The following is a 138,197-nucleotide window of genomic DNA, read 5'->3' as shown; positions in this document are numbered from 1 at the left end:
CAGGGCGGCTCAGTTTTGTGCAGAGCGGCGCCCCGCGGCCCGGCGCCGGGTGGAGCGGGCAGCGCGGCGGCCGGCGCCGGGTGGAGCGGGCAGCGTGGCGGGCCCGCCTGCGGTCCACAGCAGGTGACCTGCACCTCTGACCCGCCCGGCAGTGGGAACCGGACCGTGCCGCGCCGCGCCGCGCCCGCTGCACGGGCCGGTGTCGGGCCGAGTCAGCCGCTATATGGGCCGCCGAAATGGGACGCGGCTGACGGCGCACAGAGGGGAGAGGCAGGCAGAGGGGGGAGACGGTCTGCCGCTGCAGAGGCCTGTCTCCGTGTCGGACAGTTTTCGGAGCAGAAGACAGATGTGCTGCGGTAGCACCAGGGAAGGGGGAGGGTTCCGATCAAATGGAATCCATTTGCAGCGGAAAATGATCAGTCACCTGAAGAATAACATTTCCTATGCAGTCGTTCTAAGACATATACCTAATCAGCTGTCAAATATTTATGAAAAAAGACATCCACACTACGTGATCCCGATCTTCGCATTGTGTGATGATACACACACATGCGGCAATGCAGTCTCCCCGGTTACCGCAGTGTGCTTTATCGCAGTCACTTGGGAAAAGGACGCTGTTGTGAACGCGCGTCAGCTCGAGTACCTATTTAATGATGAAATGGACCATCTCCTTATAAGGTAATTGTATCAATTGAAACCTAGCGCACCTCATCATATGATACACATTTTCAGAGGGCTGCGTGTTATTATTTTCCCGTTCAGCCGAGCGCGGCCGCGTGTGAAAACGTTTAGTGACTCGGTCAGTTCACGCTTTCACAGCGACTTGCAGAGACACTATCGGCGGCGTGGCGGGCGGCTGCCTCCAGCTCTGGTGGAATTAATCAGGGCACCACTATGTAGGGCACACATAAAACCAGTTCGATAGTGCTGTACTGGTGCGCACACTAAAGGACAGAAATGCGTAGATTGGTATAGGCAGTGACAGAAGGACATAAATGCGTAAATTGGTGTAGGCAGTGCTCCGTGCCAGAATAGAATTATGACAGCTGTATCATCCTACACCAAAGCCACTGTGATGCGCTGTGGAATATACCACTTCATGATCTCCTGCCCTAAAGCATTGTTGAACTAGTTATCGAAATATGGTAGACCGCCATTGCTGATGCTCGTACCATTGGCACCACCTGCAATTGAACTTTTTCCGATGCTTTTGCGATGAAACTGATGGTAACATTGTATAAGTTGATTTATTCCTTTTCTAAAATTGGAGTAATCCAATGCATGAACATTAAAGTACCGGTGGGATTCAAGTGATTTCGAACTTTATTTAATGCTGATGATGACCATCATGATGCACTTATCACTTATCTGGATGTGCACTTATGCACTTATCTGGCCATCATGATGGCCAGATAAGGTGCAGCTGGCGGAAGGACATTCATGAGGGGCATGCCGTTCACATCGAATGGCCTTCCAGTGTTTGTATTGGTCTTCCAGCATCCAGCCACATTAGGGAGTCACATATGATGTCCGGCGGCGGCGCAGCGGCGGCGGATCACTGACGGCCGGCGTTTGGTGACTGACGGCCGGCGTTTGGTGACTGACGGCGTCGTATGGTGACTGACGGCCGGCGTTCGATGGCCGGCGGCCGGCGGAGCGGCGTTCGATGGCCGGCGGCCGGCGGAGCGGCGCGGCGCGGCCGTCAGTTCCGGTCTGCGCGCCCCGTCGCCACATTCACCGGCCCTAGACGGAACGGTCACAGAGCGTAGGTGCACCGCACGACAGCTCAGCGCCGCTCAGAATGGCCCGCCGAGAGTGTGAGTGAGAGGGAGGGGAGGGGTTCCGGGAATACCACCGCCAGAGACCGGAAACGGTCACTATTGATCAGTCACAGCGATCGAATGTGGTTCGAGCCCATTAGCAGTGAATGTACTGGGCCTTCATACTGGAAATAGTTAAAAATGACGGTGAATGGCTTTTAGTCATGATGTATGTACGAAACGTTTCAAATGATAACTTATCTAAAACCTAGCCAAGGTTAGGTTAAAACCTAGCCAAGGTTACTGAAACCTTCTTTGAAAATCCGGACAAGTTCATCTACGTGTATCAAAATAGCTAAATTTCAGGTAAAATTGTTAATAAATAAATCAGCCGAAACAGAGATCATGCGCTAATATACCAAACGAACTGACCCAGCCAGGTGCAATGCGCCTTGAAGGCGTTATAATTGGTAGACATTCCGTCGGGTTAACATACAAACGCTCCCTGAGGAAAATACAAACAAGAGATCATCCCTGAACTTCTTATTTCATGTGGATAGCATACTAAAATCAAATTCTTTATACAATACGAGGACTCTCACCATAGATTACACAACTGACCGTTTCTTTCCAATTAAAATAACGGAGAGCGGCGCATTCCTGCGTGTTTTAGGTTATCTAGATGAACTGCACTGCTGTGCCTCAGGCGACGAGTTCCCCACACCGTGAGACCGGGAGGACGCCGATCGGCCCGCGGACGTCATTATCAGAGCACTCCTGGAGGCTCCCCGGTCAGTCGGCGTTTCACTGTCCAAAAGGTCGGGCCGAGGACAGGCTGCTGCAGTTTCTCCGGAGGTACTAAAGCCAGGTGTGTCCCCTGTGACCGAGACGTGAAGACGTCACCGACTGCCTGCGGGATGGATCAGGAGACCTCACCTACCCAACATAGTGGGACCGGATGTTTTATTTAGCCCACCCAATCTGGGTGATCAGTAAGACCTGCTGCCGCCTCTCGCTGCCGGCTTTGTAAGGATCCTCGCTGTAAGTGCTACACAAATGGCAGCCCACAACGCACCTAGCTTGTCAACGCTTCAACCGACAAGACCTAACCTAGTCCACAGAGGAGCCTGCCTGTTGTCGACAGGGAGGACCCACCGAGCGCACAATGGACCCACAGTGTGGACAGGGAAGGTCCACCCAGTCCAGTGTCGGCAGGGACGACCCACCCAGTCCACTGTCGGCAGGGAGGACCCAGTCGGCCAGTACCGCGAGTGGTGGTGGCGCGGCCCAAATGGGACCAGCTGCCACAGCGCAGCAGACGGCGTGGCGCCACTGCCGTCCGGCCGGCCGGCGGAGCGGCCATATGTCCGACGGACATCGCCCGCCGCGGGGACGGTAACGGTGACGGGAGCTGGACAGAGGGATTCACAGGTCGGTCACACACTTCCAAACGCAGTTATGAAGCAACTAAATACGCAGCATTCGGACCTTGAGGAAACGAACCTGTGGAATAGTATAATTTCCGGGACTTGTAAATTACAGCTACGAGTATACGGTCGATGATAGTCAATGTTCTTCATTGTCAACACTGATTCTAGCAAGGTGCCCAAAGCAGTTAGTGCGGCATGATAATTATACCATACCCTCTAGTCATCAAAGGTAACATATGCAGCTTTCCATTTTATGGCATTCGTCTCCAAAAGACTGGCCTGCTCTACCACAATGAAAACCGCCTGCCGCCTGCTCCCATTTTCCCGATCCACTGATAAGGCCATCTAACACGGCCGGCTCCTTTTTCCATGTCCATCTGACGTAGTACAAATTTACAGCCAGACGAAACGACTTGGACAAGACGAGCCACTTTGGTAAGTGGTGCGACTCGTCGTGCCATCCGGTGGTTACAGGCCACATGTGTCGCTGTTCGCGACGGCAACTGCGGCGGACACTCATCGAAAGTAACACAAGCAGCGTCCCGTCTCTATCCCGCAGCCAGACGGGTGGAATACCGCCGACGTTTCGGTGAGAGCAGCACCTACGTTGTGGATGTGTATATCGAGCGCCCGCCTCTGCCATTGTCGTGAGCAGACAAGCACAGCGGCGCCCTTTGTAGGTGCTTTACTGCAGTCTCGGCCCGAATCTGATAATAATCGTGTCACGTGCGCTGCACAGAGAAAACCGGCGTGACGAGTGAAAAGCTTAGTGGAGAACCGACCCGTGAGTTTTTCACCTGCAAAGCGTCACATTTGTTTGTCATTACTTCCTTGTTTGGTGAATCAATAATCGATTACCATGTTATACACCACTTGTTGCGTCAAAACAAACACTCGCTGCATCAACACAAACACTCGCCACGTCCACAGCACACTGTCTGACGCCCCTGCAGCGGCCGGAGCGCCGCCGTCCTGCCACCGATGTGAGCCAGTGCAGTCGACCTCGTGTGCTTCTCGCTGCAGAGCACTACGAGGTCACCCCGTCGGCGGTAGCGACAACGACCTTCTACGGCTGACCGGTCACACACGACGAGCGTCACCGCCGGCCGGCGGAGAGCGGGGCTCACTGCAGCCGACAGGGGCAGCCCTGCGGCCCTACAACAGCCGACAGGGGCAGTCCTGCGGACTTCACTGCAGCCGACAGAGAGCGGGGCTCACTGCAGCCGACAAGGGCAGTCCTGCGGCCCTTACAACAGTCGACAGAGAGCGGGGCTCACTGCAGCCGACAGGGCCAGCCCTGCGGCCCTACAACAGCCGACAGGGACAGCCCTGCGGACTTCACTTCAGCCGACAGAGAGCGGGGCTCACTGCAGCCGACAAGGGCAGTCCTGCGGCCCTTACAACAGTCGACAGAGAGCGGGGCTCACTGCAGCCGACAGGGGTAGCCCCACAGCGGCCGACAGGGGCAGTCCTGCGGCCCTTACAACAGCCGACATGGGCAGCCCTGCGGCCCTTACAACAGCCGACAGGGGCAGCCCTGCGGCCCTTACAACAGCCGACAGAGAGCGGGGCTCACTGCAGCCGACAGGGGCAGCCCTACGGCCCTCACTGCAGCCGACATAGAGCGGCCCCACAGCGGCCGACAGGGGCAGTCCTGCGGACCTCACTGCAGCCGACAGAGAGCGGCCCCACAGCGGCCGACAGGGACAGTCCAGTGACCCTCACCGGAGCCGACAGGGGCCACCTGATTGGGGCGGTCCTCGCCGGGAGCTGATCCCAGTACTCCGCTCGCTGTAATTCGTGTCGAAAGCCGACCATCACAACACCGCAGCATAGGTGGTTTGTGTGTGCCGAAAACAAGACTCTCAGCACAGCACGGTGGCGGTCGACGTCGAATGCTTTTATTGAGCTCAGCCGCTGCTACTGAGTCAGCAATTCTGCCAGCTGCATTCATTGACACGCAGTCACGATAGCCCGAATAAGGAGTCCAGCTGACCGCATCTGGTCTGCGCTGAGAGGAGCACCGCCCAGTGACGCCACATCTGGTCTGCGCTGAGAGGAGCACCACTCGGCGACGTCATCGGCCGTCCGTCTTCGCGCGCTGATGGCCAAAAGAAGCGCAGCGCACTCAAATGTAACCCACTTCCCCATCAGCCGTCAGAGAAATCAGCCATATAAATTATGGGCCGGTTGGGTCACACCGGCGCATCCTCGGTGCTTTTTATGGAAAAGATTGCATCAGTCCTCTGGCTGGTGTCGCCTGGGCGTCAGGTTTCCCTTCAGGCGCGCGCGAGCGGACCAGATCACGACACGAGCCAGCCGCGCCGTGAGGGTCTCACTCAGTCAGCAGTCTCGTTAACTCGGCGGGAACGAACAGGTGGCGATTGAGGCCGCATCCATCGGGAGAGTGAGCACGGACAGCCGGGCAGCGTAGCCGTAATTCAGAGAACGTTAAAAGAGATGCAGTAGGAGGACGCATTGGGGATGAATAGATAAATTGAAATATCCAATCAAATCAAGCAAACGAATGAAGAGAGGGAAGACTGTGAAGGGAATAAGGGGAATGAGAGGAAGACAGGGATGGAAGGAAAGGGGAGGAACTGGAAAGAAGACAAGAAAGAAAAGCAAGGAAGACAAGTGCAGCCAGGGAATCAATGAAAGCAAGTGAAGTCAGAAGCATAGGATGGAAGGAGGGAAGAAAATATAATCATTGTACTGACCATTTATTGTGTGTTTGGCCTGCAATGGGACTAGTGTGAATGGCTGACTTGATACAACTGATCAGCTGAGCTCAGCATGAAAAGAAAGACACAATGGACAAATGCAGAATCCCTGTTTCATTTTCATTCTGCTGTCACACCGCTGATAAATCCGCTCCGGCTCAGCCGCCCGAATGTGGCCTAATTACCGATGGCCGTGTCGGGCTCACATTTCGCAACTGATCCTTTGCAACACGAACAAGGACTTTACATCACATTCATGAAGAAACAGTCGCACCACGTCTGAATTGAAATCAGATTGGCTGCTAAGCCATTGCCTTGGCTCGTTACAGAATAATTTGTTAAAAATAATGCAATGCAAGGTAACAAAGGTAATTTCACGATGACCGGAAGTAGGCGACGCTGATTACCCAAAAGAAGCGTCACGAAAAAAGCAGCATCATTGTTCGATTAATATTAGATGAATCTTTTTTTGTGATTTACTTTGTGTACGTCTTGAGTTTTATTCAGTGGTGTTTTTCATGTGCCATCGTCGTTCATGAAACAGCGGTTGAACATATCGCGATAAGGGTAAAAAGTCAGCTGCTGTGTCAGCAGAGTGACCAACCAGATCAGCCACGCCAGCTCTGTGTCCGATCTGAGTGTGAGTCCGTCCGGACACACTCAACCGCTGATGATCAATCAGCACGGTCACTCCTGTGTCTGGTCAGACTGCTGCACCTCTGGTAAGTGCTGACATCAGCACGCTTCTCTCTGCCTCTGATCTGCCCGCGCCACCTCTGACGAGTGCTGATATCGGCGCTTCGGTTGCGAAACGGCCGAGCGGCGGCGGCCGCCGGCGGCGGGCGGTGGCGGGTCTTTTCTCCGAGTCTGACTCTCTACTGACCGGTACGTGACTGCACGGCCGGTGGGCGGCTCACGGACCGCCAGCGCCGCCCAGAACGGGGCCGGGGGCTGAACGACGGCTTGGAAACGACGGCCTCTGCTGGGTAACCGCGGCCAATGCTGGGCAACAGCAGCCACCGGCTGAACGACAGCCTCTGCTGGGCAACGGCGGTCAACGCTAACGGCGGCCTCTGCTTGGCAACGGCGGCCAATGCTGCAGGGCAGCAGCAGCTAACGCTTGGCACACGGCGTACATACAGCAACGCGCCGCAAAAGCGATGAAGCCGATTCTATAACGAGCCCAAATCTAGCATTGTTTTGCTGTAGTTGTCTTGTTTCCAGATGCAAAACTTGCAGGCTGGCTGAATAAACTGAAACTGGGATGGAACGATTCCATTGCAGATAGCATATGCTTCAAAACGGAAAACAATGAAATGAGGCCAATATTTGCAATCGTCTCTGTACCCTCAACCCGCGAAGTCACGGCCCATGTTCATTGATCCTCTTCCTAACATAGACCGTAGTCGAACAAGCGACTTGCTATCTTGAAGACTCGGACACTAGATAAACGGTTGTGTCGGCTCAGTGTGATACTGAGGTGGGAGACACGTTACCGGGGCATTCCCACACTATTGCCCCAATGACCGTGCAACACGCAACTGGTAATTTTCTCTTTCTCTGGTGCTGGTGCCATGAGCAATGTCAGGGTGGGAGCGACTCCCTTGCCTCTCCCATCGGCACCTCCTAACGTCCATAACCACCGCATATTTCTGACCAGCCATTCTCACACCAGGAGCGCATTGCACGGGAACTCTGCGACTTGCGAGCCGCCCTCCCATTGCACGGGAACTCCGCGAGCCGCCCTCCCATTGCACGGGAACTCCGCGAGCCGCCCTCCCATTGCACGGGAACTCCGCGAGCCGCCCTCCCATTGCACGGGAACTCTGCGAGACGCCCTCCCATGGTCAGCTGGCTGGGCCGACCAGAAACTTTGTCGCAACTCATCATAAACGAGCGGCCTGTCCCAGCCATGCATTCTGAATCATGTATCTCGAGGCTTTTGCTTTGTGAAGGAATTGAATACCATCCGCACTGAAAACAATTTAACCCAAGGCCCGCGAGTAAACCGGTGTTTTGCGGGTACCCCTATCCGCAACCATTTTTAACCACCCTCCCAGGAGTACAGTAAGGTCCCATTGCAGTGTAGTCGTCCCTGCTCTCAGCGGACTTGTTCGCTGACAGCGGTTATATCCGCTCAGAGCAAGTGCGACTACACCGCAATGGGACCTGGCACTACTCCTGGGAGGGTGGTTAAAAATGGTTGCGGATAGGGGTACCCGTAAAACACCGGTTTACTCGCCAGCCTTGGGTTAAATTGTTTTCAGTGCGGTTCAAAGTTCTTAATTGGTCATCAACATATCTACAGACATTGAAAACGATCTCCTTAGTTCAGCGGTAGTCCACAGGTCCCATCAACTGTATTGCATAGGAAACTCCACCCAGAATAACTACAGATGACCAGGGGAGCCGGTAGCGTTTCACGGGTCACAGTTAGCAGACAGTTGGGGAGAGCCCCACAGCGCTGTATCGCCGTCACTCACCTATGCAGACGATCAGCAGAGCGGGCATGCTGGTGGCGCGTGCGACATCCACCAGGGATCGCGGTGGGCGCGGGGCAGACGCGGCAGCGGCAGGCGGCTGGCGGAGGGTGCCGTGACTTCAGCGCGGCGGGAGGCGGACCGGGCAGCGGGCAGCACCGGGGGAGCCGTGGTGAGCTGTGGACGGGGCAGTTCAGCACCTGAGAGATACAGACGGAGCCTGTAACACCTGAGTACAGAGAGATAGCACAATAACACCTGAGCACATAGAGACGGGACAGTCAGCACATGAGTACAGAGAGCACAGTCAGAGCCTGAGCACATGGATAGACAGCACAGGACAGCACCTGAGCACACACAGACAGCACTATCAGCACATGGGTATATATGTACAAACGGTACAAATCGAGGATCAGCGCCTCAGCACACAGGCACCGCCAGTTACCTTGTAGACACCATACTGACTCACACAGAAGATACACAAAGTCACGCTATACGTGCACAGACGGTGTGATAAGATAATCTATTTCAATGACGATAGGAAATATATTTTTTTAGCGATCGTGATTGATTCATAGCTCAATTAACGATAATCATCGCATCCTAAGCAGCTCGTAACAAAGCGACACAGCATCTGTCCGCAAAAACCGGACGACAGATTCACCGCCATTTAATGAGCCAACAAACAATGAGCGTGAGCAAGCGAGCACCTACATGTATGTAGGTATGCACGAAAGGCTCAAAAGAATAGACAGTTCTGCAGAGCATGAAACAAATGTGAAGCCAGCTAACGCTGAACCATAGAGTAAAGGCTTTCATAAATATAGAGCATAAGAACTTTTATAAAGGCAAGGCTATTCTTACAAACTTTCGTAAACGGACAAACTTTAAACTAGTCACGGATCGCCGCACACCTACTCGTAGCTACAGAAACATGTCACCTCATTGCATAAGCGGTGAGGATAAAATTTTCAAAATTGCGGTGAGGATTTTCACACATAAAACATAAAACGATTAGCGCACCAAGCCAACGTTGAACCAATCCAGAGCCTGAAAAACTGACGTTAAAACTGGCGTTTGTAACTACGACTGCCTGCGGCTGAATTTGTGGCGCGCTATCCGGCTTTGAACGTCTGCCGCGCTGTAATCAGACGTATGTCTTTGGTCTGTCTTTGGTCTCTCTTTGGTCTCAGACGTCTCTCTTTGGTCTCTGTGGCACCGGTACCGGTTCGGGCTCCCGACCGATCGGTGCGACAGCTGCTCACAAAACCCGGTTCAGTCAGTCGTAGGTCCGAACCAGAACGTGGAGAATCAGAACGAACTGAATCACTGCCAAAAACGCGCCGGGTAACGAGCTGGAAATGCAACAATCATTCCAATTTTTTTTTTGTCTTATTCTTGGCGAGACTTTGTAGGGGTTTAAGACATCGTCCATAAATTATCCTTATGCTTCCAGTTATGCCTGCACAAACGCATGCTGTCCGATTCCGGTCCGGTCAAAACATTACGCGCATAAGGGCCTAAATCTCTACACAATTGGGTGCCGGTTATATGATCAGCAATAGCCGTTTTCATGACGGGCTATGTGGCGAATGCACCTAATTTGACCAAATCTGTATCGAATCTCTTTTACAGCAAATATCTTTAAATTATGAAATCACTTCAGTGCTTTTGTCGACGATAACGTTTGATAGTATGACAAAGAAGGCATATGAGCAACTAGCGCAACCCTAGCTATTAGCTACGAAGAAACACACTGAACCTATTTTGACCAAATCTGCACCAAATCTGACTAAATGTGTACCAAATGTGTGCCAGATGACCGTCGTAAGCGGCTAATGACATTCCCATACCTGCTACATTGCATGATTAAATGGAGACATCCAGGCATTTTAATGGCACGTGCACTGTACCACACTTTTCAAAGTTTAATGCAGTGCTTTAATATTACAAGCATTGACCTATAATAAGTACCTACTTATTATAGGTCAATGATTACAAGCCGTGTGGTTCAAGGGGTGTGGTTAAACACGTTGAACCACACGGCTGCTGACGTCACTATCATATATGTAGTTGTGAGCTTTTTGGCAGGCATGGGAAACACCTTCCAGCCCTAAGGCCGGGAATTCAATAAATGTCACCTCGCTTTTTTAGCGAAAAGCACCTCGGGCCTAACGGCCCTCGGAGTTTTCGCTAAAAAACCTCGGTGACATTTATTGAATCATCCCGGCCCCGGGCAGGAATATATTTACATTACACATATAACTATCTTGCGAGGTGGAAACAGCGAAAGAGATTAAAACAATGCTACTGCTTATGCTGTCCAGTGTCCACCAAGTCACCACATCAAACAATTCATGTTTTGTGAAAATATGAAAAGTAGACTCTGTCGTTCACTGCACTTTGGTCGAAAATTTACCCTTCTTCTTTCTGTCTAAAAAGCGGATAGCTTTGTTAAAAGTGAGTTTTAGGCGAGATCTTCGCCCAGCAGGATTCGATTGTATCGATGGCACATCGGTGTCGCCTTTAGTGATCGGTATATCCCTGCAGTGTCACTCCGTATTGTTTTGTTTGAAAGTTTCCATCCCACGGAGCGCGCTGTGGGCTCGGCGCCACCGGCCGGTCCGGCGGCGGCGTGGTGGGCCGACCGGCGAGCGCTCTTCCGACGTGGCTCCAAACTGGTTCTATTGGGGTTAGTCGCGGCGCACCGCCACCGCACAGAAGTAGGTGGCAGACAGTCGCGCGTGCGGTGCTAGCGGCGCAGGAGGAGGGGGCGGGGGTCACAGCCGACCCAGCGGGGACACTCACCTTCCGTGGAACTGTGTGTCAGTTCCGAGCACCCCGAGTTCCGTGAGCTCCGAGTATTTCAGCGCTGTTGGCTGGAGTCCTGTCGGAGTTCTGCGCGAAGTGTCTGAGTCACTTTTAGTCACTGCGAGTGTCACTGAGTGCGCCTGGTCCGGCCGGCGGCACTGCACTGGTCACTGACGGGGCGGCACGCGCGCGCACTCGGCAGGAGCTCCGGCGGCGCACTGAGGCGTCCGACGCGGCGCCGAGGCCGGCGCGGCCGGCAGCCTCCGTCGGCCGGCCCGCCCGCGACTTTCACTAGTGGAGTGTCGGCCGGCTACCGACGGCCCCGGGCGCCGCCCCCGCCCCCGCCCCGGCCGGGCGGGCGGCTGTCCTGTACGGCGTCACTCCTGGCGGCACGGGGAATCCCAAAGTGACCAAAAATAATTGGAGCTCAGGCAATCGGTGGGAATCAAACGGTGCCCATCCCCAAGTCTCGAACTGTTCATTTAACCCGCGCATGACTGGGGTATTTTCCATAACGCGAGTGACTGAGGGGGGTTCTCCAGAGCCCCCTCCTATCTCCGAAACTACTGGGCCGATCGTCAAAATTCAAACGGTGTCTGATAGCCCTAGAAAAGCTGTCGAACGAAACCTATTTTCAATGACTTTTTTCTTTTCTGAAGTTTTCTGAAAGGGGGGCGTTTTACACGGTGGTGAGAGTGCAGGGTAGCGCCCTGTAGGTCGGGGCCGAAAAGGCCTCTCCCTGTCCTTTTTTGCTGATATATCCTAAACGACTGCAGATATCGTCACCAAACTTTTAGGACTCCTCCGGGCATCCATTTTACACATTGCAACAAAATTTTATTCCAAAGGCTATGATAGGTTGACCACAAATGACGTCAGAATGACGTCAAGTTCTGTCATGTTCATCATGTTCTGTTGATGGATGGGGTGGGGGCGCTTTGCACATGGGTGTGGGCGTATTACCCAGGGTATGGGGCAAAACGCCCTTTTGTAAGGGTATGCGAAAACCTTTTTGGGGGCTTAAATACCACACGCAGGCGTCTTTTCTTGGTCTCAAAGCGTAGTAAAAAGAATGAGCAGGAGCTACATGATGGTGCCCAAAGGTTTAAGTAATCTGTGTTGGGTTGAGTGTCAGAAGGTTTCGCGCTTAACGGGGGCGTTTTTGACCTATTCACCCTAAAACATGGCGTTGAATCGGCGAAGTAACTGTAACTTTTGTGAGCGTTTCAATATTTCATGTTTTTTGCTCATTTTTGCTCGAACATGACTTCAGTTTGACTTCAATAACTCCTGACCTAAGGTGAAATATGACTTGAAATTTTGTGTGAATGTGTCAAATTGATGCCCGGGAAGGTACTGAAAATTTGGCGGCGCTGCGCGCCTCCGTTTTCTTGCTATTCAGGAAAAACCACAGGGGGGGGGGGCAAATTGCCCCCCTCCCCAACGAAGCGAGGGTTAAGCATTGAACCGGGCAAAGATGACCTTTTTGGTTCTGAAAGTACATGTTGCAATCTATCAGCTACATTTTTATGTCTAACTAGCTCTCTTAGTTTTTGGATAACGGGTTGTGGCCAAAAATATCCTTCGGCTTCTCATACCAAGGTAAAGTTGGCTGCCCGGGCGCAGCGCGAAGTTGGCTCTTCAACCTTACTAACTGCCATGGATCCCACACAAGAGCATTGTTGCAGTTGTTTGGAAAGTGGATTCAAACGTTTTTCACGCTAGTGGAAAACTCCTTCGAGTTGAAAGTGTCAACAGGGCTGTGTGTGGGTGTTCCCGGTCATTACCTCACGCTCTCGTCTGTAGTGTGAGGCGTGAAGTGGCGCAGCGGCGGCGACAAGTGACGTGCTCGCGGTGCCGAGCCGTGCCCAGCCGGCCGTCACGGTGGGCAGTGAGCGCTCTGTGCCGGCGCGGCGGCACGCTCACCACTCTGGGGAGGGCGGCCTCAGCCCCCACCCAATCGACAGAGTCACTCTCACCAGGCCGCGCCGACACCGGCCGGCGCCAGCTGATCTAACGGTCTGTTTGTTGAATGCAACAAACCATGACCTTGGTAATCCATCTGGAGGTGAATACGAATAATACAAACAAAGCCATCGTCCTTGTGGGGAAGAGCTCCGAATAATAGGCTCACCAAAATCAGTCGCATAGAAACGGAGGACAATGCTATATGCACATCAATAAAATTCGTTATAAAATTATGCTGATTTGTCGTTTAAAGTCTTTCAGAAGAGCCCAGGAAGGGGTCAGGGGTCGAGGCCAGCCAATGCCAAAACACCGAACGTAATAGCTTAGCCCGGACTCACTTAGCAACCTTAACCCTATTCCTGGCGGGCTCCGCCGGGACAAGAAACTGGCGGGGGGGGGCCGATTCGGCCCCCCCTGAGATCTCGAGAACGAAGCAAGATAGCGACAAGCGGTAAACGGCATCGGATACGCATGGACAAGGTCTACAATTTTTACTCAGGTCATTTTCAGGTCAGGTCAAAGATGACGTCACAGGGGTCGAAAAAGTCAAAATGGCGGCGCTAGATATGGGGAGAGTTTTTCTCGAATAACTTTCGAATTAGTCAAGCTAGGAACAAACTAAGGGCATCATCGTGATCCTCTCGTCAATCCGCATCGAATGATATATATGTTGACCTCGAAAGGTCAAGGTCAAAGGTTGACCTCAGGTCACGTGACCTCGAGGTCATCATGTATATCATTCGATGCGTCTTGACGAGCTGAACACAATGAGACCAAATTATGCGTCTGTATCTTGTTCCTGTACGGAGTTATTGGCCAAAAACCTTTGGTGACCTTTGATGACGTCACATGACCTCACAGCTGCCCAACAGCAAAACAGACCTCAAGGTAGTGAAGGTTGATCGTATATGAAGTCATGTATGGTATATGGGGCCATTCCGACCCGTTTTAGTGGTAAAAACAGGGAGTTGATTTTTCCCCCATTGACTTATAATGGGGAGGTCGCGAAACTGACCTGACCTTAGGTCACCGATATCAAAATTCCGAGATATACAAATTGCACATACTGGTACCCTAACTAAAGCCTGAAGAGAAGAAATTGATCGGTCAAAAACTCTAGCTCTGGCGTGATTGCAAACTTTTCTGAGGTAGGGTCACCAAACCGCCTCTGGTGACCTGACCTGAGGTCAGATCAACTCAAAATTTTCAGACATGTTGCGTAGAAGCCTTTTAGGAAAAGTCAGAAAATTTGAGCTTCCTAGCTCAACGCGTTTGGGAGAAATAACCAAAAAACCTCAGGGGGGGCTCCTGAGGCCCCCCCGCCAGGAATAGGGTTAACGCTAATTACCTATTTGCGATTGATCCCGAGCGCTAAGGAAAAGAAGCGTCAAACTTTCAGAACCTTTTCCACAATCAATTCCACTTTTTCTACATCTCTCGAAGTAAAAAATTTGGACCCAGCTCTCTTGATGACGTCAGAGAGTCGATTTTCCTAGACTCTTACACGGCAAATTTCGACGTCACAGACGTGAATTCCTCAAACATCTGCTAAAAATAGTTTTAGAGATAAATACACATTTCAAGCACGGTTGTGTAGCATATGACTAAAGTAAAAATACAAAAAAAAAAATGTTGACCTGAGTTCAGAGGTCAGGTCAACGACCCTGAGCTGGGATTTCAGTTTTTCGCAAAAACTTCAAAAAAAATTGTCCTAGAGTTAAGACAGTGGTAAACCAACGCATTGGCAGGCGGCTATTTCTCTGTCGGTAAAATTGACCTCAGAGATCAAAAATCTTGATGCTTTAGAATCGTCTCGCATAGGCCTTTCCATAGACGTCTCTAAAGATATAGAGAAATCTGTAGCCATTCGTTTGGTAGCGTCTTTTTATTTCCATAGCTCCTATATTTACGGAGTAAAACAGGGGGAGGGTAGATACTATTGACCCCCCCCCCCCCCCGGTTGCGGTGGTTGGAGTTACCCCCGGGCCCGGCCGGGTTGGCGATCTGAAAAATTTGTTGTGTTTATTTTATCTGACCAGCAAGAGATGCCTCGCTCTCGAGTCTCGATGTCAACTTCGGTCAGAAATGGGACGAGCGGGACAAAGGTATCACAACTGATATTTTTTTCTCTTCTCATTCCACATGCCATTTTACCCCATTACTAAGGGAGGGGGGGGGGGCTCCTTCATCCTAAATGCATTCAACGCGATATTTATATTGCACATACTTTTAAAACTGCTATGAAAAGCTGCATAGCGCTCTCGGTTATGTCATATCATGTGCTCTCATTACAATGAGATGGCTTGAGCCACGGTCAATGCTTTGAAAATATCGGAAGTATTATGCTAATTAACTTTAAATTGAGCGCGGTGGCTTCTAAGCAATAAAATGACTTAATCTTATCGGTTTTATTCAACAAACTGCGACTTTCCACCCGCACATAATGGGAACATTACAATGCGCCATATATGAAATTTAAAGCGCAGAGATGCCGTATCGTGTTTGTGACCATTTGTTCCGCTCCCGCGTGTCCCCTGCAGGGGACAGTGACCCGGCGGGCGGGTCATGACACCGTTATAGCCCGGTGCCCGTCATCTGCCGTGCCCCCACTAACCCGCCCCGGGGGTGGTGTGTGCGGATGGGCGGGGCTGGACCGGCAGACCGTGTCAGATAAATCACCCTCCAGCGACCCCGACTAACGAGCGCCGGTCCCGCCCTGTGCCCCGCCCCTCCCTGTCCCGTGTGTACTCAGGAGCGCCGGCCCCACCCTGTGCCACGCCCCTGCCTGTCCCGTGTGTACCCGGGTGACGGGGCCCGCCACTGCCGGCCGGGGGGGGGGGGTCCTTTGTCGGTCAGTGTGGGCCCGGGGTGGCCGCGGCGGCTCAGTCAGGTCAGCACCATGGTGTCAGCGGCAGCAGCAGCAGCGCTCTGCGCGGTGACGGTGGTCATGCTGTTACCGCCTCCCTGCGCTGCCTTCGGTAAGGCAGGGGGCCCGGCGCCGCAGAACCCGCAACCTGCTTCGAAAGCACGGCAACAGACTATATGCAACCTGAACAAATTGAAATCACTTGTTCAGTAATTTTGATATCGTTTTTGACTCATATTCTGTGCTTCCATGTACGAATTTAAATAATGTTATGAATTAATCTTCGAGTGATTCTTTATTCTTACTTCACTCCATTTACAAACAATACTGTATGAGTAAAGTTCAACAGCGGCCAACTTCGAGCAAATTTGTGTTTTGATTATGGTTCTGAATTTCTGTGTTAACGGTACCCCGCACGAAACGTGCCTAGCACCTTCCAACCGTCTCCGGTTTCATGTCATTGTTGCAAACCTTTTTGGTTAGTAGGTAAGATTATGCCATTTAGCGAAATGAAACCTAAAATGAATCAAATTACTGCTACAACTGAGGCGAAGCGCCCGTATTTCGACCGTGCGAAGTTTGTACCGGAGCCTCACAGCTCTGAATTCATGTCAATGCTCATGGTGCCTGCCTCTGACACGCCGTCATGTGCCTGCAGTGGGCCGGGGAGAGGTGCAGCTGCCAGCTCAGGTTCAGTGCCCCTCGGGGATGTACTCGGACCCAGACACGCCGCAGCTCAAGGTCACACACCTGTGCGTGCCGACGCGCCGGCGAGGTGAGTGACCCGCCGCCCCCGCCGCCGCCCCGCTCATCTCTGCTGGGCCACTGAGCCACCGAAGGTCGCCGGGCCGCCGCTCCCGGCTAGTGCCGCTCCTAATTGTTGTTTACCTGGCCACACTGCCCCAGAGATGCCGTCCGATGCGAGAGCTGGAACATCTGGGTCCCGGCCGTCCAATGACATTTGATCGAGTGTCTCGGTGATAGAGAAATACCTTACTGATGGCGACCTTGGTTTCTCTCATGACAAGAAAGGTCAACGCCACCTCGCAATACAAAGACGAGCTCAAAGAGGTATGCGGCTGTTGGAAATATCTTCTATCTACGTATATATTTCATTTTCGTGATAAGTGAACAAACAACAAAGTATTATTATCCCCCGCCAGTTCATTGCTCATCAGGTCAACGGTTAAAGGTCAGGTCACCAGAGGTCATCAAAGGTCCCAGTCTCATGTCGCCTATTTCGACACTTTATGACAAATCGGCTCATAATTCAGGAACCAATACCTAAAGCTAGGGCATCGCGGAAAAAACGCAATGGATATTGGGTAGCTCTCCTATTGTTCATTCTGGAAATATTCTCCGATTTGATGTTAGTTCAAGGGTTGGCCTTCAGGCAATTTTCTAATTGATGCTTTTGCTGAAAATGCTTTCTAACGTACCTAACTTTAGTCATATAAGCCTTTGTAAGCGGTGTAGTGTGTAAGGTTGGTGTTATCGAATCGCGTTTTTCTCGTGGAGACGCATCGAATGAAGAACAAACTGACCTTTAAAATAAAAACTGTGTACAGAAATACAATGTATGGTCAAGGTCATGACCTGACCGCGAAAGGCTATGTCGTAGGTAGGTATACCAATTGCTCCATATTGTAAAGGTGAACCCATCCACGGTGCTTTAATCGCTTATAATGTATAACAAAAGGTATTAAAAAAACGAATGGTTATCTTTTATTTCCTAAGATGACCTCAGGGCCTGGGTGAGATCATGGGTGCAATTTTCCGATTTAGTATTCGGCATTAAGCTCAGCTGTAAAAAATGTTTTAGAGTGTTAATGAAAATCGCAGTTATATTTTCTCGACCCATCAACTTAGAATGGAGCTGTCTTAAATTTGATATAGGTACCTAACCGATATTGAAAACCCCAAATATGCGTTTTATACATCCTGTCACCCCTATCAATATTTGAAAGTTTCAAAGCTCTTCAATTCATGGTAGTCCGAAAGTCAGGGTAGCTCCGAAAACTTTTATTGAGGTTAGGCTAGGTCACCGGACCTGACCTGCCGACCTGACCTCGAGTTCGTTGCAAGGTTTGCTTCAGTTTGAGCCGCTGTGTTGTGCTGTTCTCTTGATCGTGCTTCTGCATTAAACGATGTGTCCCGGTCCCCGTTTATGCCACCGTATTGGTTTCCATTGTGCCGCTGTTACATGGTGTGCCCCCCTGTTCCGCCGTGTTAAGCAGTGTGTTTTCCTTTGTTACGCTGTTATACGATGTGTTCTAAATTCTAATTGTTTCGCTGCGTTTTGTGTTATATGATGTGTCCCCAATTGTTCCGCTATGTTACAGGGCGTATTTCTCATTGTTTCGCTATTACAGGGCGTGTTCCCATTGCTACGCTGTTACAAGGCGTGTTCTCATTAATTCGCTGTGCTACAAGACGTTTTCCCGATTATCGTGTTGTTACGCGGTGTGTTTCCCCTTGTCTTGTTCCTGTGTTACAGGTTGTGTACCTATTGCTCCACTGTTGCAGTGTGCTCCAGATTGTTACATTGTATTACAGGGGGAGGGGATGTTCCCCATTGCTCCGCTGTGTTACAGTGTGTGTTTCTGTTGGTTCCGTTGTGTTACAGGGTGTGTTCCCCATTGTTCCGCTGTGTTACAGTGTGTTCCCCATTATTCCGCTGTGTTACAGTGTGTTCCCCATCGTTCCGCTGCGTTACAGGGTGTGTTCCGGGCACCAGCTGGAGGGAGCGCTGTGCCACCTGCTCGTGCCCCTCTCAGAACTCCGGGCCGTCAGAGGCGGTCTGCCAGGACACCGACTGCCAGGAGGACCCCGCACTGGGTGAGATCAGAGGTTCGAGCTGAGGGACGGCTCCAATTTGGGACATAATGCCCAGGGTAGCGAGCGCTGCTGACCACATTTAGCCATGTTGAAGGCCGTGACAACAGCGGACGGTATCTATCCCCACTTCCAGGAGCGGGCCGGTGAAAAATGACATTGAGCCATATTGACCTCTGCGGTAGACAGGGATGACACCAGGCTGTCCGATCGTAAGTCCGTGACCATAATGGCACCACTGCGTGACCCCCCTCCTCCGGCAGACTGGGGCGACACATGGCGCTGCGGGTTGCTGGCCCGACTGCTCCGCCCCCTCTCCAGACTAGTCTGACCCCTCCCCCAGACTAGTCTGACCCCTCCCCTCCCCGGCAGACTGGGGTGACACTCGGCTGTGCGGCCGCTGGTCGGACTGTACGCCCCCCCAGACTAGTCTGACCACCTCCCCTCCCCGGCAGACTGGGGTGACACGAGACTGTGCGCCCCCCCCCAAACTAGTCTGACCACCTCCCCTCCCCGGCAGACTGGGGTGACACCAGACTGTGCGGCCGCTGGTCGGCCGACTGTCCCGCCGGCTGCCGGTTCGCCCTCCGCGACTGGCGCTGCACCTACTGTAACTGTGCAGCCCCTCCGACACCGGCCGCGGAGACCACAGCAGCGCCCCCCGGCGCCGGCTGCGCCCCCGGTACCGGCCCAGCCTGGCTCTGCAGCCAGACCATCCGCGTCACCGACCGCAGAGCGCCGCCCGGCGACCGCCAGGACAACTCGAGACTCGGCTCCCCGCCGCCAGAGGCGCTGACATCGCTGACCCGCGCGGCCCGCGGCAGCGACGGCGGCTGGACGAGCATAAAGGAAGCGGGCAGGATGGCCAGGGCCCGGGCCGCCGCCCGTGGAACGCGAGACGAGTCGCGAGGGGCCACAGAAGGGGGAGGGCACAGGTCATCAGCCTCGTGGACGGCTCGTGGGCACCGGCTGTGATTGGGAAATGGGAGCGCCTGTACCAGAAGCCAACGGCAGGACTGTCCCTTCGCCTCGCGTTTTAGTCTTGCTTTGGTATGCGTTCGTTTGTTGCTGGTCACTGAGGTAGGAGCTCTATTTAAGAAACCAGCGCGCGAGCGAGGCAACTCTGTGGGCGAGCGTGCACGGCACCCCACTGCTCCAATGCGTACACAGGGTGCAGGGCAAAGGCTGTGCAAATGTGCATCAAATAACTGTTGAACACTGTTTAACCCTCGCCCGCACATGGGGGGGGGGGGTGGTTGCCACCCCCCCCAGGCAGTCTTTCTGCTCTGCACTCAACATTTTTCGAGCTAGAAGGCTGATTTTTCGTATAGCTGCTCGTCCATCCTTTCTTGATGTCCACTGAAAATTTCAAGTTTCTGTGATTTTCGGTTTCGGAGATATGACCTTGTTTTTCAGGTCATGTCATGACCCAAATGGCCAATTCTCAACATCTTGCGTTTGCCATGGGCCTTGTGAGCTTTTGACACCCTGATTTCGGCCTTTTTTGCCAGTCTTACCTCCCACCTATCATGGAACATGTTGTTCGACGATGTACAGGGGTCAAGGTCAGGGTCAAGGTCAACCTAGGTCATCTAAGATAATTGCGTTTTAGGCAAGCTGAATTTACTTTTTGTGAAGTTTTTTGACTGCATTTTTGGTAAAAGCTTCTCAGATCATGATTTCATGTGATATGGACCCAAAAACAATCGGTGCACACATCAGTATACACACAGACACACACAGACATACAAACACATATAATTGACCTTGACCTAACTTGACCTGAAATGACCTCAGCAGCAAAATTCTGGTCGGATAGTGTGACAAAGAGGTTCTAGCTGGCTTGGCACCAGAAAACAGCATCGTCATCGGTATTTGATAAGCAGCGCACTTGATATCCAACGGTGACCCAAAACAGCAACATTTTTTAGTTTGACCTGACCTGGAAGGTCAATGACTGACCTGAAAAGGTAAAACTGGGTATCATTGGATTCGTCTCTTCCTAAAGAATCTTTTTGGTCTTTACTGCTAAGCTCTATCTCCAACAGGAACGAAATGGCTCGGGGGGGGGGTGGCAACCACCCCCCCCCCATGTGCGTTCTAGGATGGGAAAATGGCATGTGCGGGCGAGGGTTAATAAATTATGTTCCAGCAACTGGTTAAATTAACAGAGACATCCTCCTTCGAAATCACAGTTGCAGCACACTGCGACTGTCACCTGCTAAAAAAGGAAACTGAATTGTACAAAAACGGGCTAACTAGCGGCGCTGCGCCATAGCGTATGTGCCAGAAAGCAAGCATCGCTTCAGCTGGCTAATCTGCCATCATTTCCCACACTGCTGAATGATACAGACGGTGTAAAACACGTTAAAAATATATTTCGCTGTTGATGATCCAGTAGAAAGCACGGATTGTCTTTGAGGCGCCGCCCTCACTGAGAGGCGGGCGCGGATGGGGGAGGGGTCGATCGGCCACCCCCGAGCCGACTGGTCAGGCCTGCGGTCCTCGGGGGCAGCGAACTGGCAGTGAGCGGCACGGGCCCGGGCGCCCTCTAGATACAGAGCGTACTCCGTACAGCGTACACCAAACAGCCGCTAGAAAACGCACAGCGCAACGGCAGTCACCAGAAAACGCACAGCGCCGCGGCAGCCACCAGAAAACGCACAGCGCCGAGGCAGTCACGGCGCACAGTGGCGCCGGCAGCGAACATATAACAGCCCGCCTCAGAGCTGCAGGGTCTGTGACGGCACACGGACCCCCGCCGGACGACCGCGCTCAGCGAGCGCCCGCCGGCGCCGGCCGCGGGGGGCGGTCAGTGCGGTAAAAAAGCCCCGGTCAACAGAGGAGCGGCAACCACTGGCCCCGTCACAGCCTCCGCGCGCTACCAGGAACAATCGAGGGCCTTGGCCTGGCGGGGCGGGACCTCAAACATTTACCGCTGCCTCAATAGTCAATACCCGAAATGGTCGGCGGGACAAAACACCGCATGGTCACGCACAATAAATAGAATATCAACAGAGAGGGAGGGGCTCGTCCTGGCACACGCGCTCTACTACTACAGACGCGCTTTACAGCGGGCCCTCGGGAAGCTCGTATACACACACTCAGCGCCGCCACACCACTGGCCAGCGGCGCCGCGGGGCCGCCGCAGGATACAAATACAACACGAGCGGCGCCGATCGTCCCAGTGGACCCCATTTGTACAACAAATTGCAGCCGGTATCAGCTAACAGCCTCAAAAGCCAGAGGTCGGCCGTAGTTAACATTACTCGGACCATAAAGCTTGTGTCGAGCGGGAGGTAAAACAGATCTGACGTTAAAATCAGATCATGATTTTTCATGCATCACCATAGGGTTAATTTAGGTCCGAAAGACAAGGAGATAGTCCAAATGCTCCTACTACTAGTAAGTACTACGCATTTCCAATTCATGAGGCAGGGAATCCGAAACCTCCACCAAATACTACACTGCCTCATAAAACACTCCAGGGACTACACAATTTTGGGGGCCGAAATTATCGCGTCAAGAACGGTTCATTCCCTGCCACTACAAAAACCAGCGTTCAAGTCAGCGGCGCCAGCGCGCTGCCACCAAACAGCCAGGACGAAAACTGTACAGGGCGAGCTGCGCGAGCGAACAGCTGCCCCAACGACCCTCTCACACAGCCTATGTCGAAACAATGAATCGTGAAAACCGGCGAGCGAACATCAGATCGGCGTCCACACATGATGTCAAAATGTCGTTAAAAAGCTACAGTAAAAATGGCATGCGATCAAAAACATCTACTTGATGAACAGGGTGATATGGCAATTGGAAGGTCAAATCTCGCGCGCCCTGGAAAACCAGTTATTGTTGTGCATGCGCACCGATGATTAAAAAACCACTATACAAAAGGGACATTTACAGTTACAACCGTTGAAATGCATCAGATTGGTTGGCTCCGGCCCGGCCCGCCGCCCGGGTCGCGGGGAGGTCGCTGTGGGGTCGCCAGCAGCCCGGGTCGCGGGGAGGTCGTTGTGGGGTCGCCGGCCGCTGGCGGCAGCCCGGCAGTACTGGCGGCTCGGCGCCGGCGCAGCGCTGGCGCGCCTCGGTCGTCTACTCACAGTCCGCCGGCCAGCTGTGTGTCGCGCAGGGCCTCCGGCTCGCCGGGCCGGCAGTTGCCACCCAGCTGCACCAGGTGGCTCCAGGGCGCGTGGCCGAGCCAGAGGCGCAGCTCGCCGGTGTACTGGCCCACCGCCTCCGGACAGAAGTAGATGGACATCTGCACGTAGCGCTGCGACGGCGCCAGCAGCCGGCCCTCGGTCAGCTCGGTGGGCGTGCGCTCGTTGGGCCCCGAGACCACCTTGAACGGACCCGTCACGTGGTAGTCCACCTGCGGGGAGAGAACAGAGAGCGGGGGTTAGCGGGCAGCGGCGGCCGACACAGCACTTATCGGATACGATAAAATCGAGCAGCATGATGAATTCTCCAGCAAAAATAGGTCTCCCAGTCATCCCATGTCCCAGCTAGAGCAAACGTATAATATAGCTGTTAGGTTATTCCGTTAACAAAATAGCTGCAGCTTCACTCACATCCAAGTCCTCGCAGGTTTTGTTGGTCACGTCCAGTTTGTGGCACATGGACCAGTGGTCGAAGTAGAAGCTTTGGCTGGAGACGTGCAGCGGAGTGGTCAGCAGGTCCGCCTCGTCTTCCCCGTCCTCGAGCACACTGCCGCGGCCCGAGACCCGTACTGGCACCGTGTACACCACCATCGGCTGACCCCTGAGGACGGAACACAGGTCAGTTATAACACCTCACACTGCCGCGGCCCGAGACCCGTACCGGCACCGTGTACACCACCATCGGCTGGCCCCTGAGGACGGGTTAACACAGGTCAGTTATACCACCTCACACTGCCGCGGCCCGAGACCCGTACCGGCACCGTGTACACCACCATCGGCTGGCCCCTGAGGACGGGTTAACACAGGTCAGTTATAACACCTCACACTGCCGCGGCCCGAGACCCGTACCGGCACCGTGTACACCACCATCGGCTGGCCCCTGAGGACGGGTTAACACAGGTCAGTTATAACACCTCACACTGCCGCGGCCCGAGACCCGTACCGGCACCGTGTACACCACCATCGGCTGGCCCCTGAGGACGGGTTAACACAGGTCAGTTATACCACCTCACACTGCCGCGGCCCGAGACCCGTACTGGCACCGTGTACACCACCATCGGCTGGCCCCTGAGGACGGGTTAACACAGGTCAGTTATAACACCTCACACTGCCGCGGCCCGAGACCCGTACCGGCACCGTGTACACCACCATCGGCTGGCCCCTGAGGACGGGTTAACACAGGTCAGTTATAACACCTCACACTGCCGCGGCCCGAGACCCGTACCGGCACCGTGTACACCACCATCGGCTGGCCCCTGAGGACGGGTTAACACAGGTCAGTTATAACACCTCACACTGCCGCGGCCCGAGACCCGTACCGGCACCGTGTACACCACCATCGGCTGGCCCCTGAGGACGGGTTAACACAGGTCAGTTATAACACCTCACACTGCCGCGGCCCGAGACCCGTACCGGCACCGTGTACACCACCATCGGCTGGCCCCTGAGGACGGGTTAACACAGGTCAGTTATAACACCTCACACTGCCGCGGCCCGAGACCCGTACCGGCACCGTGTACACCACCATCGGCTGACCCCTGAGGACGGGTTAACACAGGTCAGTTATAACACCTCACACTGCCGCGGCCCGAGACCCGTACCGGCACCGTGTACACCACCATCGGCTGGCCCCTGAGGACGGAACACAGGACAGTTATAACACCTCACACTGCCGCGGCCCGAGACCCGTACCGGCACCGTGTACACCACCATCGGCTGGCCCCTGAGGACGGGTTAACACAGGTCAGTTATAACACCTCACACTGCCGCGGCCCGAGACCCGTACCGGCACCGTGTACACCACCATCGGCTGGCCCCTGAGGACGGGTTAACACAGGTCAGTTATAACACCTCACACTGCCGCGGCCCGAGACCCGTACCGGCACCGTGTACACCACCATCGGCTGGCCCCTGAGGACGGGTTAACACAGGTCAGTTATAACACCTCACACTGCCGCGGCCCGAGACCCGTACCGGCACCGTGTACACCACCATCGGCTGGCCCCTGAGGACGGGTTAACACAGGTCAGTTATACCACCTCACACTGCCGCGGCCCGAGACCCGTACCGGCACCGTGTACACCACCATCGGCTGGCCCCTGAGGACGGGTTAACACAGGTCAGTTATAACACCTCACACTGCCGCGGCCCGAGACCCGTACCGGCACCGTATACACCACCATCGGCTGGCCCCTGAGGACGGGGAACACAGGTCAGTTATACCACCTCACACTGCCGCGGCCCGAGACCCGTACTGGCACCGTGTACACCACCATCGGCTGGCCCCTGAGGACGGGTTAACACAGGTCAGTTATAACACCTCACACTGCCGCGGCCCGAGACCCGTACCGGCACCGTGTACACCACCATCGGCTGGCCCCTGAGGACGGGTTAACACAGGTCAGTTATAACACCTCACACTGCCGCGGCCCGAGACCCGTACCGGCACCGTGTACACCACCATCGGCTGGCCCCTGAGGACGGGTTAACACAGGTCAGTTATAACACCTCACACTGCCGCGGCCCGAGACCCGTACCGGCACCGTGTACACCACCATCGGCTGGCCCCTGAGGACGGGTTAACACAGGTCAGTTATAACACCTCACACTGCCGCGGCCCGAGACCCGTACCGGCACCGTGTACACCACCATCGGCTGGCCCCTGAGGACGGGTTAACACAGGTCAGTTATAACACCTCACACTGCCGCGGCCCGAGACCCGTACCGGCACCGTGTACACCACCATCGGCTGGCCCCTGAGGACGGGTTAACACTGGTCAGTTATAACACCTCACACTGCCGCGGCCCGAGACCCGTACCGGCACCGTGTACACCACCATCGGCTGGCCCCTGAGGACGGGGAACACAGGTCAGTTATAACACCTCACACTGCCGCGGCCCGAGACCCGTACCGGCACCGTGTACACCACCATCGGCTGGCCCCTGAGGACGGGTTAACACTGGTCAGTTATAACACCTCACACTGCCGCGGCCCGAGACCCGTACCGGCACCGTGTACACCACCATCGGCTGGCCCCTGAGGACGGGTTAACACAGGTCAGTTATAACACCTCACACTGCCGCGGCCCGAGACCCGTACCGGCACCGTGTACACCACCATCGGCTGACCCCTGAGGACGGGTTAACACAGGTCAGTTATAACACCTCACACTGCCGCGGCCCGAGACCCGTACCGGCACCGTGTACACCACCATCGGCTGGCCCCTGAGGACGGGTTAACACAGGTCAGTTATAACACCTCACACTGCCGCGGCCCGAGACCCGTACCGGCACCGTGTACACCACCATCGGCTGGCCCCTGAGGACGGAACACAGGTCAGTTATAACACCTCACACTGCCGCGGCCCGAGACCCGTACCGGCACCGTGTACACCACCATCGGCTGGCCCCTGAGGACGGGTTAACACAGGTCAGTTATACCACCTCACACTGCCGCGGCCCGAGACCCGTACTGGCACCGTGTACACCACCATCGGCTGACCCCTGAGGACGGAACACAGGTCAGTTATAACACCTCACACTGCCGCGGCCCGAGACCCGTACCGGCACCGTGTACACCACCATCGGCTGGCCCCTGAGGACAGAACACAGGTCAGTTATAACACCTCACACTGCCGCGGCCCGAGACCCGTACCGGCACCGTGTACACCACCATCGGCTGGCCCCTGAGGACGGGTTAACACAGGTCAGTTATAACACCTCACACTGCCGCGGCCCGAGACCCGTACCGGCACCGTGTACACCACCATCGGCTGGCCCCTGAGGACGGGTTAACACAGGTCAGTTATAACACCTCACACTGCCGCGGCCCGAGACCCGTACTGGCACCGTGTACACCACCATCGGCTGACCCCTGAGGACGGGGAACAGGTCAGTTATAACACCTCACACTGCCGCGGCCCGAGACCCGTACCGGCACCGTGTACACCACCATCGGCTGACCCCTGAGGACGGGTTAACACAGGTCAGTTATAACACCTCACACTGCCGCGGCCCGAGACCCGTACCGGCACCGTGTACACCACCATCGGCTGGCCCCTGAGGACGGGTTAACACTGGTCAGTTATAACACCTCACACTGCCGCGGCCCGAGACCCGTACCGGCACCGTGTACACCACCATCGGCTGGCCCCTGAGGACGGGTTAACACAGGTCAGTTATAACACCTCACACTGCCGCGGCCCGAGACCCGTACCGGCACCGTGTACACCACCATCGGCTGACCCCTGAGGACGGGTTAACACAGGTCAGTTATAACACCTCACACTGCCGCGGCCCGAGACCCGTACCGGCACCGTGTACACCACCATCGGCTGGCCCCTGAGGACGGGTTAACACAGGTCAGTTATAACACCTCACACTGCCGCGGCCCGAGACCCGTACCGGCACCGTGTACACCACCATCGGCTGGCCCCTGAGGACGGGTTAACACAGGTCAGTTATAACACCTCACACTGCCGCGGCCCGAGACCCGTACCGGCACCGTGTACACCACCATCGGCTGACCCCTGAGGGACGGAACACAGGTCAGTTATAACACCTCACACTGCCGCGGCCCGAGACCCGTACCGGCACCGTGTACACCACCATCGGCTGGCCCCTGAGGACGGGTTAACACAGGTCAGTTATACCACCTCACACTGCCGCGGCCCGAGACCCGTACTGGCATCGTGTACACCACCATCGGCTGACCCCTGAGGACGGAACACAGGTCAGTTATAACACCTCACACTGCCGCGGCCCGAGACCCGTACCGGCACCGTGTACACCACCATCGGCTGGCCCCTGAGGACAGAACACAGGTCAGTTATAACACCTCACACTGCCGCGGCCCGAGACCCGTACCGGCACCGTGTACACCACCATCGGCTGGCCCCTGAGGACGGGTTAACACAGGTCAGTTATAACACCTCACACTGCCGCGGCCCGAGACCCGTACCGGCACCGTGTACACCACCATCGGCTGGCCCCTGAGGACGGGTTAACACAGGTCAGTTATAACACCTCACACTGCCGCGGCCCGAGACCCGTACTGGCACCGTGTACACCACCATCGGCTGACCCCTGAGGACGGGGAACAGGTCAGTTATAACACCTCACACTGCCGCGGCCCGAGACCCGTACCGGCACCGTGTACACCACCATCGGCTGACCCCTGAGGACGGGTTAACACAGGTCAGTTATAACACCTCACACTGCCGCGGCCCGAGACCCGTACCGGCACCGTGTACACCACCATCGGCTGGCCCCTGAGGACAGAACACAGGTCAGTTATAACACCTCACACTGCCGCGGACCGAGACCCGTACCGGCACCGTGTACACCACCATCGGCTGGCCCCTGAGGACGGGTTAACACAGGTCAGTTATAACACCTCACACTGCCGCGGCCCGAGACCCGTACCGGCACCGTGTACACCACCATCGGCTGGCCCCTGAGGACGGGTTAACACAGGTCAGTTATAACACCTCACACTGCCGCGGCCCGAGACCCGTACCGGCACCGTGTACACCACCATCGGCTGGCCCCTGAGGACGGGTTAACACAGGTCAGTTATAACACCTCACACTGCCGCGGCCCGAGACCCGTACTGGCACCGTGTACACCACCATCGGCTGACCCCTGAGGACGGAACACAGGTCAGTTATAACACCTCACACTGCCGCGGCCCGAGACCCGTACCGGCACCGTGTACACCACCATCGGCTGGCCCCTGAGGACGGAACACAGGTCAGTTATAACACCTCACACTGCCGCGGCCCGAGACCCGTACCGGCACCGTGTACACCACCATCGGCTGGCCCCTGAGGACGGGTTAACACAGGTCAGTTATACCACCTCACACTGCCGCGGCCCGAGACCCGTACTGGCACCGTGTACACCACCATCGGCTGACCCCTGAGGACGGAACACAGGTCAGTTATAACACCTCACACTGCCGCGGCCCGAGACCCGTACCGGCACCGTGTACACCACCATCGGCTGGCCCCTGAGGACAGAACACAGGTCAGTTATAACACCTCACACTGCCGCGGCCCGAGACCCGTACCGGCACCGTGTACACCACCATCGGCTGGCCCCTGAGGACGGGTTAACACAGGTCAGTTATAACACCTCACACTGCCGCGGCCCGAGACCCGTACCGGCACCGTGTACACCACCATCGGCTGGCCCCTGAGGACGGGTTAACACAGGTCAGTTATAACACCTCACACTGCCGCGGCCCGAGACCCGTACTGGCACCGTGTACACCACCATCGGCTGACCCCTGAGGACGGGGAACAGGTCAGTTATAACACCTCACACTGCCGCGGCCCGAGACCCGTACCGGCACCGTGTACACCACCATCGGCTGACCCCTGAGGACGGGTTAACACAGGTCAGTTATAACACCTCACACTGCCGCGGCCCGAGACCCGTACCGGCACCGTGTACACCACCATCGGCTGGCCCCTGAGGACGGAACACAGGTCAGTTATAACACCTCACACTGCCGCGGCCCGAGACCCGTACCGGCACCGTGTACACCACCATCGGCTGGCCCCTGAGGACGGGTTAACACAGGTCAGTTATAACACCTCACACTGCCGCGGCCCGAGACCCGTACCGGCACCGTGTACACCACCATCGGCTGGCCCCTGAGGACGGGTTAACACAGGTCAGTTATACCACCTCACACTGCCGCGGCCCGAGACCCGTACCGGCACCGTGTACACCACCATCGGCTGGCCCCTGAGGACGGAACACAGGTCAGTTATAACACCTCACACTGCCGCGGCCCGAGACCCGTACCGGCACCGTGTACACCACCATCGGCTGGCCCCTGAGGACAGAACACAGGTCAGTTATAACACCTCACACTGCCGCGGCCCGAGACCCGTACCGGCACCGTGTACACCACCATCGGCTGGCCCCTGAGGACGGGTTAACACAGGTCAGTTATAACACCTCACACTGCCGCGGCCCGAGACCCGTACCGGCACCGTGTACACCACCATCGGCTGGCCCCTGAGGACGGGTTAACACAGGTCAGTTATAACACCTCACACTGCCGCGGCCCGAGACCCGTACCGGCACCGTGTACACCACCATCGGCTGGCCCCTGAGGACAGAACACAGGACAGTTATAACACCTCACACTGCCGCGGCCCGAGACCCGTACCGGCACCGTGTACACCACCATCGGCTGGCCCCTGAGGACGGGTTAACACTGGTCAGTTATAACACCTCACACTGCCGCGGCCCGAGACCCGTACCGGCACCGTATACACCACCATCGGCTGGCCCCTGAGGACGGGTTAACACAGGTCAGTTATAACACCTCACACTGCCGCGGCCCGAGACCCGTACTGGCACCGTGTACACCACCATCGGCTGGCCCCTGAGGACGGGGAACACAGGTCAGTTATAACACCTCACACTGCCGCGGCCCGAGACCCGTACCGGCACCGTGTACACCACCATCGGCTGACCCCTGAGGACGGGTTAACACAGGTCAGTTATAACACCTCACACTGCCGCGGCCCGAGACCCGTACCGGCACCGTGTACACCACCATCGGCTGGCCCCTGAGGACGGGTTAACACAGGTCAGTTATACCACCTCACACTGCCGCGGCCCCTGAGGGACAGATGAACACTTCAGACTCGCACAGAGCACTGTCACAGGCACGACTAAATATGAACACCCATAGAACACCCGATGACCATGATTGGTCACCACAGAGCGTCTTTGAAACGTTAAGGAGCGAATCGAACACAGGTTAGCTTGCTACTTATCACCCTTACCTGGCCATTCATAACTGACCGATAGGGCCAGGAGTATGGCCGGGCCCGGAGTATCCAACCGCAGCCCTTCCCGTCCGATCGCAATCCACCTCACGGTCCTCTGGCCAGCTCAGGCGGCAGGCGCCCGTGGCACCGCCACCGACCCACCCGCGCCATCATCCTCTCCCCAGTACCATCACTCACACAGGCTCCTTGGCCGGCTTCCAGTGCCCGACCACACCCCGCTCTCCTCACCCCATCACTCACAGGCATCTCGGCCGGCTTCCAGTGTCCGCCCACACCCCGCCCTCCTCACCCCAGCACTTACACAGGCTCCTTGGCCGGCTTGCAGAGCAGCTGGAAGTGCTGCGTCAGCTTCCCAGGGTACGGCGGGCTGAACCGCACCTGCAGAGACACCGTCTGCCCAGACGCCACCTCACCCTCCTTCGGACGGATCTTGAACACGTCGTACCCGCACTTCTTCATCTTGTCCGGGTGGGCGCCCTGCGCACAGAAAGGTCAGTGACTTCATGAATTACTAACGTCTAAAGCTATGCTTACAATATTATTTAGTCTACGAAGAAAAAGCAACTCCAGTCAACATCCACATACCTACCCGCAATCCCATGCAGCTTCCCATGTGAAACAAACAACCGATTACTTAAAAATCCTCCGCAGACCTACAGCTGCATAGAGCTTCCACAACCACAAACACCTTGCACCAATCACCAGCCTTTAGTGTAGCCCTCCCTCCCCACTGCTGTTCTGAGACGCGGCGCGCACCTTGACCAGGTAGGGCACGCTGTAGCCGAGTATGTTCCAGGTGAGCACGTCCTCTCCCAGGTTGGTGAGCTGCAGGGCGGCCTCGCTAGGCACGCCGAGCGCCGTGAGCGGGAACAGCAGGTGGTCGGTGGAGAGGCGCAGCCGCGGCCGGCCGCTGTCTGTAGCCACCACCCGCTCGGCGCCCGGCCCGTCCGGCCACCAGTCCTCGTCCTCCGCGGCCGGCGGCGGCGGAGGGGGCGGCGGCGGCGGCGGCGGGGCCAGCGGCGGGCCGCGCTTCCTCGGACTGCTCTTGGTGCGACTCGGAGAGGCCGACGGGCGCCGCGGGGAGCCGCCCGGAGCCAGGCTGGGACCCGCCTGGGAGCAGGGAGCAAACGTCAGAACATGGGCAATTCACGCGAAGGTGGGGCACGGCACGGCTGGACGGCACAGCAGAGACGAGAACGTGTGCAATTTAAGCCAAAATGTCACACTCACACCGGAACACCATCATTGCTCAAAATAACCGAAATATCATAGTGAAGCGCCAATCAGTAGCACGATAATAAAGAAAAGTAATGCAAACTGCTAGACTGTAAAGAAGACTCGCCTGAGAGCTCTCTGCTTTCTGCAGATTATTGTTATACGAACTGAGACCGACTTACCGCGGCTCGCTGAGGGCTGACGGGCGTGGAGCTACCCGCTCGGCCCACGGTGACGGTGCTGCAAACAAAGGGAGTCATCAGGAATAAGACAAAATCACATAACTCGGCTCAATACAGCGGATTTATTAGAGAAAAAATCCAGCATCAAAACTGCATTGGAAGACAAGTATGACTTATTGATTCCAGCCGAAACCTCGCGAAAGACCGGACTCATTACCTTTTACGCTTTAAAAAAGTGAGTCAGACCACCTCCGAACATTTACGCGACTGTAGCAGTTGTCGACCCGCCCCAGCTGTGACGAACCAGATACCCGCGCTCCCCGTCTGCAGTTCAGACCGCCCGTCCATCCTGGCCCGGAGTGTGTAACTCACCGGGGCACAGCGGCCGGCTGCAGCTCCTGCAGGTTACCGCGGCCGGACGGGCCGGCCACTGCCGCCGTCGCCGCCGCTCCGCCGGCCCCCTCCGGGTCTGCGAGCACACCAACACAGTCGCGAGTCAGACACAGCGCTTATAGGAATCAGAACCGGGAACGGATTACACATGGTGGGTTATCTAACTTACACGTCGAACAGCCTTATACTCGTATGGTGTCATGCACAGAGTACGTAATGTTAGAATAAAACTGTCTGCAATTTGCAGATTACATTCGTAATGTTCTGTTATCAATGGCAAACATTTCTGCTAAACTGTAATATCTGCACAGCAAGACGTGGCAAAAACTACCATACAGTTTCCAATTTCCATATCTTTGCCAGCTGGGACATTCTTACAAAAAGTCTAGCCTTGAGCCTTAGCATCTCCAGTAGGTAGGCATCCCCATCGCAAGCCCCAGCCCCGCTTCATGGCATGCCTGGACCCAGAAGCCCGAGCGCCCCTCAGTACTCACACAGGAGCGGCAGCTTGGTCTGTCTCATGTTGCTGAAGAAGACGTCCTCCAGCTTGTTCGGAGGGATGCCGAGCGGCACGTCAGAGCACAGGTCCTGCAGCTCGCCATCAAACGTTTCCTAAAGAACAACAGTCGATCAATCACCACGCAGAAATCGCAATCAATGCCACGCAACGGCGCTTAGGGTCAAGGGTGTCTTACCTACACCATACGTCGTACAACAGCAGTGTGGGAAGCTGTGGCCCGACTCGAGGTGCCCCCTTCACACCCAGCTGCAGCAGGGAACATACCTGGAAATCTGCGAGCCGCCGGGACACTGACCTGGAAGTCAGTGAGTCGTAGGGACACTGACCTGGAAGTCGGTGAGCTGGAGGAAGCCGCGCGGCCGCTGCAGCGCCGGCGCGCCCGTCGGCCAGGCGTGGCGCAGCTCGCGGCGCAGCACCTCGTCCCCGCAGAGCACGGAGACGGCCAGGCCGGCGGCGGCGGCCGGCTGGCTCGGCGGCACGGCCACCGTCAGCTGCTGGGTCTCCCCGGCGGCTACCACACAGCGCGCCGGCAGTGCGGTGGCCGCACCGTCCGGCACGCGCTCCCGGCACGTCGAGTCTGCGGCGAGGGGGATAGATCAGTCAGCGACGCGCGACCCGTGAACCGTCTGCGAGCATCCCCGTCAGACGGAACAGCAGTGACCCAGTCTTTCCAAACGATAAAACGGCTGATCACAACAGAGTTTAGCCTTCGATACCCACAATATCATAGTCACCCACTAGGGTTACCCGCGTGCTCCGCAACGCGAAGGGGGGATTTTTTGACCCGTGGGTATTGGGTTGGTCTGTGTCGATTTAGTTGGTAGATATCCATTTCGTTCGATTGCTTTTTGACGGCCAAGCATTTTGTAAGAAAACAAAAAGATACATCGCATCGAGGTGCCCGTGTCGTATTATCATGCGTTCTACTTTAGAATGATGCGAAAACTGGCGTGAAGTCTTTTGAGGGCCATCGATGAATTTCGCTAAAAATGACAATGTAATGGTTTGGAACATTTACATTTTTAAGGATACTGTTGCTAATCATGCAAAAATGAAGAGTGAATATTGGACAGAATTGAATGCTCTATCCAATGGTACCATATTCAATTGCCAAAGGTATCAGGTTATGCAGCAAACCCCGTGTGATTAATAAAGTGGCACAAAATTGACAAACACCATTTTCTCCTGTGATTTGCACCACCTTGATTTGGATCAATCAGCTTTTCACAATTTTTATATGAGAGGCGGTACCTTTCTCTTGCAAATAGGCGTTGATTCAACTCGCTCCATTTAACGGTCACCTAAAAATAAAATTAATTCCAAAATCCCTCAAAAACCGCAACTTTTCAAATAAAAGTGCCCTCTCCGGTGCACGTGGCGCGTGCTATCCTCTGCATTGCACACCATTCAATAGCCCGTTCAATTCTGTACACGATGCTGTTTTCCCCGTGCCGATCGGACCCCTGGTCACCAAGATATCGCACCTGGACCGGACCCGTGTCGGCCAAAATTAGCCGTTTTCGCCCGATTTCGCACGCCGATTTATACATGTAAAGTCTATGACGCCAATTTGCACTTTTGGGGCACGCGCCACGCGCTCGCTAACGACCCGATCGAGCTGAGACCCCTCAAAGGCACGTCGCGCATCTTTGATCTATAAGTTGTACAAATTTCACCGGGCTAGGTGCAACGGTCTGGCCTGTAGTCCACGCAAAGCACCACCAAGTCGGGACCTCGGTAACGGACAGACGCACCCTCCTCAAATAGTAATATAGATAAGTAAGTCATAGTAAGAAGTTCCACAGTGCCGGCCACAGAGCTAGGCAGCATCGCCTTCCCACTAAAAGCCTATCCAGCGCCCACAGTCCGCCATCTCATCTCACACTGCCACTTGGTGCACTCAGCAGCCCGCTCAGCACCCACCGACCCCCTCTCCCCAAATCACTGCTCAGTCCACTCAGCACCCACCGACCCCCTCTCCCCATTAAATCACGGCTCCCATATCCTCCACCCCTTCCCCACTGACCGGTACAGACGAAGAGGCGGACGTAGGCGGCGCGCGGCCCGCGGTCCCCTACCCCGCTCCCCCTTACCCACCTGTACAGACGAAGGGGCGTAGGTAGGCGGAGCGCGGGCCGCGGTCCCCCACCCCCCTCCCCCATACCCACCTGTGCAGACGAAGAGGCGGACGTAGGCGGCGCGCGGTCCGCGGTTGGCGACCATCAGGCCGGCCAGCAGCGAGCCGTCCGGCGCCGTCATGTTGAGCAGCAGCGTCAGGCCGGCCGTCGGCTGGCGGGTGTTCAGACACACCTGGATGTTGGCGGCGCCGCCATAGCCGCACAGCGGGATCTGAGAACACGGCGCACAGGTTGTTGGTCGAAATGGAGCCACTGGTCCGGTTCGGCGGCATACCTGCACCGCATCGGCCGTAGCCCGTCGCCCCAGTGCGAGCAGTGCACGGATCCGCGCTGCCGGGCGAGCTGGTGCCTGGCCTGCGGCGAGGCGCCGGATACGTCTGAGCACCTGCTGCTCCACTGCCCTGCTTTGATGGTGCGGCGTTTCCGGCTCCTGGGTACGCTGCACCCCGCTATCGAGGATACCAGACGGGACGACGTGGTGGCGGCCCTGGTGGGGGCCGCCAGATCCCTCCAGAGCCCAAGAGCTACGGTCCGCCCGGCGGACCGGGGGGACTGACGACGACGACGACGACAAATTGAGCCCGGACAAACAATTTACATCAAGAAGACGGCAATCTATCTCCAACCCGACCTTATCCTCGGCTCTCGCGACAAATCATATGCACAGAGCACCAACAAGACCGAAATGATAGAACATGTACCTAACCAATTCTGAACCCATTGACAGCCAGCATGTACGGAAATCTGCCGTCTATCAAACAAACGTTTGCAAATGTGTGGGTGGGAAGTGCCCAATGCCTAGACTCACCACGGCGGCGAGTCCGGTCGGCTGGGCGGCCTGTGAGGACGTGTGAAGTGTACAGTGCAGTGCGTGTCACTCACCACGGCGGCGAGTCCTGTCGGCTGGGCGGCCTTGCGCACCAGCACAGAGTCCCGGTAACAGTCGGCGGCCGGCGGGGCGAACAGTACCGGCACGCGCCTCTCGGTGGCCGGCGGCAGCGTCAGCTCCAGGGCCCGGCCCGGCTGGTCGCCCTGGAACTGTCGGGGCGCGGGGAGGGCAGCGGTCACACCTGGGTCCGGGCGGGCCTGCTGACTGGAGCACCGGTCGGTCGTCCTTTTTAATCAGCATACTGGTTGATGAATGCTGGCGTTTCCTGGCCTTTCAATGGTAAAATAGACTATGAGGTGCGGTGTTCACCAGTGAGAGGCCGAGACACGTCAGTCAGTCACCAGTGAGAGGCCCAGAAACGTCAGTAAGTCAGCTCCACAGCAAGACCGAGGCTCGATAGTACGGTGATAGGTCAATGTTTTAACACTTTACCTCTGGATTTGTGCACAGTTGGCGAGCGTAAGGCCATTATTATTTATTTTTTATATCTCGTGAAATTCGAGCAGGAGGCTCGATCGACGCACGGTCTTAACTTTCCACCACGTTTCACCATCGGGCCTAGCACATTCTCAGCAGAGACATTTTGAGGCAGCATGCATTGATACAGATATTCCGACGCGACTTATCGCCTCGCACCGCGCTCAATAATTTCTGCTTTACTGACGATAAACCTCCTGCCAGCTCCATCTAGCTCGGACCTTCTGCCCATGCATCGCAAACAGCACACCACCTCAAGCCCGAGCAGATCTCCCACACTCCCACAAGGGGTTTGGAGCACCGAGCCGTCGGCGGCCTCCCCTCTCCTCCTGCCCACCCATCTAGAACACCGAGCCGTCGGCGATCTCCCGGTCTCCCACCAGAGGCCCACCCACCTGGAACACCGAGCCGTCAGCGATCTCACGGTCTCCCACCAGAGGCCCACCCACCTGGAACACTGAGCCGTCGGCGATCTCCCGGTCTCCCACCAGAGGCCCACCCACCTGGAACACCGAGCCGTCGGCGATCTCCAGCGCGATGCTCAGCGTCTCGGAGTCGGAGTTGTTGCGGAGGCTGAGCGGCCGCGAGTCGCCACCACCGACGGCCGTGCCCGTCCAGAGCAGCGGGCCGCGCGTCGTCTCCAGCATGTCGAGCTCGATGGCCGCCTCCAGATCTGCGGACGGCAGGTGGGCCATCGGCGAGAGTTCGGCCACGCACAGCTCGGCGTCCGGGAACAGGTCGGAGACGGGCGACAGCTCGGCCACCGAGCGCAGCTCGGGCAGCTCACTCAGCTCGGCCAGGTCGCTCAGCTGGGAGCACAGCTCGCCGGCGTCGGCCATGGCGGCGGGCGGAGGGCGCGGCGGGGCGACCGCTCGGGCACCGGTCCCGGGTCGGAGTGGACGAGCGTCAGCCCGCGGCCGCGGCGGCCACCGGAGGTCACAGGGGCGGCGCCAGGCCCGCCGCCCGGGCGGGCCATACGCACACAAACGCGCACCGGGGTTTGCGAGCCGCTTTTACGCTCTTTTGGTTTAATTGCGCCTCGATACTAGCAGTTTTACGGGTAGCGACGGGGGATCGTGGGTCCTTACCCATCAAGAAGAACAAAAAGACGGTGGATCGCGGACATGTGTCCCTGTACAATAGTGGGTATTCAGCGGGAAAATACACGGTGAAAATAGCATGTAACGATTCAACGAACTTTGGCCAAGTTAACACCAAATACCCGAATAAGCGGGATCTTTGATTTTCAGAAACTCAAGTGTGGTTGTGCTTCATTTCATGCAGCGCCAATATAACATTTCCTGTCAGGCGAACAGATAACACGCTTTAAAAAAAGAAAGAAATAGGGGAGGAGAATTGAGTATCGACTGAACCCGCATTAAACACATTTACGTGCAACAACATATCATTAGAAAATCAGCACTTCGACTCGCTTCCCTGGGTGCCGTTCAGGTTAACCCTCGCCCGTACTGCCGTTTTTCCAGCTGCTAACGTATGGGGGGCCGGGGGGGGGGGGGGGGGGGGTCCGTTACACCCCACCCCCGCCGTCCGGCACCTGGGCCTCGTTTCAAAAAGCGAGTCCGTAACTTACGCCGGTTTTTGGTCTTGTATTGCAAGTATATGTGAAGCGATGATGATAGTTTGTTGAATCGTTGAATTTATTCATCTTGCAAGCAAGAACAGAAGGGAGAAGGGGAAAAAATTTATCGCTTCACATGCGCTTGCAATACAAGCCCAAAAACCGGCGTAAGTTACGGAATCGCTTTATGAAACGAAGCCCTAGTCGAAGAAGAGCTTCGCGGAAAAAAAACGAACGTGTTGCCCGTGACGAAAAGAAGCCTATGAAATCCAAATTTAAGGTTCTAGGTCACCGGTTGGCATTCCATGCCAGTTAAATGACCAAAAAGACGGGAAAATCGGGAAATGGTATAACTTCTTGAAATGCGGTAGCTATGGGGGGGGGGGGGGGTCAGGGTCGCGTTTTAGAATTTCAAATTAGTTTGATCTTAAATGATGTATTCATGTATCTGGGGAAGGTCGGGTCGGCTCAGGTCAACTAGAAGGCGTCCTGTCAGCTATCCATAATAGGAGCGAACAACCACAGCAACTGTCAGCTTCGTAACGTGTTGCGTAGTTCAAAACTGCTTTTCAAGGTGCTCAACTTGGTTATTTCGAAAGCAGCTAAAAAAAACCTATCATTTAAGTCGTAAAAATCGAAAAAGTCATCTGAGGTCACTAAAGGTCAATGACCTTAACCTGACCTGGCCACCGCGGCGGTCCGGTGCCCTCCATAACAGCGCACCTGACGCCGCCCCTGCGACCCGCCCCCAATCGCCGGCGGGCGGGCGCGCGCCAAGGCCGGGAACGAGGAGACACGAGGAGTGTGGCGCCCAGCGCCAGGAGCTACCAGGAGCTAGGTAAGGTCGGGAGAGAACCAACGGTTTTATTGTCCGGGATTTGCTGCGCTTTGGGGTAGACGTATTCTTAGCGACGCTATAGGTAATGCATTAGCTGGATTTCAGTTCGTGACGCTGTGGGGATATGCTGTAAATCAACAGCTTGTCTACTGTCACCACGCGTTTTGGCACCAGTTTTGCTATTTTGATTTGTTCCGATGGGAAACAAACTTGACTCAAATATCTTAAAAAACGGTTCATATTTTTGGGTGAAATTTGGTTACGGAGCGAGCGAAGCGAGCGTAGTCTTTCCTTAGAGTAACGGAAATTTCTGAGTATGAGCGGCCGGCCGGCCGGCCGTGGTCACGATTCTGAGACGCTTATATCTCAGCAACCACTTGACCGATTTACATGCGGTAATTTTTGTAGGGTAGCTTCATTCCTTCTACCAAGCATTGGACTATTCCCGATGCATGAGGGTGACCCGTTATGCACGTGCCACGTGCAAATCGAAGAGGTGTCACTTTTGTAATTGTTGCAATATCTCGGTAACTACTTGGCCGATTGCGCTGAAAGTTGGCATGTAGGTAGGCACCCACTAGGCAATGCATATCCATGTGCCAGAGTTGGGGTGCTGCTGCACGTGCGCACGTGCAGGGGTCGATTCCAGATCTCGAGAACGGCTGGACCGATGACACTCAAATTTGGCACATGGTTAGGGACCGGTTAGTAGGGTGCCGTGCAAAAGTCAGTTGGGACCCATTTTGCACGTGCGCTCGTGCAGGGTGCCGCTTCCAGATCTCGAGAACGGCTGGGCCGATTGTGCTCAAATTTGGCACATCGCTAGAGACCGGTTAGTAGAGTGCCGTGCACAAGTCAGCTGCAGGTACCCCGTCGAAATTTCGCACGTGCAAGGCCCACCCTCTCGCTCGCTCCGTTAGTCGCCCCAAAAGGCGTTATACTGGTAGATATTCATTTTTGCTCTGTCTGAACCACGGTACATCACGTTTCTGCCATTTCGTTCAACTTTTTTGAAGGTGGGAGGGTCTCTTTAAATCCCGCAACGATCGCGGACGGGTCGTATGGACTCAGTTTTCATAAAATACTAGCGTAGGTAATGATCAGTGGGTAATAGCAAAACTTTCAGTAGGTACCTATTTTGCCTTTTGTGTGTTATCCAGTTCAACACCAATCCTGAAAATTAAATGGGCCTGAGCCAAGTCAGATGGTTTTGACCAGTGACCTGTGAGCTGTTTGAGTTCCCTCCCACAATCGAGCTCATGTCTGGCCAGAGTTGCACCTTGACACACGCCAGTGCCCATTACATGTGTGTTTCCAGACTTCATGTGATTACAAACATATAAATTATGAAATGATGCTTATCTCATGGATTCTGATAGGCGTGCAGTTCAAGTCAAGGCCATTTACCTTTGATGACCTCTGGTTATTTTTCAACTCATTTTCAAATCAAACTAAATGCTAAATGTGATGATTCAGTAACAAAAAAATGTGATCAGTTTTCCTAGGGGGGGGGGGGGGGGCGGACAATGTTGGAATTGTATTCGGTCCTGGTCCCAGAGAATAAAATCGTTCCGGAGAACAAGCCAGCTTTTATAACAACACTCTGTAAAACCATATGTTTGGCCTATGAAATGTAAAAGCTGATAAATTGTGTTATTGCCAATGCTATTTCTGCATATTTTAGGCATAATAATAGCAATTTTTATCACACAGGCTGGAAAATTTAGAGGATTCCAGGTGCTGGAGTAAAAATTTGTAGAGGAGAACAAAATCTTTTGGACCCCACTGTGACCAGCAAAGGGTCTTATTTCCAACATTGGTGGCAGATCCAAGGGGGTCATATGTGATATGGGTCATACTCATGACCCCGTTGGGGCCCGAGGCACCTCAGGCATGCCAGAGGCACCTTAGGCCTAGAGGGACACCACAGGCCTAGAGGGGCACCGACAGACCTAGAGGGGCACTGACAGACCTAGAGGGGCACCACAGGTCTACAGGGGCACCACAGGTCTACAGGGGCACCACAGGCCTAGAGGGGCACCACAGGCCTGTCAGGGGCACCACATGATTGTCAGGGGCACCTTAGGCCTGTCAGGAGCACCATCAGTCTTGCAAGAGCACCATCAGTCTTGCAAGAGCACCACAGACCTGCCAGAGGCACCAGAGGCCTGCCAGGGACACCACTGGCCTTGCAGGGGCACCTTGGGCCTGTCAGGGGACAGGGTCACCTTGGGCTTGTCAGGGGCACCACAGGCCTGTCAGGGGCACCATAGTCCTGACAGGGCCATCACAGTCCTGCCTGGGGAGTGGGGCACCACAGACCATAGCGAGGGCACCACAGGCCTGTCAGGGGCACCACAGGCCTGTCAGGGGCCAAGGGGCACCACAGTCCTGACAGGGCCACCACAGACCTGCCTGGGGCACCACAGACCTAGCAAGGGCACCACAGGCCTAGCAGGGGCATCCCAGAAGACACTGACCCCCCCCCCCCAAAAAAAACTGAAAATAGGGCACCACCAAAATTAAGTGGCCAAAATCCATTGAGTTTTTAATTTTTGGTATATGTAGAGGCACACATTTCAATTCATGACCCCTCCCCCTTTGGAGTTTTCATAGATCTGCCCCTGCACACCTATTTTGTTGATGAGCATTTCTGAAATAGCCAAGGAAGTGAGGTGCTTGCCAACTGAGAATTTATCCTTTGGTACAATGCTTATCAAACCAAGTGGCTTTGTTTTTCTCACAGACAATGACAATACAGAAACAATGTATTGTCATTGTATGTGAGAAAAACAAAATGTCTGACTCTTCCAAATGGCTATAATAGCCTAAATGTTCTTTCATGAAATACATGTTACACAGCACAATATACACACCATATAAAAATACACATACAAGAAGATTGTGTGCACATCACACTGCAGGAATATCAATATTAGCGAAGACAAAATGGCACTTATATGGCATAAATGACAATTATCTGCTCATCAGCATAACATGTACTTCTAGTTCTGTTACTCTGTACTTCATAGGTAACCCATGCTATCATATCATTTTGACCTTAACCTTAAATCTCAAACATCATGCAATGACCAGCACCTGCAGCATCATTTCCATTATTTCTCAAGAAGGCCTGAATTCAGTTGGGCAAACTAGGCGGCGGGAATCAAAATATGGAGGCATCAAAATATTGATTCTAGTGGGCGGAGCTTTGACCATATATGGGCATAGAATCAATATTTTGATTCAATTTGGGACATTCCCACCTTCAGACGACCCGTTACGGCGGAAATAACCCCCATGACGGCGAGATTTTTCGACAAATCAATACAAAAAACTTCCCCGCTTCAATTTTTCGCTGCATGGCTATCAGCCGTTTGTCGCGCGTACCTTTACGAATGGCATAAAGTTTTCGCCGCCATAATTCAACAAAAACGTGCTGTTAAAACTTGCTCTGTTTATCATCAACGACGAGCCTTTGTAATTTTTTCATAATTTTGTCTAAAAGAAAATAAAAAATGCGTTATTAAGTTGTATAATTCATTTATAAGAAATATTCTTTTTCTTTGTATCTAGCCACGATTTCCGGTTCCCGCCATTTCGCGCCGGCGTCGTGGGTGTTTGGATGCAACGTAGTGCTCCCGGTTTTATTTTGTTTAAGGGACCTTTTCTGAAGTGTAAGTAACAATGGATCATATTTTAAGATACTTTGAAGTGTGTTTTTCAATTTCAGGCATGTGATCTTAACGTTTCTTACCGAAAACTCGTTTTAAGAGATGGTTTTAGGAACATGGCGCGGTAGCGACGTCAGCGGCGCGGGACGCCTTCTCACTCTTCTATTGTCTTTTTAAGCTATATTTTTTTGCAAATGATGTCTTAGGTGTAGTATTTCAGTGAAACATGATGTCCTTTAAAAGTTACGGTATAAATTAGTTACAAGAAGCCTAATGTTTTGTCTCACATGATAGAATTGTTGGGTGGACTCATGAAATGGGGGCAGTGCATGTCCAGTATTTTACATAATTTGGATGTTTTAGCCTCTGCTTGTGTCTCACTCACCCAATTGTTGCTACAACTTTAATTTGTAAGTGTAACAAAAGCAAGTTGCTGAATGGTGTAAGCCATATTTACATTATGCGTGATCTTCAAGAAAATTATGTGTCTAATGTACGTCAGTCCAGGGAATGCTGGATAGTTAATTTTCAGGATTGTCCATGCCAAAGTTAATTTTAGAAGCCAGTTTTATCAACACAAATAGCTGCCTGCTGGAATTTTTTTGCCTAAAGACTGCTTCACATATGGAGCGTTAACATGATGGGCACGTAAACGGATAGGGCTGTACCGTTCATGCTCTGTATGTGAAGTAACTTTTAGACCAAAAAAAAAATCCAGCAGCCACCTATTTTTCTGTTGGTACAACTGGCCTCAGATCTACTTTTTTGGCAGAATTTATATAACTGCATGAGATGACAGTTGTTGGCGCAACTGGTGGCGTTCAGTGGAAATTTAAGTGACATTAAGTCTTTAATTTTTCAATGTCCCAAAATTTGTCTATTTGGGTGGGAAACGACATCCAAATGAAATTCATTTTCCACTCTCACCACCATTTTTAAGAACAATTTTCCACTCCCAAGTCCCAACCAAGAAAACATAGATTTTTTACCTATAGAAAGACAGTTGTGTGGATGCCCAGTTAGCATCAAACATTCTACACCCTATAATAAAATGCATGCTTTTTGTCATTTCTCACTCCTTTTTGATCTAATCGAATCAGCAGTTTTCCACTCTCTCCCCTCTTTTTGGTGGGTAATTTTCCCCTCTGACACCCAAGACAAAACTCAATTTTGGGACACTGTAATTTTTTATTGAATATATTCTAAAATTAATAGTTGCTGAACAAGTAGAATAATGACACATATAGTTTCCTTAATATTGTCCACAAATGTCCTAATTATTGTGTTCTGTTGACTGTTTGCTGCAGGTCAACCAAGGATCAAACACTGGTCGTTGCGGGGATCGGCTTCAGAGGGTCAAGGATGGCGTCTTGAATCGCTGTTCAGTCGACAGGCAACTGTATGACAACGCCATCCTTGTCAACCAGAGCGTCGACCGAAGTAGGGCGGCGTTGCGCGGACCTGGCCGCACCCGACCAACCGGTGGAGTACCTGACTCGGGCTGGGCGGAGACTACCTACATCACGACCTTTTGAACTTTGATCTCGTGGCGAGAAACAATATGACGTAAGGAAGTGTGTATGTGGCTGGCGGGGCCGAGGGTGAAATGCGCCACGTGTTTATCCTGCCGGATGACGACAGCGTCACCAACCTGTCAAAGAACGAGCTGGTGCAGCGCGTGATGACTGCTATCTCGTCCCTAGAACCGGAGTAGAAAAACGTGCGCAAAGCCCAAATGAAGCGAACCAAAACACAGACAGGACTGATAGCTTTTCGGTCGAGAATGTTCTGAAGATGCTGATCAGTAGACCAATTGGTGACCGTTTTCGGTGGTACTATGGGATCTTGTGGTGTTCCAAAGCGACCTGCTTTGGGTGTGGACATAAGTGGCTCAACCTGACAGGATTGATGTTTTAGGTAGCCGTGCTAATCATAAACCCTATATTGAGTGTATCTGTACAAATTTTGTTTATATTTATTTCATGTATTTGGTTCGAAACCGAAAATTGCTCTCAGTAATTAGGCAACATCGAGACGTTGAGGTCATTCTCCAGACGTTTATTTGTTTTTTCTTACCTGTCCACGGTATGTCTTATTGGTTAGGTCTGTTTCAAATATTATTAACTGCATGTTTTGCAAATACGTAGCCATATTGAATAAGAGACGTGTCCTAAAAGTGAGTATTGCTTTGCATAGGATGTGAGCATCAACGACAGGGCTTTGTGATGGCAAATGTGTGGCAATTGCAGGGATCGTTGTGAAATGTGTTATGAATATCATCGTATTATTTGCGACTGCAAGTACATCCGTGTATCATATTTTCATTCAAATTGTGCAATTTGTGCAACGGGCTGAGTGTATCGTTCGGCGAAATATCTCTTACTGTACTCCACAGAAATGGGACGGGATACAGATGCGTAGAAACACATTCATGAACACGTGAAAGACGATATGTTAACTTTTTTTTTACTCAAAATCAATACTACAAAGCAGGGATGTGGGGCCGTGAAAATGTCAGACGGCTTCGGCTCCGGAGGAAAAAAATCGGCTCCAGCTCCGGCTCCGGCTCCGAGTAAAATGGTCGGGCTTCGGTTCCGGCTCCGACTCAGTACAACCCCTATACAAAGGTCAGCACGGCTCCCTTCACGCATTCCCTCGAAGGCTTGCAGCTTTGAGCAGGGAGCCAGGGCGAGTGCTGAAAATCCCTGGTCTACCGTGGGAATAAGGTCTAGAAAAAAAATTACACGATCCTGTGCTGATAATATCTTCATGAATTTATTGAATTTGCATTATTTGCACACAAGAAACATTCCATAAATCAATTTGAAGAGTTAAGTACGCCTGCAGAAAGTCAGTTTGCAGAATCAATATATTGATAAACCAGCTGATTTCAGAATCAAAATAATGATTAGCCAGCTGTTTGCGGAATCAAAATATTGATTCTCGCCGGGATTAGCCGCCGTGATGAATCAATATCTTGATTATTTTTAAGACGCTTTCCTTAACTAACCAAAGAGGTTAGGGCTATTGTTTCGTGCCTGGCGGGTAGCTTCAACGTTGTTCTTCATTTTGTGAAGAAGCTATCTTGAAATTATAGCCGGTTGCTGAAGAATTGACGTTCCTGTGATGGTCTGCACGTATGCCCATATATGGTCAAAGAGAATCAATATTTTGATGCCTCCATATTTTGATTCCCACCGCCTAGTTTGCCCAACTGAATTTGTACCTACCTAAAATGTGCAGCCTGTGGGTCATGGGAACCTGGAAAGTGTTGAAGCAATTATAGAAGCAACAAAACAACTAAATCAAACACCAGCTATCATGAATGCATGACAAACACCAGATTATCAAGGGTTTCAAATGCCTTCACTGACCTTCACGACTACCCTTTGTGGCAAGGTCAATGACCTGACCATAAAAGGGTCACCAAACCACTACGCCAACAAAGAGTAAATTGTAGAGACCCTGACTTGACATGGGTTGTTAAATGTGACCTTTTTAATGGAGATCCAAATCAGACATCACATTTCAATTCTTGATTTAGCTCGCCGCTCACCAACGAGAGTAAAACAGTGAGTAAAAGAGGGAGCATGAGGCACGTGTCAGTGCCGATCGGCGCAGTCTCCGACCACCACGGAGACGACGGTCACAGGGTATACAGAACTTCTTACCAGATTGAAATGACGGCAATCACTTTCTTGCACTGTTGAGGCAGTACTTCTCAATATGCATTTGACCCACTTTCAACCCCAATCGCCATATTGATATTGACCCAAACGCCATAAACGCAACAAACAACACGCACGCCGCGTGAAATTCAAGGACGTGAGAAATCGTTAGGTCATTCGCCTGTATTTGGGGAAATGACGTAAGAAAAAATGACGTCATTAGAAAGTTTTTTTTAACCGAAATAAACTCTCCAGGTAAAACTAAGAAATGTGTTTCTTCGTAAACGTCGGCTTCAACGGCGACCCCAGGCTATTTCTTCAACCATACAATTACCTGTTGGCTGTTCCTTCACATATCACTAAGGGATCGAAAGGCAGTCTTATGCCGGGTTCACACCGGATTCCGGACCGGCAAAATTCCGTCTGCCGGGCCGGAAAAATGGCCAATTCCGTACCGGAAAATTGAAAACTGGTGTGAACCGGCAAATCTGGCAACTTCTTTTGACCGGTCCGGCAGGCCGGAGAGCCAGATTTTCCGGTCCGGCAAAAAGTTGAAATCATCTCAACTTTTGCCTTGCCGGATGGCCACCGTTTGTGATATGAAATTAAGGCACGAGGGAAATAATGTTATGTTTCAGCGCTACAGGACCAATTTAACCAACGGTGCCCTAATAGTCTCGCGATTTTTCACGAGAATATAAAATTCAAGCGTAAATTTGACGGCGTTTCATTTTTATTTCAAAACATTTGCATTGGCATTTGCATCTCAAACGGAGTGATAGCTACATTTCTGTTTTTGTATTCCACATGACTCATGGCCTTTTCAAATTATAAATTAATTTCATTGGTTGGAAAATATCCATGACTTTATAATAAAAAAGATAAATATTATAAGGAAGCGGTGAAAAGGGCGAATTTGTGGAACAACATTGCGGACGCGCTGGTTGTAGAAGGAGCGGAGCCAGTATCTGCAGAAGAGATTATCAAGCGCTGGAGCCGGCCGCAGGACAGGTAGCACAATGTACGTATTGCTAACTTCCGTCGTCTACGAAGTGGAGCCAGCCGAGCAGATTCTGAAATCTACATTCTACAAGACGCGCTGACAACACTTCTCTACCCTCGATGCCCTCCTACACAAGCACATAGCAGCTCGGGAGGGTGGAGGCAGTTTTGCCATTCAATCGCAAGTAGAAGATTCAGGAAATACGATGGTACTGAATGCCAAGGATATTATCCCGCGCCCTGCTGGGGGGGGGGGATATTTGAACCCTCCCTGTGGTTTTTCGCGAACATCTCAAAAACGGCGGCTGTTTTTGGCACATCCTTATCATGCATCTTTTCTGCACATGTAAAAATTGTAGACCAAGGTCACTTAAGGTCAGGTCACCAGGTCACTTCAAGTGACCTCACCTCATACAAAGTTTCAACGTCTTCCATATGCTACATCGAGCGACCGACCTCTTTGAAACTCTCAGCGATTGATAAGGGCAACAATATGTACACAATTTAAATAAATAACTATCTCGGAATTTTGATATCGGTGACCTAAGGTCAGGTCAATTTTGTGACCCCCCCCCATTATAAGTCAATGGGAGAAAATTGATGCCAAGTTATGCGTTGGCTTGTTGTAAATCGTCGACATTCGACCTGAAAATCCGTGAAATTCGGCTTTCCATTACCTCTGGTGACCTGACCTTTGATTTGACAAAAAAAGTGACCGAATTAATTTCCTCATTAATTTTGACACTCTTTCGAACGCCGCCTTCCCCGTATCGCTACGTGGCCCATGAGCCGAGTTAAAAGGGGGGATGTTAAACACCCCCACCAGCAAGGCGTGGAAATTTAGGACCCCCAGCGGGGCGCGGGTTATGGCAGTAGAGTTCAGTGACAGTCAGATGACCGATTTTGAGACCCAGCCATCTACATCAGCAAGCGTAATATCAAGCTCGCCGTCTCTAATGCGCCCTGCCCAGCCCTCAATTCCTCTTTGTTCGCAAGTGTTTTTAAACCAACAGCCAAAGCGCGATTGAAATTTATTAGTGTCTTTTTGTCGATACCCAGCCCGCATGCTGTAAATGTTAAATTGTATTAATCTTGCTAATATACCTACCAGTGAAGTATGGATGATTTTCGGTTGGGTGGAACTGCATCAGGGACTTGTAAAGCCGTCACACAAGTATGTTCGATTTCAAAATAATTCGCGAGATTGCTTGGTACCTACTTATCGTACTTGATGGTTGATGATTATGACATTTCTGGCTCAACTTTCCGGTTTTCCGGTTCTAGCGACTTTTTTGACATCTAGCGACAATTTCAACATTTTGGTGCCGGCCCGGCAGACGGAATTTTTCCGGACCGGAAAACCGGTGTGAACCCGGCTTTAGACGCTGCGGAGGGGCCAGGGGGACGGACACATACCCCGGAAAAATTTGTTAAAGTCAAAAACAACTCCTAGGATTTCGATTTTTACCCACTGATGTGTGATTTAAGTAACACATACTTAAAGGTTATTTCATTTTTTCCATTCTAAAAAAAACGTCAATTTCGGACGCTGAGGGACCCCGATGCCCCCATCCGCCCCCTAGATCCGCCAGTGCGCGGCACAGAGCCATCACCCGATATGCAAGATTTCTTCGAGGAGGGGTTAGTGACAAGCATTACAATAAGATTTCTTAGAGGAAGGGTTAATTAACAATCATTACAATATAGTTCAGCCACAGTGCGATGGGTGTACGCTTTTGCACGGCCTTGGGTGCAGTGCTCAGTATCTAGCGGTCGCGGTGGGAGCCCAGGTTCCGTACGGCACTTGGTTTCAAATGTCTATGGCAGCTACGTAATAGATCTAGATACATCCCTAGGCACCTCGTGCGCATGTTTCCCTTGAACCTTTTCAGCTTGTGTTGGTTTGATACAAGCAGCGTTGCCAGCTACGAGACACTGCGAGCTACGGTTGATAATTGGTATGCAACCAGCGATCAAACATCGACTACGTGGTTTGTGTCGATATTTTGCGTAACGTCGGGGAGCCCGCGATCCCGGTCACAATTCCCCACAAAGTCGGCTCGAACAAGACGTATCTGCATGTGTATTATACTGACGCTGATGAGATGAATCAGAGGACGACGGTCCAGGTGGAGCACACGGCGGTTACGGCCGCTCATCGGAGCGCCTCGGTCCCGGCCGGCGGCAAGGGGGACCGTCACCCAGCGTCCCGCCGCCCCACTGTGACGCTCGGGACCGTCACCCAGCGTCCCGCCGCCCCACTGCGACGGGCGGGACTGTCACCCAGCGTCCCGCCGCCCCACTGTGATGAGCCGGACCATCGCTGAGTGGCCAGCGGTGGGGGCTCCGGCCCGGGCACCCGCCCAGACATCGCAGAAATTTGTGAGAGACGCTCAGAACCCTTCCTCCACTGTAACAAAGGCAACACGACAAAAATAATTAGTTTCATCGGGAAAGGAAATCGCGACGGAACTAACTGCTCAACGTTGACAGACGCTCGAAGACATTCTTTAGACATAGCATACATTACAGTACTGTCAGTAGTCAGAAAACTGAGCCGGGCGGGTCGACTCACTGGGCTGGCCGCTGCGGATGCCCTCCATGACGTCTGGGCCCGGCACGGCGCCAGAGCGGAGGATCTGGTTCAGCCGCTCGATCTCCTGCAGCGAGGTGGCGCGAGCGATCGCCTCCTTAATGAGCCGCGTGTCCTCTGCCGACGGACCCGAGGGAACGGCACCTGCACGGACACGGGAGCGGTCACCTCCCAGCGCTCAGAGACTGGACGTAAAGGACAGATAGCAGTCGTCCCATAGGGCTCGTGGACAGGCAAAAGACAAACTTTGCGATGTAATAGTAACGCCCGGTGCTAGCAACGAGGTTACAAAAGAAAAGAAAAGACAAACGAAACAATATTACACTGGACAAGCGATTGAGAGTAAAACATGATGCATTAATATCTTGGTCACATCCACTTCATATACAATATCCGCTATCCCAATATTCCGGACCGATTACGGCAATACGGCTGAGAGTGGGCAGCACTCACCTCTTGCCTGGACTGCCGCCTCCAGGCCGCCTCCGGGTACAAACGTCTTTGACCGTTTGGAGATCTCCTTCTGAATCTGTTTGCCCTTTTTGCTTTTGAACAGGGCGTCTGCCTGCTCCCGCTCCTGAAACCAGCACAAGGGTCAGTCAGATGTAGTCATCGATCGACTGTGCAAATTAACGACGAGAGACGGTACAAACGGTATGACCCTATTAGCAGTGTGTTTCCAAGTAGTATAAGATGCCGTTTTTAGAAGCTAAATTAGCGTACAGCGTGGCGTCATAGGCAGAACCCAAAATAAAAACAGACCCACAGAGGCGTATAACGCTCATAGTATATGTAGCTCCTAACAAAACAGTATCACGTGCCAAACTATTAAAGTCTCACCACACCAAGGAAAAGCTATTCTGACGACCAAACGAAAAATCAATTTATGATATAAAAATGAACTACCCAGCGACCATATGCTTGGACACGGCTGAAAAGCATGCCTTGAGACATGCACGCACCTCGTACATCCATAATGACTGTATGCTCGAGGTGCGCACGCCCTAACGGCGTACTCAGTCTACGAAACGGTCTTGCTGAACACACCACACATGCACCGGCGAGTGAGCCGTGTCAGCCGGTGGGCGCACCTGTTGTTTGACGCGCCGGAAGTCGAGCACGCGCAAGTGGGGCATCCGGAAGATGGTGTAGAGCCGGTAGTGTTGTCGCATCACCACCGGGTTGCCGATGAGGCTGAGTGTGGTGAGTCGCGGCAGGCTGCCGAGCGGGTCCAGGTCGGCCAGCTCCTGCAGGCTGTTGTTGGTCAGCAGCACTGTCTGCACGTTCGGCACCTGCTCGTGCAGCGTCTCGCCGATCCTCCTGTGCACGGTGAGAGGTGAGCAGAACATAAGGGAAGCTGAGCATGCTGTGCAACATAGTGGACAACATAGGAGAAAATGTGCAATAATGAGCCAAACTGGTGGTCAACCAAACAAAACTCCATTTTGAGAGAAAGGAAGCATCTGGCAATGATGATGCACAAATTGTGACCTCATTTTTCTTGGGAGTTGGGACAGACTATCAATCAAAAGTTTGCTTACATGGCTGACAGTATATTAGTAAGATCAATTAAACGTATGGGAATTGAAAACCCTGAAAAGCAAAATGATATTCAGCAAGAATGAAATAATTACAATATTCCAGATAAAGTATGTAATTTGATAAGTACATAATTTCTACCAAAAGTAGGTGTAAGTGTTCAGAGAACATCTAACCTGTCAGAATGTCAAAAATGGCAGAACATCTCATCAAAACATACAAATAGCAGATTGGTAACTCACACTATCCTGTTATTGTTCATCATGAGGCACTTAAGCCTCTTCAGAAGTGGGAATCCATCTAGCTTCCTGATTTCATTCTCAGAGAAATCAATTGTATCAAACTGATCCTGTGAGAAGAAGTTGATATCAGTTGATCAAGCACATGATCACAATGAAAGACAAAAAAGAAAACACAGGAGAAAACTAATGTAATTGATGAAAATCCAGAAAATGAGTTAAAAAGGTCACATTTTCAACATACTACACAGGTAACAGCCAAAGCCCAAAACATGAACTTTTTCAAGCTAAACATATGCAGCTTTTGAACATGAGAAAGATGCTCTCAATCTCAATGGAGGCTGTTACAAAGTGATGTACTTACCAGTGTGGCACCTAGATTTTCAATGACGGGTATCTTGTAGGCCCTTAAGTCGAGCTCCCGATCTCGCACAGGGTTGATGTGCTGGTAGGCCTGCTGAATCAGCTCCACTGAAAGCTTCACCATTGTTGGCACAGATCAGCAGAAACCTATCAATGAGATGTTAAAATTACAACTGAACACATGAGGGAAATGAGAATGGTGCTGTGGTAAATGGTAGGTAAACATAGATTTGTAACACCATACATAGGTACAAGCTACAGATCACTATTCACAAATCACAATAGCAGGCAGCAGCAGTGCAAGTGGAGTATATTCCAGCTTTGCATAAGTGTTACCTCTAGTACACAAGAAAACTGTCGATAATGAAACTGTCCCAAGCTGGGCAGGGCTGCGGAGTAAGAGTCAGTCAGCTCTGCCAAGGGTCCGAAGTCGGGGCCCTGTTTCGGACGACGGTGAAAACAGGGCGCCTGGGGCAATTTGATCAAGGTTCGTGAAATTTACACGTGATGTTTGGCATATAGAAGGCCCTTGGAGCGGGAGAAGTTCCAAATGTCACGTGACTAATATGCCCTCCGGCGCCCTGTTTTCACCAGCGTCCCCTGTTTCAGTGGTGAATAGCAGGTGTCAAATTGGGTTTCCATGGAAACATCTACAAACCATGGCGTCGTCAAAATGTGTGATGTCATCAAATATTGCTGCTAACATCTTCACGGCCGTGCGATCAAATCAAACACATTCAACGACACAGCAACTCTGTTCCAAACGTAGCTATGAAAAAGCTCACGGATTACACAAAACGTCATTACTGTGGCGTCACCACATTACGTTAGCTCGCGCAATTTGATAGCAGCATGCACTGGTGAAACAGGGCCCTGAAATCTGTCAAAATTGCAAGGCTCAAAAGTCATGCTCTGTGCCTGTTTTAGGGGAGTGTCTAAAAAGCAGACGAGATTAGCAGACGAGCCCATGCTCAGTAACTACTGGACCGATTTTGATAATTCTTTCACCATTCAATAGCAGGGAACTTATATAGGTGCCGTTTTTCGTTTTTTGGCGATTGGTTCACTCTGACTGGACCAATCGGACCAAAATGGTCCAGAACCATACACCCCCGTAAAAGCAGACGAGCCCATGCTCCGAAACTACTGAACCAATTTCGATGAAACCTTCACCATTAGACGCGCCGTGGTCTGAAACGGTGCCGTTTTTGATAATTTTTTAATTGGTCCACCCTAAGTGGTCCAAATCGGTCTAAAACCCCTAAAATCTGTTGCAGACGAGCCCATGCTCCGAAACTACTGAACCGATTTCGATGAATTCTTCACCATTAGACGCGCCGTAGTCTGAAACGGTGCCGTTTTTGATAATTTTTTTATTGGTCCACCCTAAGTGGTCCAAATCGGTCCAAAACCCCTAAAATCTGTTGCAGACGAGCCCATGCTCCGAAACTACTGGACCGATTTCGACGAAACCTTCAACATTAGACGCGCCGTGGTCTGAAACGGTGCCGTTTTTGATAATTTTTTGATTGGTCCACCCTAAGTGGTCCAAATCGGTCCAAAACCCCTAAAATCTGTTGCAGACGAGCCCATGCTCCGAAACTACTGGACCGATTTCGATGAAACCTTCACCATTAGACGCGCCGTGGTCTGCAACGGTGCCGTTTTTAATAATTTTTTGATCGGTCCACCCTAAGTGGTCCAAATCGGTCCAAAACCCCTAAAATCTGTTGCAGACGAGCCCATGCTCCGAAACTACTGGACCGATTTCGATGAAACCTTCACCATTAGACGCGCCGTAGTCTGAAACGGTGCCGTTGTAGATAATTTTTTGATTGGTCCACCCTAAGTGGTCCAAATCGGTCCAAAACCCCTAAAATCTGTTGCAGACGAGCCCATGCTCCGAAACTACTGGACCGATTTCGACGAAACCTTCACCATTAGACGCACCGTGGTTTGAAACGGTGCCGTTTTTGATAATCTTTTGATTGGTCCACCCTAAGTGGTCCAAATCGGTCCAAAACCGCTAAAATCTGTTGCAGACGAGCCCATGCTCCGAAACTACTGGACCGATTTCGATGAAACCTTCACCATTAGACGCGCCGTGGTCTGAAACGGTGCCGTTTTTGATAATTTTTCGATTGGTCCACCCTTAGTCGTCCAAATCGGTCCAAAACCCCTAAAAACTGTTGCAGACGAGCCCATGCTCCGAAACTACCGGACCGATTTGGATGAAACCTTCACCATTCGACGCGCCGTGGTGTAAAACGGTGCCGTTTTCGATAATTTTTTTATTGGTTCGCCCTTAGTGGTCCAAATCGGTCCAAAACACCTAAAAACTGTTGCAGACGAGCCCATGCTCCGAAACTACTGGACCGATTTGGATGAAACCTTCATCATTCGACGCGGTGTGGTCTATAACGGTGCCGCTTTTGGATAATTTTTGGATTGGTCCACCCTAAGTGGTCCAAATCGGTTCAAGTACAGCCCAAAAATACGTTTTCACGTAGTCAACCGATGAGCTGGTTTCCGCAGCGCGGAGGTGCCCCAGGCCCAATAAGCATGCATTTTTGCTCTAGTTTGGAAAGCAAAATGCATGACAATGGGTTTGGGGCACCTCTGTGCTGCAGAAATCTATCCAGACTCTGACAAAGTACAAGCGGGTTTTAGGCATTTTGGACTGATTTGGACCACTTAGCAGGGCATATTTTAAGGATTTTTTACTGCGTCCCAAAGGTGGCATAGGGCACATGCTTCGATCGGAAAGGGCACATACCTTATCCACCTGCATCTCTGCATCTGCTTACTACTTATATCGACCAGTTACTGCAGCCGTTTTGGAGCGGCTCACGGCCGATAACACACCGGGCGTGCGCTAGCCGCCGGTGCTAAGCGCTAACCACTGAGTGCGCGTGGCCGACTGCTGCCCCGATGGCGGTGTCGGGGGCCAGCCCCCGACACCGGCGCGGCGCTGCTGACCCATGGAGGGGGGAGGGGGCTGATAATTACTTGAGCCGGAATTGGGATAGAAGCCGGTATGGGATTGGGATAGAAGCTCAGCGAGACTAAGGAATTGTGTGGTGCCTTCGGTACGCCCCTCAAAATCACCCGTGTAGGGCCCTCAGGGCCGCCGGTTATGAAGCCATTGGAGGCACTGGTGTGGGCCCTCACAGATACCGGTGTGATGCTCTCAGAGGCATTGGTGCGGGCCCCCAGAGGTGCCGCTGTGGGCCCTCAGAGGCGCTGGTGAGGGTCCTCACAGTTGCCGTTGTGGGCCCTCAGAGACACTGCAGTGTGGGGATGTCACAGTCCGGTGTGGGACCCTTAGAGCTGCTGGCTCGAACCCTTTACAGGCCGACAGGGGTTCTCAGAGACCGACAAGGGGCTCTCAAGAGGTCTGCGGTGCCTTCGGGAGCCCTGCGGAGTCCTTAGAGACCAGCAAGGTACACTCAGACGCCAGTGGGGCCCTCAGAGTCGTCGGTGTGGGCCCTCAAAAGTCACCGGTGAGTGGCCGTCCGATGCGGCTCCGGCGTTGAGCCCCCAGAGCCGCCGATATATGGTCTTAAGAAGCACTGGTTTCGGGACCTCATTTAGGGGTGCCGGTTGCACTCAGAGGTGGCAGTGTTGGGCCCTCAGCTAGGCACCGGTGTGGGGCATTCACAGCCGCCGGTGAGGGCCCTCGCAGGAGCCGTTGTGGGGGCCTTCAACCACTGGTTTAGGGGGTCATCGCAGGCGTGTCTGGAACCCTTAGAGCTGCTGGTCCCTGATAGGCCGGTAAGGGCCCTCAGAGGCCGGCAAGTAGCCCTCAGAGGTCGCCAATAGGCCCTGAGAAGCCGGCAAGGGGCACTCAAAGGCCGACAAGGGACACTAAAAAGCCGGTGTGTGGCTCTTATGGAGAGAAGTGTGGCTCTTCGGAGCACATAAGGTGTTCTTCCGAGCCCTGTGGGGCCCTTCTGAGTCGAAAGATGCCGGCGTGGACCCTCAGCCGCCAATTGGCGTCGCAAGGCCCCTCTGGCCCGAGAGGCCCCCTGATCCGATGGGGCACTTGCCCCCTGCTTCCCCTCCCCTGGGTGCAGATAGAGAATGCAATCGGCGCGGCGGTGCGGAACACAACAATTGCAATCGTTCCTCCTCCCGTCGCGAGGTCGCCCATCCGACCCATATCCCATGATTGTCAACCCTGGGGCTCGGGTCGGCAATGTACCGGCAACGAAATCAGCTTTAGGTGAGTACAAAAGTTATTAAGAGTCATTAGTTGTCGTTACGTTCGTCGTTCAGTAATAGCAACTATACGGTGCCAAATGTACCCGACGTACAGCTTGGAGCTGGGCGCCGCCCGGTCTCCACCAGTGACGTCACGCTAATGCTTAGCGACCGGTCCATTGGAAATCGCGGGATGATTCTAGTTACCTCTCTTATACGGCCTTGGTTTGGTTTCAATGGCCGGGAATCCCCGGAAGGGCGGGCGCCGATTCCGCCCGGGTCAGGCTAACATCCAGGCTCGCACGTCCGCCTCGGCTCCGACAGGTCCAGCACGGCGACTACGCGAATGTGAATCATGAATGGGTGGTGGGCGGCGGATGGTGCCACAGGGGAGGGGGAGCGGAGGGGATTAAAGGTGACACTTATGTTGCTTGTGATAACTCGCCTCGCCTCCCTGGGTTCCGCCCAGGTCCAGGGATGGATAATCTTCTCCAGCTTTAGCTAAAGTCTTACATTTGATTTTTTTTAAAATCAATATCAGTATTATTGGATCTGAGGGCAGGGCAAGGAACAGGACTAGATATGCACAATTTTCCCGAAATCCGGACCCAGCCCCGAACCGGCAGCAGCACCGAACGGGTCCTTAAGACGGGAAGACAACAAGGTATCGGGTTTGAGGGCACTGGGCAGGGCAGAGAGCGTCACATGGCCTGAATGCAGAGCAGGGCGCAGGGCCTGAAGGAAGGGCAGGGCAAGGTACAAGACCTTAGGACAGGGCACTGGGCAGGTCACATATCCTAGGGGTATAGTAGGGCAGGACATAACAAGGTGTACGACCCTAGGATAGGGCAGGGCACAAGGACTGGAGAGCGCATGTATGTGCTTAGGTGCATAGTAAATCAGGGCACAAAGCAATCAGAAAGGCAACATCTATTGCATACTAAAAGACCGAGGCATGCTAATTATTATTGCTTGCACTTTTCCGCTGAAACCGTGACATTTCAGTGTGGGACGCAGTAGTCCAAATTTCGCGGGTGCTACGTCCCAAAGGCAGGGGGCTGCGTCCCAAAATGGGACGCAGTCAGTATGTTAAAATATGCCCTGCCACTTAGGGTGGACCAATCAAAAAATTATGAAAAACGGCACCGTTTCAGACCACGGCGCGTCTAATGGTGAAGGTTTTATCGAAATCGGTCCAGTAGTTTCGGAGCATGGGCTCGTCTGCAACAGATTTTAGCGGTTTTGGACCGATTTGGACCACTTAGGGTGGACCAATCAAAATATTATCAAAAACGGCACCGTTTCAGACCACGGCGCGTCTAATGATGAAGGTTTCATCAAAATCGGTCCAGTAGTTTCGGAGCATGGGCTCGTCTGCAACAGATTTTAGCGGTTTTGGACCGATTTGGACCGCTTAGGGTTAACCAATCAAAAAGTTATAAAAAACGGCACCGTTTCAAACCACGGTGCGTCTAATGGTGAAGGTTTCGTCGAAATCGGTCTAGTAGTTTCGGAGCATGGGCTCGTCTGCAACAGATTTTAGGGGTTTTGGACCGATTTGGACCACTTAGGGTGGACCAATAAAAAAATTATCAAAAACGGCACCGTTTCAGACTACGGCACGTCTAATGGTGAAGGTTTCATCGAAATCGGTTCAGTAGTTTCGGAGCATGGGCTCGTCTGCAACAGATTTTAGGGGTTTTAGACCGATTTGGACCACTTAGGGTGGACCAATTAAAAAATTATCAAAAACGGCACCGTTTCAGACCACGGCGCGTCTAATGGTGAAGGTTTCATCGAAATCGGTTCAGTAGTTTCGGAGCATGGGCTCGTCTGCTTTTACGGGGGTGTATGGTTCTGGACCATTTTGGTCCGATTGGTCCAGTCAGAGTGAACCAATCGCCAAAAAACGAAAAACGGCACCTATATACGTTCCCTGCTATTGAATGGTGAAAGAATTATCAAAATCGGTCCAGTAGTTACTGAGCATGGGCTCGTCTGCTAATCTCGTCTGCTTTTTAGACACTCCCTGTTTTAGTTTGTTGTGCATGTGCAGCAGCAGTGAACACTGAACAGGGCATAGTGGTAGGGCAAACATGAATAAAACCAACTCAAAGACAGCAAAGCACCTACCTTGGAAAGCCAGACAATCGTTCAATCAAAGGCAAATGAGAGTTAAAAGAATTTATTCGATTAGGGTCCAAATTGACCACCTTGACCCTTACTCTTGCTTTTTCACAACTCTGCCAAGGCTTATCTATTACGAGGAGGTTCCAAAATTTGGTAGCCCTGGGCGTCATGATTAAAATACCTACTAGAACCCATTTCTGAACTTCACCGCTAGCTGTCTTGAAATTGAAAATGAAATAACAATAACCATAGATATCACAAATAATTTGTAACAATTGAAAAATATCAATATGAATTTTGTAAGCCAACCTGGCACCTGCACAACCTGTAATTTATTTCAGATGCAGCTCAATCTAGTAGGATTAAATAGTATATTTGCTAGTTGCGTGCTATATGGCAGCCCATATGGTGTCATTGCTTATATTGCGTTAGTGACGCACGTGTGACAACTAATTAACGCGGGGGCGGGGAACTTGCAATCGTGTTGCGTTGTTCTATATTGGTTCTATATACATTATACCCGATACACACTGCGTGTTGCAACGTTGCAATCTATACAATCTGTAGAGGCCTTGCTTGCAAGCAGAGCGACCCTTGCAAGCGACAAAGTCTGGTTCTGCACGTGCTGTAGATGGCCTCAGACTGCTTGCTTTTAGGCGAGAACAATTTGCGAGGACCAGCGTGGTCTAGACTGGTCTAGCCACTTCCCTATCCGCAAGATAGGGAAGTGGCTAGGATCCAGCCCCCGGCTCGACCTCGGAGTTCGATTCCTGAGAAGACAGGTGGTGTTGTGTTTTTCGCTCTGTCAGCAGGGGCGTCGTTTTGTATAGGCCTGGGAGTGCCCGAGCACTACCAATGTTCAGCTGAGCACTACCAATGTGTTGTTGAGCACTACCAACATTTTTCTTCACTTATTGAGAAAATTGCATTCAAACATGTCATACAAATAAAATGAATGAGGTTCTTATGTATAAAATCAACATGATAGCAAGTAACTTCAATGGTAAGTGGTAACTATTGATGAAAATCTATAGACTTACTCCACAAATCTTCTTGTAGCGTACCTAAGTCCATAAATTTCCATCAATACCTAGGTATCATTTTCACTTTCCACATCATGTCATTACGTCAAGCACAGATAACAGTAGTACTACTGTTATCTGTGCGTCAAGTAATGTCAAGTTATGTGGTACCTACCTACCTACCTACCAAGTTTCACAATAGTCAGGGGCGTCGTTTTGATAGGCCTGGTAGGGCCCGAGCCTTACCAATGTTTATTTGGGCCCTACCAATGTTCGCTGAGCCCTACCAATCTTTTGTCACTTATCAGTTGATAAAAAATCAAAATAAACAGATAAGCAAATATTAAATAAGCACATATGCAAGTACATCAATAAGGTTCTAGCCACAGTAGGTGCATGTAGCTGACAATGAGGTTTCACGTGTCTAGGACTCCGGTCCTTAATGGATTTTAAGAGGCTCGAAAACGCAATTGGTTATAGAGGTCCATAACTGCCTCTGAGTCCCGCATACCACGCGACCGCCCCTAATAGACCCCGATCCGTCTCCACACCAGCCGCTGGAGGCCCTACACCGACTTCGGAAGGTGCCGCGGTGCTCCAGAATAGGCCATAGGTATATTGATTTGAGTGGGTGATGCAGCCTGATTCCCCAGGGTTCAACGCCAGGTCATTACCGCATCAGACCCCGAAAACTGAAGCTCGTAACTACGAGGGGCGTTCAAAAAGTTTCGGGCCGAACAATGAAGGAGTTGGAATTTTGGCCTGCAAGGCGGTGTGTTAAATGATGTGTTATTGGGATGTCCACGCAAATTAAGTAAGTGGCCATTAATTAAGTCTCTTCTGTGATTGATTCGGGCTTCTATTCGTAGCATACTTCGCCATTTCGGATAGGATGGGCGACGCCCAGAAGAGAGCAGTGATTCGTTTCATAGTAGTGCAGAAAAGGCACCAAGCGTTAACCCTCGCCCTGGGCATTTTTCATAACACGGCCTGGCAGGGGGAGGGGTCGATGCGACCCCCCTCCGCTCGTCAACTTTCCAAAACAGGGGCACACAATTGATGATGTGCGTCCATTCGATAAACATCGAGGAGAGGCTATAGGGAAGCTGACGTAAAGTGTGCACCTGATCCGCGACCACGCACCTGCGTACATGGGCGGGATGACGAACAGTGAAGCGATGAGCTTCGAGTTGTTGTCGCATCCACTTTTTTCTCTCCGAACCTTGCACACTCTGGTTAGTGGTTGCCACCTCTTCCCCAACATAAGAAAATTAGCAGCGGCAACCTCGCTAACAGCAGGGAGACGAAATCAGCCGTCTTGGACGTGCAGGATGGGTCCAAAACCCACTTGGTTATGGAGGCCTTGAGGGCTCTCGCGAAGCGCTGCGCGAAATGTGTTTGTCTTAACGGTGTTTATTTGAATAAATGAACTTTTTGGTCTGATGAGTCGATGCTGTATCTCTCTGCTCCTTCATGGTCGGGCCCGTAGCTTTCTGAACGCCCCTCGTACTGTCATCCTTTTATTTTGGCAAGCAGGTCTTTCTAACTATCGTTGTGTTTCCAGTCCTCGTTAGTTGTCGAACCCTTCAATTGGCGTGGGTCTTCAAAACCGTTCCTGGCCCCGCAGCCGTCTTTTTTAGTCGCCTTGGGCCCTCAAAGCTGTTCCTGTCTCCTTTCAGCACAGCCGTCCTTTTAAGTCGATGTGGGCCTCTTTCAGAATGGCGTGCATTCCTCCGACACTATTGCCTATATAACTGCACGTTTTGTGCATGGCGTCCGGTGTGGACCCAGATTTCCAAAGTTTTTTTTTGTATTTTTTTTTTTAAAGATTTCGGTTAGTCTTGTCAATGACCAGGGCGAAAAATAAGTGGCCGAAATCCGATGAGAAAGGCAGATTTGGGGGTACCCTACCTTGTAAGCCCCGTCATATATGGCCAGCCGCCGCCTTTGGGCACTACCAATCATTCTCGGAAAACGACACCCCTGGCTCTGTGTTCGGTACGGTAAAAGTGGTGCACGTGCATGAGGTGTCCATCCAAGTGTCCAGCATAGGTTGAGAATTGTGCCGTTCTATGGGTGCTCGGGCACAGCAAATCCGCCGTACGTAGCCGACTAGAGTTGCAAAGTTTTCCCAATGGGCTGCTACCGGCACCGCCCCGCCCCACAAACATTTTCTGGGATACCGGCATGCTACCACGCCCCAAGCAAAAAACCGCCAAATTACCGGCATACTAAAAAACCTGCATTCTTGATTCTGGCTTACCCCTACATGAGATGCCACATTTTGGCAATTTCAGTAACCGCCCCACCCAATACCACCCATTGTCCAACTTATTACAATTCAATAGCCTCTTAGTGTCCAAAGTTTGAATCATATGCTGATAATTTTTTGTGCAAAATCAAAAATACCGGCATGCTACCGGCAAGACATGCCAGATACCACGAAAAAACCTGTGGTAGTGAAAAATTACCGGCATGCCGGTAGTGCGGTAGGGAAATTTTGCAACTCTATAGCCGACCCCCCCCCCCCCTCCCCCCAGGGCCTAGTGGTGACGACCTCCGCCGGCCGTCTGCTGCGGCTCCAAAGCCAAGCCGGTGTGGAATTTGCCTTTGGAGAGCTCGAGCACCCTGGTCCAGCACAATTCCCCACCTAGGTGTCCAGTTCGTCTACGGGCGACCGGCGCGCATTGGAGGCGGTGGACCACTTCTGAAGGACCTGAGGGCTCAGGGACAACGATGAGATGTTCTGCGGCATCTGACAGTCCCGTCTGCCGGCTGGTGACTGGCGCTCTACAAATCCTCCCAGTGCCTGGTGAAGAGCGACAGCCGAGCCCGGATGAAGACGCCTGCCTGAAGCCACTAAGCCGCAGTGACAGAACATGATGGACGCCCGGGTAGTCCGAGCGACGGGCATTCCTTCTGAGAGTCGGCAGCGGCGAGCTGCCCATCGTCCGGCAGCTGGGAGAGGACCGGGACGTGATTGTGTCGCGGAGGCGCGGAAGGAGAGAGACGACTGAGCGGGCCGAGACTTGTATTGCAACTGTGGTTCTGATTCTGATTCGCCAGTGCCTGTGCGTTATATGCAGGGTGGTTGCACAATGAAGGACCGGTCCGCCGACCCGCCGGGTCGGTGGACGGTGCCGACACGTGGGGAAAGTGACGGCTATTTCATTGTAACAAAGCTTGAACGTGTACTCTCTTTATCATGATATGGAAGAAGGGAATCGGTCCCACATTATCTTCCCTCCCCCAGGGAAGCGTAGGGAACCGAAGCGATCATAACAAAGAGAGGAAACGTTTAGCTGACGGAGAAAATCATGATCTGGAAGAAGGGAATCGGTCCCACAATTGACGTGCCGCCGGATGTCCGCAGTCCGGCCGCCAGTGCAGTGTCGCGGAGCTGGCTGTCCGAATTTCCCCGGACCCGGCCGTCGATGGTCGACTACTGGCTCTACCAGAGCAAACGGGCCAGTTTGTCCCGCGGATGGTGCCGCGGTCAGCAAGGTGCTGCTGATGGACATGCTGCCTGGCGCTGCTTCGCATTATGACAGCGCGGACAATGTGATCGACTGGAGGAGCCTGTTTCCAGGATGCTGAAGGAGGCTCTGAACAGTTTCGACCTTCGGAACTGCTGCAACTGTCACCTTTTGACGCTCAAGGTGAGAAATGACGTACGAGAAGCGACGTTTCTTAAATGCTTTGGTACTTTTTCTACAGTAGAAGCTTTTTCTACAGCTAGCTGCTCATTTATTCTTTTGTTCATTTGGTTCATTTTGTGCTCAATGATATTATTGTTTATTCATCATTTTGTTATGCACCTCGCACAGAAATTCACACTGATAGGTACAAATATTCACATCGACACGGTACCTAACGGCTATCCATATCGAGCAAATCATGTACATAAGTTCTCGGCTAATACCGAACAAACACTGCAGCGCGTTGAACAATATCAACATGGCTTTATGATCGCGCAGCTATGACACGGCCCGCATAGCTCGGATGGAACCATCACCACCCATCAGACCGTCCGATTCTGTCGCTGCCGTCGGCGGCCGTCGGCTCTGCTCCCCCGGTAGTCGTCACCCCGGCCTCTCAGCAGCCGCCGGGGGACGGCGCTCCCTTCCCCTGCCGGCTCATCATCTCGTACTGGTAGAGGAACACGTCGGCGTCAAACTGCAGCTTGTCCAGCTCGCGCGGCTTCACCTTTCGCTTCTTGCCGGAGCGTCTGGCCCTCTGCGGCGCCACGCGGGGCCCGCCCGCCGCCCCGGCTCCGGCTGGGGCCGCCCGCGGCGGCGCCCGCGCGCCCGGCTGCGGGGGACTGGCAACCTGGCGGCACCAACACTTGGTAAATGGATAATAACGATGGGATTCTTACGTTCCAACAGTTATGAAGATTTATGTTTTACCTCCCCCCCCCCCAAAAAAAAAGTTTCCTAAAAAGACTTACGGTCAACGATGGAACCATACCTACTGAGAAGTGGAAGTAAAAATTAACTTTGTCCAGAAGCTGACCAAGTATCTATGGAACTAAACTAACAGCCCGTCGAGCCGCTGGACGTACCGGCCTGTTGCGGTGTCGCGACTTGAAGGCGGTGTGGCTGTGCGGCACCACGCTCTGCTGGGTGAACCAGGGCTCGCGCAGCGCGCGCTCCGCGCTCAGTCGGCTCACGGGGTTGGGGTCGAGCAGGGACGAGATGAACCCCTTGGCCGTCTCCGACACACTCGCCCACGCCTGTTCAACGGACACGGCGCGGCTAGTGAGAGCGAACTGTCAGCCGGGAAAATGTGACATGATGCCGTTATGCAGTATTCATGGCTGTTTTTTTGTTTATATAATCGTACAACTTCCCTCCCTCCCTTCCTCTCTCCCTATTTTCCTCTCTCCCTATTTTCCTCTCTCCCTATTTTCCTCTCTCCCTCCCCTTCCCTCTTTTTCACTCACTCACTCATTCACCTACTCACTCACTCGCTCACTCACTCACTCACTCACTTACCAGTGACCTCACTCAGCCCCTACTGACCTCTCCCTCGAAGCTGAACTTGGCTCTCATGATGAGTTTGTAGAGTCGGAGGCGACTGTTGTTCTCGAAGGGGAACGTGCCGCTGAGCATGATGAAGGCGGTGACGCCGACGGCCCACAGGTCCACGGAGCAGGTGTACGGCCGGCGGGTGACCACCTCGGGCGCAATGTACTCGGGCGTACCGCACGGCGTGTACATGTAGATGTCCTCGTCCCGCTGGCGCGCCGCCGCCAGACCAAAGTCCGTGATGAGCACCTGTCAGGGTAGGTCACCAGCTGTTAAGGCCTGGCTACACTGTGCGTTTTCTGCGTGCGTTTTTGCAGGTTTGCGTGTTTTGCGTAATATCGTTCTTGGAAAAAAGTTATAAACAAAACAATATAATTTTTACTTTGGTTATATACAAAAGCTAATATAACTCTTATGTAACTAAAATTTAAGGTGAAAAACATCCAGGGGTGTAACTTTTGCTTTTGAGATGGGGGTGCACTTGGTGATGGGGGCGACCTTCAATGAGGATAGGGGCGCTTCCAAGGTGCATAGATGGTGCATACATTATACATTAGCGTCGCCACGGGGGGACAAGCGGGGCAGGTTGCCCCCCCCCCCACCCCCCCACCCCCGACCGGGCTCCCCCTGAGATCAATGCAGATCCGATGAGATTTTGGGGTCGGCAAAAAAAATGGGGGTAGTTTTCATGAATGGCTGTAAAGTCAAAATCGGTTGGAGTCGCGAGTCCCAACCAGAGTCGGAGTGAGAGTCGCCAACATTTTCAGGACTTTGACTCCAGGCTCGAACGTATCATAACTTTGATTCAATCCATGTCTTGGCTGGTGTTAGCTGAATTTTACACTCGGTTTTCAACACTGTTGTGGAGCTGGGAGCGACCCCCTTACCTCCTCTCGGGAGCAGCGCTCCGTCCACGCGCAGAGACCGGGTCCGTCTAGTACCTACGCCGACACGAAATTTTAGTGTCAAGACCATTAGCGTCGCCACGGGGGGGGGGGGGGCAAGCGGGGCAGCTTGCCCCCCAACCTTCAACCGGGCACCCCCTGAGATCGATGCAGATCCGATGAGATTTTGGGGTCGGCAAGAAGTGGGGGTAGTTTTGAAGAATGGCTGTGAAGTCAAAATCAGTTGGAGTCTTGAGTCCCAGCCAGAGTCGGAGTGAGAGTCGCCAAAACATTCAGGACTTCGACTCCAGATTCGAACATATCAAAACTTCGATTCAATCCATGTCTTAGCTGGTGTTAGCTGAATTTTACCCTCGGGTTTCACCAGTCTAGCACGCTGACACGAAATTTTAGTGTCAAGACCTAGCTCGAAAAATTCGGGGTTGGGTTGGGGTCGTTTCCGACTCTGGCCAAAGGTCGGTGACATGTTCAAGTGCCGTTAAAGTACCACAGGGCTAACGAGGGCCGTGCGTAGGCTCCTAAAAAGTCCCACTGAACTCTAAGAAGGGATCCCACGCTAGCTTCCGAGGGACCCAAACTGACCTCTGAGGGCCCTCAGGCCGGCACTTATGAACACCACTACGATCTTCCACCGCTGATTCTGAAGGCTCGGGCGCAAATCTTTGAGAGCCACTTTGGCAGTCCTTTTAAGGGCCTCCGCCGGTCTCAACAGCCCCATATTGGCTTCTGAGGGTCCATCGGTGTGCAAGGGGCGGACCCATGGTAGTCTCTGAGGGCCCTTTCGACTTTGATGACCATCCTTACGACAGGCCTATGAAGACCTACACGGGCCTTATCATAGAGGGGCCACGTGTGCCTCTGAGCAGGGCTGCGAGGTCGGGGTCGGAGTCGGTCGGAGTCGACAGCTCTGACCGGAGTCGAAGTCGGTTTTGGAAGCCGGGGTCGGATTCGAGTCGAAGGCACCGATAAATCCATCACGGAAACTGAGCATGCTAGAATATGGATTTTTAGAAGGGCGAACCGATTCCCTGGATCATTTGCAACTCTTTTTTTTCTGGATAAGGTTTGGGATCATCTGCACGGACCCGTCCGAGGGAGGGAGGGGGAGGGGCCCTACAGACCCATTGTATCCTTCCCATTAATAGGCTCTACCCTGCTAAACTAACGTAACGGGTAATGCGTTTTTAACTGACGTAACTGATTTTGCCCAGGAAATCCTAAAAAAATACTTTCTACATTTCATAGCTAGAGGAAAAACTGCGTCACCATTGCATTCCTCGCGCGCCATGGCGCGTCGAGTGACATATAAAACGTGTAAGTAATGACTATAGAAAGGCATGATTAAAGACCAAATTGGATTTTGTCCCCCCCCCCCCCAACCGAAAATCTCTGGCGACGCCTATGGATGCAGATGAGTCCAATGGAACAAAGTTGAGTATTATGAACTAAAATTGAATTCGTTTGCACGAATATCAATCAATCAATTGAATTTATAACGAATGGCATTTTACTTTTTTATTCCAACCTCTTATAGAATTGGGGTGCCCTTTTTATGCTCGTCGACTGGCGAGACCCACTTTTGCTGGAATCACCTTTTTCATTGGGCGCCCTTCTACTGCTGGGGTCGCCTCTCCCTCTCTCCTGCTGAGGTCACCCCTCATTCTGCTCGGCGAGACTTACTTCTGATTGGCGCTCCTCCTCTGCTGGGGTTTCACTTTTCTGCTGGAGTCTGACATTTCCCTTGCCGGGTATGCCCTATTTTGGCTAAAGGCGTCCCACCACCTCTGCTGGGGGCGCCCCCGGCCCCACTGCTGCTGGCCGAGCCCAACTTTTGCTCCAGGTGCCCCTTTTGTATTAGGGCGCCTCTCTTTTTTAGGCATCCCTCTCCCGGTAGGGCGCCCCTTTCTGGTGTGACGCCCCTTTCTGCTGGGAGCGCTCCTCTTCTTCTGGGGGCGCCCCACTACTGCTGGACGAGCCCAACTTTTGCTTGAGGTGCCCCATTTATATTGGAGTGCCTCTCTTCTTCTGGAAGCATCCCTCTTCTGGTGGGGCGCCCCCTTTCTGCTGGGGTGTCCTTCTTCTGCTAGGGCACCCCTCTTCTGGTGAGGCCTCTCTTTCTGCTGGAGTCGCCCGTGTTCTACTGAGGAAGCTCTTCTACTGGGCGAATCCATGCTTGAGGTGCCTCATTCCTACTGGGGGCGCCTCTCCTCCGCTGGGGCGCCAGTCTTATGCTTGACGATTCCAACCTACGTTGGAGGTTCCCTACTTCTGCCTCGGGCGCTCCACTTTTGCTGAGAAAGTCCCGCTTTTGCCGGGGTGCCCCTTTCACCCATTTTTGGGGGACGATACGACTGGACGCTTCCCAAGCCCGCAAGCATCACGACGCCGGTCACGAGACGGAATGTAGCCGGGAAATCACCCTCGCCATCTGCTCAAGAGCTTATCGGTGTCGGGCGGCGTGTGGTGCGCCGCTTAGCCTATGGGGGTGCACTTTGACGTGATGGGGGTGCACTTTCAGGGGATGGGGGTGCACCTGCACCCCCATACATATAGAAAGTTACACCGCTGAAAACATCACAAAAACGTAATATCGTTCTTTTTTCTAGAACGATATCACGCAAAACACGCAAACATAAGCGTAGGAACCATGGGTGCAAGGGTGCAGCTGCACCCACAATATTTCTCCAGTGGGTGCAGACAATGTATTCTGCACCCACAATAATCTGAACCAAAAAACCCTTTTTTCATCAAGACTACTTTCCATGCAGCACGGCAAATTCTGGATATATTGCCCACTATCCATCTTTCGAAGCATTTGCTTTTGTGATGGTCTTCAAAACTTACATTTGTGCTGAAGAAAAAAAAAGGAAATGGAGAATGTGATTGAACACATACCGAGCCGATGACCCACTGTCAACATTTTTAGCCCGATATCTTCGAAAATGGCTAAGTTGGCCGCTTTTACCTTTTGCGGTATAAATAGTAGTCAATATTGACATTATTAACCCTCGCGTGTGAGCGGCGTTTTCCAGCTTCTAATGTGTAGGGGGAGGGGGGGGGGGGGCTGATCGAGCTAGAGCTTCGCGGAAAAAACGAGGGTGTTGCCCGTGACGAGAGGAAGCCGATAATACCCAATTTTAAGGTCCTAGGTTATTGGTTGACCTTCCATGTCAGGTCAATGTTAAAAAAGTCGGGAAAATCGGACCTGCTAGAACTGCGTAAAGTGAAGCTAGTATCGGGTTTTTCGGGGTGCTGATCACGAGTATCATGTTAGTTTTGATCACAGATGATTGCTTCATGCATTTAGGCCAGATCGGGTCAGGTCAGGTCAGGTCAGGTCAACCATTAGGCGTCCTACCGGCTATCCATAGTAGGTGTCAACTACCACTGACGGCGTCGTAGCATGTTACGAAGGCACTAAAACTACTTCGTAAACGTTCAAATGGATGCTAAATTCGAAATCAGCTCGAAAAACTACCCTAGAAACATGTAATACTCGAAAAAGTGAACCGAGGTCATCAAAGGTCAATGACCTGACCTGACCTTCAGGTTACCTTCACACCCACCGTGATGCATGGGACGAACATCATTTCACATGTTTGGACGTCTACAATCACAAAAAGACTGGAAACACGCGGATAATGTGAGCTGACATACGCCAAATCGCGATTCCGGCCGAACATGGTCTCGAGGATCAGGTCACAGGTCAAAGGTCTTTTGGGTCAGGGTCATGAAATTTTCAGAGTAGGTGTAAAACTGATAAACTCGAGGGTACTTAAAGTTTCGTGGCGATCGGCCGCTTTTGCGCGAGTTATTTGCGAAAAACCATGGGGGGCTCATCCGAACCCCCTACACATGCGAGGGAATTAATGCTTCCAAATGCACTTATCGGTCGGTACCTTTTTGACATACATGTTATACTTTACACCCCCCCCCCTCAAAGCTTGTAACGAGCCTTCGCTCGGGTGTCGCTCCCTACCCCCCCCCCCCGCTTCACCGGCCATGGCTGGATTTCTGCACCCATGCACCCACAATGTTCCAGCCGTTCCTACGCCCATGCACGCAAACACGCAAAAAAAACGCACGAAGAAAACGCATAATGTAGCCAGGCCTTTAGCCGGTCATGGTCCCTGCTGATTCAACTGTAGTCAGACTCGAATAAGAGTCTGTTTAAGACAAGGAGTGTTGGGTAAACGCTTTCCAATCGCCGGCACTGCTGCGGGTAAGGACAGGCAGGGGCGGCAGAGGACGTCCTTACCTTAGAGTTGGGGTGGTAGTAGAGGTAGAAGACATTCTTACTTTGCTGTCGGCGCCGGGATGGTAGATAGTAGAGGACTTCCCTAACCTCGGAATCGGCATCGGGGTGGCAGCAGATCCTACCTTGGAGTCGGCACCCGAGTTGGCAGGTAGTGGGGGACCTTCTGGCTCGTACTTTGGAGTCGAGGTGGTAGAAGAGTACCTCCGTACCTTTGAGTCGGCGACCGGGTGGCAGGTAGCAGAGACCTGGCTCCTACCTTGGAGTTGAGGTGGTAGAAGAAGAGGAGGAACTTCGTACCTTGGAGTCGGGGTGGCAGTAGAGGACCTCTTTACCTTGGAGTCGGCGCTGGGGCTCGGTGCTGGGGTGGTAGGTAGAGGACCTCCGTACCTTGGAGTCGGCGCCGGGGTGGTAAGTAGCAGAGGACCTCCCGGCTCTTTACCTTGGAGTCGGCGCCGGGGTGGTAGTAAAGCACGTTGTCGGGTTTGAGGTCGCGGTGCGTGACGCCGACGCCGTGCAGGTAGCGCACGCCGTCCAGCACCATACGCAGCACGCGCGCGCCGTCCCTCTCGGAAAACACGCCGCGCGCCTGGATCTGGTCAAACAGGTCGCCGCCGGTGGCCAGCTCGAGCACCAGGTACAGCTTCTCGGGTGACTCGAACACCTGGGGACACGGACCGGCCGGGGGGAGAGCTTGTGATAGGTGTGCCGCTAAGTTAAGCCTAATGACAGAGCTGCTACACTACTACCTATAGCTCTTTGTTTCTACTCGTATTGTTTGTGTCTCTGTAGCTTAAAAATTAATATTATTTGGTTCGTCCCCAATGTACAATTCTATTCCCCAATACCAACGCCCATTTTATTGGAAAAAAGTTAACATTTTAATCGCGCCCCCATGGCCCCTCAATTCAAATCAACCGTCAGTGGCATCGGCATTCTGCCGACTATCGTAATGCACCAGACTGCCGGAGTAGCCTGTGATCGAAGCTACGCTAATGGCCTGCGGTGATCAAAGTCACGCTGCAGGAACCGATCGGCCCGCCAGCGTGGGCAGAACGGTTTGATCGATGGAGGGCGGCAGTGGCGGCGGCAGGCGGTATAGGGACCGCCCCTCGGCGAGCGCCGGGATAGCGCCGAGTCCGCGGAAATAGCGCGATTTTAGATATCGGGTCCGACGTTGGCCGTTGTCGACACCCATCCCTCCCTGTAAATGGGTGCCAAGGCACATTATCCAGCTTTAGAGCTTTGTGCAGAGCTCATAGCACGTATCTAAATAGCACCGGCAGCTGGTGATGCGGCTGCGACTTTTCCCTTTACTTCTCTCTTTCCCTTTCTCTCTCCCTCTATCTTCCTCTCTATCTCTCTCTTCATACCCACCTCCACCAGTTGTATGATGTTGGGGTGTCGCAGTTTGCGCAGGATCCGCAGCTCTGAGTCGAACGTGTCCCTGGCCGAGCTCTTCCCTGCGGTGACGTCGATCATTTTGATGGCGACGGGTCGGCGCGTGAGGCGGCTCTCGGCTCGCACCACGCGGCTGTAGGTGCCGCGGCCCACCAGCGCCTTCACGTCGTACTTGGCCAGGAGCCGGGGGTCGTAGCGCGTCCGGAACCGGCCCGCCGGCTGACCGGCCCGCTCCAACTTCAGCCGCTGTGCCAGGCTGAGCGGCGGCTGGCGGCCGGGCGAGCCCGCGGCGGCGGCGGGGGACGAGCCCGGCTCCGAGACGCGCTCGGCGGGCGGCAGCTGCGTGACGCTGGTCACCGGCTGGCCGGGGGCCGCGTCACCCCCTCCCCCGGGCGCCACCGAGTCGAACCGCGGCCGCGTGCGGTGAGACGCGCCCAGGTTGAACGTGCGGAACCGGCCGCCCAGGAAGAAGTTCTTGGAGCGCATGATGGAGCCGCAGATTGCGATCGGTGTGATCGGCAGATGAGGAACTCTATCTTTTGGTATAAGGTAGTCACATTCGCCCTAAAAGGGTGGAGGTGAATGCGTAGGTCCGACGGGTAGCAGAGAAACTTTCCGTAACAAGTCTTTGTGAATATATCACCCGATTGAAAGGGCTATTGTTACAGGCCGACGAAGATGGATTTACACGGTTACCCAATGGCAAAAGTTTCCACCATGTGTTCAGCCAAGTAAAATGCACCGGTCGCTATTTAACCACTGTAAGATGCATGCAAGCCTTGATTATTTTTTGGCGTTAGAGCCGTTATGTCAAGGCAGCTAACATTCACTGAGCCCACAGTCTTTATAGTTCACACCTTACGCTCACTCCTGTGATGTTCGAAACCACTGATGTCGGTTTATTCAGATCCGCTGTTCCTTTTCCACCGTTTCTCGGTCTGCCGTTGGCTGTCGCACAGGCTGCTCGGTCGGCTACTTCACACCACACTCGGCCGGTCGGCTCTGCTCCACCTCCACATTGTTCCACTCCCGGCTCCTCTGGTTTCCTCGGCCGGCTGCTCCCTCCGACTGGCCTGGTCCGTCCCCTGACCGCCACTGCTCGCCCCGTCGGCCGTCTCCGCTGCACTGTCGGCACCGACAGCAGACCGTCGGCGGTCCGTCGGTGGCGGCGGTTTCACGGCCGCCGCGGCGTTGTTGTCGTATTTCCAAGGTGCACGGCGAGTATCGACTGGCCGGTGGCGGCGCGCGATCCTGCGACTGCCGGCCGGCCGGGCGGGAGCGGCTGACCCACGCGCCGGCCGGCCCGGTGGGAGTCAGGGAGGGGGCCGGCTGACTCACGCGCCGGTCACCGCCAGCGCCTTGTTTGGATGTGGAATCAACTGGTGCCGGTGGCGGCCTTGCCTCTCCCCTGGACCGGCCACGGTGGCCCATAGGTGCGGCCAGGGGGACCGCTAGGTGTGCGCCCACGCTGCCTGACGTGTGCCCGTGGGGGGGGGGGGGGCGGGCGCGACTGTCGGCTTATGGACGGGTGCTCTTTTTTGTGCGGAATTTATTCTTGGCGTATCAATTGATCGGAGCGTCTCGATGAGGGCACCAAGTGATGCAGTCCATGACATAGTGTGTGTGCGTGAATGTGTGCGTGAGTGATCCCGATGCTCCGTGTATATGACATGTCAATCATAATAGCCATGTGTTCATGGACCGATTGCATGATGTAAAAGCATACATACATACATACATACATACATACATACATACATACATACATACATACATACATACATACATACATACATACATACATACATACATACATACATACATACATATATACATACATGCATGCATACATACATACATACATGCCTAAATAGCTTTGTAGCCCCATGGTATGGTATTTGTGGCTTACGGGCCACCACAGCGTCCTGTATTTGGGCCCGGTTCTGTCGTCCGTCTTCGTTGTTCGTCCGTCCGTTGTCTTGGAGTCTTGAAGTCCACGTTGTCTTGTTGGCTCGTAGGGGTGGGGTGAGGGGTGGGTCAGGGTTCCTAGCTATCTCCTCCCGGGTAGCCGGGTTGCCCCTGCTATTTTTTTGTCTTTTTGTCTTTTTTGTCTTTTTTTTCCATTTTGCCATTCGGGGTCTTTTGTTTTGATTCTCATTGTTTTGGATGTTGTTGTTTTTCTTTCTTTCTTTTTGGCTTTTTTTGGCTTTTTTGTCCTTGGCTCTAGGGGAGGAGATTTACAGGTCATTTATCAGCCCAGTGTTGTGTATGTATTGGATGAGTAGCCTTCTAACTCGGCTCCTGGGCCACGTATCGATACGCGGAAGGCGGCGTTCGAAAGAGCGCCAAAAATAATGACGAAATCACTTCGGTCACTTTTTTGGTCAGGTCAAAGGTCAGGTCACCAGAGGTCATTGAAGGCAAAATTTCGCCGATTTTCAGGTCGAATGTCGACAATTTCCAGGAAGCCAACGCATAACTCGGGAACCAATAAAGCTACAGCGCCGCGTAAAAGCGCATTCGATAGCCCTATTAACGCCCTTTCTGAGTATTCTCTCAGATTTGACCTAACGTCAACGGTTTTGCCTGCAGGGGGCAAAAACTGCAAAAATCGCCGATTTTTTTCGGAAACAGTTTTTCTGCAATAACTTTTGACCCAAGCCTTGTACGAGCTTACTTTTACCGGCATCGTGTTCCTCTCGTCAAGACGCATCGAATGAACTATAACTTGACCTTGAAAGGTCAACTTGAAAATTTAACCTCAGGTCAAGGTCATGACCTGACCGGAAAGGGTCATGTTGCATATCAGTCGATCCGTATCGTCGAGCTGAGCACATCTAAGGCGTTTTCACCGCTCTAGCATGCCTCTATCAAACGTTATTTGCGAAAAACTGTTATACACCATTCGTGACCTGAGATGACCTCAGGGGCATAAATAGGGGTCACGGACACCATTTTCATGTTCAGTGTGTCTAAACCACTTGTAATTCAGTGTTTAGGAGTGTTTATAATGTCTTTCGTCCAAAAGAAGCGCATTTCAATTTTCTCCCATTGACTTATAATCGAGAGGTCGCAAAATTGACCTGACCTTAGGTCACCGATATCAAAATTCCGAGGTATACATTTGATAGATACTGTTACCCTCATCAATCGCTGAAAGTTTCAAAGCGATCGGTCACTCGGTGTACCTATAGACATTGAAACTTTTTATGAAGTGAGAGGTCACTTCAAGTGACCTGGTGACCTGACCTTGAAAGACCTTGTTCTGAAATTTTCACAACATGTGTAGAATTGATGTACGAGTATGATAAGGTGTACCAAAAACATAGGTATTCGCGAAAAACCACAAGGGGTTCAATTCAAACCCCCCCCCCCCAAAGGGCGCGGGTTAACATAATGAGAACACCGTCAAGATAAATTTACGGTGATTCTTATCGTTTTTTTTTTATTACTTTTGTGTCCTCGCGTTTCAACAGCTTTATATCCAGATGGCAGCAACCACCAAAAATCAATATTGACCTTTTTGTTTATCAAGTAACTGTTTTCCGTACCTAATAACATTTGACAAAAAACTGATAGGCAGGACAATTATTTTCCAGCATTGTGTTTCTCCCGTCGAGACGCGTTGAAATTCAAATTAACTGTTACTTGGCCTTAACCCTCGCCCGCACATGGGGGTGGGGGGTGGGTGGTTGCCACCCGCTTTCTGCTCTGCTCAGACCCCCGGCACAGGCATAGACCCCCTTTCTGTCTTTCTGCTCTGCACTCAACATTTTTAGAGCTAGAAGCCTGATTTTTTTTCGTATAGCTGCTCCTCTATCTTTTCTTGATGTCCAGTGTCCACTGAAAAATTCAAGTTTCTGTGGTTTTTTGGTTTTGGAGATATGACCTTGTTTTTCAGGTCATGTCATGACCCAAATGACCAATTCTCAACATCTTGCGTTGGCTATGGCCTTGTGAGCTTTTGACACCTTGATTTCGGCCTTTTTTGCCAGTTTTACCTCCCACCTATCATGGAACATGTTGTTCGACAATGTACAGATGTCAAGGTCAGGGTCAAGGTCAACCTAGGTCATCTAAGATAATTGCGTTTTAGGGAAGCTCAATTTAGTTTTCGTGGAGTTTTTTTGACTGCATTTTTGGTAAAAGCTTCTCAGATCATGATTTCATGTTATATAGACACATAAACAATCGGTGCACACATCAGTATACACACAGACACACATAGACATACAAACACATATTGACCTTGACCTAACTTGACCTGAAATGACCTCAGCAGCAAAAACCTGGTCTATGGTTAAGGTCATAACCGAAAGTTTGTTGTCAATAGTTAAAACACTATTCGTTAGAGTTGTGTTTTTCTTTTGAAAAACCAATCTGAGTTCCCTGACAATTTGGCAAAAGCTTAACCTTATCAGAAAAGTTCCTTTTGCAAGTAGTGGATTCATTTAGTTAAAAACACACCCGGGGCGTTTTCATCACCATAGTATGTCTATTGTCTAGTGTCACATGTTACGTTCATATAGTTGCAGCATACATATATGTTGGCTTTAATGCTGACAAATATGCTCTAATGTCCGCTATGAAATGTTGACGGTAAACTTCTAGCGATCTTTTATTACCCAAAATAATATTATGCATGGATATACCTACGGTCACTGATGCAATTGTACAGTCCACAGCAGAAGTAATGTGTGGTTTCAGTCATGGGTACGTTCTGCTTCTGAAGCTTAGGAACGATTAACCAGACTACAATGAAACTTTGAATGTAGCTTATATGTATCGTCACCCTTGCAGCTGCAACTTTAGCTATTGACATCTTCTTTTCGATCACTCCGCATTAAACAATCGCCAGTCAAAGCCAACCGTTGAGATTGGTAAAACCCTACATTACTTCAGCGGTGGGCTGTACCTAGAACCTACATTTCCTTGTTCGATATTTAGGTACCTGATAAACGATGGTTGAGAGTCTTGAGGCATGGCTGTCGTCTAAATAAAGCGAGATCCACCCAACTGACATTCGGATTATTGTAGGTACACACCTTTCGATTACCAGCACTGGATTACCACGTGTTGCCTCACCGACTGTGACATCAGCTCACCTCGGCGACATTTGTCAATATTCATATTTGCGTTTTGGGTCACGTCGGTCGGCCTTGCACCCCGTAGCGTGTGTCAAGGCCGTTCACCGCGCCAGGGCCGCCGACGTCCCGGCAGTCGGTACGGGCGCAGCGCAGTTCAGATCGATACGCGGGTGCACCGGGCGAGTCGCACGCTGATCCCGCGTCCGACAGACCTCTCACCGTGCAGTCGCTGCCTAATCATACCTTACACATGTCACCTTTCCGTGCTTCTATCCTCAGAATACTGAAATCCTTCTCCTCCACGCCGCAACCCCCCTCCGGGCTGGACAGGCAACTTTATCTCATGCGGGCTGCTCCCTTGGAGCGGCACCGCTGCTCCTGAGGGAGCGCACCCCGTAGCCGGGTGCAGTGAGTGCCTTGGGGCTGGGTGGCCTGTCCTCTGGACGGGCTCAGCCCCGGCGACTCACTAGGGTGCATGCCCAGACCAATGTCTCCCCCTAATTCCTATCATCCTTCCGGCTCTGCAATGGTCTTGTCGACCGAAAGGGCCTAACCCAACAAAACAAACAAACAAATTACACATGTCCCTTCAGTATACCGGTATAAATAGTAAATAAGATAAGAAAAAATCCATAACTTCGTTATTTATGTTATTTATGTACCTACGATTTCTCTGAAATGTGAACACTGACGACGTTGTCAACGGTGGTTTCCTGCAGAGTCCCGACATATGATGGAATGTCACTGCTGCCCCCGTTCAATTGGGAAAGCAGAACAGAAAATAGCGTTTGACTAGCCAATTCTTATTTTCTGAGTTACTATAAATAAATTTAACACAAACCTAGTTCATCGAAAGTTTTGTTGAAAAACTGTATAAAGTTTGCAGCGTCTTTGTTATCTAAAATATAAAGTGCAAGTACCTACCCATTTTTACGTGCTTTCGCAGAAAGTTTCAAAGGCTTGAAAAACTACTCTGGAAAGTCGTACTCGAAAACTCGGGTGACTCGAAAAGTCACCCAAGGTCACCAAAGGTCAATGACCTTGACCTGAATTTCAAGTGACCTTAACGCACCTTTAAGTCTAATCTTCCGACTATTGACCAAAATAATACGCAAGGCACTCGGATGTTGCTTTCCGGCAAGAATGTGCTTTTGCAAGACCTTTGCAAACGGGGCGTTTTACAATACGGGTGTTGTAAAACGTCCCACTTTGGTTGTCACCTGTTGATGAATTTCGTTTGCATAAATATGGCATTTAATATTTCGTTTTCAGCCGTGCTATTCTACTGTTTAGGTAAATAGAAACGTATCAAGGTCAGTAGCATGGTGTTCGGAGATTAGATGGAGTACCGTTTTGAAAACAAACGACACTTCAGCATTTGCAAGCAAAGTTATCTCTCTCAATATACTGACCCATTGCAAAAAAATCACTGTTTCCAATATTTTTGTCACCTCTTTACCCGACAGCAACAAATCATTTCATAAGCCACTTTTGGATTGTTGAACATTTTTACTTGTAATAAATGGTATGGGCGTGAAACGAGGTGCCGGGTTTTGCGAATTTTACCATGCCTCTGTATGGTGACATATCTGATAAATCAGCAAACATGGAACATTCATTTCGCACTGCTTTTGGTAGACAATGAACTAGTCTTGCTTACCGAAGCATCTCAGATCAAACTGACAACTGAACAGTGAATTAATGTCGTTTTTATGACAGATATTTATTTAAAAAATCTCATAAAATCATGTTTTTGGCTATAAAATCAGCCAAATAATAATGGCGCCCACCAAACTTCATCAGCATTTTGCTTCCACAGCACCTGTTTCACCTGTAATGTTTATAAAAGGAAGGAAACAATTGTGTCAAAAATAAGGGCATGGGGCGTTTTACCCACTTTTACCCACCCTGGGCGTTTTACACGGTTCTCCCCTACCTACCCTGAAAGCCTGGTGACCCCGGCCTAGATAACTTTTGACCTGTGGCCTGTTTCAGGCCGGAATTGCTATTTGGCTATACTGGCGCACATAATCCGTGCATATCGAGGTACTTTTTTGTGATTAGAAACGTGCTAACTGCTATAGTCTGTTTTTTTTAGCAGCTGCCGGTCGTTTTAAGTGCCTAAATTGCAACTGCGCGTGCTTTTGAGACTGCGAAAACAGAAATACGAGACACTTTCTATCGGCTCCTTTTATGGCGGCTCGAATGGAGCGTATCAATCCAGTATCGATCCGTGTCGATCCAGCTGTCGTACTGAACTTGCCATGTTCTGCACACTCAGGCTCCAGCATTCAGAATTGTGCTGACTTTCACTTAGGCTGGTGGAATAAGCTGCGGATTTGTCTTTTACGCCTCACAACCCTTCTTGAGAATTGTCATCACCGTTCTTGCGCTATCAGTTTGTACACTATATAAAAAGAGGAGAGAGGGGTTGAGAGGAGGGCAACGTTCCCTGGCCAGGTGGCCTCTTTGTGTCAGCGAAGATGGTACAAAAGTCGTGCCATGGTGCCAGCGATAGCAGGAGGCAGGTGATTGAGAAAGTGAATAATTTAGGAATGAAACCAGCTTGTGTATACCGCCTTATCACTGTTCTTTATATGTAGATTGCATCATACCTATATGAAATGCAAAAGTGCTCAAATGTCCGGGCGTCGTTTGTATTTTAAACAGCGCCGGGCCGGTACTCGGCGACTTCCGCGCCGGGCCGGGGGTGTCTGAACCCACCCCCGTCTAAATCAGCTCCTGGGCCAAGTAGCGACTCGCAGTAAGCGTTATTCGAAAGAGCAAAAGAAATAATGAAGAAAACACATCAGTCATTTTTAGGTCAGGTCAAAGGTCAGGTCACCAGAGGTCATCAAAGGTCAAATTTTGTCAAATCAAAGGTCAAACGAAAGAGCAAAAAGTAAACCATATATTCTGAAGGTCATCCCAGTGCAGTCTGCATCCAGCTGTTCACGCCTGCCTCGTGCATAATCGCAAATCATAATCATGCGATCATCATCAGTCATCACCGTATAGCGAGTCAGCCCAGCACAGCTCCTCTCGTCTTCTACTCGTCTTCTGTGTCTTCGTCTTCACTATCACTGCTTCCCAGGGTAACGACGACGCGCTCCACCTCTTCGGCCACGTTCTCGTGCTGCCAGTAGCGCTCTTCGAGCACTTCCACGTGATCGCAGCACTTAGCCCATGCCGAGGGTGGGATGTGGGCCACCGCCTCTTCCACAAGCAGCTTGATGGCTCCCATGCTTCCGCTTCTGTTGCGTTGTCTCACATACGTTTTCAGTTGAGCCCATATCATTTCGATCGGGTTCAGGTCGCAACTGTAGGGTGCCAGCCTGACCACTGTGTGTCCTTTTTCTTTTGCCAGTTCATCCACATAGTACGTTTTTGGGGGAGCGTGCTTGTGAACCAGCTCCAGAAGCTCCACTTTGAGCATGTCGTCGGCATATGAAATGCCATTTTCTTCCAGCCATGCCTGGATCTCCCCTTTCTTGTTACTGGTCGTCGGGGTCTTGTTTTTAATCCGGCTGTGGTAGCTGGCGTTGTCCATGACGATAACGCTGTTAGCCGGGATGTTCTGGAGTAGGCTGGAGAACCATTCCTCGAAATGTTGCGCATTCATCGAGTCGTGGTAGTCGGTGCTCTTGCCGTCGGTCCAGGTGGTAAGCAAGGCATCACCGACAAATCCATCTCTGGATCCAGCATGGACAATGATCAGACGCTTGCCTTTGCCAACAACACTTCTTCTGCCACAAAACTCGCGATCATCCAGCCAGCCTTTTTGATCAAAATCAAACTGACTGAACCACGTTTCATCGAGATAGATGACTGCTCGGTCGGGCTCAGTATTGCGGATCCTGCGCATTTCTCTGAGGTAGCGGGCTCTTGCAGCCCGCACGTACGGGCGCTCCATCAGCAGCTTCCTGTTGTTTACCTTCCTGTAACGGAAGCCGTTCTGGAGGAGGATCTTGCGCAGGGAGCTGCGACTGAAGGTTAAGTCCAGCTCACTTGTCACCTTCATCAGGATCGAGTTCAGGGTAACTCGCTCACCCCTTTCGTACATGCTGTGTATGGCTCGTTTTATGGCACACACGTCGAAATCGTCGATTTTCTGAACGACTCCCGTCCGTGGGGCTGACTTCATAGGAGACTTGAACTCGCCGACTTCCTTTTCTTTCATGATGTTGCGAACTGTCCGCTCGGAAACACCAGTCATCAGATTCACTCTCTCATACACTTTATTTGGGTGAACCAAACAATATGAACCGCATGGTTCTCCTGTTAAGGCCATGTTACTTTTCTCTTTTGAACAAAATTCAAAAACATTGAAAATCACCTCCTTGGTCTGGCGATCGATTGGGGAACATTTTAGCTTCGAAAAAGACATCTTTTCCTTCTTTTTAGTTCATGTCGAAGAAAAGTTACGGATGTGCAAAGTTTCAGGATTTGCAGGATTTCCATAGCATTTTTGCTTTCGCTCCTCGCGCACTTATCAGACAGGCGCTTTAAACGACCGGCAGCTGCTAAAAAAACAGACTATAGCATGTGAAATGCCGTTTGTCCGATGTAGTTATTATCCCTGGCTTCTTCTCAACTGACCTTGTAAATTGACCTGAGCTCAATTTTTCAATCCTTTAGAATCGTCCCATTCAGACCGTTCGTTTGATGCTGCTTTTGTTTCCGTAGCTTCTTCATGTTGACGGGGGGGAGGGGGGGGGGGCAACGCTCCCCGGGCTCCGGTGTTTTGTATTACCCCCCCCCCCCCTCCCACCGGTCTAGCCGGAATAATTCTACTTTAATGATTTTATTTATAAAAATCCACATTTCTACCTAAATGTTTCATACCTACGCTCACTCTGTAACCCATGAATTAATTCGTATCGCATTGTGTAACACGGATCAGAGAAGTACGTCCAGTGAAAATCGGCCTCCTCTATTATGGAAAGGCACGTGGCCGACCGCGGCGACTCTTAGTCTGAGTCGCTGGGTGGTTCCATCCGAAACGGCAGAGATGACCGGCCACGAACACTAAACATAACGCCTCAGAACTGAGCGCCGTGCGCGCAACTGGGGCGGCCGAGCGGTGCGCCGCCGCACGCCGCGCCGCGCCATTGTCCGCCGACCAACAATGCCCCGCGGCGCCGTTTCAGATCGCACACCGCGCCGCCAGCGCCAGCCCGGCCGACCTCTGGGTGCCCCCTGACCTTTACGGCTGACCTCTCGTTCAGTCAGAGGTGAACATTGGGCTGGGTGTAAATAACTGGGTCAATCCCTCGTTCAAGTCACCGTTTGAATGCCGGAAATTGTGGTTTGAGGGACAGGACATATTCTCATGCAACAGTGTTTTGTTCTTCCTTCATAAATTGTATTAACCCTAGAACGCCTAGGGGGGGGGGGTTGCATCAACCCCCCCTGAGGTTTTTTCAAAGTGCACGCTAAACGGCTTGTCGTAGCGGGCTGAAATTTTCAATACCCTCTGGGGCAACCTTTGCGCATCTTTTGCCGAAAAAAATTGATCGGGTCATGTCAGGTCACGGAGTTATGACGTCATAAGAGGTACAGCCTCCGGCCGACAGTTACCAAACGTGTGCGCCGAATTCCTAGGTTTTCTGCTGGTGATACCCACATTGTTTGATGGATCATGATGAAACTTCCCATGCATGTTGGGGCAAGCATTGGCTATCGTGTGGTGCAAGAAAATTGACCGGGTCAGGTCAGGTCACGGAGCTATGACGTCACAAGAGGAACAGCGTCCGGTACTATTTTTGAAAAGCGCCCGAACCACTATTTTGCTAATTCTTGTCACCTCAATGGGAATATGCAGCAATATTAGCTTCTATAGGGAGCAAATGGACCTCCCAAATCCAAAAATACAATCTGATTTTAAAAATTTAAATTTTGATTTTTCGAATTTCTGCCGCCGACTGTGACCTTGCCGACTTCCGGCGCTCCCAACGCGCCATTTTTAGAGCTAGGGAAACGAAATACATACCAAACGATAGAGAATTGATCAAGGAACACGATAGTGAAGGTTTCAAGTCGATATCTCCCACCGTTTTGCCGCAATCGCCGCGGAAAGTTGAAAAAGTTTGATTTTTCGGAAAATTTGACCTTTGACCGGTCATAAGTAGGTCAAATGTTGACCTAAGACCAAAAAATATACCACCAATCGCGAGATCTCGTTGAGAGCAATCCGTTGGTTTTTTCCGCTAAGCTCTACGACCTTCCGTTTCGAAACGCCAGGGGGGGGTCGTAACAACCCCCCCCCCCCCCCTGGTCGTTCGTGTTATGAGAAATGGCCTGGTCGTGCGAGGGTTAATAAGTACTTTTTTGTTCCCCATCATTTTTAGTACCCATCCTATCGTCGGCGTTGTTAGATGCTGCTTTGTGTCATGAGAAGTTACTTTATTTTCAGGTGGAGACACTGAAGCAGTGCTATATAGGCGTCCCATTTTCCATTCTTATTTGTCTGGGGCCTAGGGGATAGTTTTTTATTTTTATTTATTAAATATATCGACCCATCATCAACGGATGGGGCCTATCAAGCGAATCTGTATCCATGCCTAACGGCAAATACGTAACACGTTTCGGAATATAGACATTAAACTGTTAGGTCGCATTTCCCCAACATTTTGATTTGTCGGTTGAAAAGACGCTTCAAAAGCTGAAGAGATGCATTATCAAACACTACACTGTTCTATTATCGCTCTGTGTAGTCGGCAGAACAGTTATAGGTATGCAGTAGTCCTACTTCTAAAGTCGTTCCTAAAAAGCGCAGTAATGAGATTACGAGCAGGCCAAGGTACGGTAAGCATGCTTTCAGGGGCGGAATAATGCCCAACATGGAAACATTTAGAAGCCACGTAAAACAGTACCTATATTAATTATTATACCTATTGCGCGTGTGGCGTGCACCCCGCTGTTGGGTCGTGTGGGACGCACACTTCCCTCCCAATGTCTAGATTTATACGACTCGGAGGGAAAGGGTTGTAATTCTGAAAAAAATGACGCCTGATATGGTGTCGCCAAAATGCAAAATGAGACTATTACGCTTGAGATAATATCCATTTCGCGATGTTTTTACATTTCATTTTATGCTATTCATCTCATATTAGACACCACGTGTTTTGCCGGGTCTCCCTCGCGAAGGCATTCGTCAGACTGCTGTTTGTATCATCCAGCCGTGTACACTGTACACCCGACATTGTGTACCCGAACGCTTCAGCCCATCAGCCCATCAACTGCAATGAGTTTCGGAATTTACCGCTGTAGATCTATTGATCGACCTAGAAAGGGCTCCGTTTCCTGGAGCCTTTTTTCGCCAAAATATCGGCTCTGGAGCCATTCCCCTCCACAGTAGCGTTTCTTTCCATGGTGGTGGCTCTGGAGTCTGGAGCAACCGTTCGTCTGCACAGTAGCGACTCTGGAGCGGCTTTTCATATCCATGGTGGTGGCTCTGGAGCAACCACCATGGATCACCATGGACCGTTCGTCTGCACAGTAGCGGCTCTGGAGCCACTCCTCTCCACAGTAGCGGCTCTGGGCCGTTTCTCTCCACGGTAGCGACGTGCATTGTCAGGTATGTGAGCGCGTCCGTCAGTGCGGCCTTATCTCCGATCGGCACCGGACACGGACAGCCGTCCCCGGCTGTTGTTCGTTGACAGACACAGCCTCGCTTCCGACACCGTTACGGCCGGCCGGCCGTTCCGACTCGGCAGGGTGGGGGGCGGGGCAGAGACCGACCCCGGTGGCAGAGCGCAGCCGGCCACTGCCGACTCCTGCGTAGTTGCCGTCAAGTCGGAGCCAGTGAGGAGTGCTATTTCGACTGTCAACATTTGGCGTCCCTAAACAGCTAGTGACCCGGAGCCGATACCCAGCTCAGGTGAGCTAATAAGTTCGAAAACAGTTATCAAAGTCGGAACCAAACTGTAACTGATCGTAGCCCTACGCATAGAAAATGTTACATGTTGATATATGCATTGTAGATGTATATTTTTGAAGGAACGTGGAACACCACAGAAGCGTCTGGATATCAAGAGTTAACGACCTTGCGCGGGAGAAGATTAGGCCACAAATGTTGTTTTATAGTCGATACGACGTTCATTGCATGCTGTTGCGCCGTTTCCTGCAGTTCCGGATCGCCAGCGGTATTCGCCCGTCGGCGCCGTGGAAAGTGGCCGCGCGTGCACCCAGCAGTGGCCTCTGCGGGCCGCGCTCCACTCTCGCCCATCCCGGGACGGAAACGGGAACGGCTGTGACCCAGTGTGGTCGGCAGAGTGTCCGCAGACGTGGCCGAGCGGCGGCACCGAGCGGCCGGACCGGGACGCATCGCAGCGGCGGGCGGAGCACCGTGTCACACCGCACGTGCGCACCTCGTGGCGCAGCTCGTGTGTCTGGAGATTTCGACGTGTTTGGTGCTTCAGTGCGTTTGGGGTGTGTTGTGTGACTTGTAGCGTGCTTCAAGTGCGTTGACGTGGCGGCAGTGTGTGCGCACTGTGCGTGCGCGCGCGCGTGTGTGTGTGTGCTGTGGCGCGGAGGGCTCGGAAGTGCTGTGCGCTGAACCCGGAAGACCTCCCTGGAGACGGGCGGCGCTTATCGCCCGGTATATCCGAGCCGGCCCTCGCGTGTCGTGTCACCTGACGGTCTCGACGGCGTGACGGCTGCTGGGCCCGCCGCCGGATACTAAATACGCAGCGGCCGCCGGAGCGGGCCCGCGCCGCCCGCCTCCGCCGGCGCTCCGGTTTCCAGGCCGGGCGCCGCGCCGAATAATCGGGCTGATGCGGCGGGGGTGTGCGCGCGGCGGCGGCGGCCGGCGCCGGCAGACATGAGCCGGGGGCGGGCGGTGCCGCCGGCGCTGCTGCCGCTGCTGCTGCTGCTGGCTGCGGGAAGACTCGGCGCGCAGCAGGTGGCCCGCAGGGAGATAGTGATCGGCACCCGACTGGGCCGCCTCCAGGGCAGGCTCGAGTATGCCGAGACGTTCGACAGCGGCGGCGGCAGCCGCTACTACTACGCCTTCCGAGGGATCCCCTACGCCCGGCCTCCGATCGGCGACCTGCGCTGGGCGGTGAGTGCGCCGGGATGGGAAATGTACGGGGCAATGGATGTTCAGAGGGACCTGCTTGTTTTTCTATTTAATGTTAAGAGAGACGCTCAAAACTATCTGTGCCTAATTGACGGTGAACATGCATAGAGATGTGCTGCGCCCGCCTTTTCATATTTAGCCAATGTCCTTTCCCAATGTAGAAAGGTAGTTATGCAACGGTGCTGGTCGTGATTATCTTACTCGAAAGCGCTGCGCCATAGTCCATTATACCTAGTCAGCATGGTATGCCCCCACCCACGGCACCTTCACCTTGGCTCGCTGAGGCGCAGTATAGGGGCCGTTTTCCTCGTGGAATGTCATGACGGGCGAGTGGGCCCACCCGATGCGGCGTCATCTCCCCGTGGGCCGCGGGGCCGTCTTCTCAGCAGCGAGCTTGGCCAGGGGGATCGCAATTGACATCGCTGACTGATCTGTTCTTGTTCCCGCTTTTTGATTCCATTCCGAATGAACCATCGGTTTTATGCGGCTGCTAGTTGACGTCGCGGAGGTTCAATAATTATATTTTGAACAATAAAATATATAAATGATCCGCCAAATGATGAGTGGCAAAATGATCTGCTTCCGATAATTGGTTGTTCACTGGCACCGATAAGCGAACAATTCGGTTATATTGGTTGCAAATATATTCAATAAATATATGTTACAGGCCGTATGAAAACTCAGTCCGTTTGCAAACGGCTGGCCCAATTCAGGCCGTTTGCAAACGGCCTGGATAGCCCAGTCAGTATGCAAACGGACTGAAAAGTCAGACCGTTTGAATACGGGCTGAAATTCCAGGCTGTATGCAAACCGCCTGAAATTTCAGGCCGTTTGCAAACCGTCTAGGCCGTATGACAACTTTCCAGACACCAGGCCGTTTGCAAACGGTCTATAGGCATTTTGAAAACAATCTGGTCTGCATAAAGTTACAGCTGGACAATGTTGAGTTTGTTGAAGCACGACCGTTTCATGACATTGGCACCATGAAATCCTGAGGTGCATTCGGCATCCGGAAAAATATTGTCACTGGGATATTCTCCGTCGGAAAATTATTGTTGAGCGCCTATCTTCAGCATGTCTCGTTATCGCGATACCGTTCGTGATCCCCGATGATTCTCGCTAGTTCCGGAAAATTCTCCCTGCATCCCGATGACGAATGCAGGCCTGGTCAGGAAGAGATTAGCAGAACTGAGACCCGGCCCGTATAGCGCCCGGTCGACCCATGGGCTTCCCCCGACTTCAAAGTTTCGCCTTCCACCGCAATGGTCAAGTATTGCCGGCGTACGCCACCGGCCAGCCGCCGGCGGTCGACCGGGCGCGGTGAGGACTCTAAACCTCGCCCGCACATGGGGGGGGGGGTGGTTGCCCCCCCCAGGCAGTCTTTCTGCTCTGCACTCAACATTTTTAGAGCTAGAAGGCTGATTTTTCGTATAGCTGCTCGTCTATCCTTTCTTGATGTCCACTGAAAATTTCAAGTTTCTGTGATTTTTGGTTTCGGAGATATGACCTTGTTTTTCAGGTCATGTCATGACCCAAATGGCCAATTCTCAACATCTTGCGTTTGCCATGGGCCTTGTGAGCTTTTGACACCCTGATTTCGGCCTTTTTTGCCAGTCTTACCTCCCACCTATCATGGAACATGTTGTTCGACGATGTACAGGGGTCAAGGTCAGGGTCAAGGTCAACCTAGGTCATCTAAGATAATTGCGTTTTAGGCAAGCTGAATTTACTTTTTGTGAAGTTTTTTTGACTGCATTTTTGGTAAAAGCTTCTCAGATCATGATTTCATGTGATATGGACCCAAAAACAATCGGTGCACACATCAGTATACACACAGACACACACAGACATACAAACACATATAATTGACCTTGACCTAACTTGACCTGAAATGACCTCAGCAGCAAAATTCTGGTCGGAAATTCTGCGGCTCCAGTGGCGCAGTTGGTATGGCGTCGGTTCTGTGGTCGGGAGGACCCGGGTTCGATCCCCGGTGCCGCCCGGCTTCCGGACTGGCGTCCCCAACTGTGTCACTGGGGGGTGGGGTGGGCTCCCGCCTTGCACCGTAGCCCTGAGGAGGAGCAGGAGCCCTCCCATAAATGGGAAAACATATCCCGTGTGGAGGACGAGGAATAAATAAAAAAATAAAATAAAAAAGATAGTGTGACAAAGAGGTTCTAGCTGGCTTGGCACCAGAAAACAGCATCGTCATCGGTATTTGCTAAGCAGCGCACTTGATATCCAACGGTGACCCAAAACAGCAACATTTTTTAGTTTGACCTGACCTGGAAGGTCAATGACTGACCTGAGAAGGTAAAACTGGGTATCATTGGATTCGTCTCTTCCTAAAGAATCTTTTTGGTCTTTACTGCTAAGCTCTATCTCCAACAGGAACGAAATGGCGCGGGGGGGGGGGGGGGTGGCAACCACCCCCCCCCCATGTGCGTTCTAGGATGGGAAAATGGCATGTGCGGGCGAGGGCTAATGTGAACCAGTGGCGCGGGAACTTCTTCCAGACTGGGGGGGGGGGGGGCTGAACCATAATAGAGATCAACCTAGGGTACCCCTCAAATCTAGTTTTCTCACCGGTTTTAGGCCACTTATTTTTCAGACCTTGGCCTTTTCAACAAAAAAAAAACGAAAATATTTGCAAAAAGTCAGGTATTCCGTCTCAGCTGAGTGAAGAAACTACCGTTTTGGCAGCCTGGAATAAAGGTTTTAATCTGCCAAATGAGTTGCTGAGCCAGTGGAAGAGGTGGATTTTTCACTGGTACATGCTTTCTTCCTTAGTGACCCACAACCCCTAATTTGGAGAGGACAAGCTGCCCCAACGGTTCCTGACCTCATGAAAAGTTGTGGGGCACCGCCCCCACGGCCCCAGAGCTGTGGGAGCAAGCTTCCCCACTGCCCCCTCCGGCCCGGTTCCCGCGCCTATATGAATCTATGAAATTATGTTGGCAAATTTCCGATTTCGATTCCTCCAGCTGGGGGATCGTAGGCTCAACTACATTACGAACCCCCCCTTGCCGAAAAGTTGGAGGGGCTCAGTCCCGCTAGCCCCCTCCCCCCCCCCCAGGTTCCCGCGCCACTGATGTGAACTCTGATGTCTATTGCGCGCTCCGGCGTTTTATGCCGCAAAATAATCGGTGAGTCTTGTAGTGATACGTTTCACCAGACCTCACCACACCAGTAGTGGCTTCACCAGGCTCCATCAACTGGATGGCCGTACACAGGCGGACCGTGAACTTGTATCATTAGTAATATTGTCGAAAAACGGCCGGGCCGAGCATCAACACAGTAAGAAAATGTTCGACGTATGTAGACGAGTCATTCGGCATGGAATGCGCAAGCATTCACATGGATGCAACCTGATCATAGACCAGCCTGGATCTTCAGGCTGGTCAATCTTCAGAGGCTGTTGTACTTCACCAGACCGTTTGAAAACTGACTAGGCCGTTTTCAAACTGTCTAGGCCGTTTCAAACTGCCTAGGCCGTTTTCATACGGCCTGATATTTCAGGCGGTTTGCAAACGGCCGGCTTTTTCAGGCCGTTTTCAAACGGCCTGAATGGGCCGGGCCGTTTGCAAACGGACTGGGTTTTCATACGGTCTGTAACATATATATTGATCGTAGGCAGCGTTCTGAATACCTATTACCTATGCAATGGATAGTTTTCGTCGTAAGAGACAAACAAAGTTTGCTGGAGTCAACCGTTTCATGCCTTGCTCGTGTTTAGGACGTCCAATGAATGACAGCATCCCTTGAAAATAATAATTTGTTGTTACATGCTTAGCGTGATTAGTACAGAAAAGCTGTTTTATAATGGGCTTCCTTCCTGTGCTTTGCGTCAACTCCATGATTGTAAGAGTTGACTTGACATTATGCCGACATCCATCGTAAACGTTCATTTCATTATTCCACGCGTCCATATTCGGTGACCGGTTCAAAAGGATCAAAAGGCACTGCAATGCACAGATCAGGCACTGCGAATTGCAGTGCCTGATGTTTGCACTGCTCCGGGAAGATTGATGCTGTCGTGACATCTTCCTTTTACCGGGCTGCTTTGCGGCGTGTGTGGTTTTCCTGGATGCGTCCGATTTCAGCGTCAGAACGCCGCGTGTGAATTTCCTTATCTCCAGTATAGAGCTCACATCCATCCAGCGCTGTTTGCCGGGACTTCAAATAGCAGCCCGGGTCACACGATTATTACGCCTTGATGTATGGGAACTCCTGTGTGTACTTACAGCTCTCGCAGCATTACGTGGCTGGTTGCCAACAACAATAATCGATCATTACCTACATGTGTAAATGAATGCGTGTTTAGGCTGCAATGGGCTGTTCACAAACAGTGCCGAAGTGTCCGCACGAAACCTCTTCTCATTTCTTTTACTAGGTACGAGGCATGTTATTAGGTACATTTAATGTATGCAGTGGACAGAGGCCCGACACGGTCTGGCCCTGCCCTTCTCCTGCAATGTTGGCGAACCGCCACCCGCCTTAGCCCCATCCAGGTCAGCTGATAATGTGGATTGTGCACCCTACCCGACCCACCGACATTACCACTACCAGCAGCGGTGGCAGCGGGCAGGGAGCGGGCCTCAGCCCACATACCGACGCCAAGGCCTCGTCGGAACCGGGTCACAAACGGCGCCGGAACAGCCGGCCGGCCCTCTGACGGAGTCACTGCGGGTAGCTCCGGGTCGCACTGGGTATCTCCGGGTCACAACGGGTCACACTGTGGGTATCACCGAGTCACAAACGGCGCCGGAACAGCCGGCCGGCCACTGACGGAGAGTCACTGCGGGTATCTCCGGACTCTGCAGGCCACACTTTGGGTATCTCCGGGTCACACCGGGTCACCGCGGATATCAGAGGATCACGCGAGAGAGAGAGAGAGAGAGAGAGAGAGAGAGAGAGAGAGAGAGAGAGAGAGAGAGAGAGAGAGAGAGAGAGAGAGAGAGAGAGAGAGAGAGAGAGAGAGAGAGAGCGAGAGAGAAACCAGACGACCTGGGCTACGTAATGCTGAAATAAGCTTGCGAATGGAATAACCACATCGTGACCTTGTGTCACGCTGAACCAGTTATCTACACTTAGTCTCGATGATTTTCTCCTAACCCTCAATGATAAAAACGCAATGTCACAGTTGGACACATTTTGTCGCCTTGACATATTTAGAGCACCTCGTCACGCTTGACATAGTCTATAGGAGGCTTGCTCGTCATTCCGTGACCAAACATGCCCCACAATGCAATGCAGAAAGTTTGACGTGAGACGTATTTTGTCGCATCGTGAGCATCCGGGTACGTTTAAAACGAGCTAACGTACAGCCCTCTGCAAACTGCGTGGTAGGTAGGCATTCTTTTTTCGATAAAACCGGGAATAACGCAAATACTACCTATGCCATCGGTCACTCGGAAATAGTAACAGCAAGACGCACGAGACTCCGCACCTTAGATTGGCATTATCATCGTATTCATTTTCCATTCAGTTTGGCGACAAAACCCAAAAGTTTATATATGCGCCCAAAACAAACTTTTGCATTTTATTGCCATTCAAGGTGTAAAGTTTGTTTAGAGATGGACGCAGTCGAAGGAGTGGAGCATTGTGCATCTATACGTATTTACAGTGAGTTCCGACCGACTGATAACATAGCCTTTGAGTTTTTATCGGTTTTGTAAAAAAAAGAATACCTACCAGCAGTCTGCTGAGGGCTGTACAGTGTACATGTAATGTAATTGTGGGAAAGCAGCACGAGCGTTGTAGAAAAAGGAAGCAGCCGTTTTAGTCGGCATTCCTATCTCCACATGGCGTTGGAATGAACACAGAAAATGAATTCACTAGATTTCCCTTAGCGTGGTTATCTCATCTGATGTCTGTGGTGATATGATCCAATGTAGCGATAATCCGGTGGATGTGAGCCGCCCGCCGTGCTCTCCCCGGTCGGCGGGGTGATGAGGGCGCTCCTCGGGAGGCGGCCCCGGACCGAGCGGTTAGGGCGCTCGGTAGGCGGCCCCTGGCTGAGCGGTTATAGGGCGCTCCTCGGGAGGCGGCCGCTGACCGAGCGGTTAGGGCGCTCCTCGGGAGGCGGCCCCTGGCCGGGCGGTTAGGGCGCTCGGGAGGCAGGCGGCCCCTGACCGGGCGGCTAGGGCGCTCTGAGGCAGGCGGTCGCCGGGCGGTTAGGGCGCTCTGGAGGCAGGCGGCCCCTGACCGGGCGGCTAGGGCGCTCTGAGGCAGGCGGTCGCCGGGCGGTTAGGGCGCTCTGGAGGCAGGCGGCCCCTGACCGGGCGGCTAGGGCGCTCTGAGGCAGGCGGTCGCCGGGCGGTTAGGGCGCTCTGGAGGCAGGCGGCCGCCGGGCCGGGCGGCTGAGGAGTCGTGCCGGCCGACCCGGTTGGTGTCCGTCCCTCCGGCCCGCTGACCCGTGGGTGACCGGTGGGCGGTGCGTGGCGCGCGCGGTATATACCACCCGGGCGGCCGGACGGCGCTCTCCTCCGGCCGTCACGAGCTGTAACGGTCTCAGATAGTCCGGACCGCCGCTCAGATCGGCTCCGACACAGGCAGAACTCCGGTAATGGAATGCGCGACAGGCTGCCCGACTCCCATCAGCGAGCGCTGCCCGTCCGCTCTGTTGCCTTCATTACGTCTGTCGTCGGGTGGAATGCGGTCACTGTGGGAGGCTCACTCATGTGACTGAGTATGCAAAGTAAGGCCTATATTCTCAGGGCCTGCCTGTGTGTGACTTCCTTCCGGTAGGTGAACGGGAAGAATCCTCGCCTTTATGTGGAACGGATCCGCGGGGAAGTGGCCGTTTTTGCACGCCCTGCCGACCGCCCTGACTGCCGGGTGGTTACACGTGCACAATGCCTAACCACGGAGCGTGGAGTCCTATAATGGGCCGCTAACCATTCGACCCGGACTGCTGCCTCCGGTAATGAATGGCGGTCTCGCTCGCTTACTGTTCGGCAAGCATTATTCGAACTACGAACCCTAGACCGTGGTAGGAGGGAAACACTGGGACTCATGGGAGACTGGAAATGAAACATAGTTTGTAAGAAGTACCGTGATGTTGACGTGACGTGTGCTTGCACATCAGTGATTTGAGGTCCGTATTTCAAGAGATTGTAACGCTAGTGTTGGGCAATCCTATAGACCTACTATAGTACATAACGTCTTTCATTGCTATTTGACAACATATATTTGCGTCGCGATGCTCCTGTATGCTTATAACGCTACTGTATGACGCTATGATCGTAATGTTACACGGTCTGACGGTATGCCTTACCGCCCTATGTGACGGTATGGCTGTAACTCTACCGCTATGTGACGGCATGGCTGTAACTCCAGAGTTATGTGACGGTCTGCCAGTGACGCCGATGTGTGACGCTATGCGCGTTTTTCTGCCCCTCAGGAGCCGCGGCCGGCAGAGAGCTGGTCGGGCACGCTGGACGCCCGCTCGTTCCGTGACTTTTGTCCGCAGTATGACGTCAACACGGACACGGTGGAGGGACAGGAGGACTGCCTCTACCTCAACGTCTTCACGCCCTTCCTACCAGGTAGATACCTCCGCTTGTCGGCGGCTAATTATCGGCAAACATATGACCTTTTTATTCTCCCGCAATTAACGTAAAATTAACGGTTTAGAAAAGTATGACATCGAGCACAAATATTGTGAAAGTGGCGCCGACGGCTACGCCTTTAACCTGCTTTGCTGCAATTAAATATGACATTTAGCATGCACCTTTTATAAAGCTCATGTTTTGTAGCGTTCACGTTGAAGGTCTACTCTAAACGTCATAGCGGGGGAATTTTTAACAAGTATCGACGCAGCCATTCGCAATAGAAACTATTAACTGTCATGAATGGCTAATATCCACATCTGACCTGTGACCGCCTGTGACCGTACCGTCCTGTCCGCTCTGTCGCAGGCCAGCTGTCGGCCAGCGGCGGTGGCGGCGCGCCCGGCGGCGGCCTGCTGCCGGTGCTGGTGGTAGTGCACGGCGGAGACTTTGTGCGCGGCGCCGCCAGTCTGCTGGGCCCCCAGCGACTCATGAGGGAGGACGTCGTGCTGGTGACGCTCAACTACCGGCTCGGCGTGCTCGGTGAGTGGGGACACGGTGCCGCCCGACCGCTACCGGTGGACAGAGGAGGCAGAGAGGGCTGGGCTCATGGATTTGTGGGGCCAGAGTCTTGAGATTACTGGAAATATCAGTACCTCGTTTTTAGCGATACTTGCTGGTACACCAGCTCTGTATCGTATACTGTATCGTAAACTCAAACACTCAGAGAGACTTAGACGACGGCACGATATAGGTATGAACCGCTGTTTATACCACCGGTGACCACCAGTATCTGTCGGCGTCGGTAGGGTTCATGAGCAGCGGCTACCCGGAGCTGGCCGGAAACTACGGCCTGCTAGATGTCATCCAGGCGCTCTCCTGGGTCCGGGACGCGGCGCGAGACTTTGCCGGCGACCCGTCACGGGTCACCCTCGTGGGTCACGGCGCCGGCGCCGCCATGGCGCACATCCTGATGCTCTCACCACGCGCCAAAGGTAATTAGGAGCACAGATGGTGGGACGTGTCTCCGTTTATAATTTTATATACTTACGCGAAAACCAGAGAGCGTATAATGACAGTGAAAAGGAAGACCCAGCCTGTCACTTTTCACAAGTGTTCATCTATTTACAACCGAATACATATTTCTTCAGCCAGTATGTGTGTGGGCAGGTCTGTTCCAGCGCGTCGTCCTGCAGAGCGGCAGCAGCCTCTGTCCATGGTCCGTCGAGCCAGAGCCGTACGACGCCGCCGCCCTGCTCTCCGACGACCTGGACTGCGGACGGGGCGACCGCGACTGTCTGCTCTCCCGGTCCGCCCAGCAGCTGGTCAGCGCAGCGCACCGGCGCATGGTGAGGGGCTCGGCCCTGGGTCCACGGTTTGGGGAGTGTCCATGGTGAGGTAGGCTCGACCCTGGGTCCATGGTTTGGGGAGTGTCCATGGTGAGAAGCCTCGACTCTGGGTCCATGGTTTGGGGAGGGTGGTTGGTGAGGGTCCATGGTTGGGGTCCATGGTGAGGTAGGCTGGGCTCTGGGGAGCGCCCTCCGTGTCACCCGTCATCAGTGCTACCCAAGGCTGCTTCACTAAATAAGCTACCTGTTGCGTCATTGACGCTTTGGTATCGCTTGATTTGTAGTGCATGACGTCCCCTTTTCATTCAGTAGTCGGTGACTTGATGCGTAACTTCGATTGGTGAATAATTTTACCTAGAAAGAAGCACAACTTTTTATGTGTGGTGATACGAAAAAGCAAGTGATTCATCCGTTCCGCTGGTGCAACGCCTTATTATCGGCAAGTGGTTTTGTTACTTTACGCCCTAATAACGCCTGTTTTTGCGCAGCAGAGGTATAAGACCTGTGACCGGTTTAGCCATTATCCTCCAGTCGTGCCTTTTGTGCGTTTGACATATGGTTTGTCAGTTAGCTGCATTGGGTCTGTGTTTGTCAGTTTCGCCGGTCTGTGTTTGTCGGTTGCAGAGATTTGTCAGTTTGCCCGAGTCGCGCCTGTCTGTGCGTTTGACACATGTTAGCTGCATTAGGTTTGTGTTTGTCGGTTGCAGAGGTGTGTCAGTTTCGCCGCGGTGTGTGTTTGTCGGTTGCAGAGGTGTGTCAGTTTCGCCGGTGTGTGTTTGTCGGTTGCAGAGGTTTGTCAGTTTCGCCGGTGTGTGTTTGTCGGTTGCAGAGGTTTGTCAGTTTCGCCGGTGTGTGTTTGTCGGCTGCAGAGTTGTATCAGTTTCGCCGGTGTGTGTTTGTCGGTTGCAGAGGTTTGTCAGTTTCGCCGGTGTGTGTTTGTCGGTTGCAGAGGTTTGTCAGTTTCGCCGGTGTGTGTTTGTCGGTTGCAGAGGTTTGTCAGTTTCGCCGGTGTGTGTTTGTCGGTTGCAGAGGTTTGTCAGTTTCGCCGGTGTGTGTTTGTCGGTTGCAGAGGTTTGTCAGTTTCGCCGGTGTGTGTTTGTCGGTTGCAGAGGTTTGTCAGTTTCGCCGGTGTGTGTTTGTCGGTTGCAGAGGTTTGTCAGTTTCGCCGGTGTGTGTTTGTCGGTTGCAGAGGTTTGTCAGTTTCGCCGCGGTGTGTGTTTGTCGGTTGCAGAGGTTTGTCAGTTTCGCCGGTGTGTGTTTGTCGGTTGCAGAGGTTTGTCAGTTTCGCCGGTGTGTGTTTGTCGGTTGCAGAGGTGTGTCAGTTTCGCCGGTGTGTGTTTGTCGGTTGCAGAGGTGTGTCAGTTTCGCCGGTGTGTGTTTGTCGGTTGCAGAGGTGTGTCAGTTTCGCCGGTGTGTGTTTGTCGGTTGCAGAGGTTTGTCAGTTTCGCCGGTGTGTGTTTGTCGGCTGCAGAGTTGTATCAGTTTCGCCGGTGTGTGTTTGTCGGTTGCAGAGGTTTGTCAGTTTTGCCGGCCACATGCGGCCGGTGGTGGACGCCGCGCTCCGGTCGGCGCCGGTGCTGCCCGCTGAGCCCCGCTCGCTGCTGGAGGCGCGCGACTTCACCCAGCTGCCGCTGCTGGCCGGCCTGGTGCGGGACGAGGCCCTACAGACCGTCCTCTGTGCGTATACCACGGGGTCTTCCTCCTATACCACCTTATACCAGTAGCTTATCTAAATTGTATCACAAAACGTACGAATGATTGTTCATTTTTGATGGAACACTTAGTACGCGCTTATTATTGTTCTACCTGACTGTTTTTGTCGATGGTGCGTGATCCAATATCCATCTAACTACTGTCCACAGACCAGTATTTGGAGGCGGAGCGACCGACCGACGGCTACTACATGGAGCACAGCGTGATCGACTGGACACTGGAGCAGCTGTTTAGTTACAACTTCAGCCACCAGTCGGCGCTGGTGACGGCCGTCAAACGACTCTACCTGACCGACCTCGACTACAGCCGGCCAGCAGAGGTCATCCCCAGGCTCACTGAGGTACGAGAGACCTTACAGAGACCAGGAATGTAGAAATCTGGAAGATAGTTATCAATTTCACCAATAGACTTACTGATCGCTTTTTAACTCGTGCGGGCTATGTGGTTATCTGGGTCACTTGCAGTCTTTCCGACGAGTGTGACCAATACCGACACTGACCCGTTCTCTGTGCTGCCGACTGCTCCGGCCGACCTCTATACAGCTACTGACGGACGCCTGGTACACGACCTGCCACGACCTGACGGTGCGTCTGCACGCGGCCGCCGGTCCCGTCTACAGCTACCTGATGGCGCACCGCGTCCCGGGCGGGCCGAGCCGCGTGCGGCCACTGGCGCAGCGGCTGCGCAGCCGCGGGCTCGACTCGGCGCTTCTCGACTCAGGTAGGGTGGGGGGGGGGGGGGGCGACTGGCTCACAGCAGCTCCAGAGAGCAGAGAGCAGAGAATGTGTCAGCGATGTGTGCAATGTGCATACAGGCGCAGAGGTGGTGTAGCTATCGCGAATCATTTGGATGTCGATGCCATGCTGAAACGTGGGGCAATGAGGAGGAATACAGATCCTCATGTAGGTTTATTTGTATATGTTCCCTATCAGGCAGCACGTCAGTGCTTCCCGGCAGATGTGCTGTTTAGTGTTTGTTTACCACGGTGTCATTGCCGCCCGGCGTCCTGATGTCGTGACTGTGCCACTGGCCGCAGGTGTGAGCCACGGTGACGACCTGCTCTACCTGTTCCGGTCTCCGATCTCGTTTGGCCAGCACTCGGCCTCGGACAATCTGATGTCGGAGGTGCTCACCACCTACTGGGCCAACTTCGCGCGCACTGGGTACGCCGCACGGAGTTTGTTTGTTTTGTTGGCTTAGGCCCTTTCGGTCCAATGAGGCCATTGCAGAGCCGCGAGTATCATAGGAACTAGAGGGAGACATTGGTCTATGTAGACAGGCATCCCAGAGAGTCACCGGGGCTGAGCACATCCGAATGGACAGGCCGACCAGCCACAAGGACACTCACTGCACCCGGCTACGGGTGGCTCCCTCAGGAATGAATGCCTTTAAGGTACTGTAAGCCAGGTTATGTCATGTTGATGATCTTGTCTAATAGCACATCTGCCTCTGATGATGCACGGAGCTCTCTGACGTTATCCCATGTCCCAGGGCGCCGACAGTGGCTGGCGTGGACCCGTCAGGCCGACCAGCCTGGACAGTGTCATCTAGTGAGCAGGTGGCATACTACAACTTGTCGGTATCGCCACTGCCCATGCTGCCTGGTTACAGGGCAAGGGTGAGTCGACTCGTCATTTACTTATGAGCGTATCTAAGAAGTAAGGCATCCCCCAACAGCAACTTTCAAAGTTGGCCGCATCCTCATACAATGACCGAACTCGAGCAGACCTCACCATATCGTGTTGATCACGACATTACACCAAAAAATGCTGTTTGAAAAGAGATAATCGTTGGCCGCGCCGTACGACTTGACTAACACCTTTTACACTTAGCGTATATAATATCTGGTGCCTGTGGTACGTTTATTTCTCATCGGCTATTTGACATGATAAATAATACCTCTGCCCGGTCTCAGGAGTCCGCGTTCTGGCTGGACTCTCTGACACCTCTGTCCGGTCTCAGGAGGCGGGGTGGACTCTCTGACACCTCTGTCCGTCCTCAGGAGGCGGCCTTCTGGCTGGACTCCCTGCTCCTGGTGGAGGAGGAGGCGGGGTGGACTCTCTGACACCTCTGCCCGTTCTCAGGAGGGGGGGGGGGGTGGACTCTCTGACACCCCTGCCCGTTCTCAGGAGGCGGCCTTCTGGCTGGACTCCCTGCCCCTGGTGGAGGAGGAGGCGGGGAGGTCGTACGCCTTCCAGGTGGCCACGTGGACTCTGCTGGCGCTCTGCCTGCTGCTGGCGGTCGCCCTGGCGGCCGCTGTCGCCGTCTGCATCGCCCGTGGCCGGAAGGACGGCTACGACAGCGACGACGTCATCAGCAAGGTAATGACGTCAGTGGGTGATAACGGGAGTTTGGCAGTGCAGTTGAGTGAAGGGCTGGACGTGTGGGGTAAACATTTCGGTCACTGGTGAGGTCATGAAGGGCATAGATTAACCCTCGCCCATGTAGGGGGGGGGGGGGGTTGGTGCAACCCCCCCCCCCCTGAGGTTTTTCGGAAATAGCGCAAAAACGGCGGCGCGCAGCGCCGCCAAATTTTGGGTACCTTATGGGGCAAACCTTGCGCATCTTTTAATAAAAAAAATTTGACCGGGTCATGTCAGGTCACGGAGTTATGACGTCACAAAGGGAACAGCCTCAGGCCGGATTTTCACAAACTGAGTGCCAACGCCCGAGGTTTCCTGCCGGTGGTACGGACATCGGTTGATGGATCGTGATGAAACTTCCCATGCATGTTGGGGCAAGTATTGGCTATCATATGGTATAAGAAACTTGACCGGGTCAGGTCAGGTCACGGAGCTATGACGTCACAAGAGGAACAGCGTCCGGTACTATTTTTGAAAAGCGCCCGAACCACTATTTTGCTAATTCTTGTCACCTCAATGGGAATATGCAGCAATATTAGCTTCTATAGGGAGCAAATGGACATCCCAAATCCAAAAATACAATCAGATTTCAAAAATTTAAATTTTGATTTTTCGAATTTCTGCCGCCGACTGTGACCTTGCCGACTTCCGGCGCTCCCAACGCGCCATTTTTAGAGCTAGGGAAACGAAATACATACCAAACGATAGAGAATTGATCAAGGAACACGATAGTGAAGGTTTCAAGTAGGATATCTCCCACCGTTTTGCCGCAATCGCCGCGGAAAATTTGAAAAAGTCTATTTTTCCGAAAATTTGACCTTTGACCGGTCAAAAGTAGGTCAAATGTTGACCTAGGACCAAAAAATATACCACCAATCGCGAGATCTCGGCGAGAGCAATCCGTTGGTCTTTTCCGCTAAGCTCTACGACGCTCCGTTTTCAAACGCCAAGGGGGGGGGTCGCACCAACCCCCCCCCCCTGCATGGGCGAAGGTGGCAGATCGCCGTTTACGGGCGAGGGTTAACCCGCGCCCCGCTGGGCTATTCAGCCATACGCGCCCTGCTGGGGGGGGCAGATTCTGCCCCCCCTGTCTAACTTCCGAACCGATGGTCGTAGAAAGACGGGGAAAACGGCAATCGAAAGCTCTCAACAAGGCGGATCTTAAGAGCCCAAATTTTTTGCTTAAGTAGGTCAGAGGTCAGGTCAAGGTCAGGTCAAGGGTACAAATACAAGTTTCTACAGTATCGGCCTTGCACCGTAGTTGCCGAAGAATGGACTGAGACTGATTGCCCAAAACGTGTTCTTAGACTACCAAGACAATATTCATTGCACACAATGTCATTCAAAGGTCAAGGTCAAGGTCAGGTCAGGTCAGGTCAGGTCACCAAAAACAAAATATAGAAAAGGGCATGTGCGACACATGTTTTATGGGTCATTTTACTCATGGAATTCAATAGGCACACTCAATAAGTGATATGGACCACCTCTGGATGAATTTTAGGTCGAGGTCAGGTCAAGGTCAGGTCAAGTGAGGTCAAATTTTGAAGTTGGTTGTTAAGGCCTAAAAAGGTGTCTATTCGATGCAGTTTTTCACGGCGAATCGAATGGTGCTATTTTTGTTTCCGTACGAGGTCTAGAACTTCCAAAAAAATCATTTTTCAAAATTTTTGTGTGTCGTGACGTCATAAAATTTTGAATAACTCCCACATTTTTGAACCGATTCTTCTAAAAATTTGTATGTAGGTGCACATAGACCACTTCTTTGACATATATTCCGGTTTTTTCGATAAACTCAAAATTTTGGATTTTATAAATATTTTCCCAAAAAAGTCGGTTTTTTGGAAAATTTTTGGCCAAAATCCAAAATTTTCAAAAAACCGAGATAGCCATTTGATAGACAAAGTAGAGTCACGTATAACCTTTTTTGTTACGTCTTGATTCCTTTAAAAATGAAGATGTTAGCGGCGTTTGAAATTTTGCCGTTTTTGAGGCGAAAATGGCGAACATGACGTCACTAAAACGTCAATTTCTCAAAAAATTCCGACGGATTTTGCTCAAATTTTCAGGGAACGTGTCAAATTGATGTATGATAAGGTACTGAAAGTTTGACGTCGCTGGCGTAACGCGTTTAGAAGTTATTGGCGAAAAACGGGAGGGGGGGCAGATTCTGCCCCCCCCCCCCCAGCGGGGCGCGGGCTTATATCCTGCTCTGTTTCGTTTCACCGTCGCTGTGCTGGTTGGCAGTGGTTGGCTTCCCTGTCCTGGCCAGGGTCGGCATTATAACGATCGATTTCATTTAAATGTCAAGAAGACTGGTAGGTAAACACAAACGACTGAAGCTATTTTGTGAATCTACTAACAAAATGAAGTATATCGAAAATGGTTGACATCTTCTTGACTTGAGGTCATTTGGTTTTGAACTTACGAAGTTTACCAAATTAATCGATAAAATAGAATATATCCATATCGGTGCGATAAGAACATGTCCGAAATGATACGTTTCATTTGCTACTCATGTTGTTCCTGTATCCCTGCCTGACACGTTTCTCAGTCATGTATACCACTGCCTGACCTGCGTCCCTCCCGTGTGTCACTATCTGACCTGCGTCCCTCCCGTGTCACTATCTGACCCGCGTCCCTCCCGTGTCACTATCTGACCCGCGTCCCTCCCGTGTCACTATCTGACCCGCGTCCCTCCCGCCCCACTATCTGACCCGCGTCCCTCCCGTGTGTCACTGCCTGACCCGCGTCCCTCCGCGCGGTGCAGGTGATGCGGTCGGTCCGGAGCAGCACCACCGGATGATGGTCAGAGGGGGAGATGGTTCAGATCTGTCCAGAGGCGGCGGTCACCACCTCATCTGAGGACCTGGTGCAGGCCTCCCGCACCACCTACCTGTGACCTAGCCGGTCACCAGTCGGTCACCAGTCACCAGTCCGCCACTGGCCGGCAGCTGGCGTCTGCTCCCAGTGGTTTGCGGCGTAGCCGTGCCAGTGCTCGGGCAATCTGACTGTCTCCCCCATCGAAGGCAATGCTCGCCAAGTTACGCGTGATGACTGTCGCGCGCGTCATATGCCTGAATCCAGAAAACATGCCCCGATTATAGTACTATAATACTGTATAGCCCCGAGTTCCATCTCCTTACTTAAGGAGATGGAACTCTGGGCTCTGATTGTAATGTGACGGACCCGAGACGGAAGGGACTTTCAGTCGCCAGACAGCGGGATATCCCGGCTCGAGATAGCTCGGGAAGTCCTGTCACCAGAGTGTGAGGCTGGGAACGTCCCGGCGCCCCCCGACTGAGGGAGCCCGATACCACCCAGGTGTTTTCCGTCCCCGCCCGCCACCAGCGCGGCGGCCTGCTGTCAGCCAGACGTGCCAGTGCAGAGACCTAGCGCGTTTGTGAGCGCAGTTGTGTTAACCAAAGCAGATTATTTATGAATATCATATATTGTTGGTGGCCAAATGTGAGACGTCAAGCGTAGGCTGATGCGCGAGTTTATGTAGTACCTGCATTTAATGGTATATTTTATTCAGGCATATTTGTGATACGAGGATAGTGTAGCCGTCGAACAATATTTCCGTAGTATAGATTAGTTACTAGCATTTAGGAAAGACTATGTAGTCAGTCTTCGAGATCAATGTATGCATTTGCTGCATCTGCAATGTCCAATGCGCTCTCATTGTCCACTGTTTCTACTGATGCTGTACCTGGTCAAATACAACTTAGTGACTGAATGCTAGCAATTTCGCGTTGGCTATCAAAGGTAAAGTGCCTAACATTCGTTCGCATCTAATATGCTGTGTTGACGTTCTAGGATAAGCTAGGAGCCAAGCAAACAAATACACCTCAAATGCATCGAAAATACATGTATTCAAAAAGTCACAACCATTACAACGTTTTTAAATCGCTAAGGAGATAGATGCCGAACCCTGCCTAACATCGATAACGCATTGTCTCATGCCTTTTCGCATTATTCATGGCGTCGTTATATGCAGGCCGTAATATTAGTATTAGGTACAAGGCAAACCTTAGTGATAATGCAACAACGCGTCTCCTCGCAAAGAATGTTCACCATTCGCCGTTAAATGGCTGTGGAATGCCTCACACACCTCCATAGCAGATACCCTGTATGTACACCAATGGCTCAAGAATGGGGTGCGAATGCCAAGAACCAATAACGATCTATACCCAGATGATCTCAGTTAAAGCATCCCTTCTCTCAAAAACATCCAATAGTTTATCCTTTCCCTTAGTCGCATACACCGGAACAGCCTAGAGCTAGACGGCACATCCGCTCAATAAACCATCTATTTTTATGCGCTATCAAACATCCGACTAGTCGTCCCAACAGCAACGGCCTCCGGACAAGGCAGCAGCGACACTCCAAACAAGATACAGGACTGGGAATCCGTGAAAGAGACACGCCAACAAACAGCCACGCCAAGGCACTCCTAATGCCAACCAAAACAGGCGCCGATCCATCCGGGCAGACAGTGACGCCAGATCGCTGGCACACAGCCCGTTAGCAGGGCGTCCGTCGGGGGCGTCCTGCAGCAGCTGGGGCGCCGGAGCTACAACAGCAGCTGGGGCGCCGGAGCTACAGCAGCAGCATCATGGCCCCCATGAGGCCGGCGGCGGCGCCGGTGGTCGTCCGCGGCCCCGCGGCGCCATTACCGCCGCCTCCGCCACCTCCGCTGCCAATGGTCACCTGCAGCGGTACAGCAGACAACCGTCAACTCAGCGGCAATCAACTTCTACAGGTGCTGCTTTTACGCCGTACCAAAAATATTCAAATACTATTATAGATTCTTAAAAAACTTCCTTACCATAAGATCTAGGCATAAATAACCATGCTTTCGTATAGGTAAAACTGATATTTGTTTGCTACGTGGATTTCCGATAAAATGAGAGTCGGCGTATCGTTATATAGGTACCGTACTGTGGGGGAAGCGGGGGGAACACCGCCACTGTGGGAAACACCGCCACCCCATCTGGCGGCGAAAGTAGGGGAGAGTGGGGTGGGTTGTATCAGTTTTTACTCCGAGACCCATAACCTCGTAACTATCCGTGATAAACTCATTATTTCCATACTATCCCCTTCCTTGATTCTTCTGCTTTTTTGTGCAAAGTAACTTTTCCGCTACCTCTACCAGTTTTTCTTCTACGGTCTCCCGAATAGAACAATGTTTTTGATACAACTTGCTCCATGGCTTGGGTGAGTTGTATCACATGGTGGGGTAATTTGTATCACTATTTCACGTTTCAGGGAGTGTGCTTCCTACTGGTCTTGAACATAACAACAACATTAAATGGGGTTAATACAATGTATAGGTATGCTCAAAGGCTTCACTTTATTAGACCAAACTTAGGTCAACGCAATCCGAACGAAACATCAACAGACTAGACGCAAAGGTGGCCCGTTAAGAGCAAAGAAGCCAACACATTGTGCCGAAATGGAACGAGCATTGACTAGCTACCTAAAAACGCGAGCCAGGGCTTAGCTTTCGCGATCAAAAGCAACATACCCATACATACATACATACATACATGTTACAACATACCCCACCCGGCTCTGATACAACATGTACCTAGCCGCCATCTTGGAAAAAAACATCCTCGTGCTAAAAAAACAGCGGACAGCTGGAGAAATCCGTTTTCACTCACGCAGCCTTAGAACCTACCCTCACCACCGCTACGGAGATCTTTCAAATTCGTGCACATCTAAATGCCCAGAACACACATTTTCTTGCAACTTATTTTTTTAGAATGACATTAAAAAAACATAAAATCGGCTCTCACCTCGAGACGCGTCCACTCAGCCACAAGACAGAACAGGGAAAGATGGCGCCCGGAAAACCTCGTCGGCTGGTCGTGTCGCGAGCGCCATCCATTGGATAAGTTTGGCACAATTCGCCCTGATACAACTTGGACATGATACAACTCACCCCGCTCTCCCCTATGTATGCAATGTGAAGTGTTAAAATCCGTTATTTCCTATTAAAGGGACCCTCCCACCTTCAAAAAAGTTAATGAATTGGCACGAAAGTGATGTCGCTCGGTTCAAAAAGAGCGAAAACGAATATCTACCAAATTTCATCGAAAAATATTCACCGGTTTTCAAGATATTAGACTTTTACTTTTGTTTACTTTTTGGGATCTCCGCTGTTCCTAGCGACTTTATTTGAAAGTGCGGCATTTGTTGCGCGCAAAGCAGCATATACCACCGCGTGCTACCAAACGTTTTAGTAAAAGATTTAAAAATCGTTAAATCTCCGCTGACGTCACAAATTCTAAGGGGGCATACCAATGCACTAGCCCCTTAGAATCCGAAAACTGCAAGTTTGAAATTCCATATCTCCGAATTAAAGCATTTGTCGATGTTGTGAGTGCCCAAACCGGTATTTGCAGGCCATGGCCACCAATTTGGCTATCTCAACTCAAAACTAATGTTAAGGTGGGAGTGTCCCTTTAACCGCACGAAGGTAAGCGTCTTCTGATTTGTGTTCCGGTGATTCAGTGTAATCGAAGCTTTATGTGGGCATTTAAAGAAAAATGTACATTCTCTTATAAAAATTCGATGAGTTGGGAGCACTTTTGAATGTCTTTAAGAAGAGACTCATTTTGATTTACTTGATTACATCGAAAAATAATTGATCGGCTTTGTCCAGTAAGATAAGTTTGCTTGAACCGTGTAGTACATTCTTGCCGCTGGTGATTTTTGCTTGTGATCACTTATTGGGGAACACCGCCACCCCGTGGCGGTGTTACCCCGATTGAGGTTGCGGTGTTTCCTGTTCGTAGCGTGATAAGTGATGAAACTCCCAAAGAGACGCTTTTTATGTTCGTTGATGTTCCTAAGTCGGGAATAAGCAGCTTCTTTGATTTTTTACTTTATATTTTTCATGCATCCCGACCAAGCACTTGCCAGCTGTATGAAACTGGCAAAAAGCTGATGAACCTATACCTATTTAGGTGTCCATTACCGATTATTTGCGAAAATTACCACTTACCGACAGGAAACTCATCGCACCCGATCTCTGAACAATTAAAAGCTTTCTTAGGAATGGGTTGGTTTAACATCAACACCGGTGGCGGGGTTACCCACACAATTTGTAGGCGGCAAATATGCAAGGTATTTTTAAAAGTCGTGATACATGAAAACCTTTTAGGAGCATGCAAAATAAGTACCTAAAACACGTGAGAAAATGTTTAAATATTGTAACTAAGACAATAACTACCAAGAGACTTCACACATATTCTCTCATTTTGGCGAAAAGCTTAGGGGGGCGGTGTTACCCCCGCTTCCCCTGCATGTGCATAAATCTGCCGTCGCTCTGCGGCAGCTCTTTTGCCCGTTTCTCTTTTGACTGATCAGTTGCTGCGTAATACGTACCGTATAAGTGTGTGTAGATGTCAGTCCATTGCTGCTTCTCGTCTCACAAATGAACTTCCCGGTGTCGGATGTTTCCGTGGGGTTGATCTGAGGACAGTCACCCGCGACGTCAAATGTTGATTGTATTGAGCAGCGCTACATTCGTTCCTCAATTGTGGCATTTCTAACATTGACAAGTCACACGGAAGATCTTCAGGCTGCTGGTGTCGGTGGCAAAAAAACGGCACTCGTTGTAAGAAATTCACCCAGATTAAAAGATTGACGGCACTCACTGGAAAAACGTCACTCACGAAAATAACCACTCACCAAAAGAACATCAGTTATCATAAGGTAAGTCTTCCGTCAAAAGAGCGTAATTAACAGTGGCGCAGCCAGGATTTCGTTTCGGGGGGGGGGGGGGGTCATCACCTCCAAAGCGGGCCCCCTAGTGTGCGGGCCCCCACCCATTTTTCAGAATCTTTCCATATTTCATACGCATTCTGCTAAGCGGGCCCCCCTTTAACTACACACGATAACCCTGAGCGAGTTTGAATCGGAAAATTTTGATAGAACGATAGCTCGGTAGTCACCCGGTGTTCAATTTCTACGCGAATTGACCATGGCAGAAATATGTTACTAATGAGGTATGAATACGTATCTTTCGAGGCCGAAATGTGCCCCTTCCCCAATATGCATAGCATATATGCAAACGGAGCTGTTGCCTGCTTCTATCGGACAAGATTTAAGTAGTTCCATGTGCCTGTCCTAAGTCATCTATTGGCTGCTGTAGAAGATTGTGCCTTTAACCTTCTTCATTACGTGAATTCGCTCACAAGAAGTTTTAACCCTCGCCAGCAAGGGGGAGGGGATGATGCAACCCCCTAAGGGTTTTCGCGAATAAACGCGTAAAAAGCGGCCGATCGCGACAACACTTTCAGTACCCTCGCGTTGATCAGTTTTCCACCTACCCTAGCAATTGCATGATCCTGACTCAAATGACCTTTGACCTGTGACCTACTTTCCGAGACCGTGTTTGGGCAGAATCGCGATTCGGTGTATGCCGGCTCGCATTAGCCGCGCGTTTGCAGTCTTTTCGTGGTTTCAAGCGTTCAAACATGTGAGTTGATGCTGCTCCCATGCAATAGGTTGGGTGTCAAGGTCACCTGAAGGTCAGGTCAGGTCATTGACCTATGATGACCTCGGTACTCTTTCGAATTATACATGTTTCTAGGCTAGTTTTTGGAGCTGAATCCGAATTTAGCAACCATTTGAACATTCACGAAGTAGTTTTGGTGCCTTCGTAACATGTTACGAAGCTGCTAGAGGCGGCTGACAGTTGACACGTAGGTACTACAAATGCCCGGCAGGACCCCTACTGGTTGACCTGACCTGACCCGACCTGACCTAAATGCATAAAGACATCATCTGTGGTCAAAACTAACATGATAACTATTCGTGATCAGCACACCGAAAAACCATATAGCAGCCACACTTAACGACGTTCTAACAGGTCCCGATTTTCCCGATTTTTGGGTCATTGACCTGACCTGGAAGGTCAACCAATGACCAAGAACCTTAAAATTGAGTATCATCGGCTTACTCTCGTCACGGGTAACACGTTCGTTTTTTTCCGCAAAGCTCTAGCTCGATCATGGGCCAAACGCGGGGAGGGGGTCGTACCACCTTCCCCCTTGTGCCGTTGAAGGACGCAAAATGACTGGAATGGCCTGTGCCGGCGAGGGCTAACGCGCTCATATGGGACATGTATTGCCTTGGGCCGGGTTTGTTGTGGTGTGGTGATGTGGTGACGTAGATTCTGTCTGCTATCGAGGTCCCGGCATGGTGTTACTTAGCGCGGGGTACAGGCCAGACCGTTGCGCCTAGTGCGCTGAACTTTGCGCGATTTATATATCAAGGATGGGCATTGGGCAACGTGCCTCTGAGGGTCTCACTCTCAGCTCGATCGGATCGATAGCGAGCACATGGCGTGGCTTAAGAAGTGCAAATTCGCGTCATAGACTTTACAATACGTTTAAATCGGCTTGCAAAATCGTGCGAAAATGGCTAAATTTGCCCGACACTGGCCCGGTCCCCGTGCAGTATCTCGGTAACCGTCGGCCCGATCGGCACGGGGAACACAGTATCGTGTAGAGAATCGAACGGGCTATCGAATGGTGTGCGGTGCAGGGATGGCACGCGCCACGTGCACCCGTGAGGGCACTTTTTTTTAGAAATTGTGTCCGAATGGATGAATGGGTGGCTATGGGCCCGGGTGCCCCGCTAAGCAGAGCTTGTTGCGAATGACACCACGGACCCACCACCCCACCTTGCCCGCGCCCGGGTTCACCGGTGATAATTTGGATCGAAAGTTTAACGTGCCGCAGGTAGATAAAGCATTAAGTCCCAAATCTGTCCGAAACGTCAATTTTCCAGCATAAGTGGGGTCCGGGCCCTATCCACACGGGGGCCGGGCCCTATCCACAAGGGGGCCGGGCCCTATCCACACGGGGGCGCGGGCCCTATCCACACGGGGGCCCGGGCCACGTCCACCTGGGGCTCCGGGCCCCGTTCAACCGGGGTTCCGGGCCCCGTCCACCAGGGGGCCCGGGTCCCATCAATCCGGGGGCCCGGGCCCGTTCTCCGGGAGGCCCGGGCCCGTTCTCCTGGGGGCCCGGACCCAATCACCCAGGGGGTTCGGGCCCGTTCTCCCAGGGGCCCGAGCCAGTTCTCCCGGGGCCCGGGCCCCATCCAACCGGGGGTCCGGGCCCCGTCCACCCGGGGCCCGTTCTCCCGGGGCCCGAACCCATCCACGGGGGGCCAGGGCCCGTTCTCCCAGGGGCCCGGGCCAGTTCTCCCGGGGGCCCGGGCCCCATCCAATCGGGGGTCCGGGCCCCGTCCACCCAGGGACCGGGGCCCGTTCTTCTGGGGGCCCGGCCCCATCCACGGGGGGCCCGGGCCCCATCCACCCAGGGGCCCGAGCCAGTTCTCCCGGGGGCCCGGGCCCCATCCAACCGGGGTCCGGGCCCCGTCCACCCGGGGCCCGTTCTCCCGGGGCCCGGACCCATCCACGGGGGCCAGGGCCCGTTCTCCCAGGGGCCCGGGCCCGTTCTCCCGGGGGCCCGGGCCAGTTCTCCCGGGGGCCCGGGCCCCATCCAATCGGGGGTCCGGGGCCCGTTCTCCTGGGAGCCCGGCCTCATCCACGGGGGGCCCGGGCCCGTTCTCCCAGGGGGCCCAGGCCAGTTCTCTCGTCCGGTTAGATTAGGACCTCTCTCCTCCCTCTCTTTCTCTCTCTCTCTCTCTCTCTCTCTCTCTCTCTCTCTCTCTCTCTCTCTCTCTCTCTCTCTCTCTCTTTCTCTCTCTCTATCTCTCTCGAGCGGGCCCCTGACAGAAATTTCGGGGGGTCAGCTGACCCTCTGACCCCCCCCCCCCTGGCTGCGCCACTGGCGTAATATTATAGATAAAAACACTTTCCGTTGAAGAACGGACGTCAATCGGTGGAAGTAGATGCGTGTCGTATCTGTAAGAGCGTCGCTCTATGCAAAAGAAATTATATTATTCAGTTCATCAAAAACGTAAGCATCTGTAACAGCGTCGCTCTACGTAAAATTAAAAATAAATTATATTATTCAGTTCACCAAAAACGTAATTTACCCTAAGAACGCCAATCACCAAAAGACGTCTCCTACCGAAAGGACAACACTAAAAAGACGTCACTCGAGCTGCATAACATTAGGTACTGACAAAAAAGACGCCACTCACCAATGACCACCACTCACCAAAAAGACACCATCACCATGCAAGAAGGCTACCATGAGACCGCCACCTGAGCCTAAGAACGTCAGGTCACTACCATGAGCGTAAGTCGCCGTAAGAACGTAACACACCGAAATGACGTGACTCCACAAGTAGAAGCGTAACTGACCGTGAGAGTGTCGTAGCCGGCAGAGGACTGCAGACGGTACCGGGCGGGTGCCGAGCCGAGCTGCCCATTCCGAGCCAGCTCCCGGCGGCCGCCGCCGTCTGAAACAGGGGCGAGAGGCCTGTGAGACCCGGCCACTGCTGTGGGCGGCAGGAGCAAAGGCAGTAGAGATATAAATAACAAATTGATCCGAAATAAGTACCTACATAGCGGTCATCAGCCACCCTCGTTCATATCTTTTTTTACAGTTATAACCATCCCAACTCGCATTCCCCGCAAAGAATGAGCCACTTTTGGTCAGCCCTTGCCTTTACCAGACCCCGTAGTTCCCCAGCTGTTCTCACCTTCCTTTCGCCGGGATCTCATTTGAATCTGTACCGGACCCTGTCCCCATGGATACCGCATTTAGTTTCTGTACTAGGCCCTGACTGAGTCTCACCTTCCCTGAACCAGACCCGGTCCCCAATGGTCTCCAACACCCCACTGAGTCTCTGTACCAGGCCCGGCACCCGATACCCCACTGAGTCTCACCTTCCCTGAACCAGACCCGGTCGCCGACGCCGCCACACTGCATCTCCACCCGTCCGCCGGCCTGCGACTGGCTGATGGCCGAGTTGCTGATGCTGCCGCCGCCGCCGCTGGAGCTGGAGCTGGAGCTGCTGGAGCTGGAGCTGCCGCCCGTGGAGGTGCTCCAGCTCGAACCACCCGTGCCGTACATGTTATCTGCTGGAAAAGGAAATCCAGACGCCACTTCAAAACACAGCACAAAAAGCTTAGTTCATCCCTAAAGTAATCCTATGACCCCACCATATTAGTATGTGCTGTGACACCTCCTTCTCCGTTTATGGGCAGGATAAATGCAGCTTTGGTTTAACCCAGAGGTCGTTCATTTTAGGTCTGTCCTGACATTCTCACCCCACCAGCTAGCTGTCACGGCGAATTTGACCTTTGCAGTGACTCTGTCGAGCCGACAGGCCCGCTCGAATAGCTCGCAGCGTATATGTTACCGGTCGGTGACGCACCAGCACTGCCAGCACGGCGATATGAGGTGACGACGGCGCGTGCCGGCACCGCCGCCGCGTCATCGGGGCGCCGCGATCGGCATGACAAAGGCACGCGCACCATGCCGCGGCACGGCGGCAAAACCTTTTGTGCGGCGGTGGGGGTGTCGGAGCACACGCCAGCGCACTCAACTACAACAATCGGTATATACCGCAACGCCGAGCGGGGCCGGGAGCGGGGCTCACTGCGAACGCTTCCGGGACCGGGAGTGTGATATAGCGCCTTTGTCACGTAAAAATTGGTATCTCATGCAGTTTAATGGAATAATAAGCAAATATGGAAAAGCCCACTCCATTTACTGTTACTAGCGGCCTGATCTGCTGTTACGGGTCGCAGCAGACTTCAACATGGTTGTGAGTCAAACCGATGCATTACCATCGGCTCCAACCGTATCACAACAATTTACCTATGGTATATGGTATATCCCGCGCGGGGCTGGGGGGGGGGGTAAATTTTACCCCCCCTCGCGAATTTTTGCGATATCTCAAAAACGGCGGCGCGCAGCGCCACCAAACTTTCAGTACCTTTTCTTACATCAATTTGACACGTTCCCTGAAAATTTGAGCGAAATCCGTCGGAAATTTTTTGAGAAATTGACGTTTTAGTGACGTCATGTTCGCCATTTTCGCCTCAAAAACGGCAAAAGTTCAAACGCCGCTAACATCTTCATTTTTAAAGGAATCAAGACGTAACAAAAAGGTTATACGTAATTTTACTTTGTCTATCAAATGGCTATCTCGGTTTTTTGAAAATTTTGGATTTTGGCCTAAATTTTTTCCAAAAAACTGACTTTTTTGGGAAAATCATTATAAAATCCAAAATTTTTAGTTTATCGAAAAAAACGGAATATATGTCAGAGAAGTGGTCTATGTGCACCTACATACCAAATTTTAGAAGAATCGGTTCAAAAATGTGGGAGTTATTCAAAATTTTATGACGTCACGACACACAAAATTTTTGAAAAATGACTTTTTTGGAAGTTCTAGACCTCGTACGGAAACAAAAATAGCACCATTCGATTCGCCGTGAAAAACTGCATCAGATAGACACCTTTTTAGGCCTTAACAACCAACTTCAAAATTTGACCTCACTTGACCTGACCTTGACCTGACCTCGACCTGAAATTCATCCAGAGGTGGTCCATATCACTTATTGAGTGTGCCTATTGAATTCTATGAGTAAAATGACCCATAAAACATGTGTCGCACATGCCCTTTTCTATATTTTGTTTTTTGGTGACCTGACCTGACCTGACCTGACCTTGACCTTGACCTCTGAATGATATTGTATGCAACGAATATTGTCTTGGTAGCCTAAGAACAGGTTTTGGGCGATCAGTCTCAGTCCATGACTCCATTCTTCGGCAACTACGGTGCAAGGCCGATACTGTAGAAACTTGCAATTTGTACCCTTGACCTGACCTTGACCTTGACCTCAAACTTTAAATTAAGTACATGTTTTTAGTAGTTCGTGATGAGAGCTTTCGATTGGCGTTTGAATTTTCCAAATCGGACCATTAGTTCGGGAGATAACAGGGGGGGGGGTAAAATTTACCCCCCCCCCAGCCCCGCGCGTTCGGCTGGAGACCCCAGCCCCGCGCGGGATATGGTATGTGCTGGTTGAATTCAGTTCGGTCTAGCCCCAGGTGCGCCACAATCCTGAGATGCAGTCAGGCGGTATTTACTCGACGTGTCATAGTCATGATTGACATCTTCCGGGAGTACTGCATCATGATGCATCGTAGTTTCGGGAAAGCGTGAGCGTCGATAGGACAGGTGCTTATCGATGACCGATAACGTCCAACCCGGATGTGACTGTCAAGTGTGAAGTGCCAATTCTGTGACTATTCAGTCAGAAAGGGCAGTTCCGACGGAAGCGGAACGGTCACAAAACCAAGACGGATGCTCGTATTTGCCGTACCTACTACTTCTCACTGACAGTCAAATTTATAAGCATAAAACAGCGCGTGCCGATGGGTGCATCCACATTAAATGCTTTCCTTTTTGTATAGTTGACTGCAAAATGATGATCCCCTCCTCACAAGCTATCAGTTGACCGAAATGCTATAGGCTGTTCCGGTTATCACGCAATGAAGGGTGTCTTTGGTGAGCATTGGGTCACAGAATTTAACCCGCACCCTGGTGGGGTCTGGTTATAACGCTACCTGGTGTGTGTGTGTGGGGGGGGGGGCTATTTTTTGCCACCCCCCTCGTATCTCCGAAACTATTGGATGGATCCACAAGACTCAAACGGCGTTCGGAAGCCCTATCAAATTTGTCAAAAGAAATCTAATTTCATTGACCTCAGGATCACCGACGACGTCAGAGGTCAGGTCAAAGATAAAATGTTTTGCTGGTCACGGGTCTTCTAGGGAATGCGCTATAACATCGAGTAAAACACATTTTATCGAAAATCAGCGATAGGGCGTCAGTTGCTTAGTACATATGTTGCTATTAGAGGTCACTGGTAATACCAGGTCAGGTCACAGGTCAGGTCACCAAGGGTCAGCACGTGAACCCAATTCTACTAGGGCTGTGTGATGCATGTTTTATGGCCAATTTTTCATTTCAAACTCAATGGTGCTGGTTATAAGACCATAAGGAACGGTTCAGGTCACTTCCTGGTGGAGTTCAGGTCAATGTCAGGTCCAAAAAGGTCAAATTTCAAAGTTGATATTTTTGCATAAAATGGATATCGTTTCAATGCAACTCGTCATTGTGAGTCTAATGGTGGTCTTTGTTTTGCGCTACGTGGTCTAGAATTCCTAAAAATTGAGTTTGAAAATTTGACGTTATCAATTTTGAACAGCTTTTTTCGCTATAGCTTGGCCAAAAAAGAGGTATCGATCTGAAATTTGGAATGTGAATAGAAGTCGGTAAGGGCTATCTATAGGGGAGACCCGGGAGGTACCTATGGGTCGGTCTTGAGAAAAGGCAATTTTCTTCCAGTGGGCAGTCGCTAGACCCGGTTTTTCACTCTGTGTACCTACGTGAAATTGCCTTTCGCCAGCAAGGTGTGACTGATATAAGTCATCTGGGATCAACTATTTCATCTCGAGATAGCTTAAATAAATCATGCGCTTTTTCGATCCATCAAAATACACCGGGAGGTAAGTGCCATGGCCCGGGAGGTATGGGCCGGTGCCATGTTTCAGATTATTTTCTCGACAATGAGAATAATACTCGTAGCTGGTATCAACCTTGATCTCTTTTAGAGCCTAGAACCGCAAAGGCGGCCAACAGCTTACTTCTGGTGGTCATTTGGGCGCATATGTATTTTGGTAAACTCAATCATGCTCCACGAAATAAGATATATCATATTTTTCTGTTCGAATAAAATTTGTAGTTAAACTTTCGACCTTGCGCGCCAAAAAAATTAAACTTATTGAAGAGGACATTCAATGAAAGCATCATTTTATTGATTAAGGATCAACGGGGGTGGGTGGCCCGAGCCTCCCGGTTAGGACGCCAGAATGTGCATAGCATCTCAGCTCATAATCTTGCAAGAAAGCTTCAATTTGTCTATCCAGTCTTAATTTGCATACTTTTAACTTTGTGTTAGTGATGGTCTGGCATCATAAAACAAGCCTGGTTCAAATTTATCACGAATTTTCTGTATGTACCGTATCTTACTCGGGCAAAAACGCTTTATCACCGCTTATTGCCAAAAAAGACTGAGGAAGATTTTGAAAATCACGTGGGTTGTATAACGAAATGGCTGCTACCAATTTACGCGGTCAAATGTGTAAAAATACGCAAGAATGGCCCATACCTCCTGGGGGCCCATACCTCCCGAGACTCCCCTATACTTACCTATTCCGTTTTTATCGAAAATCTTAAAACTTTGGTGATTTTTAGGCAATAATACTTAAACAAATATTTTCTTTTTTAATTTCGGGGATCCAAATTCAAAAAAGTTAAAATTGCGAGATAAAAGTTTTGTAGCCGTGGTAATTCTACACCTTTTATGTCTTAAATGTTTTTCTGTATCTTCAAAGCCATAGGCCTGACAGCTCTTCCCGCGAAACCTTTTTATGGGTCGAAAACGGCAGAACATGACGTCATTCTGACGTCATTTGCCGCCAATCTATCATAGCCTTTGTAAAAAAAATTTGGTCACTATGTGTAAAATTGATGCCCGGGAGGGCACTGAAAGTTTGGTGACGATCGGCGCAGCGGTTCTGGAGATATATCGAAAAGTCTGGAGGGGGGGGGGGCAAAAAATAGCCCCCCACCAGAGCGCGGGTTAACTATCACTCAACCCGTGTGGTGCGGCACAGCCTACCACTTCAGGCACTTGATTGCCAGTGAAAAGTGGAACCGTTCTGTAGTCAACTGTACAAGTTTTTTTTTTTTTGTTACAGAACTATGGCCATTAGGTATTATTGTTCCCTTTGTCCGTATATTTATTCAAAGGGAGTCTATATTTTGCGAAATATGAACAACTGCGCAAACAATATCTGAAAAGTTATGCGTAAGTAAAAACAATAGAAATCTCACCAAACCAGGCTTCCATTCAAGATTTAGCCATTTATAGGATACGTACGACGTTTGCACTTACCTACTCGGGTCTTCAACGTTTAGTTTGAAAGCGTGTACTACAGGAATTTAACCCGCGCACCGACGGGGGGGGCGGATATCCGCCCCCCCCTGAGGTTTTTCGCGGATAGCGGGAAAACCGCGGCGCGTAGCGCCGCGAAATTTGGTATGACTATTCTCTCATCAATTTTACACATGGTGTGCAAGTTTGAACCTCCTAACTTTTAAGGTCAGGTCACCAGGTCACTTTGAATGACCCAACCTCAAGTCACTTTTTTGCAAATTTGTCACCGTGCCAGAGCTACAGTAGATGTCCGAGGCCTTTGAAAGTCGCAGGATGTTATTAGGTCATTAGTAGCTACAATTTGTATATCTCGGAATTTTGATGTCGGTGACCTAAGGTCAGGTCAATTTCGCGACCTCCCCATTATAAGTCAATGGGGGAAAAATCAACTCCCTGTTTTTACCACTAAAACGGGTCGGAATGGCCCCATATACCATACATGACTTCACATACGATCAACCTTCACTACCTTGAGGTCTGTTTTGCTGTTGGGCAGCTGTAAGGTCATGTGACGTCATCAAAGGTCACCAAAGGTTTTTTGCCAATAACTCCTTACAGGAACAAGATACAGCCGCGCGGATGGTCTCATTGTGTTCAGCTCTTCAAGACGCATCGAATGATATACATGATGACCTCGAGGTCACGTGACCTGAGGTCAACCTTTGACCTTGACCTTTCGAGGTCAACATATGTATCATTCGATGCGGATTGACGAGAGGATCACGATGATGCCCTTAGTTTGTTCCTATCTTGACTACTTCGAAAGTTATTCGAGAAAAACCCTCTCCATATCTAGCGCCGCCATTTTGACTTTTTCGACCCCTGTGACGTCATCTTTGACCTGACCTGAAAATGACCTTAGTAAAAATTGTAGACCTTGTCCGTACGTATCCGATGCCGTTTACCGCTCGTCGCTATCTTGCTTCGTTCTCGAGATCTCAGGGGGGGGGGGCGGTCATCCGCCCCCCCCCCGTCGGTACTAAGTTGGCGCAGACCCCCGTCGGTGCGCGGGTTAACCTGCGTCCCACTGGGGGGGGGGGGCTATTTATAGCCCCCTCCCGTTTTTTCTGCAATAACTTCCAAACCGCTTGATGGATCGACGCCAAACTTTCAGTACCTTCGGCTGCATCAATTTGACACCTTGTGTCATAATGTGAACTTCGTAGCTACCATAGGTCGGCCGGAAATGACGTCAGAGTGACGTCATGTTCGTCCGATTTCGACGCAAAACATTGAACCACGACAATCGCTCCAAAGAGCTCAGTTTTTAAGCTAGATCCAATTTCTTTGCACGAAAGGACTCAGAATTGACCGCGCTATCAAACTGCTATCTCGGATTTTCAAAATTGTGAAAATGTCGAAAATGTTATATAATAATATTCAAAATTTATATTTTTTTATTTTTTCAAAAAGTTTTTGACTTTTCGAAAAAAACGGAACATATGTGACAGAACGCATGATTTTGACAAACTCTAGCAAGTTTTAGCTAAATAGCTTCAAAAATGGCCAAGTTATACGCATTATTGCAAAAAAATTCTTAATTATTAATTTTTCAAATCAATATTTCAGTTCGTATTTGACATCGTACACCAATATAAACGGCGTCATCTTGTTCCTGAGCTCAAACTGCATCCAATAGACACCTTTTTTGTTGAAAAATTATAACTTCAAAATTTGACCTTTTTTGACCTGAAAGTGACCTGACCTAAGCTAAATTCGACTCAAAATGACCTCGAATGACACAGAAGACATCAAATTCGAAATTTATGGCCTAAATCAGTGGTCGGCAGGTCATTCGGGGTCGTGCCCCCTTTTTGGGCGCCAGGCATGGCCATTACCCCCACCTACCAGACCCCATTGCTGACACAACCAAGTTTACTGAAATTCCATACCGTCCTGGAACTCTTTGGGTATTTGTGCATTTCCAATGCATCAAATTTAAAACATGACACTTCCTCCACAAAACATTAATACCTATATCCCAGTAGCGGCGGAACACCTTCAATTAAGGGGGGGGGGGCACTGCCGACTTTTGGTCCCATTCTTTCCATGCAACGCCCATTGGGCTAATGTTAAAATGCAAAAATCAAAGGGTGCACGGTGCCCCGGTGCCCTCCCCGTTCCGCCGCCTATGCTATATCCCATTTAACCCTTGTACGTATAGGGGCGGCGGGTGGTTTTTCGTTAAAAGCTCACGTAAAAAGGCATTGGATCACGACCAAATTGTACCCTCGAACCCATCATTTTTTTTTTTTACCAGCCCGGAAAATATCATGACCTGAGACCAGTTATACCAACAGAAAAATAACCGCCTGCCGGAATTTTTTCCTCAAGACCGCTTCACATACGGAGCGCAAACGCGATGGGCTCGTAAGCGGACAGGGCTTTACCGTTTACGCTCCATATGTGAAACGATCTTTAGGCAAAAATTCCGGCAGGCGGCTATTTTTCTGTTGGTAAAACTGGCCTCTGGACCCATAATGACCGTTGGCTTATGAGCTTTATCTGGAGATCATCTTGAGCCATAAAATCTCACTTCAAGAAGTTATAGCGGGTCCCGATTTTCTCGACACTTGTCATTGCCCTCTTGAATGAGACGGAATGACCAAGAACCTTAAAAATGGGCAGGAGCGGCTTCCTATTGTCACGGGTAGCACGCTCGTCTTTTTTATGCACAGCTCCATATCAGAGTCCGAGAGGCCGCGGGGGTCCGATCGACTCCTCCCCCTAACGTTAGCGGCTGTTGAAACGCCAACACACGGGCGACGGTTAAAAGTTGCAGCTGCTTTTGTACGACTGTACGGAGGGGTGAGATGGTGAGGCGAGCAGGTACGGGGACCCGCAGTTGCTACTGTACAGCGACCCTGAGTAAATTGTCCCAGCACCCTCACAGGGAACAACGAAAAGCTGTCAGAGGGCACGCACAGAAAACCTCAGCTGCTCTTTTACACGGACCGACAGTCGATATCAATGTTATCGGTCGTTACTGGACAGGACAGACGGCTAGAGTTAGGGTTCGTGTACAGTATATCTAAAAAGTATGTCCCCTGGTTTGGCTCTCCCACAGGAGGCGAATCGGTAACTTGGCTGAATCCCAGTTGCGGCACCCGGCCGCCAGGGTCGCTGCCGCGCGAGTGGCCTTGACCGCTCGCATGTCATTGGCTGTTCGGTCCCTCCCCATCTATACCGAGGTGGGGAGGGGAGCAGAGGGGAAGAGAGGGGAGGGAGCGGCATCCGCTCGGCACTTGGCGATACCTGGCTGACCCCGCGCTCCCTCGCTGACCTTTGTCCTGCCCTCAGGCGAAGCCCGACTTCCTGGCCTGTAGCGGCCGAGCGGAAAACCGAGCTCGCGGGGCGCGACTCCATTGGCCCAATCTTATAAATGGAATGCTGTCGTATTCACGGCATTAGATAATATTAATAGTGATACCAGCAGTGGATGTGGTAAAATACAGTCCAAAATAAACGAAAGCACACGATTCGTGCATAATGCGCCCTCCCATTCAAATAAGCCCGCCCACTTCGATAGATGGTGTAGTTTCTTAGGGCGTAAAAGATGCAAAACACTACCGATTTTTTTTAGCTCGGCCACTGGGACCGACTATATACAATTGACTGAAATGCATGAAAACCATTTTGCATTTAGGTAATAGCCGTTTTCTGCACCCAAACTTAAGCCAATGACGCCCTGTCCATTCTAAAGCGTTTATAAGATTGGTCCCAGCACCCGATTTTATATGAGGAAGTCGTTTAAAAAGCATCTTATTTCTAACGAATTTATGATTATGGCCACTTTTACAGGACGTCTATAGAGCTTTGACTTTTACATTTCTTCCTCGTTCAGGAGAAACGTTTTAACCCTCACCGGACCTTCAGGTTTTCTGAATACCGAGGGGACGTTGGGGGTTGAAAGTGAGGAAACAACCCCCTTCGCCGATTCGCCCCTAATTGAGCTAGAGCCTCACGAAAGAAACGATCGTGTGCGTCGTTACGAAATGCAGCGATTGGTCTCCGATTTAAGGACCAGGGTCAGCCGATGACTTCGGAGGTCAGGTCAAGTGGCCCAAGGCACAGGTTCGGTTTTTGGTAAATAACTTCGCTAAAAATGATCGCAGATCCGCGATTTTAGCAGCATCGTGTTTGTCTAGCTCAGGCGTGTCGAATGGTATACTTTTTCTTCGGGTGAGATCAACTTAACCCTCGCCCGTATAGAGGGGGGGGGTCGAACGGACCCCCTCCCTCGGTTTTTCGTGAATAACTCGCGTAAAAAGCGGCCGATCGCGACGAAACTTTCAGTACCCTCGCGGTTATCAATTTTACACCCACCCTGAAATTGTCATGACCCTGACCTTAATGACCTTTGACCTGTGACCTACTTTTCGAGACCATGTTTGGCCGGAATCGCGATTCGGCGTATGTCGGCTCGCATTAGCGGCGCGTTTGCAGTCTTTTTGTGGTTTTAAGCGTTCAAACATGGGATATGATGTTGCTTCCATGCATTAGTGTGGGTGTCAAGGTCACCGTAAAGTCAGGTCAGGTCATTGACCTTTGATGACCTCGGTTCACTTTTTCGAGTTTTACTTGTTTCTAGGCCAGTTTTAGGGGCTGTATTCGAATTTAGCAGCCATATGAACATTTACGAAGAACTTTTGGTGCCCTCGTAACATGTTGTGAAGCTGTCAGAGGCGGTTGCCACCTACTACGAATACCCTTACTGGTTGACCTGACCTGACCTGACCCGACCTGGCCTAAATGCATGAAGACATCATCTGTGATCAAAACTAACATGATATTCGTGATCAGCACCCCGAAAACCCCGTAGCAGCCACGCTTTACGACTTTCTAACTGGTCCCGATTTTCCCGACTTTTGGGTGATTGACCTGACCTGGAAAGTCAACCGATGACCTAGGACCTTAAAATTGGGTATCATCGACTTCCTCTCGTCACGGCCAACACGCTTGTTTTTTTTCCGCGAAGCTCTAGCTCGATCAGGGGCGAAACGGCAAGGGGGGTCCAACGGACCCCCCCTTATACGTTTGCGGCTGGAAACACTAATACGGGCGAGAGTTAAGGTGTTAACCTCGGGTCAAGGTCAGGTCACAGCCCGTCAGGTCACGAAGCTGGTCAAAGGAGGTCATATTGCATATCAATCGATTCGGTAGGTCTTTTCATGTCCATTAGTGGCTTTATCGACTCGGTAGCTTTAGTTGATCGGGAATTATTGACGAAAAACTGATAGCCTTAGTTACGTGATAAATGACGTCACGCAAAATCAACAAAGTAAAATTGAAGCATCGGACCTTGCAAGGAGCGCATGAAATCACGATTCCGTGTGCTTGAGAATTTGAGATAGTTGTATATCATTTCCGGACCAAACTAGCAATTTCCATATTCCCCTGACTTTTAATGGTGAGAGACTGACCTGATCTCAGGCGACCCTTCAGAAAATCCGAGATATACATTTATACAAGTTGTGAGACCTCTCGATCATACTATAAGATCCTGTAAGTTTCATCTCCCTATGAAAGCTCTGCACTGAGGGTGTTGCGAAGTTGGAACATTTTAGGACTGTGCACACAGTCCTAAAATGTTGAGGGCAGTTTAGGACAGTTTCACACAGTTCATTTTAGGACTGCTCATTTATGACGTCATAGATCAGTGACCTGACTTGACTTAAAAATGCGGTTGGCGTAAAAAAATCCGACTTATCAAATCCCGACTAAAAAAATCGACTTATAATCCGGTTAATCAAATCCCGACCATGTTTTTACCTGGCCATTAATGTTCTAGCCTTACAGGTGATTGTTTGAACGCGGAAGATGCTGAATCTTGGTTAACCCCATACTTATCGTATGATAAAGAACGTCAGTGTTAGAAAGTTAATTAACAATTTTATTTAGGATAGTTTAATTCAAGTGGGTATAATCCGACTTGACAATTTACTAGGAGGGTTTTGCAGCGCTATTAGTTCGGCATTTAATTATAGGTAAATCATTGCTAATTTCGATCCGGATATCGTTATTCAATGCTGGCCTTTGCGTCCTCAGAAAGTTGTTTATAGTCATGAAGGCTTGCATTGACCCATACTTTCCATTTTTCAGCACTATTATTCGCCGTAGTTGACCAGGTGTTTTTCTTCAGCTCTCCCCTGAATCCTTTTGCGTATCACGCGTGCATCGCAAGACGCACCTACCACACACAAGTTTATGATCCCCACGAACCCATATCAGCGTCCGTTCGCTTGGTGTGTGACCCCTTGACCTTTGGCCGCGACAACTGCCAGCTTGCTGGAGCACCCCACCCTACACGCGCTGCCCCGCCCGCTCCCCTCCCTCCCCCCCCCCCCCGGGGTCGTGTCACGAAGGTTCGGGCTTACGCTACTACCGGCCGCTGCGCAGCTGTCACCTAGCGCTTGGGAATGTGTGGTCTGGTGCGGATTCAGCCAACTACCGGCTCGCGACACCAGCGCCACGTAGTGGCGACGGTACATTCTTTTTAGACACACTGTACAGAAGCAACTGCGGGTCCCCGTACGTGAAAATTGGTATCTAATCAATGTGTGCTGTGCCTTTGGCCTGGGCTAATCTTTGAACCCTGGGATGCAACAGTCACGATGACTCCATCACTGCAGCTACAAACTCTAAAAGGATAGGCTTTCTCAGAATCCCTCATTACCCCCACCGAAAGGGCTCCATTACCCCCAAAGGGGGCATGCCCCACCATTTGCCGACCCCTGGCCTAAATGGACCATAAAACATGTGTCACGTGACCGACGCATGATATAATATTTTCGTGACCTGTGATGACCTGGCCCTGACCTGAAAATCAAAGTACAAGTTTGGTACCCTCAAGGTATCTAGAGCATCTGTTCACGAGTGTGTAAACCAAACATGAGCCTGATCTGACTTGTAAGACGGCGGCCCGAGCCCAAAATGGGAACAAGCCAAAATGCTAATAATTTTTACTTTGACCTGACCTGTGACGTCATCGGTGACCTCGAGGTCAATAAAATTAGGTTTCGTTCGACAGTTTTTCCGGGGCTATCAGACGCCGTTTAAATTTTGACGATCGGCCCAGTAGTTTCGGAGTTAGGAGGGGGGCTATGGAGAGCCCCCCCCCCCAGTAGGGCGTGTTATACGGAGACCCCAGTGGGGCGCGGGTTAATTTCAAACGTTTGCTATTGATTTTGCTTCGATGAAACGCAAATACATCACTTGAGTGCACGCAGTGCAATTAGGTAACGTACTTTATGAAAACAATTTAAATTATTACCACGACACTTTGTGGCGTGACGATGACTATATGTAGTATACGTAGTATATGTAGTAGACATTGCGTCACATAAGCTACGGAGACAATCTATAGATACAGTAACCCATTTTATATCAATAACTTCAAAAGGCATGAATAGTTGAAGGTTGAAGTAATCGGGGGGGGGGGCGGAGTACAGTCTGTCTTACAAGTACCGCGCAAAGTAACGGTGGATCCATCAAGCCTAACCGAGGAAGGGTCTGCTAAATTTGAGTCACCGAAGCAATTGACATCCTCGTCCATTCCCCAGGTTAATTGGTTCGGTGACTTTCAAATTATAGCAGGCCCTTCCTCGGTCAGGCTTGATGGATCCACGGTCACTTTGCGCGGAACTTTAAGACAGACTGTACAGTGGTCATCGGCGAGTAGTAATCATTATACTGATTCTATTAGATGTTTATTATTTGTTTATGTGCTTTTCAACGATACAAGTACATAGAATAATTCAAACCACACAGAAGCGCATAACCAAAGATTAGAAATACAAATGTGTCAACTGTAAAAACCTGTTTTGTATGGCTATTGGCTGCGGGACAGCGCAGCGGCTGTATGGCTACTGGCTGCAGGACAGCGCAGCGGCTGTATGGCTATTGGCTGCAGGACAGCGCAGCGGCTGTGAATGACAGGCGGCGGGTAAACAGTTCAATGACGAGCGGTCGATACATTTCGCTCGGCGCACCGTGATCGGTAGGTTATGCGTGCGGCGTGTCTGCTGAATCAGTCAGTTATGAGCTATACAAAAGTGTCCTGGGTCATGGGTGTTATTTGTTATAGGTATAGGCATATTATTTGTTATAGGCATAGGCATACCGAGTGACGTGGAAGCCAAGCGGTGCAATGAAGACCAAGTGAGACCGAGTGGCGGGAGCGCTGAGCCTGAGTGGAGCACTTTAAACGCAGAAACACGGCATCCCGGTTTTAGCCGGCCGGTTTGGATTTTCCACCTGTCGCTGAGCCCCCACCCCACGGCGCGTAAGGTTTCCGAGGGGTATATCACGGTACTGCCTGGCCTTGGGCGGATCAAAGGGCCTGAATACCGGCATGGTGTTCCCGACACCCCAGTGCCCCCCCCCTCCCACACACACACACACACGGCGGGATGAATGCGATGGGGTGGCCTCTGTGCTGTGCCGGGCCAGCTCCACCCAAATCGGATCCCACCGCGCCCAGCAGATCGGGATTTGGGCTGGACTCTGACACCATCAGTCTGTTGGTCTGTAGGTCCCGACATGGTGTTACTTAGCGCGGGGTACAGGCCAGACTGTTGCACCTAGCGTGCTGAAATTTGCACATTTTATAAATCAGGGATACGCAGGGTGCCTTTGAAGGGTCTCAGCTCGATCAGGTTGACAGTAAGCGCGTGGCGCGTACCCAAAAAGTGCAAATTCGCGTCATAGACTTACATGTATATCGGCATGCGAAATCGGGTGAAAATGGCTAAATTTGGCCGACACGGGTCCGGTCCCTGTGCTATTCTCGTTAACCGTGCGCCCGATCGGCACGGGGAAAGCATCGCCTTGAAGAGAATTGAAGGGGCTATCGAATGGTGTGCGATGCAAAGGATAGCATGGGCAACGTGCACCCGTAATGGCACTTTCATCGGAAAAATTGACGTTTTGGACAGATTTCGTAACTTATGCTGTTTTTAGGCCGCCCCACACTGAACCTCGCATGCGAGTTGCGAGTTTTTAGGTTTCTTCAAAATCTTATAATACAATACAATCTAAGCTGAGTGACCCACGCTACCAACTAACAAGCGAGTCTGCCCATGTTTTAGCTTGCGAGCCACCTTGCATCGTATTCCAAAAGTTATCAGTCAACTTTCGATTTTCCTCGCTGCGAGGTCTGCGATTTCTGCGAGGTTTGCGGGTGTTTCGTTGGAGTCGAATTTGGTTCGTTGCGCTGCTATTGCGACTATATGTAACTTTCTGAAGGTGTACCGGCTTCACTGTATTCATGAAGTTACCATATGGGTTATACTGTCTAATCACTTTATGAATTAGTATTATGCCCGCAAACTCAAAACCCGCAAACTCGCAACCCGCATGCAAGGTCCAGTGTCAGTGGCGGCAGAACACCTTCAATTAAGGGGGGGGGGGCACTGTCTACTTTTGGTCCCATTCTTTCCATGCAACGCCCATAGGGCTAATCCTAATGTTAAAATGCCAAAATCAAAGGGGGGCACGGTGCCCCGATGCCCCCCGCGTTCCGCTGCTTATGAATGGGGGCACGGAGGACAAGCCACTAGATCCCCTTGTCGTTTGTTTGGGTTCCTGCACTGCTCTCGCCTTTACCCGCCCCTTCACTTACCTAGATATTGCACAGGTGTCGGGTAACAGCGGCGATCCCCACCAACACACCCACTGCCTCCCGCGTGACTCAACAGTCCCCACTGAGCACAGTCACAGCTGAGACTGACAGGCGGCAAGCATTGCATGCAACTTCAAGGTCGCCACCCCTCCCCATGAACACCTTCTTGCATGTCAGCAAATTTCAGCCATTTCTTATATGTGTTTAAAAACTTTTTTTTTGCTGTATTTACTTCTAAAAATATTGCTTTCATTACTTAGACGTCAAAAGATTGCTCACCTTGCGAGTTAACTACGCCGACTACCGCCAGGATCGCCACTGTAGCGCTGAGTCCCCTCATGTCTGCAGTCGCGCTGCGCCGCCGCTGACCGCCCGTCCCCCGTTCGACCGCCCCGACCACTGCGCGGGCCGGCCCGGCGCCGCCGGCGGCGGACACTGCACGGCACACGGCGCAGTCGGCCTGACGTCACCGCTCGCCCTCATACGGACGCCGGAAACGACCAATCAGCGTCCGCCCCGTGCGCTGCAGGTGAGAGACGGCAAACACTGCCGGTCCTGACCGGAGGGGGGGGGGGGGACCCGACAAACACGGCTGGGTGGGGTGGGCGGACACACACACACACACACACACACACACACACACATACTTGTAAAGTGTGAATTATGAGGACACCGCACGTAGGTCATATTCGAGGACACATCGAAGACTGCGTTGGATTGACTCCTAATTTCATATGAATCATTGGCACAGTATCTGATATTACGTATTGACTGTTGTTAGCTTTGGGCCCATTTGAACTGGTGTTATGTGATGTTGACCATCCGAGGACAATAGGCGTGTCGCGATTCCCCCTCCCCGCCTCGGCTGAGCGGGCCACGTAACTCCATATGCCGTGAGTACCCCTCCCCCTGCCTGACACCTGAGCGGGCCGCCGCGGTCGTCGCATGGAAAGTTACCGGGTGTGTGGACTGTAAAACTGATAATGATTGGCTGTTTTCGACCAATGGTTTGGGCTGTCTGTCTACTTTTATTTGGCAGCAATGTGGAAGCCTGCACTGAACGACCGTTTTCCAATACAGTTCACTACCAGAGGTTCACCCGTTTGTACCGCCGACCGACCGAATCAGCGTTCGTAACCACCATTAATCACATAAGGTCCTCCGGGCCGGATTATGTGATTAATGGTGGTTACGAACGCTGATTCGGTCGGTCGGCGGTACAAACGGGTGAACCTCTGGTAGTGAACTGTATTGGAAAACGGTCGTTCAGTGCAGGCTTCCACATTGCTGCCAAATAAAAGTAGACAGACAGCCCAAACCATTGGTCGAAAACAGCCAATCATTATCAGTTTTACAGTCCACACACCCGGTAACTTTCCATGCGACGACCGCGGCGGCCCGCTCAGGTGTCAGGCAGGGGGAGGGGTACTCACGGCATATGGAGTTACGTGGCCCGCTCAGCCGAGGCGGGGAGGGGGAATCGCGACATACTCCCCACTCGAAATCGAGATAGATTTCGAAAACCAAACGTCTAGCGCATCAGACATCACAAAGAAACTAAACGCGACGCACATAGATCAGAGCAGCACTTCGCGGCGACAGATATCACACAGGTGCGGCTCAGGCTGCCGCCTCCAGCAAGAAAAGCCGGCTGATCGGGCGGCGCGTCATCCGCCCACGCAAGTGGATGACGGCGGCTCTCGCGTGGCCGTCCGGCCCGGCCAGCAGTCTCTCCACCCGAGCTGCCGGCCACCGGCCGCGCGGTCCCTCGCCGTGCACGAGGACGACGTCACCGACGTGAGGCGTGCGATTCGGCCGACCGCGAGGTGACGTGCTCCAGCAGCGCAGGGCGCTGAGATACTCGGCGCACCAACGCCGGGTCAGCTGGTTACACATCCGTTTCTGGTGCCGCCAGGCCCTGCTGATAGAGGACTCTTTCAGCGTCGGGCACAGAACACCGTCTATGGTGGTTACCCCGAACAGTAGGTGGGCAGGGGTCAGTAGGTCTTCCCCATCACCCAGGGTGAGTGGACGCAGATTGATAAAAAATGAGAGCTCGTAGAGTGTTGCAGACAGTTCATCGAAAGTCAGGTGGCACAAATGCAGAGTGACTCGCAGGGCCTTCTTGGTTACGCCCACCATTCTCTCCCAGAACCCGCCCCACCAGGGAGCGGCCTCCGGGATGAAGCGCCACGTAACGCACCTTGGCAGATGACCTAACAGTGCACGGAAGGTTCTGGCGTTGTCGCTGTAGACGACGGCTGGCGTTCCTCGAAGCGCGAAGAATCTCCTCAGCGCCAGAACGAGATCGGCAGTCGCCTGGGAACGAACCAGCTCAAGGTGCACGGCACGAGAGGTGGCACAGGTAACGAGCAACGCCCATACCTTGGTGGCGCTGTTGTCGACAAACAGCGGGCCGAAGTAATCCACGCCGACCTTGGCGAATGGGCGTGCTGGCTGGGTCCGGAAGCTCGGCAGAGCGCCCTCTGGCGATCTGTAGGGTAAACCCCGGTATCGCCTACATCGGCGGCATGAATCGACAGCGCGGCGGACAGTCCGTCGTCTCACCGCATACTCGGCTGTGAGCACAGCCAGAGTGACGCGCGTTCCCTGATGAAAGCATCTACGATGCGCTTCGTCGACGATCAGAGTCGTGATGTGGCTGAGGTCAGGCAGGATCGGCACCGGCCGCTCGCCAGTCCTGAGAGTCGCCTCCAGCACTCCATCGTCATCCAGCTGCGGGTGAAGCTTCGCCAGGGGTGATCCTGTTGGAAGCAACTGGTCAGTGCGCACAGCATCAATCTCTCTCTGGTACGTACGGTGCTGAGCAGCTCTGATCCAATAGCTCAGACTCCTTTTCCTCTCCTCGGGTGTGAGTGGTCCGGTCATCCGCTCCCGCGTCGGCAGGCGACAGTTGTAGACAAACCGGCGCATCCACGCCAGTCGGTCAACAGCCTGTGAGAGACGAGAGCAGGTCGTCACGTCGAATGGTACATTCTCCTCACACTGTCTTGCTAGCAGGCTCACCTTCTTGTCGACTCTTTCCCGTTTCAGCTCCACGGTTGCATCCGAAGACGGCTGCAGATCGGTGTCTACAGCAGGCAGCTGCAGCGGCGGTCCAGCAGACGCAGACCTGAGGAAGTCGGGTCCGCGCCACCAAACATCACACACAGTCAACTCGGACAGGGACAGGCCGCGCGTCCCGAGGTCCGCCGGGTTATCTTGCCCACGAACATGACGCCACTGGTCTCGGCTAGTCAACTGAAGGATGGAGGTCACGCGGTTCTGGACGAATACCTTCATGGCGCGGCGCTGATCCAACCAGAAGAGCACATCCATGGCGTCCGTCCAGTAGACGACTCTTGGCTCGGTGAGGTCCAGCGCACTTCTGACGAGGTCCATGAGACGACAGCCGATGAGAGCCGCCATCAGCTCCAGGCGCGGCACGCTGAGGGCAGGGGCTGCAGGTGCGAGACGAGACTTGGCGATCAACAAACGGACATCACCGTCACACACGGCATAGATGGCACAGCAGTACGCCAGCTTCGAGGCGTCGCAGAACACGTGATATGTCACGTCAGCAGATATCTTCACAGTGCGAGGAAACCACACATCAAGGTCATCGGCCCCTACACACCAGGCGGTCAGCTCCTTTCTCAGGTCAGGGCTCAGCTCCTCGTCCCAGCCAAGGGGAGGCTGCTGCGTCCAGGTCTTCTGAAACAGAGCTCTGCCGGTAACCAGCCACGGTGACAGCACGCCAAGTGGGTCAAACGGCTTACACAGAGTCGATAGCAGCTGGCGCTTGGTGGTGATGACTGGCAGAGCAGGCACACGCACGGCGAGGCGATCGGAGCTGGTGCACCATCGCAGGCCCAGGACTGGAGCTGCCGCACCGGTGTCGTCTCCGGAGATGCGCAGCTTGTGGACGTCCATCCCGGCATCCGAGAAGATTTCTGCCGTCCTCTTCATGCTCGAGTCAGCTTCGTCCCTGCAGGCGAAAGAGATGCACACATCGTCCATATACAGTCCTGCTTCCAGCTTCGCACAAAGCAGCGGATCTGTGGTACGGTACTGGGCCAGGTGGGTGGTGATCGTCTGCAGTAACATGTAAGGAGAACAGGTGAGTCCGAACGGAACGCGTCTGAAGCGCAGGCGCTGGTCGGCCCACAGAAACTGCAGATACTTCCTGTCCACCTCGGAGACGGAGACCTGGTGAAAGGCCGATCTGATGTCAGCCTGTGCCGCCACCACGTCCCGCCTGAAGTTCAGCAACACCACTGGCAGGCTGCGCAGCAGGTTCTCCCCGGCGTCGAGGTAGGAGTTGAGACTGCGCCCGGCTGCGTCCCTGGCAGAACCGTCGTACACAACTCTCAGCTTCCCATTACGCCAGATGCCTCTGTGTGGTAGGTAGAAGCCGCTGCGGTCGTCGTCTGGCGGCGTCTCGATCACGCCGACTCGCTGCAGCTCGGTCAGGTGCTCGCTGTACTCCCGGCGCTGGGCTGGTGCCAGGCGCTGCTCCATGCGCCCGGTGCGTGCCGCTGTGGACGTGAGGTTGGTGATGGGACGCTCGTCGGACGCCCACAACAGGCCCATCTCGTACCTGTTCTCCTTCGAGTTCCACGTCGGTTCCGGTGGCTGCTTCCGCTCTTCATCTTCAACTTGAATCCCCAGAGCCTCCATACTCCAGAGCCTGTTGCAGTCGATCTGGAGACGACTGCAGCGGAGCACGTACTTCGCTGCGGGAGGGGCGACTGGTGCATCGTCTCTGCCATGAAGAACGTACCCAAATACGGTCTCCACAGCCCGCAGGCGGTCAGTCAGTGGGATCTGCTTCCACATCAGCACCTTATACATCTGGTCAACACCGATCAGAATATCCACAGGTCCACCGTGGTAGTCATCGGCGAGCAGGAGGTGCGGTTGATAGGTCACGGCAGGTGGTCGGGCAGGGGTTGGCAGTGAGCACAGACGGTCGGTTTTCCACAGGTCGAACAGGTGCTCCTCCCCACCGTGACGACTCCTCATAGCCACCCTCACCTTTTCGTAGACTCGGGGCTCCTCACCGCGCTCTTGGAAGCCCATGCAGGCGAAGGTGCCGCTCCCCACCGTGGGAAGACCGAGCAGATCAGCGGCCGAGGTACGGATGTAGGACGAGTCTGAGCCTCCGTCTATCAGAACCCTGAGCATGCAGGTGCCGCGGGGTCCAGTCACCTCCACCAGCGCAGTCTGGGTGAAGCAGACACCTCCACTGGCGTCAGGACGGTCGGTAGCTGTCTGAGTCTCCTGGTCATCAGGCAGACAGAGGGCGTCGGTCATCACATCAGCATCGGCAGGCGACTGGGTGGCAGAGGTGGCGAGCACCACATTTGCAGACGCACATGGAGGGATAGCGTGTCCAACACGTCCAGGCTCGTTCGCTTGTACAGAGTCATGTCCTACGAGTGCGTCAGTCCCGGACTGAGCAGTCGCAACGATTTGGCGGGAAGCGGTGGGTGACCAACCTGTGCGCTGTGACTGCTGACCGACAGGTGGTGGTGGTGGTGCTGGGTGCGCTGGCTGGTGGCCACCTCGGCGGTCTGCAGGTGGCGGTCTTAGCCGTCCGTCAGCTCCTGGAGACGGCTCGGCTCGGCCGACGAACTGAGCTGCTGGTCGCGGGGGCACCTCAGTGGTGCTGAAGCTGTGAAGGCTGGAGTGGTGAGGGCCACCACACCGTGGACAGTCCGAGCTCCGGCAGTCACGAGCGAAGTGAGGACCCAAACAGCGGTAACACACACCGGCAGCTCTAACGATCTCCCAACGGGTGTCAACATCTTGAGCTCGGTACGCATGACAGGAAGCAAGGCCATGCTTAGCTCTCCCACAGGCCACACACAACCAATCACCGGCGCGCGCTGCTGATCTGGTGGCTTTCAGACCCTGCGCTCTCGCCGGGGACATCACCCGGCTGGCTGCCAGGCCACTCACCGCAGTGTAGCCGGAGGGTCTGGGTGAATCAGCTGCCGTCTTGGCTGGTCCTGCTGCAGCCTGCTCGCGGACCTCCATCTCCCGCTGCAGAAAGTCGAGAAAGGCGCTGAAGTCCGCCGCCGATGCCGTCTGAGCGCGCGCCCACTCGAGGCGCCACGCTTCCGGCAGCTTCTCCTTGACCACTGGCAAGAGGATGCTGGAGAAAGTGTCAGAAGTCACCCCGAGAGCCTCCAGGCCTCGTACACGAGCGGTCAGTTGGTCAATCAGGCGGTGCAGAGCGTTCAAGTCATCATGTTTGGACACACCAGGCAGCTCAAGGAGCTGCTTCAACAGCATGTCCCGCCTCACATCATCTCTGGCATAACGACGTATCAAAACATCCACAGCCGCACGATATCCCTCTTCCGACACGGGTATACCCTCTATGACCTGTTTCGGCACGTTTCCCAGCAGAGACTTAAGCAGTACAAACTTTTGCACGTCAGCATACCTTTTGTTGGAGTGGACGGACACCTTAAACAGCTCCCAAAACTCCGCCCACTTCAGCAGGTCGCCTTCGAAGGTAGGCAGCTTGACCACCAACGACGAGCGCAGGTCGAACTGCTGGTCATCAAAACCCCTATCTGCCGGGCTGGGGTTATCTGAGGCAGATTCGAGGCGACTGAGCAGACGTGAAGCTTTGAACAGCTCCTCAGACATGACATCATCGTGGTTGGAATCGTCAAACAGCTCTGCTTTATCCAACATGACCTGTACCTCCTTCAACTCAGTCCTGACTTTCTCCAGCACATGGATCTTATATGCAAGATCATCCTGATCAACACTGGGAGACGTTCGGTACTCTCTCAAATCATTACTCAGACGGGTGGCTTTACCTCTCAGACGGCTCCTGATTTTCAGCTCCTCCTCCATCTTGATATATCACGCACAAGCACAGCACTTCAAAATCTTGACGGTATCGACTCTCACAAACGAAATCAAAAGCAAAAACAAATGACTGAAAAGGATCAGCCATCCGGCCCGGAGGACCTTATGTGATTAATGGTGGTTACGAACGCTGATTCGGTCGGTCGGCGGTACAAACGGGTGAACCTCTGGTAGTGAACTGTATTGGAAAACGGTCGTTCAGTGCAGGCTTCCACATTGCTGCCAAATAAAAGTAGACAGACAGCCCAAACCATTGGTCGAAAACAGCCAATCATTATCAGTTTTACAGTCCACACACCCGGTAACTTTCCATGCGACGACCGCGGCGGCCCGCTCAGGTGTCAGGCAGGGGGAGGGGTACTCACGGCATATGGAGTTACGTGGCCCGCTCAGCCGAGGCGGGGAGGGGGAATCGCGACAAGGCGAGATCAGAGGACAGTGTGTGGAGTCGTCATACAGATAGGCGAGATCAGAGGACAGTGTGTGGAGTCGTCATACAGTACATGGTTTCTGAGAACAGAATGCGGAGTTGCCAGACAAGACATGATTTCAGGGGACATCACACAATTTATACTCGCGGGATGACATGTCATCGGATAAGGTAAGCGGTATCGAATATTAAACCTCGCCGGCCGAAGGGGAGGCCGCCCAAAAGTTTTTTTTCGCGATAGTTTCGAACACGCTGACGATGGCGAGCTGAAACTTGGCATACCTGACCTTTGATTCAAGCCGCATCTTCTGACATCAACCGCATTTCATTCGACACGCCAGACTAAGGCGAACACGATGTTGTGAAAATCGCGGCTGTGATATTTTTTTTGCGTTTTTATTCGCCAAAAACCGAATCCATCTCTTGGGGCACTTGACCTGACCTCAGAGGTCACCGGTTGACCTAGGACCTTAAAATCGGGTACCAATCTCTGCGTCTCCTAACGGCGCACACGCTCGTTTTTTTTTCCGCGACGCGCTAGCTCCATTAGGGGCGAAACGGCGAGGGGGTCGCACCCACCCCATTCGGCCGGCGCGTATGTATAGAAAACCAATAGGTCCGGCTCCGGCGAGGGTTAAACCAGGCAGTTGCTTGGGTGCCTCTCCACCCAACGCATGCTGGGGACCGGGGGGCGTTAAACACCCCCAGCCGATAACTCAAGCACCACTAATCGCAGCTAGACGGGCGAGACAGTAAAAGAAAGCTCGGGACAAGACACGTCTGATGAGCACTCAAAATTTGAATTTTGAAGTCAGGGGTCGGGTCAAGGTCAGGTCAACTACACGACATTGGGAACTCAGCAGTTTGGGTTTCATGACCTTCTGTGCTGGGCACTTATTATCATAAACGTGGTCATAATTGCGCAACATATTACAATTAAGTGATAAATGTGTGTCATTTTGATGCAATGGTCAGTTAATCTAAGCCCGGATTAAGGTGTTTCTCTAAAAGTTCAAGGTTTTGTTTCGTGCTACCTATAATACCGGTCTGTGTGATCCAGCACCGGCCGGACGGCGCGGGGCGAGACCTTCCGTACATAGATACAAAAAAGCGAAAAAAAGGACAGATGCTGTATTTGCCACAAAAACGGTGAAGGCCGGACTGGGCGCCGAACTGGGCGCCGGACTGGGCGCCGGACCGGGCACCGGACTGGGCGCCGGACTGGTGAAGCCCTTTTCACCTATCTGAGCGCCCGTCTCTGGCGGGTCGTAATCATATTGTGGACCTGGTACTTTACATCCTTCCAAGTCCGCTGTTTTAGGTCCGGCTCTTCAGCGATAGCTGACGAGCCGGACGAGCCACAGCTTGTTCAGGTTTGCGATAAACGGGCTTCACCATAGCTGACGGCTTCGGTTGGCGACCTCCTGTAAAAGCAGGAAAAACAATTAACTGAGGATACCAAACGTCAAAAACAAAATATGCATCGAACTCTCCGCATTGTAGCTTCCCCAGCACATAACGTGAACAACATCGACACCAAAATATTTTTCGGGTCGATGAATAGTGCCAGCATGCGAGAGAGAGAGAGAGAGAGAGAGAGAGAGAGAGAGAGAGAGAGAGAGAGAGAGAGAGAGAGAGAGAGAGAGAGAGAGAGAGAGAGAAGAGAGAGAGAAGAGAGAGAAGAGAGAGAGAGAGAGAGAGAGAGAGAGAGAGAGAGACAGAGAGAGAGACAGAGAGAGAGACAGAGAGAGAGAGACAGAGACAGAGACAGAGACAGAGACAGAGACAGAGACAGAGACATAGACAGAGACAGAGACAGAGACAGAGACAGAGACAGAGACAGAGACAGAGACAGAGACAGAGACAGAGAGAGAGAGAGAGAGAGAGAGAGAGAGAGAGAGAGAGAGAGAGAGAGAGAGAGAGAGAGAGAGAGAGAGAGAGAGAGAACTCACGAGACGTCGGCATAGCCACCGGTCCTTGCAGCGTCATCATCCTCGTGAGGACGACGGACTGGGCGCCAGACTGATCGTCGGGCTGGGCGTCAGACAGATCGTCGGACTGGGCGTCCGACTGGGCGTCCGACTGCACGCCGGACTGGTGGCCCCCTGCGAGGCTACCGGTCTCCGACACGGTGGCAGCCTCGGAACCATCCGGACCTGTCCGCACACAAAATCACTTGTAACAAGGGACCACAAGCCGACCGAACCATTCAACACGTAAGCCTGTTCGAAACACTCGGAAAAATACAATATAGAGACAGGAACAAAATATGGGGTACGGAGCACCGGAAACGCATTTAATGTTCATGGACGTACGCAACAGTTGGAAATGTGTGCTTCACCATTGTATTAATCATAAAAAGATAGCAATGTTATACTCGTCCGGGCCGGGACATTAAGCAGAGCTGAAAATGTCCCGTAGCTCAGTTGGTAGAGCATTGGACTCCCGGTAGTGAGAGCCCGGGTTCGAGACGCTCCGGCGCTCGATATTTGAGACTCCTGACGGGGATGGTCTGCGGTTGGTAGGAGCAGCCGCAGCCAGTTGAAGTCAGTTGAGTGGGACAGGCCGTGTCCGGCTTTGAAGGGCACGTTAAACTTTGGCATCTAAATCCTCCCGTTACCCGGAATTGCACGATCGGACGGTAGGGGTCGGGGTCTACGCAACAAGCTCTGCTTAGCGTGGGCTCCGGCTCTGTCAATCCGTCCATTCAAACATTCGAGCTAAATTTATATAAAAAAATGTTGGCGACAGAACAGAATTATTGTGAGCGGAGTAACATGAGGTAGGAGGGCGTGTTGGAGAAACAGGAAAACGACCAAAACAGAAAGAAGGTAGAGGGAGAGAGAAAGGGAGGGGAAGGAGAGACTTACGAGACGTCGGCATAGCCACCGGTCCTGGCAGCGTCATCATCCTCGTGAGGACGACGGACTGGGCGCCAGACTGATCGTCGGGCTGGGCGTCAGACAGATCGTCGGACTGGGCGTCCGACTGGGCGTCCGACTGGGCGTCCGACTGCACGCCGGACTGGTGGCCCCCTGCGAGGCTACCGGTCTCCGACACGGTGGCAGCCTCGGAACCATCCGGACCTGTCCGCACACAAAATCACTTGTAACAAGGGACCACGAGCCGACCGAACGATTCAACACGTAAGCCTGTTCGAAACACTCGGAAAAATACAATATAGAGACAGGAACAAAATATGGGGTACGGAGCACCGGAAACGCATTTAATGTTCATGGACGTACGCAACAGTTGGAAATGTGTGCTACACCATTGTATTAATCATAAAAAGATAGCAATGTTATACTCGTCCGGGCCGGGACATTAAGAAGAGCTGAAAATGTCCCGTAGCTCAGTTGGTAGAGCATTGGACTCCCGGTAGTGAGAGCCCGGGTTCGAGACGCTCCGGCGCTCGATATTTGAGACTCCTGACTGAGATGGTCTGCGGTTGGTGGAAGCAGCCGCAGCCAGGTTGAGTGGGACAGGCCGTGTCCGGCTTTGAAGGGCACGTTAAACGTTGGCATCTAAATCCTCCCGTTACCCAGAATTGCACGATCGGACGGTAGGGGTCGGGGTCTACGCAACAAGCTCTGCTCAGCGTGGGCTCCGGCTCTGTCCATCTGTCCATTCAAACATTCGAGCTAAATTTATATAAAAAAAAAAAAAAATGTTGGCGACAGAACAGAATTATTGTGAGCGGAGTAACATGAGGTAGGAGGGCGTGTTGGAGAAACAGGAAAACGACCAAAACAGAAAGAAGGTAGAAGGAGAGAGAAAGGGAGGGGAAGGGGAGACTCACGAGACGTCGGCATAGCCACCGGTCCTTGCAGCGTCATCATCCTCGTGAGGACGACGGACTGGGCGTCAGACAGATCGACGGGCTGGGCGTCAGACAGATCGTCGGACTGGGCGTCCGACTGGGCGTCCGACTGCGCGCCGGACTGGTGGCCCCCTGCGAGGCTACCGGTCTCCGACACGGTGGCAGCCTCGGAACCATCCGGACCTGTCCGCACACAAAATCACTTGTAACAAGGGACTACAAGCCGACCGAACCATTCAACACGTAAGCCAGTTAGGAACACTCGGAAAAAACAATACAGAGGTAGGAATTGAAATATTGGGTATGGAGCACCAGACACGTATTTAACCCAAGCCGGCACAGGATATTTTGCGTCCTTCGACGGCACAAGGGGGGTTGGTACGACCCCCCCCTGCGTTTGACTCCTGATCGAGCTAGAGCTTCGCGGAAAAAAACGAGCGTGCTGCCCGTCACGAGACGAAGACGATAATACCCAATTTTAAGGTCCTAGTCATCAGTTCGCCTTCCAGATCAGGTCAATGACCCAAAAATCGGGAAAATCGAGACCTGTAAAAAACTAATCTAGAAACATGTAAAACTCGAAAATTGAACCGAGGTCACCAAACGTCAATGACCTGACCTGACGTTCAGGTGACCTTGACATCCACCCCAATGTATGGGAGCAACATCAAATCACATGTTTGAACGTTTGAAACCACGAGAAGCTTGCAAACGCGCGGCTAATGCGAGCCGACATACACCGAATCGCGATTCCGGCCAGACATGGTCTCGGAAAGTAGATCACAGGTCAAAGATCATACGGGTCAGGGTCATGAAATTTTCAATGTAGGTGTCAATTGATCAATGCGAGGGTACTGAAAGTTTCGTCGCGATCGACCGCTTTTAAAACGAATTATTCGCGAAAACCCTTAGGGGAGGGGTTGCATCCCCCCTGTGCCGGCGAGGGTTAATGGTCATGCACGTACGCCACATGTGGAAACGTGTGCTACACCATTGCCTTAATCATAAAAAGACAGTAATGTTACCCTCGTCAGGACGGGACATCGAGAATAGCTGAAAATGGCTGGCGACAGAACAAAAATATTGTGAGAGGAGTAAGATGAGGTAGGAGGGCGTGTTGGAGAAACAGGAAAACGACCAAAACAGAAAGAAGGTAGAGGGAGAGAGAAAGGGAGGGGAAGGAGAGACTTACGAGACGTCGGCATAGCCACCGGTCCTGGCAGCGTCATCATCCTCGTGAGGACGGCGGACTGGGCGCCAGACTGATCGTCGGGCTGGGCGTCAGACAGATCGTCGGACTGGGCGTCCGACTGGGCGTCCGACTGCGCGCCGGACTGGTGGCCCCCTGCGAGGCTACCGGTCTCCGACACGGTGGCAGCCTCGGAACCATCCGGACCTGTCCGCACACAAAATCACTTGTAACAAGGGACCACAAGCCGACCGAACCATTCAACACGTTAGCATTCGGACCAGATAACAGCATAGAGGCAGCAACAAAATACAGTGTATAGAGGACCGGGAATGCGCTTATTGTTGACGCACGTACGCGACATGTGGAAATTTGCCTCAATGATAAAAAGACAGTAATGTAACCCTCGTCCGGACCAGGATATTTAAAAGAAATGAAAATGGAGAGGACAGGACAGAAAAATTGTGAGAGGGGTGAAACAGGTGATGGAGAGAGGGAAATGACAGAGAGAGAGAGAGAGAGAGAGAGAGAGAGAGAGAGAGAGAGAGAGAGAGAGAGAGAGAGAGAGAGAGAGAGAGAGAGAGAGAGAAGAGAGAGAGAGAGAGAGAGAGAGAGAGAGAGAGAGAGAGAGAGAGAGAGAGACAGAGACAGAGACAGAGACAGAGACAGAGAGACAGAGAGACAGAGAGACAGAAAAGAGAGAGAGAGAGATAGAGAGAGAGAGAGAGAGAGAGAGAGAGAGAGAGAGAGAGAGAGAGAGAGAGAGAGAGACAAAGCTACGCTTTATTCCATTACCAACTCACCGTCATGGAACGCACGAAGCAGATCGGGATGGAAGTGATGAGAGGGTTCCCAGGTTATTTCACTGTGCGAAAAAGGAAGGTACATTAGGTCAAGGTGTAACTGATTTTAACGAAAGGACATTCGTGGGATGTCAGGTTGAAAATATGGGCGATACCATGCATCGGAAAGACTGCAGATGATTCTCATGCAAAACGCAGTAGTTAGGATCATCATATATTCTTAGTTAGTACTACTG

At 52.0% G+C, this 138,197-nt stretch overlaps 8 protein-coding genes and 1 long non-coding RNA gene across 17 annotated transcripts; 3 read left to right on the top strand and 6 right to left on the bottom strand.

Annotated features, from left to right (window-relative positions):
* Nucleotides 1–16,062: 16,062 nt before the first annotated feature.
* LOC122374195 lies at nt 16,063–20,099 on the top strand. The gene is made up of 4 exons (XM_043352806.1): nt 16,063–16,150; nt 16,697–16,813; nt 18,757–18,876; nt 19,394–20,099. The coding sequence occupies exons 1-4, from the start codon at nt 16,072–16,074 to the stop codon at nt 19,846–19,848; spliced, it is 771 nt and encodes a 256-aa protein (XP_043208741.1). The 5' UTR covers nt 16,063–16,071; the 3' UTR covers nt 19,849–20,099.
* Nucleotides 20,100–22,225: 2,126 nt separating this feature from the next.
* On the bottom strand, nt 22,226–46,574 carry LOC122374194. 2 transcript variants are annotated; one of them, XM_043352805.1, is made up of 12 exons: nt 46,424–46,574; nt 37,165–37,334; nt 36,178–36,333; nt 35,326–35,506; nt 33,484–33,734; nt 33,132–33,249; nt 32,617–32,713; nt 32,245–32,302; nt 31,604–31,957; nt 31,149–31,324; nt 23,445–23,634; nt 22,226–23,245 (listed from the first exon to the last, which is right to left on the bottom strand). In XM_043352805.1, exons 2-12 carry the CDS (start codon nt 37,306–37,308, stop codon nt 22,973–22,975), a joined length of 1,998 nt encoding a protein of 665 aa, XP_043208740.1. In that variant the 5' UTR covers nt 37,309–37,334; nt 46,424–46,574; the 3' UTR covers nt 22,226–22,972. The 2 variants fall into 2 exon arrangements, with proteins under 2 accessions (XP_043208740.1, XP_043208739.1); XM_043352804.1 differs by lacking the exon at nt 46,424–46,574 and having other exon boundaries at nt 37,165–37,553.
* LOC122374196 lies at nt 42,233–45,055 on the top strand. The gene is made up of 2 exons (XR_006255173.1): nt 42,233–42,755; nt 44,060–45,055. It is a non-coding gene; the product is annotated as an uncharacterized LOC122374196 (long non-coding RNA).
* Nucleotides 46,575–49,487: 2,913 nt separating the features above from the next.
* LOC122374193 (U2 small nuclear ribonucleoprotein A'-like) lies at nt 49,488–58,637 on the bottom strand. Of its 4 annotated transcripts, XR_006255172.1 has the most exons (8): nt 58,493–58,637; nt 52,158–52,303; nt 51,797–51,903; nt 51,107–51,335; nt 50,469–50,592; nt 49,998–50,159; nt 49,753–49,832; nt 49,693–49,711 (listed from the first exon to the last, which is right to left on the bottom strand). XR_006255172.1 is itself a non-coding variant. In XM_043352801.1 (7 exons), the coding sequence occupies exons 2-7, from the start codon at nt 52,278–52,280 to the stop codon at nt 49,816–49,818; spliced, it is 762 nt and encodes a 253-aa protein (XP_043208736.1). In that variant the 5' UTR covers nt 52,281–52,303; nt 58,493–58,637; the 3' UTR covers nt 49,488–49,815. The 4 variants fall into 4 exon arrangements, 3 of the variants coding, with proteins under 3 accessions (XP_043208736.1, XP_043208738.1, XP_043208737.1); XM_043352801.1 differs by having other exon boundaries at nt 49,488–49,832; XM_043352803.1 differs by lacking the exon at nt 58,493–58,637 and adding an exon at nt 52,815–53,063 and having other exon boundaries at nt 49,488–49,832.
* Nucleotides 58,638–63,545: 4,908 nt separating this feature from the next.
* LOC122374199 (serine/threonine-protein kinase H1-like) lies at nt 63,546–71,588 on the bottom strand. The gene is made up of 6 exons (XM_043352808.1): nt 71,460–71,588; nt 71,079–71,369; nt 70,144–70,365; nt 64,536–64,790; nt 64,076–64,246; nt 63,546–63,840 (listed from the first exon to the last, which is right to left on the bottom strand). Exons 1-6 carry the CDS (start codon nt 71,586–71,588, stop codon nt 63,607–63,609), a joined length of 1,302 nt encoding a protein of 433 aa, XP_043208743.1. The 3' UTR covers nt 63,546–63,606.
* A 7,650-nt stretch (nt 71,589–79,238) lies between these two features.
* LOC122374198 lies at nt 79,239–80,252 on the bottom strand. The gene has a single exon (XM_043352807.1). The coding sequence runs from the start codon at nt 80,250–80,252 to the stop codon at nt 79,239–79,241; it is 1,014 nt and encodes a 337-aa protein (XP_043208742.1).
* A 4,274-nt stretch (nt 80,253–84,526) lies between these two features.
* On the top strand, nt 84,527–101,985 carry LOC122374192 (neuroligin-3-like). Its single transcript, XM_043352800.1, has 12 exons — nt 84,527–85,253; nt 92,677–92,821; nt 93,194–93,367; nt 93,634–93,819; nt 93,995–94,173; nt 95,685–95,850; nt 96,036–96,226; nt 96,429–96,606; nt 96,923–97,049; nt 97,378–97,504; nt 98,016–98,207; nt 101,017–101,985. Exons 1-12 carry the CDS (start codon nt 85,014–85,016, stop codon nt 101,050–101,052), a joined length of 1,941 nt encoding a protein of 646 aa, XP_043208735.1. The 5' UTR covers nt 84,527–85,013; the 3' UTR covers nt 101,053–101,985.
* Nucleotides 101,986–102,102: 117 nt separating this feature from the next.
* Nucleotides 102,103–132,139, bottom strand: LOC122374190 (putative lysozyme-like protein). 5 transcript variants are annotated; one of them, XM_043352795.1, is made up of 6 exons: nt 131,668–132,139; nt 125,108–125,351; nt 110,074–110,268; nt 109,546–109,643; nt 105,645–105,731; nt 102,103–102,959 (listed from the first exon to the last, which is right to left on the bottom strand). In XM_043352795.1, the coding sequence occupies exons 2-6, from the start codon at nt 125,166–125,168 to the stop codon at nt 102,849–102,851; spliced, it is 552 nt and encodes a 183-aa protein (XP_043208730.1). In that variant the 5' UTR covers nt 125,169–125,351; nt 131,668–132,139; the 3' UTR covers nt 102,103–102,848. The 5 variants fall into 5 exon arrangements, with proteins under 5 accessions (XP_043208730.1, XP_043208732.1, XP_043208731.1 ...); XM_043352797.1 differs by having other exon boundaries at nt 110,074–110,265; nt 131,668–131,864; XM_043352796.1 differs by lacking the exon at nt 131,668–132,139 and having other exon boundaries at nt 125,108–125,365.
* Nucleotides 132,140–133,266: 1,127 nt separating this feature from the next.
* LOC122374189 (suppressor protein SRP40-like) lies at nt 133,267–137,677 on the bottom strand. Its single transcript, XM_043352793.1, has 5 exons — nt 137,162–137,677; nt 135,949–136,152; nt 135,020–135,235; nt 134,102–134,305; nt 133,267–133,573 (listed from the first exon to the last, which is right to left on the bottom strand). The coding sequence occupies exons 1-5, from the start codon at nt 137,199–137,201 to the stop codon at nt 133,467–133,469; spliced, it is 771 nt and encodes a 256-aa protein (XP_043208728.1). The 5' UTR covers nt 137,202–137,677; the 3' UTR covers nt 133,267–133,466.
* Between the last annotated feature and the right edge of the window lie 520 nt (nt 137,678–138,197).

The sequence above is a fragment of the Amphibalanus amphitrite genome, unplaced genomic scaffold, assembly GCF_019059575.1.
Source record: "Amphibalanus amphitrite isolate SeventyFive unplaced genomic scaffold, NRLGWU_Aamphi_draft 001617F_arrow, whole genome shotgun sequence".
NCBI lineage: Eukaryota > Metazoa > Arthropoda > Thecostraca > Balanomorpha > Balanidae > Amphibalanus > Amphibalanus amphitrite.
This window is presented reverse-complemented; position numbering and strand designations above follow the sequence as displayed.

What these genes read in the sequence shown, in the direction of transcription:
- LOC122374195 (XM_043352806.1), top strand. Translation starts at nt 16,072, where the DNA reads ATGGTGTCAGCGGCAGCAGCAGCAGCGCTCTGCGCGGTGACGGTGGTC. An exon ending in GCCTCCCTGCGCTGCCTTCG is followed by an intron (nt 16,151 to 16,696) that starts GTAAGGCAGGGG and finishes ATGTGCCTGCAG; the next exon opens with TGGGCCGGGGAGAGGTGCAG. An exon ending in CCAGGAGGACCCCGCACTGG is followed by an intron (nt 18,877 to 19,393) that starts GTGAGATCAGAG and finishes CCTCCCCGGCAG; the next exon opens with ACTGGGGTGACACCAGACTG.
- LOC122374194 (XM_043352804.1), bottom strand. Translation starts at nt 37,500, where the DNA reads ATGGCCGACGCCGGCGAGCTGTGCTCCCAGCTGAGCGACCTGGCCGAG. An exon ending in CCGCCTCTTCGTCTGCACAG is followed by an intron (nt 33,735 to 35,325) that starts GTGGGTATGGGG and finishes CCCTCGCCGCAG; the next exon opens with ACTCGACGTGCCGGGAGCGC. An exon ending in TCCAGCTCACCGACTTCCAG is followed by an intron (nt 33,250 to 33,483) that starts GTCAGTGTCCCT and finishes GTTGTTCTTTAG; the next exon opens with GAAACGTTTGATGGCGAGCT.
- LOC122374193 (XM_043352801.1), bottom strand. Translation starts at nt 52,280, where the DNA reads ATGGTGAAGCTTTCAGTGGAGCTGATTCAGCAGGCCTACCAGCACATC. An exon ending in ATGAACAATAACAGGATAGT is followed by an intron (nt 51,336 to 51,796) that starts GTGAGTTACCAA and finishes CACCGTGCACAG; the next exon opens with GAGGATCGGCGAGACGCTGC. An exon ending in TCCGGCGCGTCAAACAACAG is followed by an intron (nt 50,593 to 51,106) that starts GTGCGCCCACCG and finishes TGCTGGTTTCAG; the next exon opens with GAGCGGGAGCAGGCAGACGC.
- LOC122374199 (XM_043352808.1), bottom strand. Translation starts at nt 71,588, where the DNA reads ATGCGCTCCAAGAACTTCTTCCTGGGCGGCCGGTTCCGCACGTTCAAC. An exon ending in AGTTCAGCTTCGAGGGAGAG is followed by an intron (nt 64,247 to 64,535) that starts GTCAGTAGGGGC and finishes TCCGTTGAACAG; the next exon opens with GCGTGGGCGAGTGTGTCGGA. An exon ending in CGCGACACCGCAACAGGCCG is followed by an intron (nt 63,841 to 64,075) that starts GTACGTCCAGCG and finishes TGGTGCCGCCAG; the next exon opens with GTTGCCAGTCCCCCGCAGCC.
- LOC122374198 (XM_043352807.1), bottom strand. Translation starts at nt 80,252, where the DNA reads ATGTACGAAAGGGGTGAGCGAGTTACCCTGAACTCGATCCTGATGAAG.
- LOC122374192 (XM_043352800.1), top strand. Translation starts at nt 85,014, where the DNA reads ATGAGCCGGGGGCGGGCGGTGCCGCCGGCGCTGCTGCCGCTGCTGCTG. An exon ending in CTTCACGCCCTTCCTACCAG is followed by an intron (nt 92,822 to 93,193) that starts GTAGATACCTCC and finishes GCTCTGTCGCAG; the next exon opens with GCCAGCTGTCGGCCAGCGGC. An exon ending in GCGACGACGTCATCAGCAAG is followed by an intron (nt 98,208 to 101,016) that starts GTAATGACGTCA and finishes CGCGCGGTGCAG; the next exon opens with GTGATGCGGTCGGTCCGGAG.
- LOC122374190 (XM_043352795.1), bottom strand. Translation starts at nt 125,168, where the DNA reads ATGAGGGGACTCAGCGCTACAGTGGCGATCCTGGCGGTAGTCGGCGTA. An exon ending in CGGCGTAGTTAACTCGCAAG is followed by an intron (nt 110,269 to 125,107) that starts GTGAGCAATCTT and finishes TTCCTTTTCCAG; the next exon opens with CAGATAACATGTACGGCACG. An exon ending in CATCTACACACACTTATACG is followed by an intron (nt 102,960 to 105,644) that starts GTACGTATTACG and finishes GTACCGCTGCAG; the next exon opens with GTGACCATTGGCAGCGGAGG.
- LOC122374189 (XM_043352793.1), bottom strand. Translation starts at nt 137,201, where the DNA reads ATGATGACGCTGCCAGGACCGGTGGCTATGCCGACGTCTC. An exon ending in GGTGGCTATGCCGACGTCTC is followed by an intron (nt 136,153 to 137,161) that starts GTAAGTCTCTCC and finishes GTGTGCGGACAG; the next exon opens with GTCCGGATGGTTCCGAGGCT. An exon ending in GGTGGCTATGCCGACGTCTC is followed by an intron (nt 135,236 to 135,948) that starts GTGAGTCTCCCC and finishes GTGTGCGGACAG; the next exon opens with GTCCGGATGGTTCCGAGGCT.